Genomic DNA, 144,179 nt, shown 5'->3' with positions numbered 1-144,179 from the left:
ACACAGACCTTAAAAAATGTAAAAATGATCCCCCTGATGGCTATTTCATGCATTATTTTACCTCATTGCATCTGTTCATACAGTAGCTTTGGTAAGACAGTGCCCTTGTACACGCCTTCATCACATCCCGTCTGGACTACTGCAATGGAGTCCTGTCCGGGGTTCCCAGCAAAACCCTGGACAGGCTCCAATACGTCCAGAACTCTGCCGCCAGGCTTCTCACCCGCACCAAGCCATGGCCACATATCACCCCCACCCTCATCCACCTCCACTGGCTGCCGGTCAAGTCCCAGATTCAGTATAAAAAAAATCCTCCTCACGTACAAGTCCCTCCATACCCTCGCCCCCCAGTACTTATCGGACCTCCTCCATCCCTACACCCCTTCTCGGAGTCTGCGGTCCTCAGACACGGGCCTGCTCTCCATCCCACGCTCTCTCCTCCGAACTGTTGGTGACAGTGGCGTTGCGGCCCCCACCCTCTGGAATGCACTTCCTGCCGAGATCCGTAATGCTGCCTCCCTGGACATCTTCAAATCATCATTAAAAACACACCTGTTCACCCTGGCCTTCGGGCCCTAGCCCTTTCTTGGTCCCCCGGCTTCCTATATTTTTTGTTTGCCCTTTGATTGTCTGTTTGTTTTGTTTGTCCACCATGTACAGCGACCTTGGGTCCCTTGAAAGGCGCTATATAAATATCATTTATTATTATTATTATTATTATTATTATTATTATTATTATTATTATTATTATTATTATTATTATTATTATTATTATTATTATTATTATTATTATTATTATTATTATTATTTGTGTCCAGATGTGAACTTCACTCAGACCAGATAAATGAAAAAACAGGCAGCTCCTTGTTGGTCTGGATGATTCACCCAGGGATGGGATTCTGGAGGTGGGGGCCGGTTGGCGGGGGGTTAGGCTGTGGTGCCAGAGAGCGGATCGATCCCCAGCTGCAGGTGGCCGAGCTGGAGAACAGGCACCGAGCGCTCCGAAACCTGTCCTGACTACCAAACAAACTGCACACTCAGGCACAGACACACAAACAAAACAGCACATATGGAGGGACTCCACGCTCCAGCAATCATCGGATCAGACAGATGTACCGACTTGAGAAAGTAGTTTAGTGTAACAGAGTTGTTTCATTCAATAGTTCATTATGATCCTCATACAAAATGCATCTTCATTCAATGACTTAATTCGTGAAGACAGAGCAACAGCTGTGTGGAGCAGGAACAGTTTGAAAAAATACGTGATATCTGCATGAGTCAAGTAAATGTGACACTTAGCCTGAGATTCAAGATGTTTGATAAAGTTATTTTATTTGTAAATGTTAAAAGCCCCAAATGCCCCTCTAACAGGCCACACCACAGGACCATGTATCATATATTGTGTTTGATCATAAAAAGGTTAAAGCTATTTCTTTCCACGTATCCAAAAGTGAATGAATCATCAAGTTATACGATGTGAGCAGCCCCATCCCCTGAGACTCCTTGTTCATAAAGAAATAGGTTAAGCCTTGATGTTTAAATCACAGGCAGAGTGTAAATCTCCTAAAATCCTTTCATTCTTGTTCAGACAAAAGGGTCTTGTTTGGGAACACATCTTTAAGATCATAGTTTTTGGTGGCAGCGGCTTCGTTTGAATCAATATACGCTGCAATGGTGTGGGAGATGGATGCAAAGCTGGAGACATCGGAGGAAGAGAGAGTCAGGCGGGAAGAACGAGAGAATTTTACTTTAAGGTTTGTCTACCCTGTGAGATCGGGCACCTCTGCAGACATACAAGTTAGTTTAAAATGAGAGAATGATTTTGTGTTTTGGTCCCTGGAGATGGAAACTGTCTGGCCAGTTTGCACTCAATAGCAGATCAATATCTCTACAATATCAAGCACACCAAACCTGGCACCCTCCTCCCACTATTCCAAGCACAAACAACATGAAATGAAATTTCATTTGATGTTGCTCTGTGGGCAAATGATTGAAGGTTGCCTTAGGCTAAAGAAGATTTGGTAGGAAAAGAAAACTTAAATGTGTCCCTGGTGCTTAATGACTGTACTTACAGGTACTGCAGTGAGGAGCAGAGATGCATCGCAAGTATTGCCTTATCTTAATTCAAGTCTTGTGCTGTTAACTCAATATTTTACCTTACAGGCCTGTGCGCTCAGGGCCCGGACGCAAAGGGCAGTTTTATTGCTTTTCAAAAATCGAACAAACAGGCTTTATTTGCCTTTTCCTACCGACACACTGGGAAATGATTATCCCTGACGTGCAGCAGTAAAACAGTGATATTAAAGCTGTGATGAATCCAGTATGTTACAGCTGAGGCTACCACTCTGGCTCATGGCCGCTTATAGCAGTTAAAATAGAAGAAAAATACAATTGGATCCTTCTTGAAACCCTGACCGCTCACTATATACTTGATGAAAGCCATATCCTCAGTAATGTGTATTAATGCCCCCCAAAGACTGTATGGAGATCAGGGGAAGATATGTAGTGGTTTGAAATGATTCACAGGCTGAAACCGCCATTTGGCTGATAAGAGGTTCTTTTATTTCACTCATCCTAGGAGAGGTTCCTGCAACATATACCAAACAAAGACTTAGGAGAAGAGGGAAATCATGTAGTTGATTAGAGGAAATGAGCAAAATGTCAAGGACTTCTCTTCATTACCAGAAAGGCCTTCTCAAAACTCCTCCCGATGAATGAGCTCTTTTGAATAGACTGCAGCATTCACCCACTATCCTATGCAAACAAGTTGTCCAAGAACCACATTGTTTCAAAAGACCTTGTGACACACAAAAAAGCGGGCAATGTCTTGGACACACATGCTATCCCAGACTCTTTCACGCCCAGGCTAAACGTTTAGCCACCCTGGCTAATTAACTGCTGTGAAAGAGCGCGCATCAAAGGGGGGCAGAATTTGGAGACTCTCTGACCAACCCTCAGGTCCAGGGGTCAGCCCTCTCCAAGACAGAAGTTAGGACGTCCTGGCCCTGGACCTCTGGACGCTAACCCTTAACCCCTTCTGGAGCATATCAAAGCTCCGGCAGCAGAGGGTTGCACAGACGTCCCCCAACAATAACAGGAGGACATCAAAGAGCTGGTTGGAAAAAGACGAGAGGAGAAAAAAATAAAAGCGAGCCAATATCAAATTCCCTCTTATTCTGCAGATATTCCAAAAGATGAATATAATTAATATCTCCAAGTTGTCATGGGTCTAAAAGGCTCTTGCTGTGCTGCAGCCTCCTTGGGGCACTTGAGGAGAATTATGTGATTAAACAGACCTGTGAATTCTGGACACAGGCGGAGAGAAGAAAGCTTCAGTCCTCTTCATAATGCCCCTAATGAAGTGGCTGGTGGCTCCGTCATCCCTGGCTGGGCCTTGTGCAGCCTGTTCACAATCTGTCTAATGACAGAGCGGGGGCTGCCGAGCGCACCAGTGCTTCCCAATGAGCCACAAAGGGAGATCACAGGCTCCATTGTGGCTAGGCACAGGAGCTTAGCACTCATCAGGCCCAATAAACCTGTCTCTAGTCAGGGTAGGACACACCCCACCGCCGCCAGCCAAGAGCCCCACGCAGCACACTCCTTCAGTTGCTCACTCTGTCATTATGACATCAGGGTGACATGGCCTTATCACCCACTGAAATACAACTTACACTCTCTCTCACTACTGTTTATATTTAGGTGTTGACACTGGAATAACAAGCCTTTTTTCTCTCTTGGCCACTGCCGTTGTGTGTACTGTAGTGCATATAATGTATGGGTATGTATCTGCATACACTGGTTGTTTACTTGCCCGCCCTTTCGCCTCCATTTTAAACAGGGCCGCTCCTCTTGGCCTGTGCTGCCGCCCCGAGCTCCTGCCAAACGTATGCAAATGAGCATGTCCACAATGGTGCCCACAGCTGCACGCAGTCGGCCAAAGACAGAGGACAAGGCGGCCGTGCCTTTCATCCGTAACCCCTGATCCCCTCTCAGTGACACGTCATGTTCACCCCAACACTGGTCCCCTCCAAAAAAACATGTCGCCTCCAAGCCCAGATACCCACTCCCCACAGCTTCTCTCTATGCACACAGATGAGCCCTTGGCCCGGCTGTTAGGAGCGTTGGACAGAGCGTCCAGATTCTGCTCAGACATTCACATACCAACACCCTGTCAATGGCTCTTGAACTTATGTTAGACCAAAGTGAAAAAGGAAATGCGAGGGAAAAGTAAACAACTTGTGCCTTTTTTCCTCCACACCCTTGAACAGGCTTTCCTCGGTGGTCATTATTTGAGCTAAAATTACTGTGCCGAGTGGACGAGGACAGAAGGAAAGAGGAGGGAGGAGGAGGGTTATCCAAGAAGAGTGGGGGTAAAGAACCTGATTGCTTTAATCTCAGCGCTCGCGGCGCACCCCTTTTCATAAAGCTCTTTGGCCGTGTGATTCAGACCCAGGCCCTAGTGTTCTGCGCCCCACTATTGTTCTCACATGAAAATCAATTCCCTTGAAGACCCTCCTTAATCCCGTTTTTGGCGTCAACAATGGCCACTTGTGCACGGCCTGATAGACTAAGAGCTGGGATGATGCGGCTGTCTGCTCTGATTCCAGCCCATTCAGGTAATGGCGGCCTGCATCACTTTGTAGTGCCAAGTGCAGGACTCGACAGGAAGACGTTTGCGATCATAATTTCCTGCAGAGCAGAGGCCCAGGCACCCTACACACCCACAAGACTTTTAATTAGGACAGACAACCACAGAGATTAGAGATCAGCCTGTAACAATGACTGTCCCTTTGAACGTGCCTCAGCCTCTCTCCCCACTGAGCCCATATGGAGAGCATAGCACCATGATCACGCTAATAACGTTCACCTCAGCTATAGCACACAGCAGTAGTCCCTGCACTGGACCTCATGTTCTGCAGATCTGGACAGCTCTCTGTATACCTATGTGAATTAGATTTTTTTTTAACCTAGAAAAAGGAGTATGCAGGCTATGTCTGGGGTATCTTAAGGACAACCCAGAGAGTTTTCGGCAGGGGTGTGTTCAGTTTTTGGTTTCAGATAGTCTTTCAGATGCTCAGACTTCACAAAGACAAAAGCAGTCATGTCTTCACCTGTCAGGTGCTGGTTTTCGACAAATGTAGATGTCCGCTGATCTTTTATCGGATTCCCACATCAAAACAGTGCAGTTTCCTTGATTGCTGGACTGCAGATATCATCTTTGATGCAGCCTTGCCTCAACTCTCCAAAGACCAACAGGAAAGGCAGCAGAGAGCAGCATCACAGCAACAATCCCCCTTAATTACAGTCAGAGCTATATCTAAAAATCCTGATGAGGGATACAAAGGCCTAAGTCTACAGAAGAGATTTCATTACTCGTTCCTCTCCTTACCTTTTCTGTGTTTGGTAAAGAAAGGGAACAAAGGAGGAACCCTACTGATTGAAAACTAGCAGAACAGTGAAACAACAGGACACAACTGATCGCTCATGCATGGCTGGGATTAGGATAAAAGTAGAAAGAGCATGGAGAAGAAAGAACACAACAAAAGAAACAGGGGACTGACAAACTTTTTTCTTTTCCTTTTGTGGTGAAAAGGATGGAATGAAAGGTTTGGCCATATGAAAAGATAGAGAGAGAACGATTACCAAACAGAGGCGGTCCTTTTTTAGCCTCTGTACGCCTCCACTCTTGTTCCTTTTAACTACAGCTATACATGAAAGATGAAGCACAGGCCTCTGGTGGCCGATATGGGACAAACATACCAGATAAAAATGTGTATTACTATATCAGTAATTGTTCATTCATTATTTGTTTAAAGACAAGGCGGTTACGTGCCAGATATCTTCAATGTGAATTTCTACGACCACAAGAATGGAACATTGTGATTCCTATTGACCAACTGGCTTGTGAAAGTTGTTCATTACACACTAACTAACAAGACAGCACTCTTTTAAGTCACTGCCTCTGCTAAGTGGAGATCATCCAACAATACTCTGAGTGCCTCCCATGCCTTTGGACTTAGTTCAAATCGTATTCTATTCTTTATTTATCTTCCACAACAAAAAAGGAGGGGAAGGCAAGTGATTAGAATTTCTGTCTTTGACTTCTCCTCATTTAAGGGGGTATTTGTGAATGTGGGGAGGTGATGGCTACGCCTCTGTTTCGGCTCGTTTTAAGTGGTGCACCACTCATCCTCCCTCAGTTTGGATCAAGGGTGAGTAGGGGGGCATAGTTAACTTGTCTGGAGGTGAACGAGGTCACGGTGTGAGTGTGAAGAGGAGCACAGGTTTCCTGGTCAGAGAATGACGAATAAACAGGGAGTGCATGGACAAAAGAAAAGACTTAACTCACATCTGAACAGCTCAAAGCACTTGTGGTTCGTTCAGGGAAATGTTTGTATGCAAAATGTTTGGGTTAAAATAAAGAATAATGGACACTACTGCATCAGGCACTCATCCCTTTATGTAAGAGGGCTCTTTGTATCCTATAGCTGAGGGATTAAGAAATCCATGGACTGGTGATATCAGTAGATTATCTGCACCGTGCATCTCTTTGATACTCTGGAGAAGAAATGCATGTTCTATAATCATGTTTTTGGTATTGTCCCAGGTGACATTGCATATAAACAGTAATCTGACATGATGTACAGTAAGAGAATAATCATTATTTTAAGTAGAGTAAAGGGTAAAACGTGTTTTGCTCGGATTGGCTTTTCTTCCTAATTGTGTTATGCTCCCACAGACTCCACTGCTGTGTGTGTGTGTGTGTGTGTGTGTGTGTGTGTGTGTGTGTGTGTGTGTGTGTGTGTGTGTGTGTGTGTGTGTGTGTGTGTGCATGTGCGTGTGTGTGTGTGTGTGTGTGTGTGTGTGTGTGTGTGTGTGTGTGTGTGTGTGTGTGTGTGTGTAAAAACACACATAATAATTATAAATTATAACAATAACTAGCATTCTTTTCTCTTTTTGTTCCCTGCCAGATACTATTTTCCCTTTTTCCCTGACCTTATTAAAACCCAATATGTAAGAAAGTATTTAATTCGTAACCTTCCCTCTAACAAACAGATTCGCACAGATGGTGACTAAATACAGTGATGAACAAAAAACATTATTATTACACAACATAAGGAAAGACTTCATGTTTCAGATGTTATATGGGCTGGGCATGTACATGCACAGTACATTATGTTATCGTACAGGTTTGAGGTCAGTTAGACTGTTAGAACTGGTTTGAAAAAAACTGTTATAAAACTTGAATAGTAGATCACCAAATATAATTAATTGGGAATGGGAGGGGTAGTGCTGCTTAAAAGGTTCTGTCAGCATCAATCACGGATGTAGAGCAGAGGAAAATGCATTGTGTTTTACAATGTTTTACAGTTGAGGTCTCAAGGACCACAAACAGAAGTGATGCCAATTGTAGTATTTCAAAAACATGTAATTTGTTCAGAATAGTGTATAAGCCATTCTCATATCATTAACAAAATGTCATTAAATATTAAGCTTTTATGTTTTTTTGTGCTGTGACAGAACGCTTATGGATTCAAAACAGAACAAGAAGGTAAAATCACATAAAAGTATTAATTATCACATAAGTCCAGGTAGTGTTACAGCATTGTTAGACACAATATTCCATAATAATCAAACGGTTCCTTTATTTGTAAATGTATTTATAAAATCTTGATTGGATTGATCATAGTAATGGAAACAAATAGAATAAAACAAGGACTAGGTGAGAAATGACAAAAACGATCCTTTAATTGCGAAAGTATCTTTTAAGCATTGATGGTTGCGGGATGAGCCAACAATAGAAGTGAACTAAAACTCAGATTGATAGATATTGTGTGCAGCTTCACATGAGCAAGTCTCTAAAGCGCAGAGAAATCCCAGAAATACTGTTCGGCATAAATGAAAGGAATTTGTTTTTAAGTAGAAAATAGTCTCACTTGGCATGCAGCGAAAAATACATACATTTGTATGAAAGCTGTGTGTGGTTTGAATCTGCAATCCTTAACTAAAGGCTCACACTCTAAGACATTAACAAACATGAAAACATCCTAAACCGAGCATCTATTGTTGGCTTGACAACACTTAGTGCTGATGGTGTAGGACAAACATGCAGAATGAAACCAGCATCAACCCAGTGACCCAGCATCAACCCAGAAGTCACTTGGGTCTTATACAGGCAGATGGAAAATGTAGAACTATGTCACATTTAAATGCATTCACTAGAAAACCAAACTAAAACCGACTATAAGCTCCTATCATGAATTAACCACAAAAATACACACACTGACATATGCATGTGCAGACACAGACAAACAACAATCACTACACTTTCAGTCAACAGCACAGACATTGTCACATGGTATTCATATGTTTGCTTAAGTGCTTCTGTCTCTTTTGAGTAAGCTCTGGCTATTATCCTGAAATATAAACCACGCAAGTCGTCAAAGTGGCTTTCTGGAAAACAATAGTGTCTGTCCCCGAATGCAGGGGTCCAAGGGGGGGATTTTTCTGTGTCACCCCCGATTCTCTCGCATCTTGTAGATGGCTTCTCTAATCGCCATGACTGGCTGACCTTTAGGCCGGTCCCTTTCTGGGATTTACAGCTTTCACTGGCTTGACCTTTGCCACCCAACACTCCTACTGACACTCCCTTCACGTGAACTCAACACCAAAGCTGGACAAGAGCTACTGCGGGCCGGTGTGTAGGAGGCTACCGCTACCTCAGCATGTCAAAACCTCTGTAGGTGGTATGATTCAGTCAGTGGTTTATTAACCCCCACCTCCGACCACCCCCTCTACCCCCTACCTCCATAAAGAAAGTTTCCCCTATGGCCTGGAGCAAGGTAGACCTGCTTAAAGCTCGGCCTAATGACGTGTGCCATGGTAGAAGAGGCTAAATGCCACCACCACATGTGGGGATGATTACAGGAAGTGGTTCAGAGTAGCAGGGGACCTCAGGATTTTGGGGGCGGGTTTGGGGCACAGAGGCAGTGAATTGCCAGAGGCCATTGTTTTCGGGCAACTCAGCACAAGCCCCATCCTGGCCAGGTCACGCAAATTTAGGACCCAATGAAATTAAGGTCCCATGGGGGGTCGTGCTCTCTTAATCTTTAATTAAACATTCCTCACACTTTGCATCAGCATTTTAAAAACAAAAAACATAAAAAGGATCAGTGGTCTTCTTTTAATGGAGATTGCACAAGTGAGGTGACACTGCAGTTTTTTGGCTTTTAAATAAAACTTGCCGGGCTCGGTCTCAGGTCGAGCTTCTTAGTCTACAACCCTACTCAGCATAACGCTCCCTTGTCGGAAACACAGTAGCTAAAGTAATACAGCATTTCCTCTTTGGGGGGCAGTTAATCACCCCTGAGCAAACGTGTGTACTGGAGCGTGAAGGCACCATTTCTCGCACACTTCACAATGAACGTGTTTTAAACTGCAGCTCCTCTGTGCCACACCGGCCAACACAGCCAAACCAGAGATTACTTTTCAGTTTGGAGGGGACAAAATTGTCTAGGGTGAGATTATAATAAAAAAGTTACATTAACAGGTCTACCCTTTGCCCAGCAAACAGTTTCAATAGGAGTGTCTTTGTCAGCTTTTATTTAGACTTGCCAGAGGGAAACTTCTCACTTCTTTTTCTGTAAACCTTCAAAGGTCACAAGTTATTATTTATTGCCTCGTTTGACTGTGGCTTATGAAATCCTAAATGACTTGGTAGAGCAAGTTGGTAACCTCCTACCCAATGAAGTGGTCTTTTTCTCTCTTTTCTCACAGACAAACAAAAACAAAACAACAAAAGAGAGGCGGTACATAAAGGGGCTTTGGTCAGATGGGTCACATGCTGTCCATTGAGTCTCTGGTCCATCAAGACCATTCAGCAGGCTCTATAAAACCGGCAGGCTGCTTAAATACCTGACAGGGAGAAAAGAAACAACAACAAAGAGAAGGAGGGGGAACAAGAGATAAAATAAATAAGACAGCCCCTGTGACTGATGTGTATAGATGGTGCCGGAGAGTCACTGACAATTCAAGAAATGTGGCTGTGGCCACAAAAGGCGGCTGGAAAATACTGAAGGGGCTTGCTGGGCACATTTTTAAGGCCTTTCCCACTTGGACCCCCTTTTGAGTCTTTGTCTGTGCTCTGGCTCCACGAGAAAAGTCAATCACAGACGCTTGGCTGTAGATTCTTGGTTTTCCTTTTCTTGTTACAGTTTGTTCCCCAGCATTAAGCCAAAAGCAAGATACTCTATGTTTGTGTAACTAATTGAAGATGGGGATCTCTATTCCAGTTAAGCAACAATTAAAGAAAATAGTAGAAATACATTGCTTTTCCTGTCATATCCAGATTAAGATGTTACTCATATTTTAGCCTGAAAATATGGCAACATCAAAAGATGAGTGGAGAAGAAAGATAAATACTGGGCAGTGATTAAAATCCATATTTATGCAGCCCAATTTTCCTTGCGAGGGAATTCAATGTGTTGGTTAGCTGGCTCCATTTGATCTGTGCAGAGAAAAGAGATGTCTGAACCTCGGGGGCCTGTGATCCCAGGCTAATGCATTGGCAAAAACAGTCAATTATATTGTAAATTATGGGGAGAGGGGCGTCAAAATGTTTGAACACCACACTTTTTTTCATAGATTAAAAAAGTCTATGGAACACAGAAAATGCGAAAATAAACAGGTTGGATCAGTGAGCTTTTGGAGAGTCAGATTGATCAACACTGACGTTTAATTACAGCGAGGTAATCACACAGTTTGTGCAACAGAGCAGCTCTAGTCAAGCAGAGAAAAAAGAAAAAAATGACATGACCTCAAAATACCTTCCCAAACCTCACACAGCACACAACAATGACATAGGAATTCTTTCAGGGACTAAAGAAGGAAGTTTACATCAATGGCTCTCTATGTGTCTCTTTTCCTGGCACAAAGAATAGGCGAAACAGTATAATAATAATAATAATAATAATAATGGGTTTAATTTATAACGCACTTCATATCTGAGTTCAGATCCCGAAGTGCTAGTAAGATGTTGTATACATCTTTTATATCCAAAATCCAGTCAAGTTATCCAGCATTGCACCGTCGCACCCCCCCCCCCCCCCCCCCCCCCCCTTTCTTTAACAGAGCCCCAGAAGGATTTAAGCTTCTCCACAAAACTGAGCAAAGATTTCCAAGCCTGCAAAATAACAGAAGTAGCAAAGTTTACTCTCTATTTGAATGGGAAGTGTTTTTATGTTCAAGCAAAGGAGTAAGTTTATAATTTCCCTAATGCCCCATTTTCATGCAGTGTTTGCTGTAAATCAGAGTGTATGTGCCCGAGGGCTGAGAGGAGAGCATTTCAACTGTGTCTGGCTAAAATCCCACTCAGCCTGAATCTGTAACCCTATGTTTATTCTGAACCTGCAGACATATAAATCACACATATTAACGTAAAGCTGTAAATCAATCTGCAGGCCTTCACACTGTTTTAGTCTAATCCATATTGAGGCATCTTGTCCACGTCTACAGTGAGAAATGACCCACATCATCAATACTCTGCATGTTGATGTATTTATTTTAGCTTTCATAAGCATCGATAAACCTTTGTTTCAAGCGGAAAAAAGATTCAATCAATCTAAGCAGTTATTGATAGAGATACTATTCTTCCTCACATTTAAACACATGTTACAGAAAAGCATGTTTAAGGTTCTAATAATCTAAATGTAATATAAAATGGTGAATAATAAAATGCAGAAGAGCAAAATACAATAAAACAAAGCACAAATCGTCATGATGTTAAAATATACTGCACAAGGTCCCAATTTTCTTTCAACATTAGCCATAAGGCAAATGATATATTCACGCTTTACAATAAACTGTTTTGATTCCCTCCGTCTGGTGTGCTTCAGATGTGTGTTCCAAAATTACAATTCCACTTTTTCCCTGTGACCAGTGGGCAAAAACTAAACGCCAGTTAATTCTCTGCTTGAAATAGCATATACACAAGTAATCATCTGTCGTAATCTTGGCCATGTTTTCCAGTAATGGAATAGATATTATGTTATTTCTTGCATGATGAGATGTGGTCGGCTTCCTCTTTGATCTGGTGCACTCGCCAGGAAGAGGTAGATTAAAAGGTTCATGAAATCAAAATAAAGCTTAAATTGGTTTTTAGTGGGACGCTTGAATACGAAAATTAGCTTTATGCAAAACATTAGGCGCACGTGCACATGCTGGGAATACCAACAGCTGCCTCATGCTCATAGAAACCAATGTATTTCTCATGTCCTCATTTGAAATGCAGTACCAGCCAGGCGGGTGCAGTTTTATTATGGGATCACGTGTAACCTGAAAATCTCACTTTTAGGTTATGCTTTTACATGTGCTCAGAGATCACAGTCTATACAATAATAAGCATGTATTTGGTCATATTGCTGTGTGGTCAGAGGAAAGATGAGGGCTCCTTTTAGTGCAGGGCTGAAGTCAGGGGGGTGGCTATTTGAAGTGAGCACAGAGAGCTGGGTTTGATTGGATAACTCTAGGGCTTCACAGAGAAGCTGCCCCTGGTACAGGAGGGGGAGAGGAGATATATATTTATTTTTCCTGTGGCATTTTTCCCCATGCAAAAAAAAAAGATGGGCACTGGAGCTAGGCTGGAACGTGATCATAGGCCAGCACCAGACCAGAGAGCTCCCCATTAAGGTTTTGGGTTATAAACAGCATCTGTTTCAAATAGGGCTAAGACTAGAGGAGCACTCACTCCCTTTTTCCATTTGCCTGTACCACAGATCTGGCACAAACTATCAAGTCTCTCTTCTCTCCCCTTGCTTCTCCCATCTCATCTCATCTCATCGTGTCTCTATTCTCCCACTTCTTTAGAGTTTTATACGCCTCCTGCTCATTATGGCCTTAAAAGAAAGGGATTTATTTAGTGCATAAAAAAACGCAGCACAGCACAAGCATACATGCTAGGTTGTGTTTAGTGCCATGACTTTGACGTGCCAGGCTGCCTGCAGCCTACAGAGCCATGGTGTCAACACAAACCACAAAATGACCAGTCTTTTCTGGTTTCCTATGACCTTGTCCTTTTTATCCCTGTAAGTACAGAACAAGAAGGACAATGCGTTTTGAGCACAAATGACATGTGGCCCACAGAGGAAAACAGTTCTGACAGGTTCTTATTCAATCTTAGCTCAATTATCGGATATTATAGTATAAGCAGCCTTTCAATTGTCACAAACAGAAACCAGTCTTCCAGATGAGGCTGCTTCTCTCAGAAAGACTCTGAAAGAGGCTGTGTGCCACCCTCTGCTGGACAAGATATTACATGATGTTTGATACGGCTGTGATAATTAACCTCATGTACATCAAGTAGAGTGACTGTAATGGAGACATCACAATTTCCTTCCATAATTTATATTTTATTAATTGATTTATATTGAAATAAAATGCATTGAAGGGTGAATCAAAACATATTTGAAATGAATAAAGAGCTTAGAAGAAAAGTGCTGTTTTTTCACCTTCTGATATTATAAAACTTGAGAATGGCTTTAGTAGCTTCTCCTCTGAGTAAACAGGAAGAGTGTTATATTTACACCAAAACCCCACTAATCCTTCCATCTCTGTGGACTGGTATCATTAGGGACTAGCATGAGAGCGTTCTTGGCAAGTTGCCTCTTCAAATAACAGCTATCAGGGGGCTGCATCTTGTTTTTATCCTACACCAATGAACATTTGACACCAACTCTCTCCAGAAAATGTCTGAAACATCGCCATTATTTTCATATACAGATTTAAAAAAAAGGGTAATAGACACTTCATTTAAATCTGGTGCGTTTTTGTTGGTATGTGATAAGGTGGCTGATTTCAGGCTGAAAGGCTGAGGAGAGGGTGGAGGTAGGTCTTTGTTCCCAGCTTGCTGAATGTGTGTGCAGAGCTCTAAGCTGCACCTATTTAAACACTATGTATTAAAGTGTATAGCAGCTCTAAACCCCTGGAGTGAAAGAGAGATAAAAAAAAGAAGGAGAGAAATAAAGAGTTTCAGGAACGAGAAGTCACAGCCTTGTCTATTTAGAAGTGACATGACACAAAGTTGCTGCTTTATTCCTCGCCTCTGTGTGACAGCTGAGCTATGATAAGAAATGTGTATGGGGGAGACGCATGTACACTCAGCCACTCTCTGTCTGACATCCATGTCAAAATAAATCCTTGCAAACTCAATTTTTTACCACTTTAGTGTCCTTCAAATCAGCCAATTGAAAAAAACATGTGACCATGTTAATGGCCGACAAGGACTTTCTGACAGGTCTGCTTCACTATAATAGATTGGCCGTAGATTGGACATGCTGCTTGGCACGAAAAGGTTGGGTAAGGATAGGCTAACCCCATCAGTGGACACTGTCTGGACTGAGACTGGCCAACAGATGGTCACCTGGATTAATAGAGTCAATTAATTCATCCCATTATGTAATTAAGGATGGAGTCTGGTGAGCGGAGAGAACCAGGCTTGGCTGCCTAAGATGTTAAGCATCTGATTTATCTCCTAAAAAAAGCAAACCTGTGGGTGTTATTAATCAAACAACACCTCGGTGTGGAAAACAACTGTTCAAAACATGTGCAAAGGCAAGTCGGGGAAGATTACTCCTTTGTTTTTTGCCCGTATCTGTCATCAGGGCAAAACAAATATGATATCCTAGTGAGTTTAGTATGGTTAAAAACATAAGAAGAGTATTTAAGACAGAAATACAGTAAGGTATTTTGTTTCCCTTACCCTTATATAATCCTTTCTGAATCGTAGCAGGGTGTTGTTGTAAATAGTTTTTGTCCTAATGGAAAATGTAATGATAGAATGGAAAATGAACACTGACAAATTGCTCCGCCTTTATGTGATGCCATACTTACTTTAATAAATCACTTAATATGCTAAACAGTTATAGTCGAGGATTATTTGTCAGACGCTCCTATCTGACCCCGGTTTATCCACTAGAGGGAGCTCTGATGTTGCAGCTCCCATCTGCTGCCCCTGCATGGCTTGCTGTGAGTTTCTGAGTGGATCTGAGGTAAAAAAAGAAGCAGTTTGAGGGCACAGCTGATGAAATGTTGGATCACAGTGAGGAAAGGGATGACATGGAAATGTCTTACTGTTCACGTATTCCTTCCTTCCCTGAAATCTGTGAGCAGATCAATTACATCTGGATTCAGACAGAATTAAGTAATCCTCATTATGTGGCTTCCTGCGCTATTGCAATTGCTTTTTCAAGTGTGTGCAAGTCTGTCTGTGTGTTACCATTTGCATTACTGTATAATACATGCTGTATTTACTCACCTGGTGAAGAGTGGTGCAATAGTCAGTGTGAGTGATTTCCTGTCAGGAGGATCAATGCATTTGATCTTTATCTGTCATCAGTTATACCTCATGTTTCAATTATAAACCTTACTTCTACTCTGATGAAAGTTCTCTAACAACATGTGCTCTGAAATGGAGGATGAAAGAAAAAGAAGAAGAACATTTATAGAGAGAATAAAAGTATGTCTGATGTAGCTTTATGTCACTAATAACAGGTACATTTCAAACAGGACAAGTTTTTTTATAAGTACAAACGTTCTCTGTAACAAGCGGCGCAGTTGAATCCTACAATTCATATTGGTATATCTATAGAAACAGACGTGTGTTGGCTAAAGGGCCAACAACACAAAAAAGCGGGAAACGTCTGTAAACAGGCATGTGGCTCGAGTCGCTAGACACTTCCCAGTAGGGAGCACTGTCAGTGGGGGGTATGTCCAGCTGAAGACCTCCTGTGAGCTGGGGGTCACACACACACACTTATACACACACAGATACAAGCATTTCGTAATCTCAGCTACTCCTATTAATTACCCCTCTGTAATCTCCAAGGGTTTTCACACATATCAAGAGCAGGCCCTGTGCTCATTTAATTTAATGTAGGTTAGTATGAGAGGATAAGAGGTAGGACAATTAAGCTGATCTTTCTGGCCACCCCCCGCCTTCCTCAGCATCCCAATGAAAACCCATCCCAGCCACAAAAGAGGATGTTGTCTAAGACTAATCTTGGCGCAAACTCTTAGTAAGTCTAGCCAGCTACAAACTGGTAAACGTCTGAAAACAATGTTGCGTCTGAATCAGATTGTTTTTGTCCCAAAAGACGGTCGTATGGGACCCGGTGGATTAGACTGGCTGTTTATGGAGCCTCGAGGTCTGAGTGATGGAAGGAAATGGCTTGGCCCTCAGTGTGGCCAGTAGGGTGTGTCTCGCTGCCCTTTGCTAGATTGCATTTGCCACACCAAAGAGCCTTACTTATCCAAGAGCATAGCTATCCATATGGAGTTCAGATCTCACACGGGAGTATGAGAAAATGAGGTTAGTGACACACACTTTGGAGGTTAGAGCAGGTGTGAAAGAGAGAAGAGGACAGGAGAGGAAAGGAGAAGAAGAGAAATAGGAATAGGAATAGGAAAAGGCAGACGAAGCGGAACAGGACGAGGAGGAGAAAGAGGAAGAGGAAGAGGAGACAAGGTGCCAATGATGTCACACCACATTTACACTGTTTATTTTTAGCTTCCACTGTTCGAAGCCAGTGTGTGAGATGCTGTAATTAAACAGTTCAAACTTCACATGCCACTTAACACTCTTAAAATAGAAACTTAACTGCAGTATGAAAAATATGTTTCCCAACCTAAGTAGAAACAGTCATAAGAGAAAACTGTCTTTCCGTTTGTTGATCCTAGTGAGATGTGACATCTGTGAGCAGAGACATGTCTTTCAGATGCCAACTCCAGGTTGATCCCATGTCTGACTACGCCAATATCATCTACCCAAGGTGAGATAAGACACCTCACATTTCATCTTAAATATAACAACTGATATTATGTTTTCTTTCTACATTTCTATATCATGTTTCTTTAAATTCATAAAGATGTCACACATTCTTTAGTTTGTGTTGTTTCAATATATAAAAGTTCCTTGTTTTTTACAGCAGATGGCAGCATTGCACATAAAATGCAATCCACAGAAATAGGGACACAATCATCAACATGTCACTGGGGCCATAATTAATTCCAACTATCTCTTGATGTATTTATATCTACAGCATGTTTGTGTTCATCAAATGACAAATGACACAGGTTATCTTCTGGAAGCCAGATCACTTGTCATGCTCTTATAACAATGACAGAATACAAGTGAACATGTTTTGACATGAGTCTCATGGGATTGTTGCACCTCTGTCCCTTTATCTTCTCACTATACTAATATCATTCTGAGAAATGACGTTAAATAGACAAGCTAAAACATTTATGTAAGATAATAAAAAATAAGTATATATATTTTTAAATAAATCGTGGAATTGTGTTTGAGCAGGAGGACTTTCGCCGGTCTATAATAGTCTATTGTCCTGTTTTATATAATGTTCCCACTTGAATTGAACTGAGTAGATGAGGCTTGAGCCCTAAAGCCATATAGTCCTAAAGAGCCTTTACTTGCTCTTGTGTCTAATCGCACAGGGCTGGTTATTGACTCTTCTGTGTGGATGCATCTGCCTGATAGGCCGTAACTCTACAGGGAACATTTCCACTTGTGAGGGCTAACCTCTGGAGCCACTTTGTGAAAGCACTAAAACGTGCTGTGGCTTGCTGTCTGCGGACGCCTAATGCACCAAAAAGAAAATAGGGGGCCTAGAAAAATCAGGAAGTTGTTGCAAAAATGAGATGATGCGATGTAGCTGAGGAGGAGGAGGAGGAGGAGGAGGAGGAGGAGGAGGAGGAGGAGGAGGAGGAGGAAGAGGAAGAAGAGGAGGAGGACCGGCGCACTGAGCCAGTGGAGGAGGTGTGGAGCTGTTAAGAGAAACATGACCCCAGGGCTTTTTACCACTGCAAAGAACTGTGTAAAGTGATATTAGCTGGACCATAGGAGGCATCGACATGGGAGTCTCTGGCATCAGTAGATGATTGACTCGGAATAATCCCAGAGAATATCAGACAAGACAAGATCATGTGGACTCAATAAAACAACTAAAGAAAAATGAACATCTGAGATAACCTCTTTTTGTTTCTTTTGGGTTCAAATGAATAACATTAGATAGTATTTTGGGCTGTCTGGAGAAGTTGATGATCAAAACTTTGCTTGCTTGCTTTTACACAAATCTATTAGTAGTAAGCAAGCCCTGAAACCTGCACACACATAGCTTGTTGCTACAAATGAGAAGAGATTCAGTCTTTCTACCATATAAGGTTAATTGCAAAAAAAGTATTTATTTCCCCATGGAGGAAGATAACGAGTACTGAAGCATCAAATACACGGCCCCTTTCCAACCGTGGCCAGTCAACGGATTTTCCTACACAGTCCTTACAACTCTCTATGTTAGCTGACAAAATCATTGACACTGATTGCTAAAGGAAGACTGCACTATTTATTTTCTTTCACCGTCTCTGTCAGCGGATGTTGTCTTGACCCATTGCCCCGTCTTTGACCCATTGCCCCGTCTTTGACCCATTGCCCCGTCTTTGACCCATTTCCTCTTCTGCCTGATCTGTTATACATCCTTGGTGCTAAACTCAGATTGTTTTTCTCCTTACTGAGCTGACAAAATGAGAGTTTATTAAGCACAGGGCATGATAAATACCCCTCACCTCCTCACATCTGAACCCCAGAGGTATTCCTGACTGATCCGAATGACCAACCTAATAAAGAAGGAAGTGTATACTGCTCTTGAGAGCTCACTGAGACTTTCAGGTTTATAAAAGATTTATCTATATCGGCAACCTAACACCCAATGCTCCACAGACCTGGTGTGCTGTGATTACATAACCATAATCTGAATATGGGAGAAAAGACTGGAAGGAATAGACATACTGTATGGATGATACTTATCAAGCACTTCATCCTGGCATTGTAACAGCCTCTGATAATACTGGCTGTACAATAGATCAGAGACGCAAACTCCAAATACAGATTTATTTAGATGCTTTGAAATATGAATAGATAGTATCTCCTTTGAGGGTGACACTAATACCAAAGAGTTTCTGCCAGTGTAAAGTAGCACGACTGAAGCATTTGTAATGAGTTTTTTAATAACGGCTAATCTAAAGATCATTGTTATGTAATCTGACTGCACTATCAGTAATAATGGACGTGTGGTTAATAAAGTGATGGGTGAATGATTCGAATCCCAATATGAAGAGAAGTCTTCATCTGTCAGACCTTAGTTCACCCTGTTGTACTTTAATAAAGCCAAATGTGAGATATGACCTTGACATGCAAGTCTAATAAGTATTTTAATGAATCATACATAGATTATTAAGCCCCAGCTGTGTTTATTTCAAATCCTCAACAAAAAAACCAGGGCCAGTATTGATTTCCTGAGTTTTCTCATTTCTTTGAGGAGCAGTGGAGCATTTTTGTTTACTCTCTATTGATTGATGACAATAGCTTTCCCATCTCGCTTACCCACCTGCCATCTGGCTGAAGTGAAAATGAGCTTGTGATGATGTTGTGAAAATGCCAAATGTTTATACTGTCTGAACAAATGTGAATACAAGCTACTTAAACTGAGTTCCTTTCATGCTCCAAAGCCGGAAGAAGATAAACTTTATGCTTTAGGACTTTTACACAACTCAGGGTTTATGACACATTTGCCCCTCCAGGAGTCGTGTTTATAGGCCTTACTTTGCTGAGCATGATGTTGCGTCCTCCTGGGAGTGGCGAGCTTGGGGTTAAGTGCTATCAGAGGTTAGGTTAGGGTTAAGGGGTGACATGACTGGGCTTGTAAATCACACTAAGGAAGCAATGACAGAGAAAGAAAGTGAATGCCAATCTGCGTGGAAGGAAGTCAAGCTTTTAATGCCTCCTCTGATAAGTGTAAAACTGTGACCAAAGGCCTGTCGGTGCTTCAACAGCCTGGAGGCCCAGATGGAGGGAAATGGGAGGATGAATGTGTGTCACTGAGGAGCGGACGGCACTGACAGGGACCCCTGGTACGTCCCATGTGGAACATAAAAGGCAGACAGTGCCATTAATCTCCGTCATAAAGCTGCAACTACCACAGAACAAAGGGTTTCTTCTTGTTAAAAGTCAACAAGTTTGATGTTAAGTCAAAGTCATCTTTGAAAGTCGTACTGTATAGTAGTAATTTGCCCCAAAAATATTATCATAATTCTTGTTAAAATGCAGATGTGTAAATAACCTCACATGAATACAAGACAAAAACAGGAACAATTTGACTGTCTCCTTTTGTTTCTGGTGTTGGTTGCAATACAACCCTATTGATGTCTGCACTATCCTGCCTCTTATCCAGGGGTTTCCTTCCATGTTGGGCTGTGTGTGTCTGAGCTTGCACTTACACATATTTGTGGTGTGGCAGAAGTGGTACAGTAAGGTAAACATACTGTATAAGAAATCAATCCTATTTTGTACCACTGTAACTTGTTTATATCATTAACCATACGTTTAGTGACTGCTGTCCCTAACATGTAGACCATTTTAGCTTGAACACAAGCAATTCAACAATTCAAACTTTTTTTTTTAAATGTTCCCTTCTCACATCACTCACGTTGTTAAAGAAATGCCATTATAGGGAGAAACCTCGTTCAGAATTTGTCAAAGAACATAAGCCATGTTATTAGAGAGTCAGCATGCTGCCATGAAGAAGAACAAAAGGTTTCAAGTTATCCAAAAGATGTCATGTTATTCTGTCCTGTCTGCCGCATGGACTAAATGTAACAGTGAGTGCAAGAGCACTACGAATAATCGCTTTTAACTTTTCTTGCCACGGTTCTATAAATCGTGTCTTTGTGTCTGCCTGGCACTTTGACAGTCGGAACATTTTCTGTCTGACCACGCCCAAGCATCTATTTCCTACTCTCCCCTCCATCCCTCCACCCTCTGTGCCGCCTGATCCTCCCACAGGATCGGCCTCCTTCTCAGTGTCTCCAACAGTGGCTCCTCAGCTCCTGTACTTGTCGTCCTGGGTGACATGAATTAATGATAACAGCAGAGGCTTCACAGACCAGGCTCATCCATTACGTAACCCAGGCAGGTCTGCTGCAGATCTACTCAGGTTTTGACACTTAACGCAGAGTATTGTACCGCACCTTCCACAGCTGACCCTTTCTACCCTCCTTTCTCATCCCCTCTGTGTTTGCCACTGCACACAACATATGGTGCAGTGGCTATGCAGCCATATGGCAAGTGTCACAAGTATTTATCCATAACCTGTGCAATGAAAGGATATCTTTGTACACACAACTTGGCTAGTAGAGCAATGCAGTAAAGCTGGAGATAACCTGATTTGACTGTGGATGTTGGAGACTTTAAGGATACTTTCCCAAGCCAACTTTTCTCTGAAAGTAATACGCACAACTTTCACAATTAGGATATTCTATTCTGCACTTACAGTACAGAGAGGGAGCCTGTGATGTTTCTTCTATTGTGCCATCGACTACTCTCTGTGATAAGTTTCTTACATTTTTTATTGAAAAGGTATCTGCTCTTAGGCTAGCCCACACTAGTGCTACCCCAGATCCTGCTCCTTTTCTGTGCCCTGCTGTCCTCGACCACTTTGAGCCTGTATCCCTCTCTTCTCTCTCGGATGTAGTCAAGCACCTGCGGCCGACAAACTGCACCTCAGACAGCATTCCCTCTCGCCTTCTCAGAGATGTTTTTGAATCAGTTGGAGCAAGTATTTTATTACTTTTAAACACCTCTCTTAGCTCAGGATGTGTCCCAGCTGCCTTCAAACATGCCGTGGTTAAGCCACTACTTAAAAAGAAAAATCTCGACCCCTCCATTCTCGCAAATTTTAGGCCCATCTCCCAGCTACCTTTTTTATCAAAAGCCCTGGAGCGAGTAGTCTACGCCCAGCTGCAGTCTTTTTTAACCATCCATGGAATCCATGAAAAGTTTCAGTCTGGCTTCAAACCCATGCACAGCACTGAAACAGCCCTTTTAAGAGTTTTTAATGATCTGCTCCTAGCCGCCGACTCAGGTAGCCCAGCTGTCCTGGTGCTGTTAGACCTGACAGCTGCCTTTGACACTGTGGACCATAGCATCCTGCTGTCACGGCTTGAACAGTCCGCTGGCATCACAGGCTCTGCCCTTGCATGGTTCAGGTCCTACCTGACAGACCGTAGCTTCTCGGTACAGCTAGGTGCCAAAGCCCCTCTTACCTGTGGGGTTCCCCAAGGCTCGATTCTGGGCCCCATCCTTTTTCTACTGTACATACTGCCCCTAGGTTCAATACTCACAAAACATAACATTCCCTTCCACTGCTACGCCGACGATGTACAGATTTATCTGCCTCTCAAAGCAAATGTCACACACTCACTACAGCAGCTGATGGACTGCTTAGCAGAGATAAAATCCTGGCTGAGCAAAACCTTCCTCAACCTCAACGAGAGCAAGACTGAGGTCATCTTTTTTGGACCCCAACCTCCAGCCTCTCCGGTTGATATTCTGGGCTCTATCAAAAAACACATCCTCCCCTCGGTCATGAACCTCGGAGTGACCATCACTAGCACTTTTAAATTCGACAAGCAGGTCAGCACCGTAGTAAAATCCTGCTTTTTTAAAATAAGACTATTGGCCAAAACCAAGTCGTATTTATCTTTTAAAGACTTAGAAAGGGTTATTAATGCCTTTGTAACCTCGAGACTGGACTATTGTAACGCTCTGTATGTGGGTATGGACCAGGCCTCAATCAAACGCTTACAGCTAGTCCAAAATGCTGCTGCACATTTGCTGACTGGCCACAAAAAGCGCGACCACATCACCCCTATTCTGGCTTCCAGTTCGGTTCAGAATTGATTTTAAAATCCTTTTATTTGTTTTTAAAGCACTAAATGGGCTGGCTCCGGCCTATATAGCTGAACTCCTCCAGCGCTACACCCCAGCCAGAGCTTTAAGGTCTGCTGACCAGCTGCTGCTGGTAGTGCCCAAGACCAGGCTAAAAACCCGAGGGCACCGAGCCTTCGCAGCAGCTGGCCCCAGGCTCTGGAACACTCTGCCCCTCCATGTGAGGTCGGCCCAGACCCTAGGGGTTTTTAAATCAAAACTAAAAACACACTTCTTCTCTCTGGCTTTCTAGTTAGAGCGGAGCACGACTCCTGACTTTTCCGTGTGTTTTATTTTTATTTTGTTTTTAAGATATATCTGTTGTAATTTATTGTCGTTTATTGTGATTTGTTATAATGTGTTTTTTATTACATGTACAGCACTTTGGCTCAACCAAAAATCGCTTTTAAATGTGCTATATAAATAAAACCTGATTTGATTTGATTTGATTTGGATTGCTACCAATTAAAGGGATGGCAATCTGCAAGTCATCTCTCCAGTGCCATTAGGCACCAAAAGGCTGTTGTGCAAAATCATTCATATAAATTCATCAACCTCAACACACCAGGGAGGCCTGAATGCCCTGGGTCCCCTCTGCACCTGGGTGCACCTTGTTACATATTTTCTAAAAAGCCACACAGGAGATGGTAACTAGGCACTGAGCTCTTGTGTTAGAAAGCTCTTAAAATCAAACTGCCTGGATAATTCTTAATTGTTTCTACCCTCAGCTGTGTTTTCAGGGGTGCTCACCGCTGCAGGAGACAGAACTTTCTACATGAAGTGATTAAAGTATTTAGAACTTTGCTAACCTACAATAAAACAACTCTTATTGTGGATAACTGCCATGACAAATTAAGAATCCTGTTTAAAAGTGATGAGTTCAGCTGTTGTTGAGGTTTTATTGGTTTAACAGTTCAAATGAAGCTGTGTTTCAAGGAGGCTGTTAGTGTAAGAGTGCAAGTAAAGCACCACCAGATATTTCCCTGGTATGATTGTTTCCGTTCATCAAAACTGGACATGTGCACTAAAACCTTATGAAATATTGAGCAACTCCTTCCAGGACAACAAACCTATATGCTGCCTTTAGTATGTTGCACTCTCTTCTTGTTTTTCACATGCTGAAAAACAAGGGGACTGTTGGAAAGAATACTAATGGTTGCCTTGCAGAGAACACTTCATGAGACTGTGCATTTTGGTAAAAAAAGAACCTATCAACACACTGCATTTTCCAAGTTTCAGGTTTTTCTCAGGAAATGTTAACTAAAGTGTTTCAAATGCTTAACATTTTCCCTGCAATGTCATTTATTATTTTTTGTGTGCCGTAACACAAACAAGGCAGCAAGCATATTTGGCACCTCAGTGCTGAACCGACTTCCCATAGATGATTAATACCAACAAAAAAAATCCAATCAAAAAGTATGCATGTGTTATTGTTTAAAACATGTTCTAGGCCTCATGTCTTTCTTTCTTTGTATGCATAATTTGTTAATGGCTCCCTTCTCTCTCTCTCGCTTCTGTCTTCTTGACATAGTCCTACTGTTTCCTCCTCCTCTTCCCCCGTATCTAGCTCCCCGGGTAAAGACTGCCATTAAAGCTGTGTAAAACCTGTGATAGGCCATTAACAATGGATTAGCCGCAACAATTCCATTTCCTCTCAGGGTGCGTAGTTATCATATTGTCAAATGCTCCAAACCTCTAATTATAGGCTGTTTGAATCATTGTCTCAGGACAAAGAGCTGGGTTGAATCAACTGAATTAGATTTACACATTGCAAAAGGTGTGTGCCAATTACAATTTTATTCTCAGGTTACTGTTCTGTATATTGTGACATTACCAACAGCACCTGCATTTGATGGGAATCCAAATGGAATTCTAATAGGTATTAACATTTTTTTTTTCTTATATTAATGTTTTTCAGGACTCAGTGTACAGTTCCACACTGCAAGCTGGGCTATCTAAATCCAAAATGCATAGCCTTTAAATTACACACACACACACACACACACACACACACACACACACACACACACACACACCACACACACACACACACACACACACACACACACACACACACACACACACACACACACACACACACACACGCACACACAGATGCTAAACAACATGATGTTAATCAGTTCTGACCTCTGCCATGATGGCAAATGTGCACAGCTGTTACAAAAAGTAGGAAAAGCATGAAGGAGCACGTTGGCTGTAATGGAAGTGTCATAAATAGTTCATAGCCGTTTTCCTGCAGGCAGCAGCATATCTTGCAGCCTCTGAATTGCTGCTTGGCTTTACTAAGGGAACTCCTCCAGAATTACATAATGCGCCACAATTGTGTTTTGTTTGCCGATATGCTGGCACACATTGTGAGTGGGTTGCATGGAATTAATGCTCTCAGTCACATACACACAAATTACACAATTTATAAGCATACAGGATATTTTCTTGCAGCAATTTGACCAGCCCACTGCTGGGCAGTCCTTTGGTCCATGCTGTCAAAGTACAAATCACACGTGTCTGTGTGTGTTTGTGTTTCAGACAGTAAAAGAAGTTTATCTGGATTTATCTTTTCAATAAATCCCTAATCGTGTGCAATTCCAACTGAAGTGCCCACTTCTCTGTAAATGTCATCTGTCTGTATGCTGTGAAGACATTATAGAACCTAAGCTGATTATGGAGACTGCAATCCTTGAATGCAGCAGGGAACTCAAGAGGAGGCTGAGCAGGAACACAACTGGTGAGCATGAAACCCTAAATCCGCTGTCTAAATATTTCCATTAAACAAGCTCTTTATAGTAATCACTTTGGGAGGTGCCTTTGAATGTTTGCCTGAATGCTTATTGTAGAGCTGAATCACAGCTAAGCTTGAAAAAAGTTAATTGAAAAGGAGAGGGGTTGTTAGGAAATAGACTACCTCTGTCACAGCTCACTGCTTCCCCCTCTTGTTGTTGCTGTCAACTCTGAATGGCCGTAAACAGCCATTAAGATGCAGCTGAGACGCTAGAAAGGGGGAGTGTAATATGAAGCCGGTCCAAACAAGGCAAATCAAATTTGATTTCAAGTGACCAATCACCGTCTTTATTCCAAAGTATTTTTCAAACTGTGCCCTAGGGCTTGTGATGATTCATAACTTCAAAATATCAGATGCTTTGTGGATTGGATCCTTTGAGCCTAGGAGCAGATTGGTGAAGAATGGTATACCTGAGATTTGTTCACAATTTTCTGCAGTGATGCATCAGGCTGGATGATTAGGATGAAGACTGACAAATAAAAGCACAACATTTACCGGTTGATCCATGCTTCTACCCTGAACACAGCTAAATAGGTCTCATTTGCAAGGAGACAAGGGAAGAAGCTCAGACATCCAGAAAAAGCTTCAATTAATTTGGATGCTCCTTGACATTGGCAGGCAGCAGTTGATATGGTTAGATGGTGAAACCAGAATGTGTAGGCCATCCTACATCAAAATTCCTTGCGATCATCTTGGAATCTGTAAAGTCACTGGAAGAATTACATCAAGGCTACTTTTTCTGCTGTCACATCAACCCAGACACATAAGAGTATTACAATTGAGGTAAACAGACAGACATTTATCTATTATTAAAAACACGGTCACTATTTCTGAAGGAAAGCCACCCAATATACCAAGAGACATAATTACTCTGTAGCTATGTTAGTTTGACAATAAAGAACCTTGAACCTTGAACCTTGAACCTTGAAGAGACCAAATCTGAAGCATGTAAACACCTTCATTCTGATTTCTATAGCTTTTCTCTTGCTTGAAAACTGAGGATTTGTGTAAAGATAGTTCTGAATGAAATTGTTTGCTCTAAGTCACATCCCCACTGCTTTGATCAATATGGCTGAACTCATAGTTTAAGAAAAAAAACTTGCGCAAAATAAAGCCAACTGTACTTTAGTTACATGAAAAGATTATTCAGTAAATGTTCCCCCAAGAGCTTATTTCAAAGGGTTGCGCAGTAGATGAAAGAAAAAATGAAGGAAAAATAAATTGCTCATTTTCATGTCAGTATTTTATCTCCAGGAACACTCCGGTCATTGATTTCCACATTAAGCAGACCTTTACACTAACATTGGTCCCAGACGCTGCTCGGAAAGCGTATTGATTGTGGTGGACAGCCAGACACCGCAGATGTATCCTCAATCACCAACAGCCAAATTAAACATGTCCTTAGATAGCTGGGTCTCTAATTCTACTTTGAGTTTGCATTAGAGAGGGGAGAGAACCAGATAATAGAGGCAGATAAACCCCCTGGCCTTACATGAGTACATAACGAGGTGATTTCCTCCTGTATGCAGATAGGCTACTGCAATATTTTTTGTAAAACAATGGATGGTCTCAATGTTTTGAGGCACCATACTGTATATTAAGATTGTATAGCATTATAACACGAGCATTATGATCCTCCCATCACAGTCACATGTCTTAGTGTAAAATGCATCTAAGTTGTAATGTCGACATAGACTTCCATCAGACATCCGCATTATTCTCAAGATAAAGTCTATCAAGACTGAAAGGAGAAGTGTGAGGAGTCAACTTCAGTCTCCATGACAGCAAGATCGGAAGGTGGGTGTAGAACTATTCACGAGGGACCGGCCCCCGCAGTGTGACCCTGATCAGAGGAATCAGAGGAGCTAAGCTACTATCCTCCGTTGCCTAGGACCTGAAGGCTGGCTCTGGGATGCCTGCTCCTCTGCTCCAGGCTACAGCCTTCTCAAAGACATTAAGTCTTGCTTAGCGTTATTAAGGAATACACCATTTTAGGCTTGTGCATGGTGTTAGTGTGGAACACAGAAGCCAGTGGGCAGAGTGTGTGGGATTGGATCTGCATACTGTACTTGGCTTTCTGTGTGTGAGCATGATATGGTTGAAATTGCTCAACATATAAAATATGCATTTGTTTAGAAGTAGGTCATGAAATGTGAAGACATTTCAGAGACATTTCAGATGTATTCACTGTAAGCATGAACTAAATCTGTTTGTGTATATATGTATCTGTTTATTGTTAGTATGGTGTTTATGGAGCTTGCAGGGTAGGATGGTTAACCCTGGTTCTCCTTCTTCTGTTTGTGGGTTTACCATTTGTATGCTGTTGTCGTTTGCAAAATCATGTTCCTTCTCTTGATTGGGAAACATGACAAGAATGCTGGCGGCCGTGCTTGTCTACCGAAGTGAGGTGATGGACAGGGGTGCCTTTCAGCCCCCTGTTGAGGCACAGCAGGGGGGTATGTAAAGGTGAAGTCCTGGGTTTCAGGGCCCACAAAGCAGACCCCCCGGGGAGGGTAATCACCATGAGGCCAGCAACAGTCAGCACAGCAGTGGCCCCTCGTCACAAAGACACTCCTCTCCAGAGACATGGCTGCGCCTTTGTGCTCTCCCACACTTTGAGTGTGTCCCACTCCAGGGGGCTTGAGAGGCACCGCAGGGTGCCCATTAAACCATTAGGAGTGGAGGACAGCCCTGACAGCCTGATACACAAATACACACACACTCTCACATACAAATACACACAAGCTTTCGAGATCCTAGACGTGTACTGTACGTACACAAATGCCCTGAAATGACAAAAGCAAAGCATTTTGTTCACTTAACATCGCTGTCAGCCATTTGGAGCCTGAATGGCTGAACAATCTGTCATTTCTGTTTGCTCACTCACTCACTTCCTGCACTCATTGACTCACTTACTGACTGACTAACCGGCTCAGTCATAAGTTCAATCGTTTATTGCCATTATGAAACCCTTACCTACAAACGAGATAACTGGTTGGATCCTTCAGTCAACATATCAAAGTCTCTTTGGGTTACTTACACCTCAATTGTTCCTGTAGGCATGTCTACTGTTTGGAAGTGTATGTCGCTTCAGATAATAGCATCAGCTAAATAAAATCTATCGTAATGTAATGTAATTTACTGAAATATGTTGGACATTAAAGAGTGCGAGGAGGTTTTTTCATTTACCTGTCTATTTGACCTACTTCATGTTTGAGGTAGGCCTAGGTGCAATTGATTAAGGCTTCAGCCAACACCTTGTGTCATTGTAAGTTTCTGCTTTATCAAAAGTAGCCTGATGATTATTTATTGTATTTAATATTGCTGAAATGTCTATTTTAGTTGTTAAAGCTGATCAAAATAAATATATATTTAGCCTGGGATGTCCCTGTTGAAAGTGGAAGCTTTTAAAAAAATATATTTAACTATTTTTCATCCTAAAATAACCCATAATTAGAACATCTTTTGTGGTTTTTTATAGAACGTTTACCTCCTTGAAAACCCGGAAATTAAAACCGGAAGTAAAATGCCGCAAATCCGAATCTTTCGTTCGCCAAGCAATTTGCAAAGAAGCGCCTTGTTAAACATTTAAAGGTGGGGTAGGTAAGTTTGAGAAACCGGCTGGAGATACACTTTTTGTTATATTCCATGGAATGCTCTTAAAGGTGGGGTAGGTAAGTTTGAGAAACCGGCTCGAGATACACTTTTTGTTATATTCCATGGAATGCTCTTAAAGGTGGGGTAGGTAAGTTTGAGAAACCGGCTCGAGATACACTTTTTGTTATATTCCATGGAATGCTCTTAATATCCCGATAGCAATAAATATCTTAAGTGCTTTGACAAAAAATCCATTAAAAAATGTCATCTGTGGAAGCCGTAGTACTGTAAAAAGCACGACCAATCATTTTAGCCGGCCCGGCTAAAATAACTGGATGGCCTACCTGCCTGTCAGCCTTCCATCTGTGCACAAACTTATCTCGTGCCCTCATTGGTCATGTGCGCGTTCGTGTGTGTTGGAGGAGGGGCTCTGTAAGGAAGTGGCAGATTTTTTCCGGCTGTGTATTTTCAAATTCTAGCACACTCGAGCTGGTTTCTCCAAAATTACCTACCCCACCTTTAATTGTAATTTACACATGTGTGTAGTTTGCACAGAGATGGCCACCCATGCTTGGTGTGCCTCAGGAGGATTCACACTGCAAATCGCGGAAAATTGATGTGCCAGCGCTCCAAAGCTTTTTTCACCCTAACAGACGTTCGTCAATTACCTTAGCAACCAGGCTAAATCAAGGTTTCCTAGCAGGTTTGCTGGCTCCCAAAGGGACCTATGTCTGTTAAAACCTGCACTGAAGACTGAGGCTGCAGCCACACAAGGACGATAACGGTCGTATCTGCGGCCGACATGGAAACGCAGAAAATGATAACGATAACGGGTCCCAAGGTGGGTAGATCTGCGGACGAAACACTCTGGGGGGCCAAACGGCTCCGTGATTACGCCCTATAACGATCATTTCCTGCTAACGATGACGCAATAGCCCCAGTGTTTCGAGCCAGGTCCGGTATCTCGCAGGACAGTGCACCCAGCAGGAGCTTCCAGCTAGATTTGATCGATATGGACATAAACGCGAGTGAAGTCTAATCGGACAGGAGAGGAGACACGCAGCTCTGCATGATAACCTGCAGCTCCGCCCGCTGTGATGGAGCGATGAGCGGAACAAAACACACACTTCAAGTTAGATCATCACCCTTAGCTATTTTAATTACCTCTCAAACTACCTAAACTAGTTATAAATATGTTTATTTTTACTGTCGGGTCACTCATTACTGGATCAGCTGCTGCATGAGACCACGGATACTGACGGGCTGTCAGGAGAGGGGGAGGAAAAGAGAGGCTCCGTCCTCCGTGTATTATTCTTATATTATTATTATATAGAGTCGTTATTCATTTGTTTTAAAGCTCAATAAATAACAAAGAAGACCTTGGACCGGCACTTTTCTAATTTTGTCCGGAAGATTTAAACTTTAACGGACATGTTGACCGGCGAAACCCCACCTCTGCTGCTAAATCCAGCGCGGAAAATAAACAGAAGGCCAACCATGCATGCGCGAGAAGTCTTCTTCGCTGCTTTTGGTGTATTTTGTGGCAGAAGTACAGCGCCACTTACAGGCCCGGCATATGTACTACAGCGTCTCCAGCGGTTCGAGCTGTCTTGTGTGGACGGACACGTTTCTGGTGCCTATTGAGTGTGGACAGAAGACTTTTTTGATAACGATTTCGATGCGTTTCCGTTATCGTCCTCGTGTGGCTGCAGCCTGAGTTGTGCTGAAGGAGCCAGGATTATTAGATGTGCTGCTTTTAAAGAGTTTAGAAACATGATAGGCGCAACGAGGAAATATTCTAGCAAAGTATTTTTTATTGATCTGTTAGCTCCTCATGATTCTTCCGTCAAGAGTATTAATAGCTTAACTCCTGAAGAGCTTTCCTGTTTCTAAGCTTCTGTAGATGAAGCCGGCAGACGATTAAGTCAATAGGGGTATGTGCATGGGGAAAGCAGATATCACAGAGACCTTCTGTGGCATACATATGTGACGTTAATGGCGTTTAAGGTTTTACACTCAGTTACATTTACATTTGGTTGCTGTAGTAGCTGACATTTGACACCTCGCCACCAGATTTTTCGAAACATTCAAAGTCTGATACTTCTGGTCAAGGAACTTGAAAAATCATTGCTTTGTCCTTTATCTTCCATGCTGAACGTCCTGCATCATTGCCCTCTGACACATTGGTCGGCACCCATGTTGATTCGATGGCTGCCTGACGAGATCAAAGTTCTCCTCCAGGCTGCGTGATCTCTGCCAACAAATGCATCTGCCCCCAGATCGCTATTCCCATCACTGTTTAAGATGTGCGCAGACACAACCGCAGCGCCCTATCTGCTACCTCAACCCAGGAGTCCTGGGCTGTCGGTCATCTTCTGCCTACCAGTGCTATGTCATGCTTCACAAGAATGAGACCCTTTCAGCACAACAACCATGAGCTCTTGCACAACTTGGCGAATGCGTAATGTTCAAAGATGTATACCCGTAGAATTCTGCGATTGCATATCAGGTGGTTGCTGGTTTAGATTATATATCAACCTTAGCTCAAAGTGTTTCCCCCTCGTAGCCGCTGTGCACTTGGGAAAAGCTCATTGTTGCTGCTTCCAGACTTAGACATAGAAGTCTCAACAGGTAGTATATTCCCCTCAAACAGGACCGGCTCTAGACAATTTGGCAGCCCTAGGCGAGATTTGAGCTGGCGCCCCAGCCAAAGAATCGTACAATAGAAAATATAAAGATCAACAGAGTATCCAAGGAATACACAATAGAATGGGGGGTGGACGTCACATCCTCTAGGGGAGTCCGGGGGTATGCCCCCCCGGGAAGAATTGTTTGAACATTTGAAAGTAAAATGCTTCAATCTGGTGCACTTTGAGCAGAATTACTACTAGATCTAGGGGGTACAACTCTAAACACCCATATGAAAAGATCGGTTTACATTTTATTAATCAAATAAGTATGTACCTAACCTACCAATAACCAATATTGTATATATAATATAGTATAACCAATAACCTACCATAGCCAATAACAAATAAATGTAACTTATTTTATTTTTGTTGTTCTTTCATATCTTATTTGAGCTATTAACATTTATTTATTCGTGCATATTTTTTTATGTCTCCAGTTTTAAACGATATTTTTGGTTTACTGTCCTATAGTATGTTGAAATGATTTCAAACCTGTTCTACCTATCCTAATAATTATAAAGGAGTGCCTTGGAAATATGTGTTTACATCAATTGTGATCAAACCGTTTGAGACCCACTGAGATAACTTAGACTAAAGTGAACTATCTAAACACTCAAGAGTCCTTTACCTCACTGAGCTGTAGTTATCAGCCTCTCAGTCTGACTGGAGAGGACTCTCCCTCCACATTATTGTAGAAACATCTTCTTCTTATATCCGTTAGAGCAGCAGCTAGCACCAGATTTGAACAACAGCGCCGGTACCGGTGCGCCCTTCTCTCTCTCCCTCGCTCCCTCCCACGCTCACTCGCACTTTGGCTGTGAGCTGCGGGCTCCAGATAAGCCAACATCCCCCATTTTCATCACTTACAGCGCCCATCGTACAGGGCAAATAAAAAGCTTAACCGGGGTGAAAAGGGTGTTACATTTACTTAATTATGAATATTGTTCAAGGCCGAAAATTAGGATGAGCACCAACGGTCAAAAATGTTTTTCTACCAGCGCAGCGCCTCCCCAGATCTGTCGCCCTAGGCGAACATCTATAACTCCAGTGCTACGGGCCAGCCCTGCCCTCAAAGCCGCTGTGCTCGGAGGGGGATTGGCACTGGTCTCTCATAGGCCTACACATAGCAGTCACTAGGTAGTATATTCCCCTCAAAGCCACGGTGCTTAAGGGGGATGGCTTTTCAGGCTGTTCCCTGGCCTTCACATAGCAGTTTCACTAGGTAGCCTAGTATATTCCCCTTAGGCCACGGTGCTTACGGGGGATGACTTTTCGGACTGTTCCCTGGCCTTCACATAGCAGGTTCACTAGGTAGTCATAGTATATTCCCCGCAAAGCCACGGTGCTTAAGGGGAATGGCTTTTTTCGGGCTGTTCCCTGGCCTTCACATAGCAGTTTCACTAGGTAGTATAATCCCCTTAAAGCCACGGTGCTTAGGGGGAATGGCCACGTGGCAGTTTCGCCAGGCCCTCTACTTATCAGACTAATATCACCAGCGTCAGGCTCTCAGTCCTCGCAGTTTGGGGGATAGGTATGTAATCTCCATGCCGTGCTGGGGGAGAGTTATCTAATCTCCACGCAGTGTTGGGGGAGAGTTATATAATCATCACTCAATGTTCTATGTACATCTGTGGAGTGATGAGGCCCGAGCCTAGACGCCAAACTCAAACTATATGCTGCTTATAATAAACATATTGAGAAACACGTGAGTTGTCTGACTGAAATGGGGTGAAGTCTGCGAGCTAGTTTAGGCAGTCAACTCGAGCACCAACCAAACACATTCTCCTAAACATGCCGCTCTATTTAAGCTGCCAGGTCTTCCTGCCTCTGCCTCGCTATGCTGCTGCTGCCACTGCTGTGTTCACTTGCTATTGCTGCGTTCATGTTCCTGCTGCTGTGCTTCATGTTGCTGCTGCGTGCCTGCCCCACCACCACCCCAGCTTCCACCTGTAGGCTCGGGGGATAGTTATCTAATCATCACTCAATGTTCTATGTACATGAGGCCCGAGCCTAGACGCCAAACTCAAACTATATGCTGCTTATAATAAACATGTTAAAGGAGAGGTGTCATGGCCATTTCCACTGATCATAATTCCATTGTTGAGGTCTACTAAAATAGATTTATACTGTGCATTTTTCCAAACTCACATTGGTTTCTCATACAGCATCTCTGTAAACTACTTGTATTCACTGAATTTCACTCTCTGCCTTTAACGGCTCGTTGTAGCTCCAATAGCTCCAGCCCCCACCCTCCCTGTGAGCACAGTGTGCTCTGATTGGTCGGGACGTTGTGAATCGTGCTGAGCTCCGTGGAGGTGTTGTTTCCTTGTTTAGGATACATAGCGAAACACAGCCAAACTCACAAACACAAACTCACAGCCGAAGTAAAAACAATAAGTGTGGCTTGATATTGAGTAAGAAAAAGGTTGATAAACGCTGTGAGAATGGGTCTGCAGAGAGAATTTCACCGCGATCCCAATTGTCTGTTATCAGCCTGCAGCCAGGGAGGAGAAATCAGCTGAGCTGCCTGCTCCCTGCACACAGATGTGTGTGTGAGGAAGTCCGTGGATTGGTCAATTTGGACCAATCAGCGGGGGCTTAACGTAACGGCTCCGCGGACGTAACGTAACGGCTCCACGGATTGGTCCATTTCGTTCCGGGTACGGCTTGACATCATGCCGTACCCGGAACTCTCCAACGAGGCGTTTTGGGGAGGTATTTTCTGTGTTAGAGTTTTACTCGCTATTGGGTGTACTTTGAGGGTTTTGACTCTGCACACCGTTTACATGCATAAAAACCTTCATAACACACAAGGGGACGGGTAATAACCGGAAAAGCATGACACCTCTCCTTTAAGAAACACGTGAGTTGTCTGACTGAAATGTATTATATAATGCAAACATTGCCATATGTTGCAGATTATGTAAACCTTTGACCAAGCTATGTAGCCTATACTGGAGAACTGTATTTGATTTACATGTGAATATAATGGGTGGTAAATATTCCATTCCCCTATACCTGTTATGTTCTGAGGACCATTAAGACAAAAAGTGCACAAAAAATAAGAATAAAAGGGTTGCGCATTTAATTAAACTTTTATGATTGTACGTTTCATAAGGTTTTTAGTACATTGAACAAATTGAAAGGACATGAAGGAAATATGAGAGCTGGTTGGTTCATCTCGCAAAAAAAGTGTCAGTTGTAGAAAAAATAACAAAAAGGTTGCAAAGTGGTTCTGCTGAAGTCATGAATTATGAAAGGTGCAGCAGACTCTGGTTCAAAAGCTGAGCTGAAGTGAAATGGCCCCTTGCATCTTTAAAATGATCTAACTGTCACACACAGCAACAAGATAGCATTACTTCTCCCTTTGTTTCGAGAGCGCTGCTCAACATGCATGAAGACATTCAGTATGAGCTACTCGTATAAACATGGCAGGTGTGTCGATATGATAACATATATTATGAACCAATATACATTTTTCCACAGACAGAGATGTTGTCATTCTGTTTATACCCTGGTAGCTTTCCCTTTGAAAAGCTTTTAGTTGACAGAATTGCTCTTTAATATATTTTTTAATATGATTTTTACATGTATGTAATCAAGCATAATGACCTATAATGTACTTCATTTGCCAGATTAGCTCACATACATTTTCTGTGGGTTATACCATTTCATCCTTTGACTATATCATACATTTCACAAAGATGTAAAGAATAAATACTATATACACTTCTAGATTTTTGCCTTTGTCAAGTCTTTTAGTCTTGTGATAATAGGTAATAATTATATAGATATGTATATTGAAGTAATATATTGAAATCTAAACCTCTTTATCAAAATTAATTCAACTCAAAACTCAAAATATAAAACATGTATGTTAAACAATGTGTGTGCTGATTGACCCAATGCGTATGCAGATCAACACGTGTGTACAGATTGTAAAACACTTAATAAGAGTACCACTGTAATTCATTTTTGTCAACCAGCAGTGCATCACTAGGCTAATTGATGTTTGATGTGAGTTTGATGAATTGATGATATTCTTTTCATTCTGTGTGATAGTATCAAGACATACATATGCTGTTGTGAGAAAATTAGGAATAGATGTTCACACAGTGTTTGGAGATGAATGATTTCTTTTAAAGGATTGTGCCAAAGCAACTGTAAATGCTGGCCAATCTGGATAATTACACCCAAATCTTACTTGATTTCTTCACAGTGAGTGTTTTTCTGGTGTTTTCATTGTGAATGATTTAAGTGTTTCCATATCAGTGAATGGATAATGCGGTTTTCTGTCAGTCATCTGACACCCACCGAGAAATCAGGAACTTATCTTTCAAAACATGCTGCCATGCACGTATTATTGTTACATATATGTCCTCTTTGTTTGGCATTTAAATGGCAGCTAAACCAGAATAATTGAAGAATTGCAAATTGCATAATTGGTTTGGCTACGACCCTTTGTTTTTTAAATGGATGCTTGTTTGTAATCTAGCAAATCTGTGCAGATGCTTACCACCATGAATGATGACATCATTTTTTGGCAAATGTTGTGTTGTGCATTTTCTGCAGCAGCAACATCTGTTGGACAATAAGCGTGTGTGTTCAGATATGTTATGTGGTCAGTCATGGCTCACACCATCAGGTCAGTTAAACTGCCCACAAATACTGAAGTCATTACATCATCATTGTGAAATAGGCTTTGGATTTGTTTCTACTCTAACTGCCATGTCTTAGTGTCGATTTGTTTACTTTCTAATGGAAGATATTTCCTGATTGCTTGTCCTGAACACTTATGAAAACGAATGTCAGTGTAGATCAATACGTCAAGGCATGCATGTTCAATAAGTCCAGTAGAAGGCACACATGTGAAAAAAATAAAGCACATTATCCAGTCAGTCGTGTCATTCGAAAAATATATTACAACTACAGAGACAGTTCAAATGCTGAATTGTAGTCACAAATCTATGGAGAAAATTAAATAGAATTTCTTCTCTGTCACACAAATACGAGTATAAATCAATTCTTATAAACATATTTTGTCAGATAGTATTGTAGGTGATGAGAGAAAAATCACAAACCATGATTCATAGCAGTGTTAGAAATACATTGCACTCTTTAGAAATTATGATTATCCTGCCGTATCCTTGAGAGCGAATCAATACATCGAGTTCATACATTGGTGTCATAGTGCACTTCCACATATTCAGTACAAGTGGATACGTTTAGCATATTGCAGTTTTGATTACACCATGTACACCATGTACAATATCTTTGGGGGTTCTGTTCCCGCTCATTGGTAAAGTGCAGTTCAGCAGCAGCCTGAGGCCTGTGGTGAGTTTCTCAGTTTAATTTGACTGGCCTCCTCCATCTCTGTCATTGAAGGGCTGTTTTTGGACCTGGCTACCACATTATTAATAACACTGCTGATACATTCTCATTTGACCCACCAGGGGATATTAATTATTCTAATAGGCATAATTTCACTGTCGCTCCAATCCCCCCTTCTTAGCCTGTGGGGCAAGAGGAATGAGATTTGTGAATGTGGCGAACCGTGACATGGATGCAGGGAATGAATGTTCTTAAGCTGTGCTGTGAGCATGACTGCAGTGTCAGTGTGTGCTGCAAAGGAAAACACCAGAGATTCATTCAAGCGAGCGCAGTAGCAGAGACATTGTTGGGAGTGGGGAACTGTTCAATCATGTCATATTGTAATGACCATAACAATATGACATGATTGAACAATGATTGACAATGATTTTAAATCTTCACTGAGTGAAGACACACTTCTTTTCTCTGGCCTTCTAGTCAGAGTTGAGCATGATACCTGACATTTCCCTGTGTTTTGTTTTTATATTTCTGTTGTAAATTTCTTGTCTTTTCTTTCATATGTTATTGTAGTGTGCTTTTATTACATGTACAGCACAATCGTTTTTAATGTGCTTTATAAATAAAACTTGATTTGATTTGATTTGATAAGTTTGCTGATATTACCAGGGTTCCCTCTTGTCAAACAACTTCAACTGCTCACTTATCTGCGGGAGGTCAGCCAAGCCAGTGCTGTCCAAAGGGGAAGAAAGCTTTTTGTTCATCTTGATGACTAGCTGCTCCATTCCCACTATCACACTCTTTCTCTCTCTCTTTCTCTTCCTCCCAACTCTTCTGCTGCCAGTGCTTTGGTCCAACTCTGCTTTTCTACATGCTCTTATGACAAATACGCTCTCGGTGATATATCATAAAAATCCAGCAGCCAACTAGTTGGCATTGCCTGATTTGAAACGGAGCCATGCTCTAATTGGAAACAGTGCCATCGTGCTGGACTCTAATTATGGTTTCCATAGCAACAGCATCAAAAAAAGCTTTATTCTGTAGAGTCGTGATGTATTTGAGAGAAAAAAAAATCAAGGGCAAGGTATGGTTTGCTTTCATCTGTTCTTTTCCTGCTCTCATGGAATACACAGTGAGCTTTAATCCAATCTGCATTAATGATATGATGCCATGCTGCCAAGGTGTGTGTATGGCAAATCATTACAGCAGATAAAGGATTATAGAAGTTCTTCGTGTCTCATGATGCCTAGCTATTATAAGACTTATCTCACCCAGGGTGAGAGCACAGGTCTGTGAAATTATTAAAGTTCAGATTTGTGGGTTCAGTGCTCCTCTGGTTATTGTTTTCAGCTGCCACCTCTGTTTATCTCTCTTCCTCAACTTTAAAAGAAAACCATGCTCAAAGACACACACAAGCATACATGAACATGCATGGACATGTGCACCAGATCAAAGCACATAACAAAAAAATAAAATGTTTTAGGGGCTACAACATAAACCTAGTACTGCCAACCTTAAATCACAGAAGAAGCCTCTCTTGGTACTCTGTGTGGGTGTGCAAACAGACAATCTGCTTAGTGAAATACAGTTTAAGAATAAATTGTGGGTTTTTAAGTTCAAGTGCTTTTTGTTTGAGTTGTATTCATTCATTCATTGATACTATACAAAGGACATTTTTAAGGTGAGTGTCATCTTTTGTAATTCAAATACAGTAGATAGCCTTGTACAGTAGTTGCACTGTATAGGCAAATTGCTGTTTGACCAAAATTAGCAGCCTTTGAACTGTGAATAGTTCTGTGAGAGGGTACAAAGTAGTAGAGGCTACTGTGAGTGTACAAATACTTTGGTTACTATTGTGATATAACTTTTTATAAAAAAAAATCTTGGTGAAGCAGATCAAGGACATGCTTCTTGAGGTAGGATCGTTATTTAGAGTTGTCATTGAAATGCAAGTTGTTGGCAGTCACCCATTCAGAATATATTAATTTAGGTAATTTCTCTTTTTTTCCTTTTTCAAAAATAGCACAATACAATTGAAGTACGCAGAGAACTATAGCCATCCACTGCCTTGTCGTGTACCTTGGAGAAAAGGAAGAGGACCTTTTCAAGGAGTTTAGCGAAGTAATTACAAATCTTGAAATAAAATAAAATCCATGGGCACAGGACAAAAGCACTGCTCTCTGTCAGTTACATTTTGAAGCATATTGCACTTTTGGCCACACCCCAATCAATAATATCTTAGCAACGTTCAGCATGGATAGGTGTTGACAGCAATGGCATGGGAAAAGGATTGTGTACAATCTTCACTTAACCAGTTCAAATATTGTATGGAACCTGCAAAAAATATGAGAAGGTACACTAAAACTTACACGGTTGTGATTGACAAAATCTGTCCACATGCATTTAAACACTAGGCAAAGTACTCAAAACCACCTGTGTCTTCAGGACCACATTGCCATGATGACACACACATGCAGACTCAATAGGTGAAAACAATACCAGCGTTGCTTTAGCAGCTGGTAATAATGGCTCTGAATTCGCTAAGAGTGACAATTTAAAAAGTATGCAATTACTTAATTCATTATCTCTTATGCGCTAACCTATTATTTAATGTGCTTCAAAAGGACATGAATATCGCCATCATCAATGACCGGTCCACCCCAGGATCTGACCATACGATGGCAACCATCGTGGTCGAGGGAAACAAATGCATTCTGCGTTAAATGTGTTCATACTGTTTAAAATAATGACTGTCGGCAGTGTAAACATCTTTATTACATCTTTTGTAAAATTGATGTGTGTGATCTGCAGATTGGTGGCCATTGAAAGTTTGTTACTGTAGTTTTACAAAAACTTTACAGATTTTACATATTTGGCACTGGTTTTAAATATGCAAAGGCCTCTAACTTCGATGTGATTGCAGCATGTATTTGCTGTGTCCCCATTTCCCATGGTAATATGGCTAATGTGTTTATTTATTATTTGAGGGGCAATTTAAATTTGTGTAATTTATCTTTTTTTTCTCAAGATTTAAATGAAGCTCAGCGCAAGTTCTTTCAGGAAGACTGGGTGTATATACATTCACTCCGCAGCTGATCAGCTCATCACAGGCGTTCTCTTTCACCTATTACTGTACATTTCACCTCATTCTAAAACGGTTCTCCTCTCTCCTGCAGTCAGCTGTGATTTCAGGTTTTCATGCTGCCGCCCGCCTCCTCCCCATCCACCTCCTTTCATCATATCCAGTGCCAGGAGAGCTAATCCAAAGACGTCATCACATCCCCTCTTCATCCCATCTCCTCATCAAATCCAGATCTTCAGCATCATCACCAGTGTCTAGACCCCGGGGGGGTTCCCTATATGCTCACGGCTGCATTTCCCCCTTTAGATATACGATTTCAGGATGAGGGTCTAATCGCCAAAGACTTAACATTTATCATACATGTATGACATGTGTCAATAAATGTTCAAACAAAATGAAGTCTCTCCGGATTGAAATATCATGTGTTGAAATAAACAACTGCAGTTCAAAATAAAAAAGTGAATTGCCCAACATTTTTGTTGTGGAATTCATTAATTTCTTTCTTTAAAGGCAAACACATGAAAAAGCTAAAAAAACAAAACTATTGAATACAATATATTTGGAGCAACTTAATTTATAAATGGTTGTCAACTTAAAAACTTGTGTTCACAATGATGGTAATTAAGTATATAAAACTAAAAATCCTTTAAAATAATGTGGTAAAACTGGTTGGAACAACTTGATCTTTGGAGTAATCAACTTAAAAACTTGTGTTTATGCTACGAATTATTAATAAGTAAGTGGTAATTGAAAACACCTCTGATTGTAGAGGAAAAGCCTTCTCCCCTTACTCAAATAAGTTTGTTGGTTTAACACAATTTCATTAGAAGTTGTCATAACTCAATAAACATTGATGCAAACTGTTGCGTTGATTTGAGCCAAAGCATTTGTTTTTAGAGTGTTCTCTTTATTCCGGTGGTGGAGATGCTGCCACATAAAAGGCTAAAAGTCTGCTTAAGCCCCGTCATGACTCCAAACTGAGTGGTGTGTGTGTGTGTGTGTGTGTGTGTATGTGTGGCCTAGCATTACTATACTTGTGGGGACCTATCTGTTTACACAGCCACGTGTGGGGACTCTCCTCCCTTATGGGGACAACATGGAGGTCCCCATGAGGGGAATAATTAATTTTAGGGTGAAGACTTGGTTAGGGTTAGGGTTAGGGTTAGGGTAAGGGTAAGGGTAAGGTTAAGGGTAAGGGTTAGGATTAGGCATGTGTTGGTTATGGTTAAGGTTAGGATAAGTCTCCAGGAAATGCATGTAAGTCAATGTACAGTAATGTCCCCTGAAGTGATGCATACATGGTGTGTGTGTGTGTGTGTGTGTGTGTGTGTGTGTGTGTGTGTGTGTGTGTGTGTGTGTGTGTGTGTGTGTGTGTGTGTGTGTGTGTGTGTGTGTGAGCGCACTTTGCCTGGATAGGATAACGATGACGGGAATGGTATGACACATGTAGACGTGGGACAGTGCCCGTGTGTTCTTGGAAACCTGCGCTGCTCCATCTGCTGCTGTTAGGCAACCAGCTGCCTGCCTCCCATCGGCCCAGCAACACCAGCCCCAACTCCTCTGAAACCATGGCAACCGACTCCTTGCTGTGGGCTGCCCAGGATGACTGACCCACCTTCTCCTTTTCCTTCTCTTTCTCTCATCTTCTTTTTGTGAATAATGTCAAGGGTATTGTTATTGCTGAGATAAATCCTTTTGTTTGCTTTTCATTTGTTGGAGACACAAACGTAACCCAGTGCTTTACTATGCAGTGTACTACTCTAATGAAACATATGCAGTGTGTCAATACAGTGTGACACTGAGAAAGAACAATCGCTAACCAAGCATCCACATTACACACCCACTCATCAGTGTCCCTCGTTCTCACTGGCTCACTCACTTGCAGACAAATTAATTCCACAGACACATTCACTTTGACCCAAACTGTCAATCCCGGAGAGGATCCCCTACATTCAGCGAGGGCCTCTCTTTCTTCCATGTCTCCTGTAGCGAGATTGATTATCAGCACTCATAGCTTCAGGGACCCCCGCCCCCCACCACCACCTCAATCCTCATCACCAACACCAACAGAGCCTTCACAATTCCCACTTTAGTCAGCGGGAATCAACACCCAGCAAGCACACTCATAACATCAGAAAATGCCCAAAGATACGCAAAATTCAAAGTAATTCATATTCAGCAAATGTGTATATCAATATTGCTATTAACAGGATACATGTATATTACATATATTTTACGTATTTGATTGTCCAGCACCTTACAGCAGTAGTGGGTAGTAACGTGTTGCATTTATTTTACTTTTCTGTGAGTCGTGGAGTGCATTTTTTTTATAAATGAACAATATGTATATATTACATTGGGCTACATTCATCATAGCTTTAATGCACTGAGATCACTCATCATTGGCCGACAGCGGGAGACAAAATAGCTCATCAGCCAATCATTGTACTGCAGATGGAACGGAGGTGTGGCCCGACCCCTTCCAAGACCCCGTTCAAGATCATGGCGGAAGATTCATTGTCTCCGTCTCTTTTCAGGCATATGTATGTCCCTGGCCAAACATACTGTTTGCCCGTTTGAATGATAAGGAACAAAAGTCGTAGTATGTGCTGCCTACTTTGTCGGCCCCAAAATTATAAACCTCTCAAGCTTGAAGAATTCCTCATCAAATTGAGAATGTGGGGACCTGTTTTAACGCAGTACGACTATTGATGTAATAAGTTGCATCGGATTTGACTTCTTGGGCCAGTATAAAGTAACAATCCTTTCTTCTTAGTACCTTTTCTCTTTTACCCTAACCACCACTGTCTGTGGGTTTTTTTACAGCTTGGTTTGAATGCGTTTTATAAGCTGTAATTATGAGCTCCTGTTCTAATTACAAACAACATATCTATTTAGGCTAACGTGGTTACAGATATTGTTTAACAATATGTGTTTATTATTTAGGGGTTGAGCAAGGCCATGCTTAGCAATTTTGAAGTAATGACAGCATTGCTGACATGAACATAATTAAGGTGCATGTAATGAGATGTATGTGTCAACAAAAGCAAAGCGATTCTGGCAACCTCTTCGACAGGTTCATCTTTATAAGTGGCTACAGAGCCTCAAGGCAATATGTGTATTCGACTAAGACCCTCTTAGCATGCAATAAGCTATAATGGGTAATGACAAATGCAACTATACAGTGGCACACGCACGCACGCACGCACGCACGCACGCACGCACGCACACACACACACACACACACACACACACACACACTCTTATTTTCCCACCACAGCAATCTCTTACATAAACTATGCGCACATGCAACCACCAACCCCATTTTTTACCTGCCAATGAAAGGAAAGGTTAAGATGTGCAATTTTACTAACTGTTTGGTATCGGCTAGTTTCTCCATACTGCGCCAGAGCAGCTGTCATTGCTTTACCATTACGCACATTTGAGCCTATTGGAAGTGCCCATATACCATCATTGAAATCATAGTCATCATTATCACACATCAGTAGGATGATCAATGATTCAATTATAGTGTATGCATGTCATGGCTTGGCAAGATGAACACAGACTGAGCTCATTGAAACACAGAGGGCAGAAATATCAGATCACACTTACGTTAGTGATGTCAGAGCCGTATTTTTTCCCACAGCTGCCACTTACAAAACCTGCTGTTACTCCCCTGATTGGGGTGTAGCCAAAAAGGCAATATGCTTAAAATATTAAACCCACAGCACTCCACGCATTGCAGCAAAATCTGTCTGCCATATGTGAGTCAATATTGAAAACTTTCTTTAACACACCAAGTGAAAAAATATACTTTAACAACTTGGCAGAGCAGAATAACTAAATCAGATCTGTCCTGCCATTTCATGTTATGGCTTTATACACGACATGTACATGTTTTACTGAGTATCTTACATGCATGGTGGTCTGTGTGTACTTTCTGAGTTTATCCTATAGAATCATTTCTTGAAAGGGTTTTTCTAAATGTCACTGGCAATGCTGGGCAGTATGTATTTCTGTGTGGGCCTTAGTGCGCAGACGTACATATGTGTTGCTGATTACCAGTGGGTGGTGAAGATGCCGTATTCTTGCCAGGCTCACCCAGTGAGCTGGCAGACTGTGCTGCCTCTTGGTGAAACAAGCTAAACTATTTGCTTCCCAATGTAAACAGTTGATATCATTATGCTAATGCAATATCACCAAAGACATCTTTTCGGTCCATATCTCGCGTGAAAACTACAACTGTGATGACTTGGTCTGTCTCCTACTACACTGTCGTCATTGTACTATTCAGATTAATGTATGAGTGGCTTGTGCTGCTAAGGATGAAGCCATTTAAGGTGAAAATCATGACCTCAGGAAATCTGTTCATGTGGTGCATGGTTGTACACAAGGGCTCTTCTCTCCCTCCTGCAAAGATCAGATTCCCTGTGAAGGTCTCCCTGGGCTGCTGGCTCCAGCTCCACTTAGAGAGCTGACAGACAGCTGGCCAAGATATCGACCTCCTGGTACATCTGAGCTCCGAGGCAGAGCTGTTAATGGGGATGCAAGCCACCAATCCCAAAGCAAGTGCATTATTGGTCCTAACCACAAGTCCCACGATTGAAGTGGAATCAACAAGTTATTATTTTGAAGGGAAAGGCGGCTGGATGAAAGCAATTTCCGCAACATCGTGTGTACTGTAGCACAGAGAACACAATCACTTCTAGCTAAAGGCTAAAGATATGACACACAAGCATAACACACAAGAAAAGCTCCAGGAGGGAGAGATAAAGTGATTGTGTGCAGCAGATAAGACCGAGAGATAGCAGAACAGAGAGCCATGAGAGAAACTGAGAAAGGGTGTTGTAATAATGTGGAAAGGGAGGGGAGGCAGTGTGGAGTTGTGTGATAGAAGGGGAGAGAGAGTACGGGAGGAGAGAGGGCGAGAGATCTGTGTGTGAAGATGGACACGCATTTTATTTGTCTGGCCTGTACAAATAATCCATTAGTGATTGGACCAAGCTGGACTGAGTCCATCTAGTCTGTTTTAGTTAATCTGGCAATTGAAGAATAAAGGTGTACACTGTCCTTTTTTTCTTCCTCTTTTCACTCGCTTCATTCTAACATCACATGTGTAATGTCAAGGCTGTTTATTTGTGTGGGGTTGTTACTGGTATGCATTCGTAAAAGAGGAAATGGTGGCAATATTGATTGATTCCCGGACCTCGGCTTGCGGCAGTCACTCGAGCAGGATATTATAGCCGCTCATGTTGTTTTGACAGGGACAGACATCAGAGTACATCTTTCACACATTTTGATTTAGTCTTGCTGTTTACCAGTGATGCATATTCAATGTAATATCAAAATGTATGACACACATTTCATTATGGGATCACAGACACTGATTATATCAGATATCCTGAAGACATCCAGTCTCATCTGTTCTGCTTAATTCAACACATATTTTCTGTTTAGACAGGCAGTGATCTGAGTTTGCATTAATGTTCCCTCAGGCGCACTTGTTTCTTGTTTCCCTGTAACAAATATGGTACTCCATGTTCCAGCTCCCTTTTTCAGGGTGTTGTGGTCGCAGGATGTAATGATGCACGATGGAGGACTGCAGGCAAAATGTTTTCCCCATGCAGACGTTTACCAAGTGCTGTCTACTGTACTGTAACAGGGAAGGGGAAGAATATTTGCGCTGCAGAAGCCTCATGAATATTAGATATGGCCCCTGCCTGCCTGCTTACTGCCTGGCGTATTGCTTGACTACATGTGAGCAGAGGTTGGGGCTAGCTGTCTGGCTCATTCGCTCCCCGTTACGTAACGCCTGACCTCATCCACTGCAGTGAGGCAAAAGCCGGGATTCCCTCCTGCACATGGAAACGAGCACAAGGGGAAAGGTAGGCGGGAGATGGAGAGAAGGGGGGGGAGAACACCAGGCAGAACAAAGGGAAAAGTGGGTGGTTATTAACAAAAGGAGTGCGGACATGCATAAAGTCGAACGCTACATAAAATGCATTTGGACTTCATATAACAGGGAAATCATGCTAACAAAGACAAGAATGACAGGAAATTAGTAGAATGAGATTCTTCACTTTGCACTGGGAACATAGAATGCTGTTTATCATTTAAGTTGCTGTATGTTAATGGTGTAATTATACAATCGGTATATATGGATAAAGTCAATGATCAACGATCCAATATGTAGTGAAAACATTGGTGCATATGATTATCTACAAAATTCTCCTTTATTCTGAAATTCTTCTGGCACATCTGGGTCACCATTTCCATCTAAGTGCACCCCCTTTCTAAACATTCAAACAGTGATGAGAAATGTGGTATTTAATATAGCGAACAACCGGAGGTACATTTGTGTTGTTTTTACCAAAAACAACAGATCATAAAACTCTTAAGATTGTCAAATTTGAGTTGCTTTCGTGAGTTAATATAAGTGTAGATGTTAAATGGGTGTATACTATCACAATATCATATTCAAATCATAACTGCATTGTGGCAAATGTTGTAATATGTGCAAATATCGTGTTGTTGTTCAAACAATGATTATACAATTGTATCGTGAGCATGGTTAATTGGAGCTGGTGATTCACAGTGCTGGAGATGACATGGTGAGTGTGCTATTTAAGGCAGGGGGAAATGAGTTCTACTGCAAGTGTTTCCTCCAGTCCTGAGGGAATACTTGGCTTTGCACGACTGAGGTTTGAATAAGTTGAGGTAAAATGTTCTAAAGCAAATCCTGTTGGAACAGGTAAAGAATAAGTGAAACAAAAGATGAAAGCAGTATTGAAACGTACTGTAGTTGCATAACACACCATGCTGGTTGTTTGGAAATCTCTTGAATACCTCAGATTTCAATTTAATTGATATCCCTGTCTGTAAGAATGGATTCCATTTATTTATTTAGCAATGGGGATGAAGGTGTTGAAGACTGCAGAGAAAACACAATAATAACTGAGAATGGAGGGCAGTGATATGTTTAGTTGCAGGGTGAGTCTGTTATGGATCTGTTCATTGGATCTGATGAAAGAATATCTCAAAACCCAAAAGTTGAGTATGAGATGAATTGAGAATGCAACATCTTTCTTCCTTTAAGTGGTGTGTAAAAAGTGAGGGTATGACTGCGGACAGTAGTTGCTATTTGAACTCACAATATCAAAGTAGATGAAATGTCTCTGATCCTGTTCTCTCACATAACACACACAACCATACACCCCTCAACTCTCTGTACCACTATTTGTTTGTTTTTCCCATAGACACTAGTAAGTACTGAATTTGTAGTACACAAATCCTCATAACTTTTAACAGATTTACAGATAATTGTGATCGAAAATACTTAATGAAAGCACTACATCTATTGTTCGAAGTGTGGCATATACACATTTCATTACAACATCATACTGTGTTATTCGGTTGCACAAACAGTATTCTAACATCCCGACAGTAAGCATCAGGCTTTAGTGTCAGTTCCTTGGATTCAAAGAGGAAGTGCTTCTTGGCAGATAACATTTTCCACTGACATTTAATAATCCTCCTGTAGGAAATGCATCATAACCAGAGATACAAACTCCAGACTTAAACCCCAGCAGACTATATTACAAAATGGACACAACAAATACTGAACACTCCCCGCACCCTTCTGAAATTATAAAAGAGCTTAACCTAAAACAATAAGACTACATCTGGCTTTTTTAACCTAAAGACAACTAGGATTCATTTCGGGGGCAAAAACATAATAAATACTCTAATGAGAACAGCTGTCATACACAACAGAAAACATTTCCTCCTTACATTATAATTCAAATCCAAAACTGCTCTCTATGTTATTAACTGAGGATTATCCATTGAATAAATGGGTTGCTCTCTTTGTCTGGATTATAGTAATGTTAATCTGACTTTCCTGGCTGAGACTGAGATATGTGATCACTCACTGTCACATCATCGCTGATAAAACATTGAGAAAGCCAGATGTGCAGCAGGACTATGTCATATGACAGGTGTGCAAAATATCACGTCATTTCAGGATTTAGCAAAAGTTGCTCGAACCAGATAAAGGGCTTTTCAAAAATGACAGTTTATGTGTAATATGTTATACTCTGGTGTTCAAATCTGTTATCTAATAAACTACAGATAGTACAGTGCTAGGGGTCTGTCACAATAATGCTATTATCCTGCCCGGCATCCTTGGATTCGCAAATATTTTCAAACAAAAAATCAGTAACTGTATTTCCTCTCTTGAGAAGACATGCCTTACTGAAATGGGGAACTCTACTATAAGTGCTTGAGTGGGGTCAACCCACGCACAGCATTGTGCTGTGAATACTCAAGCATTTATTTAAAGAACTATTACCACTGATATATCTGCAACTACTTTATCAACGGTATATGAGAGCATGATTACATGTAAATGGATGTATAGACAGACCCATATACAGTGTAGCCAAGATTAATACTGTAATGTGTTTTCCATGGTTTTTATCCGCATTTGATTTACATTATATGATGATTTTGAGGTTGGAGTGCGGCCTTTTTAGCCATACCATGCTATTTAGCCAAGCTACTGGTATAAATACATTTTCTATCTGCATTCTCTGTACAGCTTGAGAGTTTATTATTGCCAAACTGGGGGAATGTTCTTGACTTGAACAGGCTGGGGTCTCCAAATCTCCAAATAGCTTTCCTCTAAAGTTAGTTTGGGATTTATGTGTAAAAAGGCTACACACTAAGCTGTTTACTGATGTGAATGCATGATATAATGCCCTCAAATCATCACGCCTAAAGTAATACACTTTATTTATTTATGATAAGTCAGCACTTAAACCTTTTAGTCAAATCAGGTGTTATTAAATCCAACAAAACAAAACACTGTCACACATTATGAGTTCCAATGTATTCTCTTTCACTTCCTTTTTTGTAAGTAAAAGCAAGTGGGAAGAGCCCACATCTGTGATAAGCAAGTACATTACAGTAGATCTAACTATAGCCTGTGGAATAAGCAGGATGCAACACCCCGGCTGTGCTGCACCTCTAACGGGGTAACCATGATGTCTTCTATTTGTGGTAGATCTTATCAATATGCATTCTCTGGGGAAAGTGTCTTACCCTTTTTCCCCGCCTGTCCCTGGTGCGATGATGGGTTGGTAGGTCTGATAAGCAGAGGTGCGAGACACTCTCTGCTCGGGGTAATCTGTTGAGATTGAAGCTTCTGCCTTTTCTGTTGCCAACCGAGGCCACAAAGGGAGGATGATGGAGGAGAGGGTGTTACAGGGACAAACAGCAGCAGACTGTATTTGGGTTTTCGGCTCTCAAAGGGCACGGGGTGGGGTGGGATTGAGAGACCTGGCACTTTCCGCATTAGAGGTGGAGTGTTTTATTCAATATCGTCAGTTCTCCACCGGACCATTTTGTTATTGCTGAAGCAATGTTAGTCGGCTTGTGTTTTTGACTGCTGTCACCTAATAGGCTTATTTTTTGGTTTGTTTGTTTGTTTTTCATCTGTGAGCTCAGGCATACAATGCAGCTCTTCACACTGTTATTAGACAATAACTAAACTCAAGTGTCACTGCTGTATTCTCCCCAGGAGGGATATACTCAGCTTTGTTTCCCAACAGTAGCTGACTGTGCGACTTTATTTATCTCACTGTTAAGCCTTTCTATCACATTTTCTTTGTCGCCCGCAGTCTCATGCCTGTTTACTCTTGTGTGTCTCTGGGGTTTAGAGCCAAATAGCGTGGCATTATTTTTAGGCTGCTAGCTTCATTTTTCCTTTCTGATTGTTTTGGTATAGTTCATTTTCTCAGGGACTTGGACTTAAAAATGACATCAAAGCTTAATGTTCAAATAAACCAATTCTTGACAACATATTATATTCACATACCCATATCATTTGCAGATAACTTACCATTGATAAGGAAAACTATTTTTAAATCGTCAACAAGAAACTGATATATAAAAGGAGCAGAGGAAGAAAATCTGAGCTGCAGCTGCCCCTCGTGGGAGGATCTGCGTCACCCAGTCAATTACATTAGGATGTCATCGTCTTCTTCGAAGGTTGTAAAAGCTTCAATATTTCTGGGAAGCTGCGTTTTAACTAAGTTAAATTGTGTGCAAAATGGACGAGTAGCAAATCACTCCAGCTTGTTTCATAATTAGAGTCATCTCATGCATTGACTTCTTGACAGACAGGTAGAAAATTGTTTTCTGTACAACATACCTTGTGATAACACTGTAAGAAAACGATAATAAATGGCAACAAGACACATCTGTTGTATCAACAGTAGGTTGAGAAGACTTTATCCCAATATAGTATTAAAGAACAGTATAACATTTAAAAGGGTTTATCTTATAGCTTTTACTGTGGGACCGTTAAATCTGATTATAATGCAGTTACTTTAATAGCACATACCGTTAAGCATAGCCACAAAGAGGTTGTACATTTTTATTTATGATATAATCAATGTCAATAAATCTATAATTAATGCTCTGCTTACTTTCACAATAAAAATATTTTATTGCTAAGCCTTAACAAATAATTTAGTACCCATTAATACAGTCAATAACAATTGTAAAGTAGCACCAATAATCAGGAAGTGAGCTATGTCATTTAATATGGCAATTTAAAGAGAATTATAGAGAAATTCATGTAATCTTTGCCCTTGGAATCTTACCGCAAAACAAAAGTGCAATTGTGAAGAAGATGAAAAAAATGGAGAGACGGAAAGGGAGACTGGGTGAGAGGGTGAGGAATGAAGCCAGTCAGCCTGAGCTGGCAGTGATAAAGGGTAATGAGTTATAGCATTCACAGGTACACATTGCTCACATATATCACAGCTCCATCAGCTTGGCCTGATTCGTGACAGATTATAGCAGTGGGATCTCACTCCAGATCTCAAATCCTCGCACACTGGAGTGGCAATAGCTTTGCTCGACGTGCGTATAAGTGTGTGTATGTGAATGAGATGCCCCTTCAGGATTAGCATATCAGCTCTTTTTTGGGGCTCCATGAAGACTCATTAGTCTAGCCAGAAGTGAAGGGCAGAATAACTGATTGGTCAGTGAGCGAGGGAAAGACAGAGGAAGAGGGAAAGGGAGAAAGAGATATACCTCAGAGTGGAAGTGGCCGTTCCTTACATAACCTCCTCGGAATAAGGCAGGCAGCCTCCGTTAATGAATTGGACTGCCCCATGCTAATGAATGGAGTCTAGAGATGGGCAAAAGGAAATTAAGGGAGTAGGGGGATGTCAAACTAAATGAACGATGAAGTAGATCATATATCGGGGCCTAAATTACAGAGGCCTATTAATTCTCCTGTCTCTGCTGGCAATGGGCGTAATGAGGCAGTCTCCATAGACGAAAGTGATGCCTACTCTATCTCACACTCCAAGGAAGGAGATCTTCCTGTAATGTTGTGCTGTAGAAACCAGCAAAACGTCTCTTTTGTCGCTTTTTCTTTTGCACAATGACAAAACGTTTTAGCGTTCTAACTCAAATTCAGATCCAGCAAAACTACCCATTCAATCTTTGTCTTTGACATTTCTCCTACGTTTTTTTTCATAATCCATTTTTCTTTTATTTAAAGGGGACCTATCATGCAAAATGCACTTTTGTACGTCTTTTATACATGAATATGTGTCCCCGGTGTTCCAGGGAACTCACCAAGTGTCAGAAAACACAACCCTCTCTATTTTCCTCCATACCCAAATCTCTAAAAAAGGGGCTGCAACGGATCTGATAAAAACTGATCCAGATTTGAACACTGTCCTGACGTCAGGACGGTGGCGCTACGGCTATTGGGCCAACTCCACCAATCAGGAGGAGACAGCCACGGCCATTGCCGTTCGAAAGCACTGGAGACGCTGTAGTACATATGCCAGGCCTGTAGATGGTGCTGTTCTCACAGAATCAGCCCTTGCAAAAACAGAGCTAAAAAAGTGCAAATTGAGCGAAATGAGGCATGGCTAAAATGCATGATCTGTTTGGTATTTTGAAAAAAAAAAAGTATAAATATGCCTTATATAGGTATGGTCCTACACTATATTATTAAAATATAGCATGATAGGTCCACTTTAAGTATTAACTAGCTGGCAAATTAATGGCACACAGACCGAAGATCTGTATCTGCAACTTCAGTCTATAATGCTTTTTGATGAAATACGATAAACAAATGTGGATTTAAAAGGAAATCAATTAAGGACAACTAGATCAACCTCATTTTTCCTGTTGTATTTTTCATCGCACAAACTAGGATTTGCAGTGAATTTCCTCTTACAGTGCTTTATTCTCTGCGTCACATGAATTAACTGAATTAATTACCATCCCTGACATGTACTGTAGGCGACAATCAACGCAGAGTGATCATGGACAAAACCCCTCATTAAGGAAAGTGCTTCTTCCTGAGATGACAGAGGCAGTGAGTGAGAGGGCTGACCTTATTAAAAAGCCCGGCAGGTTAACACAGTGTCATGCCATGATTCAGATCATTCTTTCCCAGGCTTGTGTTAGTAGCACCTGACACGGCAGCTAATTACTACCTCGTGTCACGTCCTCTCTGCACACAAAGACACCGTGTTCTGATTCAACCCATCAAATTGGATTGTTTTTCCTTTTTTTACTTGTCTAATGATGTAACATGCACAGCCTGCAGCTGCCTTTACTTGGAGTGAGCTCTGAAACAGATCAGGTCTGGATTTGTGATATTGTGCATTGGCCCACACATGATTTATTTTTGTGAAGAGAAGCTATATGATCCCTTTTACCAAAACAACAATATCAAGATCAACCCTTGGGAAATACAGTTCAAACTGATATTGCTTAACTTACAACAATATTGAGCCAAGGCAGCATTAGGGCGAAATAACCAAATATACAATATGCTTTTTGATCAATGTCTATAATATCAAGATGCGTATCAATAATAATAATGAACATTTTATGGGTTTAAGAGTGTTCTTCAAGATATAACCCTAAAGAGACTTGAATATTGACTATGTTTTATATAGAATAGAGATTAAAAAAATGCAATCCTTCTGCTCTTCTAGACTTTCCAAATGTTATTAGACTGAATTGATCAAATTCTGATGTGATTTCTCTGCTGTTCTCCAGCCTAACAGTAGCTACGGAGTAGGCTGCAGTGGAGAATACTTTGTAATGGCTGTTTTTCTAGTTTTCTGATTAATAGAAAAATAACCTTTTAGCCTTATAAGACTCTCCTCCTCAACTCAATGGCAAATGAAGGCATATATACAGTCTTATGTGATACGTCGGTGTTCAAACAGTGAGTGTGTGTTCAGTGAGAGAATGCGTCGTGGCTCCCAATGTTACACCACCAAGGCAATTGAAAGCACAAAGAAGAAAGTTTGACACATTTTAAAAGTATATCTTAATATAAACATTTTATTCAGTGCATTTTTGTGTATACAACAAATAATAAACAACTGGAAGTTATCAGGCAGCCACAATGTCTGCCTATAAATGTTGTTTTATCAGATTTAGTCTGGTAGTTTGGAACACATGATCCAACATGGGTTAATACACATAGCCTACATCATGCAGCTCTAGACCAGAATTTCCCTGCTTTCTCCCATGCAACATAGAGGTTCACCTAATACAAACCACCTCCGGAGGAAACCAAGAAAAGAAGCCTCCCAGAAGCATGTACCAGAACAAAAGTTATGTAGCTGAAAGGAAGAGTACTTAGCCCACAAAAAGGGTCATTTTTGTACATCATTTAGTTTGTACATGCCCTGTGCAAGACAGGGAAGATGTTCCTTTTTGTATGTTTTATTTTCACTTTTACAAATATGACGTGTCCTATAAAATGTTAAGCCACCTAAAAGTCCACAGTATTCTTTTTTTAAATATAGAAAATATTGTCACCACAATAATTTACTCAAACACATAACAAGCATCCTGGGAAGGGGCTTGAACCATATTCCTATGGTGTTATCAGTCAATAGGGGTCGACAAAAAAGGATGGTGGGGGAGTTGAAGTATGACACAAGCACAGAGGAAAAACGGATCACAGGGACAACAGACGAAGACATCGTGACACAGTGGTAACAAAAGGGAATGGGAACACAGAATAGTCGTTTCATAACTCGGCCATCGAGCATATCAGCAAAAAGTACAACATCAAGCACGTTGCCAACTCCAAAGTGTTTCAAACCACTTCCTTTGTCCATTATTACTTTTTTCACAAAATCTTTGCTTTCTTTAATCAAAAATGTACAATGAAAGAAAAAAATTCCAGCTTTGCCTTTTTCCTGGCTTGGTTTTCAGCGGCTTAAAGGGACACTCTTTCTTTCTGTCTTTGGTTTGCCGGAACCCCCTTCAATCATGAAACAGCAAAACAAATACAATACTTACAAATGGTAAGGGAGGAGAACAAGAGGGGACACAAACAAAACCAGTTTAAAAAAAAAAACTCTGAGCTAATTCCAAAAATTAGCAAATACCAAGATGCAGCTGTGGCATTTCTGAAAAGAAAAGAAAAACTGCAAGAGCGCCACACTGTCCCTTTATATTTCAGGTCAGCTGAACATAGGCTTCATTTCCCATGCTAGAGAGCTCAGTCTCTGAGCGTGTGCACTAGGACGCAGGAGAGCTACCGTCTGGCTGGCCACAGTCCCAGCAGCACTAGGATGTGCCACACCAGGGAGTTTATAGGCTTTGTATTCACAGAAGCATGGATTAGACAAAGATCAGGGCTTGTACTGTACCACTGCAGCGTTGTAGTCCAGCACTATTACTGGCGGCCCTGAATGCCTTTATGTCTAACTTTCTGTCCCTGTCTTAAAGATGAACGAGTGCTTGGTGTCTAAATTACCAAAGAAAAGTTATCGTGTACAGGAAATTAAGAACAATGAACTAAGATAAAGATGAGTTATTGGTAAGCGATCATCACCCAAAGAGAGTGGTCAAAGTAATGGATAAAACTCAAGACCAAAACAGAAATGTTATTTGTCTTTTGAGTCCAGAATGGTTTATGTGACATTAAATTGCTGACTATTGATGATTTTTTGACAATGATTGACCAGGATGGTGTCTAACTCTTTTTTTTATTGATGGTGTTCGTGTGTGGTTTGTTGTCGTAGCTAGTCCTGAACCGTTGATCGGTGAGAGTTGTCTGCTTGGATTCACGCTCTGCTGGAGGTAAGGTTTCGTGGTTCGGCCCCCGGCCTGGGTTCGGCTGCCGGGCTACGTCGACTCATTCTGGCTCGCGGCTTTGCCGCCGTTGAGCACAGCCGAGGCACTCCGACTCTTGGTGGGTGTGCCGCTGCCGGAGCGGGAAAACTCTGTCAAGTCATGGAGGGATGGCTCTCTGTACATTGCCACTGTGGAAACACAAAGTAATTGAGAATCAGACAAACTGATAGTTGGTATACATTGAAGAAACAACAGTAAAAGAGAACTGTGATTTATAGAAGATAGATAGCAATAAAGTGGGACTGCGTTTGTTTGCGGTTATAATAGTTCCAGTGATGTTTTAATATGAAATATTGGTCATAGTTCCTTGTAAAATGCTGACTCAAGAGATAACATCAGGTGCTGAAATAAAAAAATCCTATATTCACAGCATGGCATTATAAATTCAGAAGAAGCTAGTGCTTTAGCTTTGTTTGCAGCATTGGCCCAATGTACATCTCAGCAGCGGCTTTTCAGAAGAAATATCAGTAATCTGAGTCTTTGGTTTCAGGATGTTATCAACATCCTTCTGCCTAGAATGCTATTTGATGTTCAGTCCTAAGGGAGCGTGTGGCTGAAACAGCAAATGCAGTCCTTCAGACACTTCACTGAGCCCAGCATTTTTTGTTACAGCAGCAATCCAGGGACCATCTTTGTAAACACCAATCAATGGCAGGGTTATACTGGGAAACCACTGATGATTAGTTCCCTTTTGAAGTGACAGTACTGTACGATTATAACGGTGGCGACTGACCTGATTATCACCTCGACACCACTGCTGCTATTCATTTTTAAACATTAATCCCCAACGTTAACCATCCATTTTACATTCATTCACATATCTCCCTGTGTTTGAACTGCAGACGCCCACTTGATAGAATTTGGTACACATTTTCCAATAAAGGCAGCTCTTTGTGTCTTGCATCAAGAATTTCTAAAAGAGGATTTTCTTGTTTGGGTTTGAATGACATGAGCTGCACTTGCTTCATCCAGAGGAAGACAGAATGAGAGGCTGTGGGCTGTGACTCACAGACTGGAACCAGAAGAGAAGTGAGTAACGGCTGGAGGAGATGCCAATGCAGAGACAGCTTTTTAATTGGTGCCCTGTAACACCGCCTCCTCTAAATCTTTATGAGCTGCTGGATGAAATTCTTCTTTACTTCTCTCTCTTTCTCTTGCAAATGTCCAAATGCAAACCACTTGATACACTTGGAACTGAAATTATAAACAATACGTAGTAAATATTGTGCATTAATAGATATTTAAATTCAAAGAAGGAGTATAACTTACTGTACATCTTTGATATTTTTCTCATTATTGATTTGCTTGTTGGATCTAAAAAATTACATATTTCACTTTTTAATTTCAGCCAGCAATTTTTGGATTAAATGTCTCACACAAATATCTAGGATTTTAATCACTTTTTCTTTTTCAGTATTTCTTTTTACAATCTGCATTACGCAATGTAATTATTCTCTGGTTATTTCTCCAAAGTGTGTTTCAGACCTTTTGGATGGCCTGTTCAAATGCATGTGAAAAGATCATCATAGCGATGTCAAAGGGCAGACAGAAGCTTTATAGGATGCTGCCTGAATGAGCTCCACCAGAGACGAAATAGGGAGAGCATAACATTTGCATAATGTAGAAATAATTGTTTGAACTCAAAGCTGAAATACATAGCAGTGTTACGGCTTTTGGTGAATCCTTGACTGCATTATATTAAAAAAGAGTTTATAATATTTCAGGAAAATATAAGAAAACACATAGCCGCCCTTATACCTACATGCGGACACACAACTTTATTACTACTCTACTCTAATTTGTAAAGAAGTGCTTTTCTTTTTATCCTACTGAAGTGAAAACAGACTCTCTCTCTGTCTCCTCTCTGTTGACAGGTACATCTGTGTCTTGTTGAAGATGAAAGGAAACAGAACAAACCATTTCTCCCTCTGTTCTCCACATTGCCACATTACCACAAACAAAGCCTGGTTGGGTGGGGTTCTCTTTGACTTGACTGTACTGAAAACAATCACTACTATTCAAAGCATAAAAACATATTGTTCCTGCTGCTTCAGGCACAGCATTGTTCCTCACTTTGTCTGCAGCAGAGTGTGACCAGCTACAGGAAGCTCGGTCTACACCGGCATTTCTAAGGAGAATGCTAAATGGTACAGGGTCACAGGGTCATGAGGAAGCAGCTCATTTACGCTTTAGAAACAGAATATCCCCATCGAGAAAATGGCGGCATTTAATAGAGAAGAGCGAAAGCTTTTCATGATTCTCTTATTGTGAGAAACAACCCATTTACCAAATAGAAAAGTGACTGAATAACTCAAAACCTCAGTAGATTTAATAGTTACAGCGTTGCACTTATACTGTTTGTTGGATTGTTGAATAGCTTTGAATACCCCCTACACCATTTTCTCATTCTTGACGCAACTATTTTTGCATCTTGACCTTGATCATCTGAGTGCCTGTTCAGGAGAGACACACAATGTGCGCTTTTATTCCCATATTCAAACTACACAACACCTCAATATTTAAGACGGACAGCTTTGTGTTCAAGTGAGGCTGTTCAGAGCAAAAAATGGTCTCAATTTTCAACATGGTTGGAACTGGCATTGTATGGACTAACTCTATTAAAGCACAACCTGGCCCTTAGTCTTGTGACAGTAAAATGTGAAAGAGGCTTACCTTTGAGAGGTTTGGGAAGGAAGTGGGCTGCTGGCTTGTTCTTCTTGACATGGTTCCCCTTCATGATTTCTCCTTCCTTGTTCAGACCGAGGTACCAGCCCCTGCCCGACTGCTGCTGCCGGTATATCATGGAGGAGTATGTCACATAATAGTTCTCGAACACCGACTCCTTGAATTTGCACTCTGGCGTAAAGTGTTCCTGAGAGGAAAGGGAGAAGCAGTTTCAGTGTATAGAAGTTGTTGGACAGTAATTCAAAAGGTCTCAGGAGTCTTTGACATCCTGCTATGAACAGAAGCAACTGAAATGCAATAGTTCATTACTTGAGAGTGCAACTTAATAACGCTTCATTGCCCTGAATCTTTCATTCACACTGGAGCATGAAACGAGAAGCTATCTCAAAGCTCAAGTCCTGATTTTTTTTGTCTCCTGAGAATCTTTTAAAACTATTCATTCATTCAATTTACTGTGGTGAATAATGAATCACTTTTTATCATAGATAACAGTGATAGGACAGATACAGAGTAGCATTAATAATACATGCAGGCAGGATGAAGACCTCATTCTCATTTTGCTCCCAGCTGTTAATTATGCATGGGCAATTCATTATCTTTCAGAGTATTGTCCGTTCTATGTTAGATTCTTTAGACACAATAATTTAGTCCAACCATTTCACTTAAAATACTTATTTAATTACTAATAAACTAACACAAATATTGTATTGCTTTTGTGTGGCTTTATAGGTTTGTATACAATCTGTATGCACTAGGGTAAAGCATAGTACTTCCTTATCTCTTTTACCAATGAACTGGCTGCGGTTCACTCCCTAGAGACATGAGATTTCCCTGTTCATCTTCCAGACTCCATACTGTGAAGCCTTAACTTCCCGTTTCTGTTTAGTTTAGAATACAGTGCCTCTGTAGGATTTGGCCATTAACGCTACAACAGCGTGGCTGAGGTTTATTTCCTCTGAGGCATGGATTTTGTGCGTGTTTGTGTATGTGTGTGTGTGCTTAGTTCTATGAGAGTGTGTTTGTCCAATTTGAAACGCTGCTTGGGCAGTGAGTTCACAAAACAGAGTCTAATCAGTAAGAAGACAATTTCCCCTGAGAGAGATCGAGAGAAAGTGTGAGCTAGTCAGCAGTGAACTGTTTTCGCCATGCCTTTTAAAATTACAATCTTAGAACAATTTGTCCACAATTGAAAACACATACAATTTATGCAAACACCAGCTGAACAACAAGTTACACACAGTTGCATTAGCCATGGGTCAAAATCACAAAAGAGATGATAAAGTTAGCTCTCTTCAAAAGAGAAGGATGAATGCCTTTTTACGAGTGAGGCAAGTATACCCCGGATTTATCCTATCTTGGTTAAAAAAACATCACTTTAGTGGGTGTCAAATGGTGAGAGTGATGATGTGTCCCGAGTGCCAAAGAGCCACTGTGAGATCATGACAAACAACATGTCACTAGCAGACAGGGAGTTATCTATCTAACCGCCTCCGTTTTTCGTTCCGACAGCGTCACTCTTCATGTGAACCGCTAACGGGAGGTAAAAAGACTGAACGAGGTTCTTGGTTGGTGATGTGTTTTGCTCTGCTACTGAAGCTTTTGTATACAATGCAGGAGGGATGAAAACGTATTGATGAACTTGAATATCTTTATATTTTTGGTTTAATTTGGTTTATATCCAAGACTGCTGAACTTGTTTTCCATTACACAGCCATACAATGCAGCTGAAACATACACAAGCTTTACAGCGAAAAGCAGTGAACTGTAATGGAATTGAAGATTTCACTTGTTGAGCTTGTTAAAAGCAGGTTACAATACTTTCATATTCTATCATGGCCATACGGAACATCAAATCCAGACCAAACTTTAGTAACTGACAGCCACTCTCATTATTCCCTCTCAATGATTGAGCCCTAACAGACCACCCTGCAGCAAAATCTCTGACAGAACCAAAGTTGAAGTCACAGGAAGGTTGTGACATATCGCCTCTATGGGATACTTCCTGTTGGATCAGCCCTGCTTCTCAGTTAAGCTGCAAAATCACAGGGGTACCAAACACTCAATTTGAATAAATGCTAAGCCCACCAGGAGGGCTGCAGAACCAGCTGGGTGCTCACAGTGTCACGCTTCAGGAAGAAACAAGTCTTCAAACCCTGAGGACAAAGAAAGCTGAGGTAAAAGTCAAGTGAAATGACAACATGCAATCCCTGTTTCACCTCTGCTTATGCAGCGGATAAAGATGGTTATTTATCAAAGACATTTTAGATTTATTTCTGAGATTCAAGCTTCAACGTAGACATACTCTTAAGCATATAAACATACAAATGTTTCACCTGTACCAAACCACTGTCCCACATCTTCCCTTTACCGAACATCTCTTATTATCACTGGTAAAGTCACAATTACGTCCCAAATGGCTTCCTACAAAAGCCGAGCCAAGATTTAAAAAATGTATCTCCTTTCAAATTGAGAAATCAATCAATCAATCAATCAATCAATCAATCAATGTGTATTTATATAGCCCAATATCACAAATGTTACATTTGTCTCAGTGGACTTCACAGTTTGTACAGAATATCAGTATGACAATACGACACCCTCTGTCCTTAGACCCTCACATCGTACAAGGAAAAACTTCCAGAGAAAAACCCCACAGTTTAAAGGGGAACATGGGAGAAACCTCAGGGAGAGCAACAGAGGAGGGATCCCTCTCCCAGGACGGACAGACGTGCAATAGATGCCGTGTGTAAATCGAAGAGATAATACATTGTACAGCATAGGTAGACCAAAGGACAGCATAGGTAGACCAAAGGACAGCATAGGTAGACCAAAGGACAGCATAGGTAGACCAGAGGACAGCATAGGTAGACCAAAGGACAGCATAGGTAGACCAAAGGACATCATAGGTAGACCAGAGGACAGCATAGGTAGACCAGAGGACAGCATAGGTAGACCAGAGGACAGCATAGGTAGACCAAAGGACAGCATAGGTAGACCAGAGGACAGCATAGGTAGACCAGAGGACAGCATAGGTAGACCAGAGGACAGCATAGGTAGACCAGAGGACAGCATAGGTAGACCAAAGGACAGCATAGGTAGACCAAAGGACAGCATAGGTAGACCAGAGGACAGCATAGGTAGACCAAATGCAGAGCTCAAAATCTGAGATCCTGTTTATGTAATTATAAGACCTATTTAAGGAGTTATGCAAATGCTCAGGCCAAAACGAGTATCTGAATAATTTATAGTATAAACTTTCAAGAGTTCCAGAGTAGTCGAGAACCAACTCAGTGTTTTAATCAGTGTATGCAGTGTTAGCACTGCCAGCTCTGATGCTTTTTTCTATGCAGATGGTAGCACTGTGGCACTCACATCAGCAGAATGGTAAAAGGTTTGTAACGTCTTGCTGCACATATTAAAGGAATTCCTTGAAGAGAAAATAAAGACTTTGCTGGCTCTTCCCATATTCACATCGAGGCGGTTTGTGAGTTATAGTAATACGTGGTAAGCTTCCACATAGCAGTATTCTTATTAGAGTTACATTTTAAACACGTGCTGTAATTATTTGTGCAAACATGATTGACACAGACTACAGTGTAAGCAGGAACAAGGATCATGCAAAATGTTAATGTTGCTCATGCTTTTTGGACACTACCGCTCAGGTAGGGGCATTTGTCAACACCGTTACATGTGTTTCTTTTTCTAATTTAGATATTTTGTCTTCCATTGATATTGTAATCCATCTCGCACATTGATCATTTGACTGTGTTCCTCCTTGAATAGCTTAATGTCTCCTTTCTTTCTTGTGGTCTGACTCTGATTAGCAGCAGCAGTCTTAGAGAGGCTGGGCCGCATCCATCTCAGTTTTAAACAGGCAGCAGCGAGGGCCAAACAACGGGCTGCTCAGCTCTCGAGCCAGCAGATCTGTTCTACCTCTAATAATGAGCTTATGTGGATTTGGCTGGTTACACTCGCCCTGGAAAAGAATAAGAGTCTATTGATAAACAGACTTATACAGATACAGGCACATTTAGAGCCAAGATGGAGGACAGGCTGCTGGCTGGTACTGCTGTATTGGAGTGAGACTATGGACAACAGACTCACACAAGGAGGGGCCAAAATGGCAGGGGATCCCCATTTCTATTCGAACAGGCCTCTGATAGACAGAAATGGTCATATTCTTTTGTATGGGCTCCAATACCATCTCCTTCAGTCTATTGCATATCTATTGTTCACTAAAACCAATCTGCGAGTGAAAAAATCTCCCATCACTTGAATCATGAATCCGGTTCCAGATGGAGCAAGGGTAAATCACTTTAGAAATAAAAAGTAGGACAATATCTGCCTAGTAATAATGTCAGTTGTGTCATCTTGATCCCCCAGTATGGCTATAGTGGTTTGGCTAAATGGATTTTAAATGATCCCATTACACTACATGGGACTATGCAACTATGCAACTATGACAAGTCTTTGTCAAAACGAAGCACGGCTGTGTCAATGCAAGCGTATTCGTAAAACATATCACAGTACTGAGTGTACATAATGCTGTTAGGAGCTGTGTACATGTACTATAGAACCAATAGGGCTAAAGGAACATGGTGGGTTTGATACAATACAGATTTAGATTAGCTGCATACCGTGGTTGTAAAAGACTGTCATCTGTTACTTGCCCTCTTACCTATTTCTGAAAATGTGTTTAATAGTTGCATTGCTGGGAGCTCTGCGTTACATTTCTTCACAATTTGTACGAGTGAAATAGGAAAAGGTCCATCGCTATTCATCCTATTTTCTAAAGCATAGCGTAGCGGTGAGCAGTTTTTCAATTAACTTTATAGACCTCTCAGTATTAACCCATGATGTTGGATCTACCTGGAAAAAAGAAGCTTCAGGGCCTTTCACTTGTGCTCTATTCCTACCATGTTTTTTAAACCCATTGCAGCGCCAACAGTCACATCTAGTTTCACCTCCCCTGCCCACATGCATTTTCAGTATCTTGGTATTTCTGTGCAGTGTGCGCAATGTGTGTGTGAGGTTTTTCTCACCCTGATTCTGTCATTCCAGTCATTTTAGAACTTACATTTTGATCAAAATTGGTATTTTGAGAGCATACTTCACATATAGTTTGAATATTAACCCTAACTTCACAACGATACAATAATAGGATATTATCTAATTCTAAAGCTTTCGACGTGGTTTGACTTCAAAATCGATCCATCCTTTCTGCTCCAGCATCGCTCACTTTTTTTTACTAAATGTCTTATTATAACAATGCAAATCTCAGTTCACTGCATTAAAAAACTTAACCTACAACTACACATGTAAACAAATTAATTAACTCATTTACACTTATCTTTCTTAATGAGGGGATTTCTTTTCAATTGTAAAGTTTCATTCAAAATGTCATTGAAAAGGGCAGAGAAGAATCTAATGTTTTACAGAGAGGTGAAATCACAGCTTAAGTTATGGCAGTTTTGCCTGAGCTCATTATGATGAAATGACTGCTTATTGGAAGAAGACATTTAAAAGCTTATGCAAGTGCTAAGTGTGACATACTGAAGGAAATGGTCCTGCCAATTGTGGGTATCAATGAATGTAAAACACAACAAGCACAGTCACTCACTGCCCATCTGGCAAACCTCTTGTGCTCTATCACAATTACACAACTCAGCAGTGGAAAATGACTGTTGCATTAGCAAGGCATTTCAAGACAACACAATCAGTTATGATGCACTCTCAAACAGCAATCTGTTGAATTCAGCAGAGTTACTACACCCCACTAGTGTGTTCCTGATCCAATCAGCAGGAAGAGACATACTAGCATAATGGATCTGATCGTCTGTGGAGAGAATTTGGCTGATTTCTTCTCAAGAGAAGCCAATTCAATGCTGCACACTGCCATATCCAAACTGAGATGACACCAATAATGCCAATACAATCATGCGAGTGCTGTTCTAGTTTCTTTGCAGACACATCAATGCTTGTACTCACAAAAGCTAATGCTATGGATGGGCAGTGAGGGCCAATCTTCCTAAATCCGGCTTTTCAGTGTCCCAGTCTTTTCAGGAGAGTGGAAGTGGATTAAAATGCACCTCTTTCTTTACTCATCGTCTCATGGTGTTCATTTGTTGGGAATACATTGGAGAGCTTTAAGCTAGTGGAAAATACCCTTGCAAATACCAAAAACAAATAGACACACCCACACAAATCAGCAGCACACACACATACAGACACACATACTGTACAGACACAAAAGTAGTTAATGACACAGCTCAGTGGAGTGGAACCTTAGAGCAGTGGTTATTTACCAAAGGCTTTGTGCTTGCTAAATGGTTGAAAAGGCATGTGAGCCAACTCCATATCTAACAAGAGTGTACTAAAGTACAAATACACAATGTACAAGCAGGATATACTGCCTTGCTGTTTTTATTCTATTTTCTATTCATCATAGGGCTGCTCGATTATGGCAAAAATCATAATCACGATTATTTTGGTCAATAATTGATATCACGATTATTAAATACGATTATTCATTGACTTTGAAAACATCCATTTATTGAACTTTAAAACAAATACAAATAATAATTCTAACAGTATCTTTTTAACTGTTGATTTCCCTGAACGTATAATTCAACTGAAAAACCAATACTAAAATAAATTATACATTTATATTAACATTTAAATAAATAATATCAAAATAATAAATACCAATAAACAAGATCAACAAATATTTTGGAGCGCACTTCAACAAGCTACTAAACATATATAAATATGATAAATAAAAATAAATTAGACCAAAATAAATGAGATCAAATATGTTGCAGTGCACTGTCACAAACTAGCAAAGCAAAATAATCGTTTTTTTCGATTATGTTGTTTTCGTAATTGTGGCAGGCCAAAATTGTAATTGCGATTAAAATACGATTAATTGCACAGCCCTAATTCATCATGCTTTAAATTATTATCAGCGTATGTTATTCTCAAGAATAAAATAACCTCTGCTTTTCTTATACAAGGTTTCAGTGACTCTCCTAACGCATTACCTTATCCTTAATATAGGATGTCTTCTTTTATTCATTATTCAGAGGACCTTACTTAACATTTTAGACGTTTAGCTTGCATATAATGCTTATCCGGAAAGCTTTTATAAATTAGCAAGAGTCTGATGGATTCAATATCTTATGCTTGATGCATGATCATTGCAGAGATTCAACTGGCGCAGCAATTTAGGAAATAACAATTGCCAACGTAAATAAATACCTCCACCCCAAGAGCCCTGAACTCTCCATTTCACACACAGCAATCTAGACTCTACTGGAGCATCAGTGAATCCCGCTTATTCAAATATGACCCACCAGGAAATGAATAACACTACTTCAAAGGCACCTCATGAGATTTGTGGACACCGCTTAGCTCATGATCTAAAAATATACCCCCATATATAAAAAACATACCGAAAAAGCTCAAAGGCTTTTTATTAACGTTTCAGTAGAAAAATGAATGCATTGCTACGGATATGTTATTGCAGAATATTTTAGAAAACACTTTTTACTTGTGACTATAAGAGAGGACACTTCTGTAGAACTTGCTTCACTGCTTTTGCAAAAGTTTAGGGGCAAATGTTGCATGGAAGGATTGTAAAGTAAAATACATTAATTGGTTCTTCCTCTCCCACACATTGACTCTGACGGATGAATATATTTTCACTGGTGCATTCTGCCTCACCCACACATGTGCACTCTTTTTTACACTCCTTGTTTCTTTCACTCTCTCTCTTTTTCTTGGTGTATGCTCTTATACGCACAGAACCCTCGCACATATACCAGATGCAGAAGTGATGCAACCAATTTGACGTTCTAAAAACAACTCAAGTACATAACATCACTTTAAACCTTAATATACATACATATATATATACATGTAAATCATATGAATCCAACTTATTATATTCCAAACACTATACCCTCACATTTCAATTCATGCATGCATTTATGCAAGCATTTAGTAGATAATAGAAAAAACATTCAGATTCAGGAGCACTTTATCCCACCGACCCAGATTACGTCATCTGTTGTCCTTCCCCTGTTGATTGGGAAACAGGAATCTCTCTCCAATGCAGCTATTGGCTGGTTTCATGTGTGGCTTTAAGGCAGCACTATAGCTGCAATCCCTGAAAGACAGGCACTATTAGGCAGCCAGCTACACATTCAATTCAATTCCCTCTGTAATTTCGCAGAAGCAGAAAGCTCCACAACCCATCCCCCAACTGCTGTCTTTCAAGTTAACACACCCACAAGATTTCCTGTATTCCATATGTGAGCTGGTATTTAAAACGGCATAAAGGATATACTGTATGCAGCCAGCATATTTATTTTTAGAATGTTATGCTCTTCAGTATTTGACTAACATTTAACCATTTAAAAATCACACAACACACAAGCAACAAAACACACAATAAATGAAAACACAATACACCCTAAAATGCACAATAGATTAAAATGCAAATTCAGTGTTTGCAAAAATAATGTATTATTGTTTCGATTGTAAACTTGGTAGAAATTGATCCTGATACTAGGTCATTTTAAAGCTTATTTATGAACTTGTTTAATCTAATATAAGAAACCTAAATGTTTGATAACTGAATCAATCTTTATTTTCATTAGATACAAAAAAGATCAACACAAAAAAACTAAATAAGAGACACAATATAATAACTTATCACAGTAAATGTTGTATTTAAGACAAACATATAAAAGAAAAACCATATAGGATCCAGGTCAGAACCCTGGGGCGAACCCAAGGTGAAAGCAAAGCTAAGACCTATTTACCAATACAATGAAGTTCTAACTGCTTGGCATCCACTTTTTCCTTTAAACATTAGCAATAAAAGAAATAGGTCAATACTTCTGCTGCTGCTCCACTGCTTGTAGAGACTTTGCCAGCAGAATCCATCTTTATAAAATTAATCCTACACAGCTTGCCTCATATTCTTAATTACTGCCAATGACAGCCAAGTTCAAACAGTATCATTCAAATCACTCACTGGGGGGGCTGTGGACTGCTGGGGAGCCTTGTTAAATATAGATATGTGTGTATGTGGGAAGGGGTTGAAGTACTATGTTTTATTTCAATTATTGCTGTATATTCCCATCAGGCATGCTTAGCTGGGGCAACCCCCATGGATATGTTGTCAAACAATTGCAAGCGCTCATTAAAATGTAATTACAGGCAGCCCAGAGAACACTTGCAAAAGGCTATACAATGATTATGTTGTCACTCTTTTGATTTAAAAAAAAAAAAAACTATATTGAATACATTTTTTTTCTTTACATAATTGTTAACTAGAAAATAGATATTTACAGAGTCATGAACATATATTTTAAAGAACATTACATTCAATGTGTTGTAGTTACGATTAAATACTGAAGGAAAGGTAAAACAACACAGTCTCATCAGGTTGCATACTTTCTGTTCAAACTGCCAAGTAAGACCTGCTTGAGTTTGAACTGCAAACAGTGTCTACAAATTTAAAATCTAAAATTCATATACAAAATTAATTAATTATAATTAATAATACACCCAACATATTTTCCACAAACACGCCCATCTGCAATACTGTACCGTATAATTACAATGATTTCTTGACAAATTCATATGATACAGTGATTGTGCATGTGACACTGTATATTTGCAGACTTAAATAGCATTTTGTTTTTCAAAATGAGTCCTTTTCAGCAGTATTCTTCTTGTTCTTTGAATTCTTTGAGAGCTTCCTGAAAGAGCAGATCCTCTTACTCAAAATCTAACTGTTTATTCATCTGCATTTCCTTGGAGTTAGTGTCTTTGTCTGAACTAATGCCTGGTGAGAGCTATCACATTAACCCTGTTTATCAATGCGTTTGTGTGCATGAGAAGAGTGCAATCACGAGGGAGAGAGAGAGAGAGAGAGAGAGAGAGAGAGAGAGGAGCCAGAAGGCCTGTTTTTATCATCACATTATCGTCTTAATAGGTCATTTGTCGGGAGCAGCTGCAAAATAAAAAGCTATAAGGTCATTAGGTTTTCTTTGCTGTCTCTAAGCTTATTTGAATCAATCACCATTGTGCCTGTGTACTGAGACCTTTACCAAACAGAACAATCTTTACTAATTTGACTACAAGGATTGCCTGTTACCATTGATTGTGTGTGTCTGCACACCCTCTGGGTGAGCGTCCGACCAGCCTGTCAGTCTTCTCAGTGACGCTTACCACGCACTTGTGATGGTGGCATTTAGGAGGAACACGAACAGGAACATTGTTCGGTCTGCAACTGAATTATTCATAACCTTGCACATTTAATCAAAGATGGAGAGCCAGCTGCCACGATCGGATATATCACTGCTCCACCTGCTTAAAAAAGCATCGTTGAACTTTTTGTTGACACCGAATAATTTCACTGAATGATGCTGCTCTTTCATCAGTCCTTGGATGAAGTTGTGTCTGAGTGGGCACAGTGAGAGTGAGCTACCCATTTCCTCAAAATATATAAATAAAAGAAAGAAATCTATGTATTCTCTCTCACATGTTCTTGTTGGGTTTCTTATCATCACTCACGTCACCACAGGATGTCTTCCGTAGATAAAACATTTTCTCTGCGTACGCTAAGCTAATCCACTAGGATAGAGGTCAGGACCCCATTCCATACACACATACATACACGCACGAACACTCATACATAAATGGAGACACTTACTGATGTGTACAGGAAGCCATCACTGTTCATAGCCAGATAGAGTTTGGTCTGCACCCCCTGGATGGCCACCACTCGCAGCCCCACTGGAATAAGGTTGAACACGCCTGGAAAGAGAAGGACAACAGAAACATATGATAAACAAAGAGTACGCTTTTATTTCCATTTAAAACACTTTTTTGAAGAAAATAAGGCAGTGAATACATTCATTATGTTATACAGCTACCTTAAATCCTCATGATTCTATCTTAAGATATTTAGTACATATATATAGTGCTTTTAGTAATATGGTGAGATTTTGAAAACACAAGCCAGAAAGACAAACATTACATTGAGAATAGCCCAAAGCACAGTGAGCTCCACCTTGTTTAAATGTGCCGTTAAGGGGTTAAAATGATGGTCATTAGTGTTCCCTTTCTCTGTCTGGATGGAAGAGGTAGTTGTCAAAACCAATCCACAAATAGAGGTACAACATAAGCTCAGGGACTTAGCCACTGTCTCCCAAGGGTGGTACAAAAAAAACAAACAAAATTAAAATCAAAAGAGAGAAACAGAGAAATTGATCAAATTAGGCTGTTGAGCTAAAATATTGAAAATGATATACAGTATCAAATGATTTTCATGGAAATAAATTGAACATGCATACAAATTGTAACCAAATGTAAATCTATGATGGCGTCACCATAATGCCATTTCCCTGGGCCGATTGTGAAGACGGAGCATTACAAGAGTTTTGAAAACGAGAGAGGAAACACATGTTGGTGCATTTACACGTGACACGCATACTGTATAAACCTGCCTGTGACCAGCGGGCTGGACTCGTGTCGTGGGGCTTGGAGAGCCAGCGGCCGCCCAGCTGGTCAATTAGGTACTCCTTTATAATTAATGTCCGCCTGTTGTATACAAGTGTGTCTGCGAGTGTTTCATACGCTGGGAGGGATTCCACGGGCTGATTCTAGGAAAGCACATGTACCTGAAAGTCCCGATGCTTCCATACAGCATAGCAGCAAACACAGTTATAACCTCCCGAAGAAAATCCCTCATCTCAAGTATCCCTTTTGATTGTTAAGACTATACATTGTCACATTAAAATAGAGACTTCCCTGTTAGGACGCATGTGATAGTAGAAATTAAATGTTACTCTCACATCAGTTAAGCCGTGAGTCAGTGTGCCGTTACTCTAGGTCCTCTTGTCAACCACTTAGATTCCTATCTGCAGAAGCCTTCGGGCAAAGTGCACTATAGAGACTTTTTGATGGGCCATTTCATTTGGCCTTATCGCTTTAGCACTGCAGTCCTACTTTTCTCCGGGCTTTCATTGTAAACAACAGCCACAGGAATGCATAATGTATTTACTTGGTGGAGTAAACAGGCAGTGCCAGCATATACCTCGCTCAGTGCAAAGGTGTTTACATACCAGAACCACTCTCTTTGCGGTCTTCCATCTACCCTTTCTTCTGCTTCTACCTCTTCTGAGTTCATCGTTATTTCTTTAAATGACATGTTCTAAACATACCCAGAATAATGATGCAAACAAATGTCAGGCTTTTGGACAGATAAAGATCCCATGAGCGTATATGCTTGCACTTTACAGACACAATGATGGCTGATGAGACGCAATATTTATAATGTATACATATGATCAGAAATCCTGTCAATTTCTCCTCCAACTGACTTCTCCTTACTAACGCTGTTATCTTCATGGTCGATGGTCGGCTGCGTGCAGTTTAAATCATCAGATACATTTTAATTTACCGTTACGCTCGAGTTACTTAGTTAACTAACTTCAGCTCTCATTTCAATTGCCTCACTTTTCAAACACCAAGTTATTGACAGTCCTATAATGAAACAGTAATCAAAATATGACAAAGGAAGGACGCAGCGCTCTCCATGACAGATTGTTGTCTCTGTTTTTTTTTGGCAGCTTTCTGCAGCAAATCCTGCCAAATTGTATATTTTAAACAACTAGGACCTACTATTTACAACCGCAGTGTTTTAAACACGCTTCACAGTAATTGTGTGCATGATTGGTTATTATTATTTATTACTATATATAGCATTAGCTGCATCCTCTCTCAAGCTTAAAACATACTTATATTAGTGTACTAGTTAACAATTAATCACTTGCAACATTTTCTGAACAAATTATTAGAAAGAATAAAAGCAATATTCTTCGTGTTGAGGTAGATTTTCTTCATTTAAAAAAAGTATCCTCCCAACTTGTGCTACTATTTGGAGCATTCTGCAATACTGCAGTGCGTAGGCTCAACAAATCCTTTCCAGAATTGCATGGTCACAGGTTACAGATGGCAATATCAGCAAACTTCTTCTTCAAACCATTGTGCAGATTGATCTAGCTGGGCAATGCTGTATATGGAGCTAGAGGGGATGTTAGTGAGAAAGTATTTCTTGTAAAAACCAACCTGATTTGCAGACTTATTAACAAAACACATTTGGATTTGTGCGAACACATTTTGTATCCTTTTTTCCCTGTATATAGCTCAGTTTTTTAGATTATATGATTTGTGTCTTCCTCTGCTGAAACTTCTCGCTACCTGAGCTGTTCTTGTCTTTATAATTGCAAAGCCCACTGAGCTTTCTGCCTTCGTGCTCGCACCACGACACATATCTGCAGTCCACTTCATTTCAGAAGGATTACCAGCTGATGTACCGTTGGAGATTTTCAAGAGCGGAAACTCAATTACTTCATGGCTCCTAGAAACACCTGAGCAAACTGAAGAGGATGACAGCACCCACCCACTCACAGACCTTTCCTAGTGCCGAGAGCCAAACAGGATGAGGAAGGTGATGAGGCCTGAGAGAAAGTTTTCACGATTGCATGCAGACTGTCTCCATGCCTAACATCCATTCGCTAACAGCCTGGGAGTCATGACCAATTTGGTTTGACTATAAACTCGAAGGTTAACAGCGTTCGCTTGTCACATTTTAAACATTTATTATATCTGTAACTTATTCCGAGAGCAGCTTGTCTGCAATTAGAGCAGACTACATATGACAGCATGACGGCTAAAAAGCTGTTGTGACAACATTACACTGCACTTCTGCTGTGGTATGATTACTGTTTGACTGTAGTCGCTCTTTGTTGGAGGTACATTGGGTTACACTGCACCGGAGTAAATAATGTACGACTTATATTCCGATACAGAAATTGGATTTGATTGCATTTGTGAGTATAGCGTTGCATAAGAGATGTCACTGTTTTAGACTGTTGTATTCACAGGAAGCTCGAAAGAGACATTATTCATTCAATAGTCACAGGTTAGACAACTTCTCTTAGGACTACAGTAAAAACACAGAAAGTGTCCACTCTGAAGAGAGAGAATATTGAATATACAGGAACTAAATACAATATTAAAAAGTTGTTGGCAAATTCAATTGGCATTTCTCTGATGTGAATTACACTTCAGAAGGCTTTTAATGAATTTGCCTAATTCTGGGATCCACAGCATCCTCAATCTTAGAATAGAGAATGACACTAACAATATCTTGAAACTGTATTGTCTATTTTCAAAGATCAGGGTTGAAGAAATAACATTGCATTTTGTTACTGTGAGACAGTAGCCTTCTTCTGAAGAAGAAAATGATAAAGAGTTGAATTACAGCTCTGAGTTGTGATTCTCTAGAATCTAGATACACAGTGTGTTTGCTTAGTTGTGAGGCAGCACAAGAAAATAGTTGAAACTCTTTACAACGGGAGATTAATCACCGGGAAATATGAGACTTGGATTTGTTATCTTTGACATTGTTTGCCATCCTAATGAATATGTCAGAGAAATATAGAACTTCTTTATTACCCAAGCCAAACGGCCAGAGCTGTCATCTCAGTAACTACAGTAGCACAAATCCTTGTATTCGTAAGTGTGTGTGTGTGTGTGTGTGTGTGTGTGTGTGTGCGTGCGTGCGTGCGTGCGTGCGTGCGTGCGTGCGTGCGTGCGTGCGTGCGTGCGTGCGTGCGTGCGTGTGCATTTGCATTTGAGTAGGTCCTCTCCCACCATCACAAGACACCAGTAACTCCAAGAGGACTGTGCTCTCCGTCACCATGGAGACAAGCGCACCCAGCGCCTAACAACGCTATTTTTGGAGCAGTGCAAAGAGCCTCACTCTTTCTCCTTTTCCTATTCAGCAGCACTCTTTAATTTTCTCTTCAAAAACTATGATGGAGCCACTGCGGGCCAGTTGTTATGCAAGTCAACAGAGAAGTGAGTCCATGCAGACGTAATGGGTGGGGTGGTCAGTGTGTCAAGTATAGTATAATATATGAGCGTAAATAGAGATGTTGTCATTATTTCATTCATTTAAGGTCTACTCAAAAAGTCAACGTTGTGTAGTTTTATTTTTTGCTATCATTTTATTCAAATCTACACCAATTACGAGGTTGTGTTCAGATAGGAGAACATCCCACTTGCACAGAGCTGCTATTTATATCTGAGATTCACACGCCATCTCCACCAGGGGAGTAATTGAATACTGAGGTACTAATTCAGAGACTCCAGAAGTGTTTACATCTGCTTAGTGTCGGGATTATAGTGAGTGTTACATCAAAGCTGTATCAGTGTGTCATGTAGATCTTTACTCAACAATATACTGGCAAAGTGGATTTCACATAGGTCACTAACCACTGTCCTATTCTAATCTTCAAAAGCATGTATTCACGGCACTGTCTAATTATGAGGTGGTGTATTTCATCTGTATTGTTAGAAGACATGTGGCAGTGGTGTTACTCTTCCATTGATCTCCTCTTCAATCTGCCTATTGGGAAACAGAGAGCTGGTGGGTGTAATGGCAATAATAGGGATGCATCAAGTATAAGACATTACTTGCTCTCACAACAGAGGAAGATTGTAGGAGAGTAAAAAGCCAATCGTTGTGAGTGTTGAGGTTGCCATAGGATGACTTTGATTAGATGAAATAAACCACTTATCCAAACTGCAGCCCTTAAATGCACCGGCAATATGAAGGAAGTGTTTTTCTCAGCACTAGTATGAACCGATACAAGCACACTTTTGAAAAGTTTGAAATTATGATAAAGAATTAAATTCACCAAATTAGATGAAGAATTATAAATAAAATACGAGATTATCACAATACTGAAGTCTTGATATGATGATGATATGATAGCAATATTTAACGGCTTGTGATTTGCCTATACTTTTGCAATAACATATATTTGATATATAACAGTTTATTACCTTTTTTTTTACTGCAAATTATGCATCTGTTTTATCTAGTAAGACGTTGACACATTTTTGATTTTGTTTTATGAGGTTCCCCATGACCATCAGTACATCATGGCAATGGATGTACGTCGATTAAACAAGGGGGTGCAAAATATAAGAGTGAAACTTACTGTAACCATTGTCCTCCTCCTTCGTTCCATCAATGGTTCCATCTGCCTGCAGCTGCAAGTGGAAACCTTGTCGACTGTAGAGCTTCGTCACAATCCCCTTCAACTGGGGCTCTGTAGAGGGACAGGAAGACAGGAAGACAGGAATGAAACCACACACTTTAGAAAAACATGAATGTTACAATGAGATGTCACCCGTAGCCTTCTAAAAGGGACACTTTCAAATGCTTCAGTTTCGGTTTACTCGTCGCCATCTTGGAAGTAACTGGATCCACAAAATGCAGTTTAGTCAAGGGGTATCAAGACAGAGTGAAGCCACAGTGGCACAAAAAGGAGCAGCACGACGGCTGACTTTGATAGGCTGCCACACGTGTCAAGCAAACACAATCACCACCAAAACATGTCGGAAGAAGCAATTCAATTATGACGAATTGAACTTCTCTTGACATTATTAGGTGAATCCTGTTCACTGTCACTTTTATTATAAAGAAGTTGCCTAAATAAAACAGCAGGATGTGTAAATTGAAATAATTGAAACATTTCTGTTTCTTCTTCTGTTATTATTCAATTGGTTTGTGCAATGTTGCTGTATCCACAATCCGCACACTTTCTTTCTTTTCTCTTCAGGGCAACAGATGCAAAAAAGGCGGCCCCATGGCTCCCCGGTTGAGAAGTCAGACCACAGATGGAGAAGAGCAAATCAAATCAAATTTAAAAATGGCTTTGGGGCGTGAGGTGGCTCAGTGGTCTAAGATGGCTGATGACATTTCTTCTATGGCCCCCCTTCTCTCTCTCTTCATGCTTCCCATCACTCTCTGCATATGAACTGTCCAATACAGGTAGAATTTGTGTGAGAAATATTGGTTTTAAATGCCTTGAATACTTGTTTTTTGCCATCAAAAAACCTCTAAATCCTAATCTCGATAACATCTGTGATATAAGGTACGACAACAATTTGAATGAACTACATTTCGACTAAAACATTGAACTTTTAGTGAAAATGAAAGCACTTGCGAAGAGAGTGCCAAACATGTCTTTCAAATTGAGAATTAGGATCTGTATATATCTGTAAATACTAGTTTAGGACATTTTAAACAAGGATAGTAGAACAAGACAATAGAGATGTCTGTACCATCACATTTGCAAAGCCACACTATCAAATGTCGCAACATATAAAACAAGCTCCAGTGAGTCTAAAAGACAATAGTTTGAAGTGGCAGATGATTTACTTTTGAAGTGGCTGTGCAGCCTGTCTGTGTTGCATCAGTGTAATGTCTGATAAGAGCTAAGTGCTCTCTCCATTCCCTGGTTACTGTCCCTGGTGGAGTGTCCTTTACTGTGGTTTACCACACCTTTCATCTATCCTTTCATCTCACTTACCTCCCTCTTCTGCCCTTACTTAGGTTACTTTTGCTGCAGAGAAGTTCTGTGTACTGGAAATATTGTAATGCTTTTGTTGTGAAACTTTGTACTTTGCATTATTATGTTATGACAGTAGCCTGAACATAATTTCATAAACACCTATGTACTTTAAACACAGAAGAGCGTCACAATATCCATACTGCATTACCAGACAGCGCACAAAAGTAAATACACGGCCCAAACTGAAAGATGCCAGCTCTTTGTGTTTTCGCAGATAACGTCTTATTTGCACTCATTGCTTTCTCTACAGGATATGGAATTTAAAAGGGAGAAGGGTGCAAAAACTGAAGGACAGTTATTGCATACAGTAAGATTGCACCTAACCTCAGATCATCTCCTGTCATCGTATCCACGCACACAGAAACTGACACAACTAAGAAAAGGGGAGCTTTGGGCCTGAGTAGGATGTGATCAGTTTTGATTTGCAGCTGCGGTCACTTTTTGCACTAGATTGGTAAGGGAGTGGGTGCTTCAGGCGACAGAGACACATTTATGTCATTGCAAGGATACAAGGGTTTTAAGAGCTGCCCTGGATGATGTCCTCATAATACTTTTTCCTTATAATATACTAGGCAATATACTTATAGTTATCATTTAATTATTGTACTATCTGCCGAGTATTATAACAGTTGTAAACATCCTCAACAAAGAACTTGGCCAACAGTAAATGTGGAAATATAACTTTTGAGCTGTTAAAATGTAAAACCTGCTTTATTTTTAAATCCGTGGATGTGTATCTTTTTTGAAGTTATAGTCTACCTAAAGGAAGCATGTTGAAATCGTATTAATCCTTGTAGAGACTGAAATAGAATCACCTATGATTAATTGATTATTCAGTATTCAGATCTAACAGTGAGCAATGACCTGCAAGTGACAGTGAAATCTTTAGTGATTTCCTAAATCGACTTAATAGTAACTTTTGTATATATCTTGTCCAGTGTGGCCTGGATAAGTGGACAGTGAAGAATAAAGTATACTTTTAATATATCCCTCAGCAGTCTGAGATGCCAAAGGTGACTTCTCTGTGGAGAAACTAAATAAAGAGCCCCGTCCTCCCAACAACTCTGACAGACTCATTAATCTTTAGACATCTGCATAGAAATGGAGCAGTACTCAGTATAATCTCTGGAGTTAAGATGATTTTTGAAAGATAATGGCTTTCTACAATGGATGAAGCTACAGTGATCCTGAGGATGATAGCCTGGTAATATTTCAAAACAGACCTGGTCGTCTCCTTCGCCTCTTCTTGGAGCCAAAGAGTTTGACCCGGGAGAAAACGTTCAGTCGGTTGGGTTTCTCACATGTGGTTCCCTTGACTTTAGTGGGGCTGCTAACGCAGCGGCAGGCATTATTCTTCTCCCGCTCCCTCGCCTGCCTCTTCTGCCTTATGAGGGAGCTCGCTATCGCTGCAGCCATGGCCAGTTTGACAGCGGAAAAACTTCCGAAGAAGCGTGAAAATAATCACCAAGAAGGATCCCGAAGGTAAGCGTCCAGGCGCAGATGGAACAACAAAGGTTAGCCAAATAACAAATAATTTGCCAAATGGACTATTAAGAGTTGACCAAACAAATAGTCCTAGTAATGTGGTAAAGCCTGTTAGATAATGTCCAAATGTATCATGTTTCCCGAATTTGGGCGTTATTCAGATATTGTCCGTTGCATCTCCGAGAGAAAAAAGTGAAACTTAACAAAAAAGAAAATACTTTCACCAAAGCACGTTGCATGTTCTCGCAACTGAATCATTGTCCTTGCATTACAACAAATGTGCACTAACCCAGTCTCCGTAAGCGGTTTTGCTTTAAACCACTAAACTACATGGCCGTGCACATGGTGCTCGGGTAGCAGTCAATGGTGAATGAGGCTCAGCGCGCAGCCAGAGGATGGGAACACCTGTTTGCAGGCAGCGGGAGTGTTTGCAGGGCTCCTTATCTGCTTTCTCTAATCCCTCACTGAAGCTGCTGCTGTCACAGATTTAACACCGCGTTTTAGAAAAGGCAAAGCAGAGCATGTGAACGAATCTCTGAAGAAATGCCATTTGTGTTTCTGTTTTTAGTTAAAGCGAGGCAAGGCAAAAGCAGCAGGCGCATCATTGTGGGTGCAGTATCCGAGCTCAGCGCAAAGCACAGACTCAGCTGCTCAGAGCATCCCACCGACAAACTGGAGAGGAGCAGTGGGCGAGGAGGGGGAGGGCAGGGAGTCTAACTAGTGGGACACACACCAGGCAATGTGCACAATTAGAAACATTTTCTCCATACAGGCCGTCATATGGGGGAATTCATGTCACATATCCAGATAATGGGGTGTAGGCAGTGGGGGCGGAGAGTGGCATAGAGGAGAAAGACAAGAGAGAATAGAGAGAATACCACACTTTTCCATATTTTATTAAACTACGGTGGACGAAAAAAGTGGAATGCCTACTGATACAGCTCGGTTTTAACGAATTTATATTAAAAAAAAACACGTTTCTAACTTGTGTCAGGGCGAGCGTCCACTCGTAGAGAGACTGCAAACAAAAGATAAAATAAATAAAATGTGATTTATTAACTAATGTAATTTCCCACTATAGAGTGCAGAGGGATTTGACAGCAGCTATAGCCATCATCAAACGTCAGCAGTGATGTTAATGCAAGATGAATAAAGTGGGGCATAAGCAGCGATTTATTTGATTACATTACAGAAAATGCTTCTAACCCTAGGATTACACGGCAGCATACATTCAAAAATTATTAATACGAATTTCCTATCTGAAATTATTCCCCCTTTTATCCTATTTTTTTCTCTATCAATTACTGTAATAATTATGAGTTTAAATCATGAGAACGCCAACGGAAAATCGTGTGTTCAACATAGTTGTATGTTAGTTTTATGTTGAACACCAAAGGTTATATCCTGACACTGAGGGTTCTGTCATTTCCACCCTGACTGCAGGCCTCATCTTTGCTTGTATTTTTTCCTCAGCTCTGGAGTTAGACCCTAACCAATGGTGCCATCTACAGTCCTAACCCAAAACTGCCACTAAAGTTTTATCCATTTCCTCTGTTTAATAATAGACAGTAACACACCTTAATTTTATGCATCTTAACTTAGTTGATTGAATAAAAGTCGTCCTATAATGAAATGTGAACTCTTGCTAAAATAAAATAAATGCAAAATAGATCTCTCTAAATCTAAACATCACGTATTATATATAAACAGCATGCAGTTATGTGTTCTTAATAAATCAAAAATCTCTAAACAAACAGCGACAAAAATCCAGAGAAAAACAATTGAGATACTTAAAGGCCGAAGACTCCCTTTCAGCACCACGGACAGCTCCGAGGCGGTCAACCAAGAAAGGAACTACTTTTCAACAAAAATAATGTCTTTAACACTACTACAACATACTGTAACTCAAAGTAAAAAACTCAATTATAGTCTAAAACTTGGAACGCTGGAATCAAAGACACTCGAAAATAAAAATAATCTAATAAAAAAAGTAAATAAAAAAATAATGCAGCATTAATTTAAAAACAGCAGCATACCTGAAACGGATTTTCTCAATGGAAAAGTCATGATTCTCTACAGCGGAGCAACGCGGTGATCGGATAGTAGCAGTCGTTGTGAAGTGGAAGCAAGTAGTCTACATTCAGCAAAGTTCAAACCATTGTCAAACAGCTGTCAGAGGCGTAGTGGAAGAGAAAGTATCGAGGCGTGGCCATCAACAGGAAGATCATTACAGGACATTAGCGACATGCCATTATGACTTCTAAAATGCTCATTAAACATTCATTTGGAGGTCTTGTTGATCCGGCAAACACGGGCGTGTGTTCACTGTATTCCTGCGGACGAAGGGGCCGGATTGAAGGAAAGTGATGGAAAATGCAGGCTGAGATTGTACTTCCTTCTTGAGGGAGGGAAGACTTTGCTCTCATATTACAAAAAAATGATGTAAAATGATCCGATAATGCGTTGACTAAACCGGTTATACTGGCCCGTCCACTTTGGACTGAAATATATATTGATGTACATTCAACCGAGACAACATGCATTAGGCAAAGTGTTTTTTACAAAGACAGACCATTCTCTGTAGATCACACAGTTCAAGCTGAGACTGACCAAATATGGCATGTTGTTTGATAGTATCAAGGCATACATTACTGACAATACAAGGCATGAAGTTTGGCCTCTTGTTTTGCTACAAGTACAGCTCCATTTCTTATTAGTCCCATAAGGTATGCAATGAAGTGCAAAGTCTATCTTTCATAAACGTGATTACAGAGGTAAAAGCGGATCTATTGATGTAATGATGGACTAAATAAGCTCCGAGATAATAAAGCATACAGTACTCGTGCCTTTTAGTGGACTCTGGCGCTCACTGACCATGCACAACTTTGACCACTAGATGGAGCTAGTGGACAGGCTATGAGGAGCAGCGGATTAACCCTAAAGGTTAAATCCACATTAAATCAAGTCATGTGCCTCTTTACAAAGAGCATCAGGACTTGAATAAATAATCTAAACACCGTTTTTGAATTGTATCTATGTATGTGATCTTGACAAACATCGATTTAACATGTCATTAAATGTAGCGCTAATAGACCTGTATGTGAATTAAAAAATGTCCTCAAATCCCAGAAATAATGAACTCTACCAACTAACAACAATACTTTCCCTTTCTCAAAGCAACACTGAGCAGCACTCCCATAACAAGTAATATTTGAAGCAATGTGCAATAATAGCAGGTATTTAAGAATACTATATATTTCCAATGACAAATACTGCTACATCATATAGTGAAACAACACATTTATGAAGTCACCACAGCAAATACATAAATATCTGATTCAGAGAATGACTGATAATGCAAGATGCTGACTATCAACAATAATGTGGAAGAAAGTAGTGAAACTAAGATTATAAATAGCTCATGGGTCAATACCAATATATTGATTTACAGGACATGTGGCTTAAATGACACGTGACATACTGAAGAGATAAAAGCATTTGTTTTCCTGTTTACTGCTATTGATTTTGTCTATAATGGAATAGAGAAAATGTAGCCTTTACTCCCATACTGTTTAAGAAAAGTTATTTCAGGGGTAAACTGCGCATAATAGTCATTCTTTATCTTAAAAACAGAATGTACGGTATGTTAATACAAGGAGCAATTATATCCATCAATAATAGTAAAACACATTATTTGTATAGCGTTTTTCCCCACTGTTCAAAATACATTTAATCTCTACAGTGATGATAATAGGACGCTTACAAACATCTTTTCTCATAACAAGAAAAACCAAATATCTTGCCACAGCAACGAGCAAAAAAACATCCTCATTAATAAGAATAGAAGTCTGAGCAAATCACTAATGTTTCTCTTTGTAAAAGCATTATTAAATGTTTTCCTTTCCTTGATAACCTAAACTCACAAAATGTTCCACGGGTAGTTGGTTCAGCCAAGAAACCAGTTATGTTTTAGTGCTTTTCTAATCAATACTGCATGATTTCCTATTTCCTGCCATCTCCTTCTTAAACCCACAGGAAATGTAGTTCTTACAGCAACACTTAAAACAAGTCTAGGACTGAGTTTCAGTAGAGCTGCAGGTCTTTAACATACATCACATAGATGGGAAATGTGTCTACTTAAATGTGGTGTTTTACATTATTACCAGCACTCAAATCATACCAAACAAAATGTTACTGTAGCTATTGAAAGGCCAACGTGTACTGTAGTTGTGATTGTGTGTAACTAATGTAAATATAAGATGTATTACAATATGATACATTTGAAAAATACATAGATCCAAAAAAACTAAAAAATTAGATGCCTGAAGAAACTATTTTAGGCAAGAATGGAAAGCTTGTATTGAAAAGGTTAGTACAAAATGACTTCAATCAAATTGTATAAGAGAAGGAGCCCAATATTACTGTGTATCACATGTGTTGTAAACTGTGAGTCCTTGTAAAATGTGACCTCTCCTACAGCAGCATAGAAAATAGCTGCGGATGATGCTATAAAGTAGGGATCCTACCCTATAATACATGTTACTACCTCACTCAGGAAAAGGTGTACAAAGACCCTCTGTCTATACAACCTAGTGCAGTATACACTATCTCTGTGTGGTACTATCTGATCAATCTAATTCTGCCACGAGCAAACACAGACAGACTGAACACCAGAAGCAGATCCCAGGTTTTGCTTCTGTCATCCCACTCCTGATAAACCTGGGCCATCACTCAAGCAGACAGCGTGGCCCTTTAGCAGGATGGCTGGGTTTATCACTGACAGTTAGGAGGACAGGAAACCGTAATGAGAGTCGAGCCGCATTGTACAACAGCGACAGTAATCAAATACCTTAGATAATACCAAAGAAGGTGCACATGTGTATAAGCCTGATAATGTCTGTTACACTGTCACTGCTTTTCATAGCAGCAGCAAAGCATGATGGAGGAGGTAAAAATAAATAATAGCATACAATAGCTGAAAGTGGAACTGGTGAGATAAATACAAGAGAGACTTATAAATAGACATGGTGTTGAAACAAAAATAGTATGAATCATACGCTTTTGTTTCATCCGAAGTGCTTCAGTATCATTTGTTGTCAAACGTCTCTGAAGAAAATATAGATTTAGTCCTCTTTTGTCCTAAACACAAGACAAGAGAGGACTATATTTGACTCATTTGAAGTCTAACACTTTAAGTGTGATCAATTGCAAGTGAAAGTTGGCCGCCGATGAGTCTGTTGTCAGAAAACGTAACCTATCAGATGGGCGAAAAGCCTCTGGTTTTATCAAAATGTAATAAAAGTTTCTGTCCCAACAAATACACTGACCTCTGTAACCTACACCTGCACACACAATGTAAACAAGTCAAGCAAGGTCATTCATTTATACACACACCCACACAAAAGCTGCCTCTGTGTCTTTGTGTTGTTCTGCTGTGTGCCACGGGCAAATTGATTACTGTAGTGCCCCGAAGTGAAGGTAGCCTCTTCGGGGACACCTTCACTGGACTGCACTCACACACATACTGTACAGGACGACAAAATAATTAAGAATAGCTAAAAGTATACACTTTGCAATCAAGCGTCCATCATAATGCAATCATAGTGTCTAACTACAATGCACTCTGATTGTATATTGAAAGTAGTGTCTAAACCTAGCCAGATAATAAACTCACTTTACTGCTAAAAGATGCTTTTAAGAGCCTGAACAGTGAAGAGGTGTTTGCCTAGCACAGAATGCTGAAATAGAAAAGTCTCGAGGGTGGTGTTTAATCAATAAACTGTCGAACTTAGTCTTATGAAAAGTGCCATTCAGGCTGCACACGCACCTAACTGTGCGAGCAGCGCAGGACTTCACAGACCCAGTAGGTCCCAGCTCCGCTCTGCTCTCACCCTCTCTGTCCACCAGAGAGCAGAGCTCCAAAGTAAAAGCGGAGATATGCCTGAGAGCTGCCAAGGTTGAGCACTGTGTTGACCTCCGCATTATTAAATATAACCAAACGATTAAACCTATCTCCTCTTATTAATAACCTGAGGCTGTCATGATAACAACAAGGGTTTAATGCATTTTTATATTCACAGAGAAAAGTGGCTTCAAGGGCAAACACTGCATAAATTGGGAGGTTAACCTTGCTCGTGGAGTCTAATAGAGGGCAAAGTTGCATACTTAGATTGTGCCACTGATTACATCAAGATATTAACTGTCCAAGTATGAATATCTTAACATATAATTGGAAAATGCAATGGCAGGATTTTTTGTTGAACCTCTTGGTACAGAGTGAGGGGATAAAGTGAAATATTACCAGGGGGGAAAAGAAAAGGATCTCTGATAAGCTGATAGGGTTAATGCTTCATTCAGCCCCCTGGCAGCATTCTGCTGGCTGTCTGCTCTTTGTGCGTGCGCTGCTACACTACATCCACTACAACAGCAGCTCCCAGCATGCTAGGCCACCAGTGCCATAGTGACACCACTCGTTACCATGGAGACTGCACACACGCAAGAGGGTGTGTGTGAGAGATAGAGGGAGAGAGAGAGAGAGAGAGAGAGAGAGAGAGTGTGTGTGCGTGTGCGCTGAGAATGGGGGTTGGCTAATGCAGAACAAGAAACCATAACTCAAGGTTCCAGAAGAGGAGGGGGCTCGGGTACCGTCATGGCCGACTGCCTGCCAGACTAGGGCCAATGATGGTGTGATCCCTCCCCCACACAGGGCTGCGTTCAGGGCATGGAGGCAGGGAGTCAGTAGCCACTAGTCCTATTGTTTTCCTAGCACACATCTTCACCTTTGTGGACAAACATTGCAAAAAAGTGCCAAAAACGGCTCCTTTGTTGCCAATCATTAGTGAGGGACAGTTAGAGGTCTTTTGTCAATGCTGGAACAGATAGAAACTATCTGTCGTTAACTGTGCTTTATTATTGTGCCAGAATGATTTTGTAATAACAGTGTGAATCTTATTTTTAGCTTCATTAAAAATAACATAAAACACATAGGCTATATTTTTCAAACATTAACACTGCATTGATGATACCTGAGCTGTGTGCCAGCCTGCTCCTCGTGAAAACACTAGCATCTCAATCTCGCTTTAAAACAGGGAAACTAATTAGGAGCAGAAAAACACAATGTCTGGAAATGTTCATTCAACCTCTCACCTTTTGTCTAACAACTGGCTTCAAAGTAGGACTGATCAGCATTGCCATATATTTCCTCTCGCACAGCGACAATAACTGTAGATATTTTTACCCAAGAGAAAGAAACACAATTCTATTTTCTACATCAATAAAAGGTAAATATGGCTCTGGGAAAAGGTGTTGAGTCTCTGCCAGACAGTTTGTATCTGTCTTCTTGATACTGATACTAACAGATGAGGATGTGCGCTGCTAAAAATGATCATCAATAAGATGTTTATTTCCAATTCAGATGTTCACTGCATGACACGAGAGTCAAGAGTTCTTCATGTGGAAGAAGAAGAGGAAAAGTGACATTTCAATTGATCTTCATTCATGCGCGCCTCAACCAGTTACACAATATATTATGCAAATAGTGATGCAGTTCTTTTATTATGTAAATATGACATTTTGCCACTATAAGAATAACTTTATAAATATATAATATTGTGATTATAATTGTTCAGTGAAATTGACGACATTACAAACCCGAGGACTTTGCTATCAGCTGACTGTTTAGTGCTCTTTCTCTAATAAGAACCTATATTACAGCCTGTATTGTAAATTAAAAAATAACAATTGACATGTAGCTGTTATGGAGTACACCTTATAAGCTTTTCCTTTTAGATACTTGGTATACCTTTGAACAGAAATCAGTGAATAAAATACTGCAAATACGCAACTGAATACATTTACACAGGTTCTATATATTCTGTCCCTTCTTGATTGAACTGCATTTGAAGTACATAATTTAGCTGGGATCCATGCTGTGGGGCTTTCACATGCTGTTGCTGTTGCTCTCTTTGTGTCTGTATATGCGTGTGTGTGTGTGTGTGTCTGTTTGAGAGTGTGTGTGTGTGTAAGGCTGTAATGACGTGGAGAAATCTCAATCAGAGGCACCAAACGATGTGTGAAATGGCCAGAGTTCAGACAGCAGCGTGCAGGGAATGACTAATGCTGTACCAGCGATCTGCTCTCATTACCCCCGACACAAGAGTGTGAAACTACAGGCCACAGAGGCTCCCTATCTCTCTTGTGCTCAAACTAGATGTAGATGGTTGGCAATACTTTTACTAAAAAGCTTTATGTCAAAGACCCCGAGACTAATTATTGCTGATGATAACAGAGTCTGGCATGTCCTCTTTGTTTCTTGCGTGCCCTGAGCAGAAATATGATAAGGAGTCGGGTTTATTATACACTCAGGACCGGTTATGGAACATCAAGGGGAATATGTCAGCAGGCCATGTTTATATTTGGGCTACTAATTGAAATATAATATCTGTGCGTGTACGTGTGTGGCTTTTACCACCGACTGCATGACCCAGCAGTTCTCAGGCCCCCCAGGGGATTGTGGGTAAATCATAGCTTGTTGTTGTAAGCCAGATGAAGAAGTCCCCGTGACTGATTGCTGTGTATGGAGACATAGACAGGTTGAATGCTTTACAGCAGCAGAGAACTAAAGCAACAGCGTGAGGTTGATTCAATGAACAAGACTCAGCTCAGATTACAGGGAACATATAATGTCATTTTGTACATCCACTGTGGACGATCGGATTGGTGCATATAAGGCCGGTTTCTGGGTTAGCGACCCTGAGGACACATTACTTTTCCATCAGTTAGCTGAAGTATGGGAAGATAAGATCATATACCATGATGTATACACCCTTTGCACTTTTGTATGTAGATAATTCAACAAGCACACATCTATACATGCATACAATACACACATCCACACACAGGCAGCCAGCCATTAAAATCGAATAGAAGTCTCTAAATGCCTGTTATCAGAACAACATCCAGTATCTATCAGTGCCAGCATCACAACAGGAGGTAGCCGGAGGAGGGCATCAAGTGTGGGAGAGGCTCCCTTGCCAAAATGGATGACTGAGCAGCTAACATGTATGAATCATAGATGGTAAGTCAATGGAGGCCCTTTGGCAATATCCATCACAGTGGGAAAGCTACAGAGAGACGGCATAGGAGCTCAGAGACCGTAATCGACAAAATCACTTTTATTTTCTTTCAAGTTATCCTTCCTCCATTAAGCAGAACACACTCAGGAAATAGGCTCCTGTCACACTGAAGAGGGACATCTGGTATCAAAGAGAAATCCAGCCAGTGTGCAGGCGCCAAACAAAAAAAAAGCACAGACTTTCTGAAAGTTTGTATTAATAACTCCATGCTAATTTTACCCTGTCTAGCAAAGAGCTGTCTTAGTCCCAGAATACAGTACGTGAAGTGATGATGTCCTACATATCCTTTCCAGACTGACACATCAAGGAAGGGAATGGAGTGAGATTAAAAGGCATCATCTCAGACACCAGCTGGCTTAAACTGTCTACTTACTGATGGAGACACAAAGGAAAGCTCCGAGACTGGCTCGAGAGCGCAAGGTCATGCTTCATCATTTTTTAAGAGTTGCTAACTTAGGACATATTGTTCTCTTCGGTGATGGACACTACTTCACAAGGATTATGAAAGCGGAAACGGTGCTATTCTTGAAACTAAAACTGTTGGTTTTACTGTATGGTGTTTTGCTTTAGAAGTGGCAATTAAAGGTTTCTTAAAGAAGGTGAAAACATGTTTCTTTCTTGTGCTCACTTGGTGACAAGGAAAGCTGAGTCCTATATATATGTTTGTCATCTCTTTCATCCAAGTCTTTGTTACATACCTTCATCTTGTCTATTAACCAGGTCCATGTCCTCAGAATAACCCTGCTTCGTCCCATGTCTGGCCTCAAGAATAACTGAATATTATGCAACGAGGTCAAATGTGCAGTGCAGCGAACTGGGTGTGAACATTAATGAAGCTCATTTAGTCTGGCAACAGAGTCTTTATTTCCCCTGCCACTGTTGCATTTCCTCGAGGAAGTTATTGGGAGTTTTATTCCCCTGATCTAAAACACAGGCAAGTTGCGTGTTTAGCATTTTTTATAGTGTATGTGCGGTGAATAATTGTATATCGTTTCTATCCCTGGTACTACACTTAAGTTTAAAATGATTATGTTTACAAAAAGATCATCATTTGTGGAAGCATGTCGTTGTGAATGCATGGTTTCGATTGGCATGGATTATGTCAGTGCACTTAAAAGCCCAAAGTGTTAGGCGGAACCGATTGGCTAAACTGGAAATGACACTACAGGAGACATGACTCAACTTATGGTAGTAGGCGGGTAAACGGGTCATGTTCCCTGCCCAACACGGAGTATCCCACTTTTCACTTTCAGTCCCTGTGCATGTGAGTAAAGTCAGAACACAGAGAAATCAATGGAAACCTAATGACAATGGATGGTAGTGGACCCGTGTTTGAAATTGAACAGGTGGGAGGAGCTGAGCAGTGGAGAACCCTGCGAGGTATGAAGTAGGCCAAAACACAGCAGTGACGCTGTAATGGCTCTCTGTGCTCTGTAATAGGCACATCATGTGAAATGCAACACTATTACAGAGTAGCATTGAACTTGTAAATCATAATGAAGCCTGCAATTATAACACAATGTTATCTAATCCCTTAGCGGACATTACGTCATGCTAAGAAATGAACACCCGCCAGCAGCCAAGGGCTTGTTAACTATACTGCTAACTACAGTACTGTGTCCTGGACAACACTGTTTTAATGACTTCTTATACTAGAATATAACTACTAAATACCAAAACAAAACTCTTTGTTTCTCTGGCCTAGTCCACTTCTTTCATTTTCAAAGGCTTCACAGATATTAAAAATTCAAAAGAAGCTTGAAAATGTGTACAAAAGAATTGTGTCAGTATGTACTACGAGTTCAGTTTTTTTTAATATTATCAATTTTTCTGCATATTATTTTGTTGGTCTGTAGAATGTCCGGTGCCTTGCTCAAGGGCACCACGGCAGGGCCCAGGAGGTGAACTGTAGCAGTAGCAGTCCACACTCTATATTTGAGGTCTGGTCGGGACTTGAACCGGCGTCACTACGGCTCACAGACCAAGCCCCTAGTGACTGAGCCATACAGTTAAATATGATTCAACTATTTGCAATATTCAAGCATTCTCCAATCCTCCTGTCTTTTTGAACTCATCAAAAAAGATCAAGAAGGATCCAAAAAGTCCAAAGGCAGCACAACAGAGTCTTTGCTGCAGAGCATACTGTGAATGCAATCCTGGTGTCGTATTGCTATCTTTGTGAGGACCAAATTCAGTTTTACACTGTCGTTGTGACAAGATTTCTGCATGTGTTGCGTAAGAACATTTTGGCTGGTTGTCAGTACTTCAAAGGGTGGGTTGATGTCAATGAAGGCCCTCATGAGTATATATATTTGTTAATCTGTAGCTGTGTAGGCGTATGTGGCCAACTGTACAACTTGATGGTTGTGGACCCATTATCCTGCTAACAGACACATTTTACAGTTTGTTAATTGAGATGGATGAATTGACTAGAACATAATACAGATAGTCTAACTGAGGTCCAGTTAGTTCTTCGAATGACCATTAAGGGAGTAATTACACAATGTCCCTCATTCTCTCCGGGCGCTTTGCTCTATCAGGCCCTATGGTTAGCTCGACCCGTGTGGCGTGCATTGAGTCAGAGGTCATGCTTTGATGTGATTGAATGACAGCAATAAACCTTCTGCTACCGATTGAAGGATCAGTGAAAAAGACTGGAGCCCATATCATATTACTCAGACCAAGTTCGCCAAGTTGCACAGCTGCTGCGGTATTTTGTCTGTGAAGTTGTCCGTTTACAAAAGTAGCTGCAAAAAATGCAACCATATAAAACAAGTCTGTCTCAATACTGGAGGGATCTGATTCTCTCACAGATTGTAGAAAAATAACTCTCCGTGAATGTCTGGTCATGACCTGTGACACAGACCATTCAGGGTCAATGTGTGTGTATTTGCAATTGAGGAGATAACATGTGGAGATTAGGACATATTAACTCATGCTTTGGCAGGCGGAGGGCACGGATTAGTGAAGCTGCATGACACTGGCCTGTAGTGGTGAGGTTTACGTGTGATCAGCTGAAGGACTGCATCCCTGACTGCCTGATTGCTTCACATTACATCATACTGAACACGCATCTGAGGCCTGTGACAACCTAATCACACACACCAACAGAACAGAGCCATCCTCAGTGTTTTCGTCAGTATATTGATAAGGCACTCATCATTTGATCATACATGTAGTTGCCTTTTTTAAATGTACATTGTGGCACTCTGACCTTTTGTAAACTTTTGAAGAAATATGTTTTCAACTTTCTTAGAAAAAACGGATAAGAGAAAATGTGAGAGAGAATGGGAGAGAAGAAGAAATATGAAAAGAGAAAACAGAGGTAGAGACGGAGAGAGAGAGAGGAGCTGCGCGACAGCTGTAAGTGTATGCTGACCGGGGCGGATGAGATGTGCAGTGTCTAATTATCTCTGCAGCCAGTGGATTAGCGGGCTAACACTAATGGCTGTCATAAGGCAGGTCCCAATGAACGCACGCACACAAAGATCGGAAATGTGGTCTGGAAATGCGAGTGCTACCAGATCATTCTCCTCAAATAGAGAGCATAAGTAGATATGCGGTTTTTTACAGTAAACTACTTTAAATTAAGAGACTTGTTTTGATATGATGCTCAATTAGATAACAGCAGAAGGCACTGAGGACAGGAGAGAGCTTCTGGGAGGACAGGGTCCAAGGGGATGGCTCAGTATAACTTTGTATCATCTGTTCTTATTGCTGCAATTTTATGCAGGAATGCATGTGTGTTTTTATGTGAGTATGCATCCTGCCGTGTCTCACCGGCTCCTGACAGCTGAGGTTCACCTCACGTGCATCACCTCCGTGTTTATTCAGTCTTTTGCCCCCAGCCTCTCCTGCTTGGTCGCTCGTACGCTTGCTGTACAATTAGATTTGGGTCCGTGATAATGACTCACGGGCATCATGTTCACAGAATACTGATGTTAGACAACCGATCGAGGGTCTAGTGAGAACGAGGAGAAGGAACACGCTGTACAACGCAGGAGCACAACACTCTGTTTGATGGAGGTGAAAGGAACGTGGTACATGCCAATGAACTAACTCACATCAAGGCTCTTTGACAAACACCTGCAGAGGATACGGAGGGGCACTGTACATTTTAGTGGACAGAAACACATGCTGGAGGGAGCTGATGAAAGGGGGAGGACTGCCAAGTGCGGAGGCAAGAGAGCACTCTGACAGTTGAAAAATTCTCCTTTCATTAACATTATGCATTATTAATACATTACCCATCTATTGTTCTGGCACATACATTTACAATGACCTTGAGGAATTGCACTGCGCTCCTAATTATGGTGAGAATATGATATGAACGATTGCTCTACATGAAAGTTTTATCACACGCAAGTGTTTTCATTAAATATTAGCTTTTCCTGTTTGATATATATATTTTCAGACATTTATTTCATACTATTTCACAAAAGATTCATGTGCAAACTCGTCATTTGAGTGAGTATTTCTGAAAATGACATATCCACACACCTGCCTATATTACTATATAAGACAACTGTGCTGGTACTTAGATGTACAAAGCTATGGAGAGGTTTAAGCAAGACTTAACAAATATAGAAAGTGGATGCCTTGTCTTCCGTTGTTTACAGTAGCTGCTCTTGCAAAGTTGGGAAAAACATTGCAAGTGACTAAGTATCATTTCATTGATTGAGGCAACTGTGGAATGCACTGGACACTTTCCAGATACTGTATTTAACCACTTTTGAGAAAGAAGAAAAACAATCTGAGTCTCTAGTACAGCTCATAGAAAAACAAACAAGAAAGAGTATGGGGGAAGAAGACACAAACACTGCCTGACTTGCAAAGAAAGGTCAGGAATAGTGTTACAAGTCTGATTCGAATCTCATTCTTGAATAAAGGTTCACCTTACCAACCTTTCTCCAACATATGCTAATATGTGGAGGACAAAAATACTTTTCTGACCTTTAATTTGGGATTTATCATGCTGTCTGGAAGTGCCAATATTTCCCGAGGCTGTCAGGAGACATGATGGGAGAAATTGGGTGTCTGTATGAATCCTAGCCATCGTCAGCCATGGCACTCTGTCCCCTCTGAGATAACACATCCAAGGTCTTTACGTAACCATGCCAGCACCAAAGACCCAAAAACTGTGTGTGTGTGTGTGTGTGTGTGTGTGTGTGTGTGTGTGTGTGTGTGTGTGTGTGTGTGTGTGTGTGTGTGTGTGTGTGTGTGTGTGTGTGTGTGTAAGCCAAACTAGCCTGTTCTCCCAATCTCTGAATCTATGTGGGCGCTCCTGCACAGAAATTAGGATGTTTATATAATTTGTAAGGTCTTCAATAAGGTCAGGCAATCAGAAAAGTGTTTGTAATTTAAAATTCAGTCATTGAGTTATATTAAGAGTTCCATTTTGTTTTACAAATACTATAAGTTTCCATTTGATCAGATTGACTTCTGAAATTCAGTTGATTATGCGTTATTTTTGTTGGCATTTCTCAACAGGATATTCACATTCATCTACAAAACAAAGAATAACAAATAGTTTTAACATGCCATATCTACACAAAGGAGCCTTATGGGATGGGTATCAGATAAGACTACTCCCTTTTCAATTATAAAATAAAGTGTTGGTTATTCACTTTTTTGGGTAAAGTTGACAATACACTCAGAAACAACTTTTGGATCACGACCCTTTGAAAAATGATTAATAGTGTGACATTAAAATGGACAAAGAGGTCTGGTCCACTCATTAATCAAAGTATGAGCTGCTGAGTGCGGGGGGGGTTGTAGCTGATGGCTGAAAATAACAGAAGGTCAAAGGAACCAAAAAAGAAACTGTACACTTTCTCTCAGAAGGAGCCGTTGCAATGGAAAGTATAAAAGGCAAATATATAACAGTTTATGCTGTTTAAAACATGATTTAGTATGTCTACATGTTAAACATATTTCATATGAAATGTATTCATTCTCCCAATAAGAGACTCTTTTTTGTGTGTGTCTGTAATTGCTATCCTGGCAGCTGTCTGACACTTAGCTAGGCTCCCATTAATGTGATGCTGACTCGGCAGTATGCCTCATTGCCTCAGTTAAATAGCTTAACGCTTTTTCACTCTGGGGAAAACGTACACGCTTGCTTGTGTCACAGTTACTATACCTTGACTACTCTACTAATTGTTTCTATTTAGCTGAAATTTACAGCCGGCCTGTATATAACAGGAAATCTACTGAATAAAACAAGAAAAAGTAAGAATAAAGAGTCACGCAGGCGTGATGGGAAGTAAATCTAATGCTTGATTTGGCATATGGTGATGTTGGCATTTTGATAATGAACCTGTATCTTCAAGTTTCAAGATTCAAGTTTAATATCCTTCAATCTCTTTTGCCATTTTCAAAAATAGAATGCAAGCGGTTTACTAAGCGGTCAAGCTGTATGTTAGGGATGCAAAAGTTTCAAATAAGTTGTGATAAAGATGATAATAGCCACATGTATTACTTATTACAGGAGCACTGTGCAATGCAGGCCTGTCATTAATGACTTTGGTGGGTTTAAGTGTTTTCAAAACGAGCTTAAATGACATGCATTGGCTGGCACAATGCCAATGTAATATTAACTTTCATAATGTGTTTTCATAACAAACTGAATCACTGTATTCTATGAACAGAGAAGTCTCGGGTCAGTTTGGTTGTTGCTGAGCCTCCATGAGGAGAGGACCAGGGAGGCGAAGGCGAATACAAGAGAAATGTAAATTAAATAGACAATGATGAATGTAATAGGCCTGGCCACTTCACTCTGCTTCACTTCTCTCCTGGTCTCCAGAGTCGTTTCTCATTAACACCCACTCCTGCTGTTTGTTTATGTATTTAGTTTAAGCCCTAGAGAAGCTAAAAATTAACACTTGTCAGCAGTTCTGCCTTAATCTGAGAAAATTATTATTTAAAAATTGTGTTATTGTGTTTGTACTGTATGTACAGAACAGAGCAACCTTTTATATTTAACATGTGTTAACGATCACATTCTGCTTCAGAGAGGCTTACATGTATTTTGCAAAATACATGAGGCTTATGAAACAATACTCCTACATACATGTGGGATATTTTGATAAAAAGAAATGGTCTCACTGTGACTTTCATTCTTACTCTTTGATCATCAGCTGTTCAAATATAAAAGTTTTCAATCAATCTGCTTAAAGTAGACGCTCATGCTAAAACTTTGATGTTAGCACACTTTTATGCCACCACAGAGGTCAGGTAAGTCAAGCAGAACCCACAGTGCTGATGTGACATTGACTCGCCCCTCCCAGCCTTCTCTCTCCAGGCACCAAATCACATTATCATGCATATTATTTATTCATGCATAGTCTATTTATGTATTGACTTAGGCAAACAGAGTTGTTGCTTTCATGCAGAAAGACTGCAGAGGAAAGAACGAAAATTAAACAAGCTGTTATTGGAGCGTGAGTGTATCCTGAGGTGGCGCGTTTGTCTCTTGTCAACATAGCAGGAGTGCGCAGGACTCGGTGAGACTCTGCGATGGGATGCGACGTTGGTCCCACGAAATGTAATTGTGCTGTGTCGACTTTGTACTAAATCACCTGCATGCTATTTGCATTGGTGGTGGGAAATCGATGGAGCTACTTTCATTCCTCAGGCTCTTCTGCTTACATTGCCTTGACTGAGTGGGCAGCAAATGAGTGAATGTGTCGATAAGACTGAAACAGATAGTGGACTAAATGCAGAGGAACACATGCTGGACTTCAATCTTTTTACAAACTGACATAATACAGTGCTGATTTCATTACTTGCTTTAGATTTAGGAGTTGTATCCTATTCACAGTTGGTTATGACCAAACAAAACCAAAAAAAACATTTGACAGATTTTGCTTTTCAAACAAAGCTTTATGTTTGCCTGGTTAAACGTTTCTAGTTTCCACTCCTCAAAATGTACAAGCCTTTCCCTGGCTACCAAAAGGTCAGCAGTGATGGGAAATATATGTGATTTGTAGCTAAAGGATAAAACAAGCAACATCCCTGGTGTGGGACTTTAACGGTTAGGTTCACAATTGCTAAAACAATATTTAAGTGTCCATATGGCCTTTGAAACAACGAGCTTCCACTGTAAGTTATGGGGGGGAAATCCATTGGCCTTGTTCTGTGCAACTATGTACTGTAATAACTTAATCACATACAGTAGTTAAGTTTAGTCTTTTTAGTTCGCTGTGTGGAAATACAAAGAGAACATTTTGTACGGGAAAGACTGTAACTTTGGAAGCTACCTCATGAACTGCAGTTGTACGTATTATACAGTATGGGGGGAGGATATTTTATCGACAAATGCTCATATTACAAAATAATCAGAGTTTACTTGCCAACTTCCGCCTTTTCTTCTCTGTGACATGTTGTCTGGAATGCTACATGTTTAAAGTCATCGTGCGTTTTAAATCTAAACCGGCCAACATGAGGCAAAAGTTGCAGCCAGTATAGCCTCTAGGTCAGTTCAATGCATATTTCTCATTACCTTACATAAGTATTTCAATTGTTGGACTACCAATGGCGCAAACTGAGTATTTCAACTAGAAAAACCCATTCGTTGCGTTAATCTAATTCAAATGAAACATACCGATACTGCTCACACCCTATATTGTTAACATTTCTATATGAATAACTATAGTCTGTGTTTATAGTTTCAGGCTATGCCATAGATACACAAAGTCTTGCAGTCTTCTAAATTATGGATGGAATATTTACACAGATCGGTCCCCTCAGGCACCAGCTTTTATTGTTGCTGCGAGAGAGAAAAGAGAAAGAAACAGAAGCAGAGGAAACAGGAGAGAATTTGAGAATGAAGAGGAATCGAGAGGTGGTGTCACAGATCGAGCCAAAGAGCGTGTCAGAGGATGTCGACATATAACACACTTTGTGATTGACAACCGGCAGCACACGCAGACCTGAGGGTGGAGGAGACAAATCCAGTCTATCTGTGTTCTTACGCTCCCTGTAGCTCTGCAGAGATGAACTGATCTGATTTGAACTCACCCTCTGAGGTGCCACAGTCTAAGCCTGTGTGCTGCTGATGTGTTGTTCTGTCAAGTACGTCTCACCTGACTGGTGAAACCAATATCTCTGTCTTTGTCTGAGCCGTCCTAATGTAGTGCTGGGATGTGCATCAGGTGAGTTAGACTCAGAGGAAATGATACTGCAGATCACTTCTTCTTAATGTTTGTCTCTGTCAGCCACTCAAAATCCAGCAACTGATCAACAGATGTTTCAAAACACGTCCTTTCATATTTTACATTTGGTCTAATAGTTGTCATTAAATGGAATACTTCACCAAATCTATTACCATTTGTATATCAATTACTCCTCCCCTGTTACCTTGAATTCTTAAAAGAAAAAAAGTGTTTTTCTTACATGCCTCTAAGGTGAAAAGAAAAATCTACTCCCCAAAACAAATGAAAGTGTACACATATGTGCTGATTTAATTTTGCTGTTGTTTAATGCGGCCCTATTTACAATTCATAAACCCTTCTCTCCATTTTTGTATCATTCATAAATTGAAAATAAAGCACGGTGACTAATTGTTCTACAAACTGTTCTTTAGACGGTGAGGTGTGCTATTCCTTTAATATAATCTAACCATGTAAAAAAAGTGTTCATGACTTTGTAACTCCAACTGTCTGTCGTCCAATCCACTGTGACTTCTCAACTCAATGTACCCTAAAGCTAAGTGAATATAAAATCCATGCATATGATTAGTAGGTGCAAGACTAAGCAGTTTGAATGATGTTGCTATGGTAACAATGAGACAAGGCTGACTTTTCTGCTCAGATCTCTCAAAACATAAACCTTGTTTTTAATTATGAAACAAATATGTCAACATTGGATTTTCTTACAAAGTGTGTTTGTGTTCTACACCTAGCAGCTCTGGAGTGTTTCTGCGTGCCAGGCTGCTCCACACATGGTTAAACACTTTCCATCCGCATCATGCATCTACATAAATGACGTCCTCCTGAACAGCTTACGCAACAGCTGTAGTCTCCTCTCCTTCCTTTGTAAATTCAGTCAAGTCCAACTAGAGCTGCAGCCAAACTGAATAATACATCTGTACTTTTTTAGCCAGACTACTGCTTGTACTCCACTTCTTTATCTCCCTCTCTCCCTTCCTCACAGGGATAAGTGCATGTGCTCTAGCCCTCCAGCGTGCACACAGACATCTATCAACAGGTTAACTGATGTCCACTTGTAGCGCTACCAATCACAGCCCTCTTTACGATTCAACAGAAGACAGAGCAATACATTGCAGAAAACATATCAAGAGCAAGATCATTCATATCTTACCTATCAGGAAGTCTGCAAAGGAAAGTCATTTCTACAATCTTAGCACTCTATTGAGGGGTGGATGATAAATGAGGCAGCCAAAGAGCCTCAGCGCCAGACAGTGCATGGTATGGAAGCATGCCTCGAGCACATAGGATTTTCTTTTGTTTCACTTTATTACATATTCTCATGCTGCTTTAGGCACTATAAATGTAAATACAATAGAGGCAGGGTTAAAGGGGAACAAGGATGCAGTAGGTGGGACTTTTTAGGGAGGGAGGGAAGGAAATAAGAAAGGAAGAAAGAAGGAAGGAAGGAAGGAAGGAAGGAAGGAAGGAAGAAAAGAAGGAAGGGAGGGAGGAAAGAAGGAAGGAAGGTAGGTAGGTAGGAGGCAGCCACCAAGACCATACAGGCAGAAGCAGCACAGGGAACAAGAGGGGAAGGAGGGGAATTGCTGACTTGCAGTTTGTAGATCACAACTTTAGTATTGGATATGAAACATTTCAATCTCACATAGTCTTCGGGACAGGAAGATAAAAGAGCTTTGCCTTTTTCTCGTTCTATGAGGACAGTTGAAGTGAAAGCACATACTGAAATTGCCCAGTCATTGAACTCATTAAGGCAACAGCTGCCTCCATCTATTAGCCGTTTCTTTTGCACTCTGTTTTGGTCTGTGCATGCGCCTCGGGGCGGCAATGACCGAGTTAATGGTTTGGGGTAGGGAGGGGCTACAGATGCTGTGCTCCTCATTCGGTCCAACATAAGAGGTATGCAGGCAGACACATGCACGCTCATACAGTACACACACACACAGTGCTCTCCAACAGGTACTATGTGAGCTAACACACCCTAAGCATTCAATCTTATACTAAATGTTCAAACACACACACTCACACACGCATTCATGCACATACACACACATGCTAGAAAGGGGCAGAAGCATACCAGATGCTCTCAGAAAATAGGACAGGAATGAAAGAAGAGGGTGGAGAACTATCAGTTCACACAGAATATGAGAGAGAGGGGAAAACAAGACGAGAGTGGGCAGGGGATACGAGGAGCATCAGCAAATCAAAACAAGGAGGGGGTGCGAACAAACCTTCGGGCTCTGAGTTGTCTTTGTGGATGGCTTGCTTCAGCGGGCAGCAGAAGATTTCGTGACACTTAGCACGAAAGGGGGACCCTTTACTCCTTATATCCGCAGAGTGGATGGAGTCCTGCCGTAACATAATGTACTCCAGGGTACCTGGGGCAGCGTCATCCTGGACTGCGGTGGTGCCATAACAGAATGAACTGGGGTTAGAGAGCTCACCACAACACAGAAACCAAAGAAACAACAGCAAAAAACACAGGGCAGAAACACAGGCAAATAAAAGTACATCACTATTAGCAACAGCTATAGCTTTTAATCACTGTAATTAGCAATTATTGACAGAGAAGGAAAGGAGACGAGAGGAGAGAGGGACATAGGAGGATAAGAGAGAAAGAGACATGCTCAACAACACCAAGTTCACAAAATAACTGAAATGATAGACAACCATCAACAGTGGGGGCTGCATTCAATACATCCTTGGTCGCTGAAAAGGAAAAGTGATCAAATAACACAAAGAAAGAGAGAAAGGAAACAGTTTGATGTTCAGAGTCTTTGTTATGGCAGGCACAGAACATGAGCTGCTGCACTTTAATGTGGCGACTGTATGGCCAGCAGAGGACTAAAAGGTTGTGGTATCACAGGGCAAGCATGCATGCTACTGTGTGTATTTCAGCGTCACTGAAACTGCGGTCATGTGAGTGATTATGGACCCCCCGTTCACCACATATCAATCCCATTTACTGTAAGAGTTGGCAAGCAGACGCAGAAGCAAGCACAGGCTTCCAGGTAGACTGGAGCGGCCAGATCTTCTTTTATGAAGTCATGCTTACGGTAAGCGACGTGACTGTAAGGAGAGCGTCTATGACGTCACTGTTCATGTGTGTGTCCATAGGCACTCTGTACTGGGATGCTCTGAAAGCCGTCTGTTTCTGTCCGTGTGTGTTGGATCTATTGCATCTGTCCTCTTCTGGCCACATTCCATGCTTGGCTTCGATCATTGACCTATTTTCTCTGTGTTGATGGATTAGCTAAGAGCGAATCAACCCATATAAATTCTGTTTTCTTTTCCTCGTGGAGCTGAGTGCCATGCCTCTCTTTGACACATGTAGTGAAAATAACTATAGAGTAGAGACGGCTCATAATCAGTAGCCACTACCCCCCCCCCCCCCCCCCCCCCCCTCCCTTTATGACAAGTGCGAGCAGCATAATTATTTTCAGTTTAAGTCAAACATACCAGACAGTGGCATCATGAATGGTGTTAAAGTTTAACACAGGGAACTGATGTCCCATTTTCACACAGAGTTTGTTCTTGATGACTTGTTATCCACTCTTCTCATGCTGTGATAATATCACAATCTTGTAGCGCATGTCCGTAACCTCAGCCAACTCTATTCAGAAAGCTAAAACATGAATGGACTACAGTAGTGACTGAGTTTCTACTCCCAGTAAGAATACACTTTAGTACTAAATATAAACTCAAACATTATGCAGACAGACGCCCACACACTGACTTCCATGTAGTCGATTCACAAGAAAGACCAAGAAGTACAAGTCTCTGCCTTTGTGTCTCAAAAAAAACAACAATACATAACCAAGAAAGAGAAACGCATTTATCGCAGGTGCTTGGCTCCAATTAATATTGGTTTGAAAGTCCTTTAAAGCCCAGGCCTAATTGGAAGATGGTGTACTCACTAAATATAGAAAATGCTGTGTAGTTAGAATTTAAGGGCACTATTGACAGCAACATAACTTTAGTCTATGTCAGCGCCTAATGAAATGTAAAGTAAATGTTTACGTTTAAACAGATTATTATTAATGAATCAATAATGTATTTGACTATAATGCGCTATTGACTATTGAGTAATAATCAGACCTGCATGGGTGCAATGTTAACAGCAGCAAACAGGGACGGTACATTTCTGCTCTGCATTCATAAACCTGACACACTCACCGTTACTGGAGCCATAAAGCTTTTACTGACGGAAATTGGCTGTACTGTAGGTTTACTTTGAATCATAAAACACTTTTACACACATAAACATTAAGTTGGTTTAATTTTCCAGTAAATAGTATTTGAGTACATTATGCCAAATTGGTTTTAATGGGAGTAGTGGGGCGCAAGTAACAGGAGAGTGCAGAATACAAATGATATACACAATAGATTAAATAAAGCTGAATGATTCCTAACTACAACCTAATGCAAAATGTATTAAGGATTTCAAGCATTTTATTCTAGGCATATAATATGCATACCCAAAATAAACATTGTAATAAAACAGGGGTGTGCTTGCCTTGAAAAACAAATGAAGAATTGGACACTTGAACTTACAATATAAATAGCCTATTCAAGCTGCCCAAGAGTCATTTAAACCTGGGTTGGCAGAGCTATGGATAAATCAACGTAAGATGGTCCTTAATAAAGATGTTAAGAAGGCCATACAGAAGATAATACAATATTTGAATAGATTAATGTGGATTTTAAGAGGCAGCATATGGCCTTATCATTTAAATGACCACAAACCAGTCAATGTATTTTTGATGATTCTGAGTTAAATATAATTTTGAAAGCTGAACTTACTATAGAGGATACATGAGGTCAGGAGGAAATAAAATACGCCTTTACAAGCAGGGGCCATAAACTACGCCTCAGGTCCTGTTGACAGGTCTAAGATGAATTCTCAAATGCCATCAAGAGCGGGGCCTCTATCCAGTAAGCCAGCCTTTGCCTGACACACACCTCCCTAGTGTGTTTACCCCACAAAACACACACACACAGGCAGCAGATAATCACAGTTCCACACCCAGTGCAATTAATCACCACATGCCTTTTGTCCTGCGGGACTTATCAGTAACTCTGTGCCTCCTTCAGGCTCCTGGATGACCTGCAACACCTCCGCACCAGCAGAAGGTCCTGAATACCCATCAGATACTATCCATTACAGCCCCTTTCCCAAGAAAACCACAGCACTTCTGAAACTTGAATGTTGCTTTGGTATGACAAGAGAGAAGGTCTTAGTTTCCTTTCAGGAATATGACCCCATTCTCTGCCCCTGAGGCGCAGAGGTGCTGCTACTGTACTTGATCCATTAGAAACTGAGCTAAACTAATCTCCACTTTTATAAGTAAACTGAAAACATTCTTTGTACAGGTTTGTTAGCTTGTGTACTGCTGGCTGTGGCATTACATTGTTGCTTGAAAACAACAATGAGTGATATCCTTGTTCAGTTCCGTTTCGCCCCAAACAAATAACGTATTTGTTTAATTTGCAGAAGACAGGGTTACAAATGAGAGACATGTCTGCAGGATAGTGGGCTGACTGTCACCAACATTAACACACTAGTTATTTTCTCTCTTTCATTCTAGCTAGTCTGCTTATGTTTAAGTATGCCTAACTGAGCTCATAGCTGAGATCGAAAATATGTATGTAAAAGGCCGAGAATATAGACTCAACAAATGTATTAGTCCATCCGACGTTTATTAATGAGGCCGCTAAATGCCGGCTCATCCAAGGTAATAAAACTGAGTGACGGTGGGGCTAAGAGGATGAACAGAGGAGGGGGTGGGCACCACCTTTTACAGCCTGTCTCCTTCATCCTTGCCCCAGCCTTGATGAAGAGCGCATATTGGGATTGAAGAAGGCTTGATGAATGACACAGCCGAACCTGGGACCTCACTCTCTATCAGAACAGCCACTCAGAATGAGCTGTCACTTGGCTTCATAATAGTCGGTGATCTACAGGCTCTAGTGTTGCCACACTGGACCTTCGGCACACTGCAATGGATGTCCTTGCCACTCTGACAGGAATAAATCTCATAGTAAGTTGAAATGGGTACAAATAGGGGGAGGGGGGTGAGATGTATCTTGCTTCGGTTAGTTGCTCATCTATTTAAGGCCCCTTATGAGAGACGGGTCACATTCAGGTGTTATGGCAACAGTATGGTAGATGTGCTATCTGTGTGGGCAGTATTTACCTTCTGGAGTATATAGCACGTGATACGCAATGACTGTGCTGTGAGTTTATGTTCAAGTGTCAGAACAGAGGAGCAGGCTTAATGGGACAAAGCATCATCAGTGACAGCCAGGCTCATAAATGCCACCTGCCTCATGTTCAAAATGGGGTTCAAGGACATGTGTAATCAACTGAAGCACTGTCAGGCCCAGAGGAATGAACTACACTTCCATGTATGTGGTGCAATCTGAACGATTAACTCAACAAGGCTTATATCCGTCAACCGGTGGGACACATTCATCATGACTTGACAAATAGCACACTCACTAAATTAGAATCAGAATTAAGCACAGAACCAGGTCTGGAGCCGGAGCTTTGTGTTTCCAAAATAGCCTGGCCTCAATGTGGTTGTACTGTACAAGGAGCAGAATCTAGAACATTCTCTGCTGGGATGCCTTCATTGCAGTGTTGCCCCAACGCAAGGAAGTATCGTTTTAGTTTGTCACCTTGCAGGAAGCAGAGAAAGTGAGCTCACTTGAGGTTTTCTTTGAAAAGAAGATTGAGCTTAAGTTTGTATTCATGCTTTTTCAAACTCACTGTTTCTCTCTCTTCCTTTCTTTCTTTCTTTGTCTCTTTCGTCCTCTTTTTCTTTGTTCCTTTGCTTTTTTATTAGAGGTGCAAGGACGCATATTGGAGCCTTTTTAAATCAACATCAATCACTGGATAACTAGCGTAATGAAAATTAAATGTAAATAATGATATAATACAAAATTATGTGAAACTGAAAATGCTCCATTGGTTGTACATTGAAAGCTCCTTGATAATATCAAGGAGTGATGCAAATGAAAGCACAGGAAAACAATTTCCACTAACGCTGGCAATTTCTCAAACGCAATAATAAAATCAATCAATCAATTTATGCCAGTGCGCAAAATGTAAATAAGCGATGAATCCCACACAGAGGGAAAACTGCCGTCTTATTGAATTTAGTAATCTAGTAAAAAAGACATGTGGAGTGGTCCCATCTTTCTCCCACCTCCCATCCAATGTACATCATGACAGTGTGAACCACACACACAAGGGGAGGTCTACTGAAATAAGATTCCAGATCCTGAAATGTATTGCCAGCTGCCCTTTGAGGCACCTGCAGGCTGTATGATCAGGGGAAATTCTGGGAATGAAGCACAGGACCATATTGAGTGGATTCACTCCTACTCTGACAGACTGTCACATACAGTACTGTAAAAGAGTCATCATCACAGGCCTGTGTGGTTGCTTGCAGAAAAAGGAGAGAGCCAGTGAAATACTACAGATCCCCAACAGAGATGAATATGATGAAACTGCAGTGAAGGTCCAATGATTGACACATACACAGCGCTCATATGAAAAAGTATTGATCCAGCATCAAAGAGTGGCCTTGCAGAGAGCCTCATTCTGACAGCTTCCTTCGCCTCAGGGTTAGTAGTCCGTGCACACACTCATGCGACTCCCACTTCATGAGTCAGAGAAAGGCTATACGCTGAATGCCATGTGTTTATGAGCATGTGTTTTTGGTAGTGGGTTGGTGGGGGTTTGTATTAGAAATATGGAATCTCACACATATTGAAAATAGATGTAACATGATTGTATTTTTAGGGAAAACATCTGCGTAAAAATTCAAATGTTCCGATGGAATAACTTCCTCTGGATTCATCAAATAGGATAGAGGGCCTATGGGCACACACATTCTGTTAAGCACATGAAATAGTGTCATAATATCTCGTTCCACATCTGAAAACAATGATCAGTTAACATGAAGTCCTCACACGCTGTTCAGGAGCTCATATCCTCTGAATATCTAGATCCTTTAAAGGTTAAACTAACAATCACAAATGGAAGAAATCCAGGAAAACCAAACTTATTGTAGTAGAATATTATGTTTTCCTTTTATTATTTCATACAATAATCTTACAAACCTTTCAATTCACTTTGTGACCCCATTTAGGGATCCTCACTCCATAGAGACCTTGCCTTTTAGAACATTCAATTGTCCATTTAAAAAATCATACACCTTTACAGTATGTTGTAATTTTGCACTTTTGACCCGGGTCTTTCTTGTCAACTATATAAAGGGATTTTAGATTGCATATTTCAACCATTTTCCTTACCTTTTAATTATAATTGTCTACCTATCATATGTATGCTGATGACACTATTGTATACTCATGTGCTCCTTCTCTGGATATGGCCGTTTCCAATTTAAAATCAGATTGTATCACGCTACCACTTCTTGATTCGAAACTGCTATTGAACAGTAAGAAAACCAAAGCAATGCCTTTTGCTCCCAAGTCAGCGTCCTCTTGCCTCTCCATTGACACCCTTGATGGCGTCTCCGTTGAGTTTGTTGATAAATACAAATATTTGGGCTTTTGGTTGGACAGAAATCTAAACTTTAAACACCACATTGAAGTTCTAACTAAGACATTTAAATTCACTCTTGGCTTCCTTTACAGACTTACATGTTGTTTTTCTTCCCGTAAAAGGTTGGTCTCTGGCTTATTCCTGTCCCAGCTGGACTACGGTGATACCATTTATAGATTTGCCTGTCCCACTGTTTTGGCCAAACTTGACCCACTCTACCATGCTGCACTGCGATATATATCAAATGCACCCTATAGGACTCATCATTGCAAACTGTATAGCCTAACTGGATGGTCCTCACTTAGTATGCGTAGGATGCAGCATTGGTTTTTATTAATGTATACAGCCATTTACAGTAGGGTAAGCTTCCACTGTATATATGTGCCAGATTTGCTCCAGTTTGTGACTCTTACAACCTCAGATCCAGTGCCTGGATACAGTTCCAGGTACCTGCCGTGCGGACTGAGGCTGAAAAAAGGAGTCTTTTTTATTATGGTCCTTGGTCTTGGAATGACCTTCAATCAAGCCTCAGACTGAGGGCACTTGTCCCTATAGCCTGTTTTAAATTGAAGTGGTCCTTACCACCAGCTGCTCTTTCTTACTGTCCCAAATGTGCACAATGTAGTGACTGCTTTTCGTCTTTTTATTTACTTAGTTGTGTTCTCTGTATTTTATATGTCTGTGTTATGTGTAATAATGTGTAACGTTGCTGCCTTCTTGGCCAGGTCAGCATTGTAAATTAGATTTTATCTCAATGCTGGTTAAATAAAGGTTAAATTAAATTAAATTAAAATAACTTCCATGTAGTGCCTCGGATGGCCAACTGACATCTAAACAGTTAAAATCAAAGCAATATCTGAAATTATAGTCAACTAAATGTGAGGTTGCTGGGACACACACTCAATGGACAGCTACTGCAGGAGAACTAAGTGTTGTCTCACTCTTCCTTAAAAAGTATACAGAAAGTCTGACAGCTATCTTACTAACCTATCAAATATTGTCACACGCACCACTGTACATCCCTATTATAAATTAAAATGTTTTATGGAGATTGTGTCAACAGACAGAGATCCAACACGCACCCCTGCTAAATCGGATTAATGCTAAGGATCCCTTTCACGGCAATTAACAGCTGACGAGAGCAAATAGGATTGTAAAGCAAATACTGTAAAACTGCCTGCTGATCGTTAGGCCTTTGAGATCGAGAGGACTGAAACATTGTGGGAGGAGGTTCAAGTATAATAGGATCAACAAAGCCTGATCAGTAACCAAGTAGCTTATGATATATATCATATTTCAAATCCCCTCAAAGTCACATATAATTCACATGTGTTCTGATAACGTTGTCTCTGTCAAATGTCAAATCATAAGGTTGTAATGATGGAAGGACGTGTTGCCTGTCCATCTCGCTGTGGTTTGCTGGCAGCTTACAGTGTGTTTTATGACGTGTGGTTCATCTCCAGTCATAGATTTTAATAGGACACATCTGTCTTCTTTTTATGCATAAGAATATTATGACTACCTCCTCCACAGAATTATCAGATCTAGTGAACTAAGCGCACCAGTGATCAGGTAATTGCTCTGTTTCACAGTGTGTGATCTTCTAAGTAGTAACACCTACATGTGTTTACATAATGTGTAATACACCATAAACATGTACGCTAATTACCTTAAATATTCTAAACTAATGTGTTTTTTTATTTATGACGACGTGTATAAAATGCTTACCAAAACACTGACATAGTGACATTGGATGATAAATCAATAATAAAGTTATCATAATTAATGAAGCAGGTAGGGGTCATGTAAAATATACATATATAAATATATATTGATGTTGAATTCCCTAAGAATTGCTGTTATTAATAGTGTTAATAAATCCAAATGTTATGCTATTAAAAAAACGGAATACAATTCATAACGTGAGGTTACATTTTCCAAAAAGGACTTATTCCTCTCCCTCTCAGTGTTCTCTGTACAAAAAATAAACAAGTCGGAATAAGCAATACATAAAGCCAAACATTTACTTTAATAATCCATATGCTGTTTTAAAAGAGGAAATGACATACGGTAGCAGCTGAGTGAATGTGTGCTTGGCTCCAAACACACAGCTGTATATACCTCTTCTAAAGTCTCAGCCGGGCTATAAAGAGTGACACATACACTATGAATCACTTTGCAATAGGTGCTAGACTAGAAAACGTGATCTATGTATTGAATCAAACTACCTCCTGCCTTTATGACAGCATACAAATAAATAGGCTCACAGTACACGACCTTAGTCAACAAATTGAGCGCAATATAATTTACCTTTTACAGTTCCCATAAAGAGTGCACTGCAGCTATGTACAAACTGCTTTGAAGTTTGCAAATCTCACAAATATGTCCTTTATTGGCCCACTATAGTCATAAATTCTTAACACAAGAAAAATAAACTATGCCAATAGAAGGCTGACGTCTGGCAACTTCAAACAGGAGGCAATTCCAGTGTGAGACCTGCATCTTAAAGCAAGAGAGACAGAGAGTGTGAGCTGCTGGATCATGGAACAAAATGCAGAGATCTGATCAGAAAACAAACTGTTGACTATTTGAAAGGGGTGCAAGAGCTAAGACTGATAAAACCACATTGTTAGCCAACTGAACGCTGTGGCACTTAAGTACTTTGTTCTGGTCAGATTAAATGGCATTATATAATGGGAACAGTACACTTGGTGTTTAACAGGAACAGCAGTGACCATCTGTAACCTTCTGTTCTGTCGCAACCCTCTGTGTACTTACTGACGTCTCAATGCATGGCGGACTAAGTGCACAGACCTTTTCATTTCTGTGATCCCTTAACGTAAATGAGGGGTCGATCAAGGGGTCGATGAAAACCTCAGCTCTGACAGACACTGAAAACTTGAATTATCCACCACCCCTTTCTCTCTACATCCTCTCCATCTGAATGACGTTTGACCAAACACTGATGAGATCAAATCAAGTTGACACAAAAGATATAGCCATTTGAAATCTTAAATCACTATTTAATCCAACAGTTGTGTTATTGATTGCAAGCACCATATAATCACATCGCCAGTAAACCTTCACACATTTTTAGAAGCCGCTTTATTCATTACTTCACCAAAAAAAAACTCTTAATGTATCTGCCAAGAACACAGCCTGGGCATCGTCTTCCTCTGCATCCTGCCAGCCAGATCAGATCCTAGATCAGCATTGAAACCACACACACTTTACGCAGTTTGTTAACGCTCAATTACAGCCTTGTTGGAAGAAGAAAAAGTACTAGAGGGGCGAAGAAGGAAAGAGGAGTGATGCATGTGTACAGTTTTAAAGAATAGGAGTAAGAGGTGGAGCAGAGGAAAGGAGGGCGACCTGAAAACGGCATTTGAGTGAGTCCTAGTGCATGTAATTTATTAAAAATCAATATTTTACAGAGAAACATAAAGAATGGAGTGACAGATACTTTTACTTTGGAGATTAAAAACGATCCCTGGTTATTCAAAACCAATATTTGGTGGGTACTGGAGCGTTACATGAGTTTGACATGATGCTTTGTGATTATTTTAGATATATTTTCATCATATGAATGACTATATGAAAGTAGGTGTCTGTTTCTTACTGATATATTGGAGAGGTGAAACCATATTTAGGTGAAACTTGCCAGAAGAAAAGATGGGAACAAAGAGTACTGGCCCATATCAAAATGAGAACAAAAGCAAACAGTAGGGCCTTACATTAATGCATAAGTGAATGAAATAGAAAATGCACTATCACAGAAAAGGATTATGCTGGTATTATGGCTAACCCTACTGCTATATTAACAAGTGAAGAGCACACTGTCAATTCCAATTGACCCAAGAGTCCCAACTAGCTTTGCTTTGATGCAGGATTACATAAAGGATTCAATCCAGACATTCAGAGAGAGGAGATTTAGGAACAGCTAACGCCAACACTATCTGAATCATCAAAAATATGGGATTAGTGTTTGATGGCTCGGTTTCCTGATGATGCATTTTAAGAGGGACAGACTGCAAACACACACACATGCCTTAGTTGTTGTGCTTGTGTCTAGGTGGGAAGACATCCAGGCATTTGTTACTCTTTGTGATGGGAACATGGAAAGAGACAAGATGAACCTGATGAAATGGGGTTGCTCCAGAACAAAAGTCCTTATTCAAGTTGTCCTTCAAAAGTTAAGTGACAGGAGAGTTCACCAATCGAACAAAACATGTTCCTGTCCCATTCTAATGTGCACCTTACTCATGTGGGTATTTAAATTGTATTACCCGTGCTGCACCTTTGCACAATTCCTTACAAATCTTCATACATTTTACAAATTACATTTACTGTTACATGGGAAATTCCAAGCAAGGACTTGAAAACGACCCAGAGCTGCAGTTAATCTGACCCAGAAAGCTGTATAAATAGATGTACTTTGGAAAGTTTGGCAAAACTAGAAATAGAGATTATGTGGTGATTTTTGTTTTTACAGATTTGTAACCCAGTCTGCAGCAGTGGCCAAGTAACAGGGCTAACGCAGGTCAAATGCGTCGTAGAATTCCCCTTCCTGTATCATAGAACAAACCAAAGTGCATCGCATCACTGTAATGTATCCCACTATTTAGAATATGAATTGAAAAATATTTTCCAAGTCTTGTGGGCTGACACCGGACAGATCCTGTTCACTCGCAGCTGTTCCACAGCCTGAACATTTTCTACTACATCAGCCAAGTCATCCCACCTGTTAACCATGTGATCAACACACTCCAAATCACATGCACCCACATTCTGAAATGGGAAGCCAGAATTAAGCCGGTTTACAGGGACTATAAACGGAGGTGTATGTGGTAAGTCATTGTAATGCAAGAATAGTTGTGCAATGATAAATGTGTACATCTGTTGAAATGCTAATGCAGTCTACTAAACAACATTCTAAATATGGTTTGTTTGGTTTTGACTCTCTTAGTAGATTTATAGAGTTAGATCCAGACCCACTATTTCCCTGTTCTGTAATGGTTTCTATTTAACTCTCATGTCTGTTTTATGCATGAGTCCGTGCCCAAACGAAGACCACAAAAAAGGTTATTTTCACCCTGTCCATATTATTACAACTTCTGAAGACGGTGTGAGAACAGCAGCCTGCTCTGTTGGCCGTGTCACTTTGAAGAAATCAAACCAGAGCTCTAGCACGTAACTCCCACGTCACAGCACGATAGCAATGTCTACAATCGTCGCCCCGCTGCTTACAGTGAGGTCATGCTCTCTAAACATTTTGCTTGCGTGTGTGTTATGCACATACAGCGTACACAAAGCAGCGATCCAGATTTTATAATGTCGTGACCTGAAGCTGGAATGTCTTCGCAGTCAACCAATACACTTCAAAGCGCATGTTAGAGGAACTGATATAATTTGTAAGTAAGAGAGATTCACTCAAACCCATCAACACATTAAAGCAGGACACAACCATCCATTAAACTAATGTTTAATACCTCTTTACTGTATGCACTAAATTAGTAATGCTGCAGTAACACCTTCACTTTCTGCTGCTGACTTCTCATTTTTTTTATACTCAAAGGTTTGATATTTGAAACATTTAAACTATACTTTGTTTCTTGTCAAGAAAATAATAATTGCTCAGGGTTTCCAAGGTTACCAACTTCTGCTTTCAGTAGGGCCACTGAACCAAACATGTGTCTGCTTTGCTCAAACCCTCAAACTCATCACTTTGTTTGCACCTTTTTATCTGGACTATCCGTCAAAAGTTACACTTCCTGCCTGATAACGACGTTTTGCCAAACACTCAGCTGTCCTGCTGTCCTAGCGGTTAAGATGCAGATCCTAATGTGAGACATGTAGAGCTTTCTGGTCTTATCCCAGGTGGCACTCTTGTTGTCTTAACACTAACACACCTTAGCAAACGCTGTCCAAACAAAGGCCGATGCAAGCCTGTACACCACCAAGTGCAGGGCACCAATCTCTCTTTTCAAGTTATTTCTGGCTCCAGCTAATAGCTCTGCAGTATATGTTAATTTATTATGTGTCCCCCCCAGAAGTAATGTTTAACAACAGGCAAATAAATTACACATTTCCTTGAAGGAAGCAGAGAACATTTATTCAATAACCTTGTGTATACATTTCTGCGGTTATAGCTACAAATGATGTCACCAGCTGTGTCCGCGCAGGCGTGACATTTCAAACAAATACAAATATAGCCATGAAACAAGAAAAACAGAAGAAATTGTGAAGATAAAACCAATTTGGATAAAGAATGCTCAGAATATAAAATGTAATATCCCTCAAGTCTATCATATACTAGTGTAGAGTGTGTCAGAAGCACACTGTTAATCTTAAAACCTTAAAAGCAAACACATTTTTAAACTGAAGGACGGTGTGATAAATAAAATATGGCTACAGAGGGCTCTGGTCTGATCTGAGTGCAGTTGTGGTTCTGACTCCGTACCAGTCAGTGTGGAAGAGGTAGCGTGGGCATTAGCTGATGCTACCAGAGTTTTATGACAACCGAGAACCCATTACACATTTGAGAAGGACAGCAGAAGGGAATTAATAGAGGATTTGGCTCTACACCAAGACATGAATTATGCAGCCAGGCCATCCAGACATGGGGCGGTGTATCTTTTGTAAATGCCTTACACAGGGAAAGCAATATTAGCCAACAATTCCTCCTGCCACTGAGTTACACTCGTCGAAAGAGAGAGAGAGAGAGAGAGGAAAAAGGGAGGGAGAGCAGCAGAAGTAGAAGCTTGTGGCCCTACCAGTGACAAAAGCTCCAAAAGCAAGAGGTCAAGGGGTACCATTTGTGTGAATTAGAGAGGGATGAAGGGTCATTATGTTAAACCCTGCAGATGGGGACCAATCGAAAAGACAAGTGCTTTAAGTGGCCACTCACTTTTTCAAGCATCATTTTAAGTACAATTCACATAAAAGGGTTCTACAAATGCTCAATATACTTCTTTTTGTGAGCACACATCTATTAGTCCAGGTGTCTTTGTGCAGGAATGCGAGTTAGTGTACGTGAAATAAAGAAGAAGACAGAAAAAAGAGAATATGTGTATGTCCAACACTGAGTCGAGCTCCAGGCTAGGTGTACTATCTGGTGTTGACAGAGCTCCTGATCAGAGGGATTTCAATTACACAGGAACCGCTTAAGACAGCTGCTTTACTCAGCGTTATCAAACCACCCACACACGGCATGCGCTGACACCCGACAACACTCACACAACAAGTGGTAAACAGAAATCTACACTCTTCGCGGTATTTACAACCCCTTGCAGAGGCAACAGGTGACTAACCAGGGTGATGGTAGTTTTTATTGACAACATTTCACCAGGGATTACTGGCCTCAAGACTGTTCTCACAAGAGGCAGGTCAAACCTTGGAAATTACATTTATATTCAGTCAGCATGATCTATAAAAAGAAAAATGTAGACAGTGCCATAATAAAGTTTCCTGTAACTGTGTAACCTTACAGCGCTTAATGTAATATGCATGACGGAGTTTGACGTATGAAGCTGGATTAACCAAGATGAAAGCGATTCACAGGACTCTGGCCCGAGCCATCGTAGATTTTAGTTTTGATTTATAGTTTAACAGCATCTGATTTCACCCGTTGATAGCACCACTGATCTGATTTCACCCGTTGAGAGCACCGCTGCAACAGTAGATGGATGGATCGTAAATGCGTTTACATTCCTTAGATTATTTTGTTACACACATGTTCTGAACTGGATGTACATCCAACTCAAATCCAAGAGTAGACAACACCCTGCAATCACTGTTGAGTTATTTTCACTGTGATACACAACATCAATCAAGAACATCAGAAGTCTTGCATTGGGAATGACTCATGGCTGGATGTGTATACGTGAAAAGCAGAACTTCATCAAAGTTGATTTATCAACATTATCAACAATCCCTTCATGCACAAGAAAGGAAATAAAAGGCTCAAGCTGATCAATCACAATTTTCCACAGAATCTGCTGTAACCCCTACTTATAGCTTTATGTTATTTAAGAGGCTCACATCACCTACAGCTTACAGTAGCTATGCCAGCTATGTGCATACTGTTGGCATGGCTGCTCTGTCGCGACCCCTTCACTCACTACTATAAATCCAACTTAAGTAGGCTAAAACTAAAACAAACCAAAAATATGATTCAACGAAAGAGTCATGGTGCATTTTCCACATTAACTGTAGCCATTCTTTAGCAGAATTGTGTCATTAATTGATCGACGTACCCTCTTTCAAAATTGAGTAACTCTAATTAACAAAATGCACCAATGCACTCACGATCACTGAAGCTCTTATTTGTCTTTAAAGGACATGACAACTTTTAATTCTGACAGACTTTGCTCAACTATCAGTTCAATTAAGAGAAGCTTTTGGTCTGATCTGGCTCAGGATATTAAACATTGTATTTAAACCCTCGGTCAAACCACTGCAGAAGAGTTGGTGGTATAATAAGGCACATCAGAATAAAACAACGGTATTGCAATTTCAGGTTACCCCAGCAACTATCTTTAACACAACACAACTTAATCCTTAAGACCTGGAAAGAGCTGCCCAACTATTCATTGATGTCGTGCGAGTGAACGACAGCTACAGGGAGGGACGGTGTGAGATGAAGGAAAGGGCCAGTTGTTGAAGATCCCCGTGTGAAAATGGTTCGGTAACTGAAAACCGCTTGTTACCCTTTCATGCTTTTCCAGAACAGTCCGCACTGCAAGGCCAGGGGAGCAGTTGGGGAAACATACCAAAACGCTCTGTCTCGGGTTTAGCTCCACTTGATTTCATTCATGTATTCACTAAACGATCGGTTGCCGATGGATGAATGAATAGCTGAGCCAGTACTTGCATTTTCCGCCACCTGCACACGGGGATTATTGTGTTTTTCCCTCATTAATGGTGCCACAGCTGTTTGGGTGTTTGTATGAACAGCCAACACTGACAAGGCCACAAAACACTAAACTGCTTGACACTGTTGCAGATAATAACCATGACAACATCCACGGCTTGAAAGGAGAAATGAGACAGGGTGGCTGGAGTGCAACACAGCAATGTTACAGACATCTCTCAATTGAGGCAGTATTTCTCAGGGGATATGGGCTATTAGTGTTGTCGATAACTGTTTAATGAGAGACAATTGTAACAATTAGGCATTAATGGCTTCATCATACTTATCTGCCCTGATTCCTACATTGTTGAGTACAATGTGAGTGGGCTTTACCTGCTGTTTCGTGTCAGAGATGATTCACTTCAAAACCCAACCACCCTTCTTTCAAAACAAGCAGCGGTGAATCAGTATGCATGCCAGGATCTGTGCTGTCAACGTGAGCAAAGTGTGTATGTTCCTGTCTATACTGCTAACGTGGATTTTGCCTTGTTGTTCTGAGCAAAACAAATTGTAGGCCATTAAGCAAATACTGCTGAAATGAAAGACGGTTTGTCAACTGCTCCTCTGCAGTAAGATTCCTTGTCAACTAAGGTTTGTTAAATATTTAATGACCATACATGCAGTAAATGGATATTTACGGCAATCACTGCAGGGCGCATTTGTGCTCTGTCATTCGATGACAGCAGCAATTGTATGAATGCTTTTTCCTAAGAAGGCCTATAGTTCATGTTGAATAACAAAACTGGATTAAAAACTACAGCTTCCTTGCTTTAAAAACACAAGTCACTGCCCAGGCTTAGACAGCAATGATCTTTTAATGGCAAACTGAAAGCACTGGTATATGTATTTAGAAAGCCATTTCTTTTGGAGATAATAAGCTTTATAGCCTCAGTTTCATAGGTCAGCTCTGACTTTTCGCCACACAAAAACAAAAACAAGCAGCACATTGGAAACAAATGCCAAATTGCTACACTAGACCAATGGAAATAGAATGAAGAGAGAGATACTTGATACAGCCTCCATTTCCTCATGTTATTATGGTTGTATTGCTACAGGGCCAGATGTCCTATTCAGCTGAGATGGAGAGATACTGAGAATAAACCTGATATCCTTGGTGCTTCATAATATGGCAGAATGCAACGCATAAAGGAAGGCAGCATTTGAAATCATGCAGCATGGTTTACATCACATGTGAAGATCGATATCAGCGTCTCAGAATAATGACCTCATCCCTGCACATTATGCAGATCAGTTGAAGTCAATATCATCTCCAGGTCCATCATGATCAAGGCAATGCCTTCTTTGCAAAGGCTTCAAAATCAACCTCCATTGTCTCACAGATCTACAGTATGGTACACTGAAGTAAATGCTTTATATGTGAAATAAGTAGAACCATATTTTCATGAATGAATTACATGAAGACATTTGGAACCACAAGAATCACATTTGTGTGGAGAGAAACAAGCCCGAATCCCTTGTGGACACTGATGTCCCACGTTCACATCAGAGCTGTTTGCTGTCTGTTTTCTAGGGTCATGGATTCATTTAAACTGTTCCGGCTGAATGTTTCGTTTTTTGCCATTCCTTATGTAGATGCTTGACATCACAGCCCTCATTATTTTCAGAGCAGTAGACCTTAGGCAGCAGACATGAACACCCACTGGAGGCATACGGTAGATGGAGGAGCTTACAAGTGTATACATCACGCTCACAGTCTTCCAACTGGTGCGCCCTTTACGGTTCATCAAGTTCAAATCTAATGCAGACTTGACTTGCTTTTGTCCTTCATATGACCTAGCCACAAACATTACATTATGGCTTGAGGCCATAAAACCCAGAGGGACCGTAGTTCAGTACATAAAGCACCTCTGATCCAGTGCAATTCCCTTAACTGAACTTTTCCACCGTAACTCTGATTACCAGGGTACGTCAAAAAGCCATTAGGGTCAAGTAGTCCTTCCAGAAGAGGGCTTTGTGAGTGCTTCTCATTCTGTGTATTTTGCAACGTCAGCCACTATGCTTTCACTAAAAACCCTCAAATTAAAAAAGTGAAATAAAGTGAAGTGGATTGTTACTATTATTATATGACATGTTCCACACAGCATGGTAAGCTAAACAGCTAGGATTAATAATGTAGGTAAGAAAAACTAATCAACAAAGCGAGCAGCAGTGGCTTTCCATGACCTTTGCTGCTGCTGGCCTGCAGTTTCACTATCCACAGGGGATTGTGGGTAAAGCAGCTAGAGATGATGGAAGGTGTCTATCAGGATGCGACCACTCTGAGCAGAAGGAAGACACTGATACATAAAGACAAAGACAGGGATGAGGAGACTTGAAAAAGACCAAGATGATGGTCTTATCGGACAAACAGTCTTTAGTTTAGTGCACAAATTGCACATTAAATATAAAGAATATTAATTTAAAAGTATAATCCCTATAATTTACCAATACCTAAGAGATTGAAAGAGCCTCTTTAGATTAAAAAAAGGTCATAATTCTCAGAAACAAATGACCTGTAAAAGAGGGCTAAATATAGCACAGTCAGTCTCTGTAACCCCAATGAACTAATTCAACCTCTGACAAGATGTAGAAGCTATTTCTTTATCCCTCCATCCGTCACACCTCACCACCTCAGGGGTCACCCTGAAAAAAAAAGCATTATAACCACAAGATAAGGCAAATAGCACAGGAGCAATCGACACCGTATCACTCCATCCACCATCATTCTCCTCATCCTCAGCATGCCTTCCCGCTGACTCCGTGCCCTGCCCCCTGACCTGGGCCATAAACAGGGTAATGATACCCTGTAGGAGCAAAACTGTGAACATGGAACTCCAAGGCTGAGAGCATGATGACAGCTTAGCAAGCAATCATTTCTTTAAACAAATGGTTCAAACTGGATACAACCTTGGTTTGACAACTCAAATGGATTGTGTATTTTGACTGGTGGCACCCGGAGAGCGGAGTTTAACAACAGGCCAGAGGGGAAATGTACGCTGCAATTAGGGTTCTGACCTTGGGAAGGTGTTAATGTATTGTGACAAGAACAGACTAATGTGTATGCTGAGTTTTAAAATTGCAGCTTTATGCATTTAGTATTACTGGGTAAAGATGTGGATGGGCTACACTGCTATGTGTTGTAATGTTGGTTGATAGGGTCCCTGGCCAACTACTGTTTTGTTCATCTAACCTCTGGCATAGTGCTGCTGTGCCATCTGGGCCCCTCAAAATAATTTAAACATGTTTTAATAAAGTATTTGTTGTGACTATTTTTAAAATGGAAGGGATAATGTTTTAGGTGATGTAACATTACCCTTGTCATTTGAAAGACAGCATCACAACAGATGCACAACAACCACTCATCCTGTCAAATACAGATGGAATTTTGAATCAGTTGTTTGTCTTATCTTCTTCCTCCACTGTTATATGTCATTCTCCAATAGAGACACAGAAATAGAAAAAAGATTGATATGAACGGGCCTCCCGACCTTATCTAAATATATGATCACACACTCTGTATTTATTTGTCAGTGTACAGCAGAGACAAAGTAGATATGTGTGCAGGTTATTATGGCCACCAGAAAGTCCTGCAGTAACAGAGGTAAGAAGGACAATAATGAAAACCATGGAATATATTGGCATCCTGCTTAAAACACGCAAAATATGGCAATATAATCCAGAGGGTTTTCTTTTTTATATAATATTCAAATGTAACTTTCCAGAAATAGCTTATTGTCAGCTTCATCCAGTTTAGCTCTCACTCATGAATAATTCAGAGAACATTTTACAGGTGAGAATGAGCTCATCCCCATACTCCTACAGTGCTGCATCAGGGGCGACAAATATGCTTCAAATAGCGCACCATGTATAGTCATATCCGTCCACTGCGTAACATGACATCAAACACTATGTGTGCTACATCACACATGCTGGAGACATAGAGAATGGGCCGCTTCATGGTGATTCCCCCATATATGCTTGGTGTTACTATGCTCAGAATATACGGTACATAGGTTGCATGTCCTATAGCCTACATTCTGACCTAGATGTGAGAAAGGGGGCAGCAAGGAGACTTAAACACTTCTCTGTTTCTCTGCTGTCTCGTGGAAGTGTAAAGTCCTTCTCCGACACACTTAGCTACTTAATGGGGCCTATTCAAAGGGTTTTTGTGTGTGAGAGAGTGAGACACGGTAATCCTGCCTCCCCTGCCACCAGCCCCACGACCACCTCACCAGCCACACTAGGCTCAGGCAGAGAGCATGCACATTAAAGATGATTGCTCATCACGTGAGCCCGCTACGGCAGTGCTTTATAACGGCCTGCTGCATTCAGGCTTTTATCAAATAGACTGAGCATTGCAGGTTTCTGGGTACAGAAGATGAGAATTGTCACACCATGTAAAGGCCCAGACTGCTGGAATATATTCTGCCTTTCAAGGTTATATTGAGCAGGTTGAATTAAAGTGGACTGAGGAACTGGGCTAGATCTGGTCTAATCTGGGCCGGGCTGTTCTGGGTCTGTCTGTTGACTGTCCCCTGCTTAGCGCTGCCACTCTGTACCCAGAGGGCCTGTTATTTTGGGAGCTCAGCTGAGAAGAGATGACAACATCATGAACTGCTTAAGCTGCTTACATTTCCTCAAGCACTCCCAGTGCACCCTGGGATCGACACCCTTGTGTTGCTACTCTCACTGTTGCTCAACCATGCACCGATTGCATGTTAACAGGCATTGTGTTGAAAGTGCAGATGCAAAAATCTACACAGGCACACTCATGATTAGAGAAACGCCTCCTGTTTCATCATGTTGAGTGATATCACAGAGAAGCAGGTGACTACCTGAAGGATGTGTGCGGATCAAGAGGAGTGCTAAGCATGAGGACAAGTCAGTGGAGCTTGAAGAGGAGAGAATCCCAGAAGGCAATAGAGGGGTAAGATGGGGTAATACAGAGGTGAGGTGATGAGGTGCATGTGAAGAGGAAGGTATAACTCAGAGTTGTTATAGTATTGAAATTATGCTTTCTTAGTTTTTCTATTCCTGCATTGTTTGATGTTCAAATGTTATTGCACTTCAATTTGAACTTCAATCTTTTGTTTTTATTACTGCTCACTCTGCTCTCACACATCCAGACCGCAGAGAGCCCAGACGGCCACTGTTAAACTCCTGGCCTTGGATATTACAAGCTTGTTGGCCAGCAGGGCAACATAACATTTGACAACATAACATCTAAGAGTCACTGAGGGAGGAAAAGTGACATTTTGTTCTCAGTGGAGGTGATGGAAGAGAAGTAGACTATATTCAAACCCTTTCAAAAAAGAGATAACTAATGTGTTGCTTAAAGTAATTTGAGGCGATGTAAAAGAAGCAAGTGGTGTGAGCACAAACAAAGAGGTGATGGCAAAAAGTCTAGAGACATTTTTCTGTAAGGTTACTGCAGCAGTGGGCTTGTTACTAAAGCACTTACAGCATTTATCTACAGAAAGGGTAACACAAGTTATAATTATTTCTCTGTCAATGGACGATCATTTGAATACACTTGAGAAAATACATCAGCACATAAATGCTGATTTCATTTGCCATAACTGCTCTTGCTGTAGTTCAGCACAGCTCAACAGTGCTTTGTCGATGTGTGTGACCCATATGGATGTATTTATTTTTCTTTCTTTTACTTGGCTGGATACACCAGGGTTGAATTAGAGGGAAGTCAGACAGTGAGATCAGTCGCAGGTTATCTGTGCAGACATTCATCAGCATTCAGACTGCTGCTGGCTCAGACAGCATCCTACAGTTCAGCACGATTCAAAGTGTGAGAGACGGAGAGAAGCTGAGAGAGAGCAGGAGTGAGGCAGAATGAAACCCTCAGGCCAGAGGAGTCACTTGAAGTAACCTTGCAAGACCGCATGCATGGGCCTCTGCCATGCCAACCCTAATGGACACATACTGTACATTAATAGCAGTCATGACAGGCACAAAGGAGGATGATCAGCAGCTGTGTTCAATGAGTGTGTGCTCGGAAGTTCATATTTCTGCATTTTACCTTGAAAATGCTTTGGCTTTATCTTTATTATCTTTACATATATTCCAGTCTTAAAAAGTCACTTTGAGTGTCCAAGAACTCCTCCCTTCCACATTCAAATGTGAAATATATTATGCACTGATGTTGCAATAGGGAATCTCAGAAATGACTTAAATAATGATTGTTTTAAATGCTGGTGTGCTGTTTGGATGGGAGTAACTATTCATTTGTAGTCATTTTAAAGCTGATGCTGTGCCTTGAATGAGAGTGAGCGTGTGTAGATTTGTTATGCATGTTACCACACGCTGTGACTTCATCCATGCTATATTCATGCTACAACACATAAATGCATCTGCATGCAAATGTTCATTTATATACTTGCCAACACATATGCATACAGTGCATACTCAGACACGCACAGTCTTTACATATTACTATTTGATCATGCATTGAATGAGACATGCACACACTCACACCTTGTTTCAAATAATGTCCTCGGGCTAATCTATTATTACATGACTGCTCTTCCTCTCCCTCCATGTTGTGTATTAAATGACATGAAGTAGCATGGGGCCGTCAATAGCCCAAACCTACCCAGACACAGCAGATGGGAAAGCCATTAGGGTTTATACCAGTTCACCCTGCCTCTGAGGGTTTGCTTTTACACACTGTGAGGTAGGAGGTCAAATACTGATCCTTCAAAATAAAAGCCAGGATTTCACTTCTCACTGCTGTAATATTCAAACTGGACACATGCTCAGCAGAGATAATCTATCTATTAACAGAATATTTTATTTATTTCCACAAATGTCCTTTTTACCATCTCTATCTATTTAGAACAAGCAAGAACTCAAGAAATGCAAAGAAATAAAAGAAAGTGCCAAACAATTAGTATTGCTACTGTAGTCTCCCAGAGGCAGGTAAAAACGGGGTAACACTTTATTTTGATAGTCCATAGTTAACACTCTATAAGTCATCAGTTGACATTTAGTAGCATGTCAACAGTGCATAAGTTGGCATGTATCAGTTGACATTCAACAGCACCGTTCAAACCGACAAGTAACTAAGCATTAGTTGACGATCAACAGATAAGCAACTTTAGAGTTTAGTTGACTATTACATTAAGCATTAGTTGACGATCAACAGATAAGCAACTTTAGAGTTCAGTTGACTATTACATTAAGCATTAGTTGATGATCAACAGATAAGCAACTTTAGAGTTCAGTTGACTATTACATTAAGCATTAGTTGATGATCAACAGATAAGCAACTTTAGAGTTTAGTTGACTATTACATTAAGCATTAGTTGACGATCAACAGATAAGCAACTTTAGAGTTCAGTTGACTATCTGTTGATCGTCAACTAATCTAGAGTTGACTATCAGTATACTTTTAGTAGGTTCTCCACTAAGCGTTTGTAGGCATGTGTTAGGACTATCAAATTAAAGTGAAAAACAGTTGAGAACAGTAGAAAGTCTATAACCTATCAACAGAACACATACATTCATCCACTAATTATATGCAACAGACATGGGAATAAAGCGAAATCTTTTGCACAACTGATCACGAACACTGGATAACTGAAGTCAATGCTAGACTATAAAGCACAGTAGAACAAACACTATATGCAGCATATCAGAGAAAGAAAGCTTTTTTATTTTAATAATATACTACAAGTAAAAACACTGAACAGTTGTGAACCACATTCAATCCTACTAAAGGACTACGAAGTGACTACTACTACTTCTACTGTTCTCAACTGTTTTTCACTTTAATTGGATAGTCCTAACACATGCCTACAAACACTTAGTGGAGAACCTACTAAAAGTATACTGATAGTCAACTCTAGATTAGTTGACAATCAACAGATAGTCAACTAAACTCTAAAATTGCTTATCTGTTGATCATCAACTAATGGTTAATGACTTAGTAATGTATAATCTTTAGTTGACATCTTGACTCTCAACAGATTATCAACAGATAGTCGACATGACCCTGTTGACTTTCAACTGACAGATTGATTTTGAGTAGTTGATTGTCAATTTTGAAGATGTTGACACAATCTACAGATAGTAGGGTTGAAAATCGGTTAATAACCTGTTGCAAAAAACATGTTGACAGTCAACAGACACTTTTTGTACAATCTATAAATCAACACTTGAGATGTACCTTATATTCTACTGGCAGTTAGTTAAATGCATGTTACTTGTCTGTTGAAACAAAGTTGTTGAATGTCAACTGATGACTTATAGAGTGTTAACTATGGACTATCAAAATAAAGTGTTACCAAAAACGGCTGTGGTCGGCTTGAATTAAGATCATAAAATATAAAGAAATGGGACAATGGCAAGTTTTAAGGCAAAATAAATTCATGGAAACTACTCAAGCTACTTTTGCAACGTTGACCCTTTTTCCATTGTCCATCTGTGTGCTCAGTATGTTTGAGCCATTGTTGTTGCCAAAATATGAGTAAATACACCGCTTTGGTGCCGTTTTATTGGCCTCCTCAAGCCCTGCCAGTGTGTAGCCATATTTTGGCAAAACTACTGTATGAGTCTTTGTAACATACTCATAATACAGATGGACCGTGAGGAAAAGGGAGTGTAATAAGGGGTTTCATTAATACTTTATAATGTTTTCATCATTTTTACACTGGGAAATTGCAGCCATGGGAATGCATAATCATAACTAAACAGGACATAGTTGATGTCAAAGCTCTTCTCAGGATTATGGGGCATGTGTGTTTGAATCCTTACTTCTAATTGTATAAATCTAATGAACAGTACTCCCATGTGTAACAGAACAACTCAATGTCTCCTTAATCTCCAGTGTGTCTCAAATGAAGGAAACATGTGTTGTGAAATACCTCCACAGGTGCCATCAGAGTACCCACACAACTGCCTGTTAATAATCCCAAACAGATTCAGCACAGCCTGTTAGAAGATATTCCAACATCGGGTCATTTTCCTTCCATTTCTCTGCTTTCATCATTCCTTCAATCAGCAGGCCGAGTGCCGTGACACAACTACTCATTAGTAAGCAGCAGTGGGCAAGCGGAGATCACTTTGCAAAGACAAACAACTTAATTAGTTCAGCTCAAAATAGTTTGAAAAACCGGGCTAGAAGCATAATATCAGCAGCACTGTAATTATGTCTGGGCGACATTTGGATTTCACACTTAAAGGGGAGGTTTACTGAAGCCCTTACTTATGGGTTTCACCTGGACATGGTGTCAACAAACCAACAAGTGATGCAACTGTTTGTATTTGAATGATGAGCTTCTATAATATGTTGTTCTACTTGGCATGTAATCAGATTACACAGCCATCACGTGTGTAACTTACTTCTGCGAGCAAAGATTTGCTTAACATTGTAAATCTGAGGGACTGAAAACATGTATGCGCCTGCAGTTAAAACCTATATCCTCTCCTGATTTGAGTGTGTGTGTGTGTGTGTGTGTGTATTTGTTGGTGTGTTACAGCCTGTTCTTTTGCGTATGTGTTCATGCTCAGACTGTTAGGAGCAAAGAGAGAGAAGTGCCGTACTTCCTGTACACTCGCAGCTTCTTATCCGTCGCAAAATCTTCTACAAAGGAGAGCAAACACAGAGATGATTGAATAAAAACACTTCCTCAGCTTGACACACCTGCACAAACATGCATATATATAAATAGATGCCAGAGTTTTCAATTGTATTCAGAGCCGGATGAGCAGAGATGGAGCAGCTGTCATCAAATCTACCATGAGCTGGGGATATATTAACCATTTCACCTCACTCCACTCTCTCTTTGTCAATTGTAGCTCACTAAGGCCAAAAGTACGCCGACCAAATCCACACTGCATCGTTCATTCAATTTGCACACGTGATCTTTTGGTAATTAGTGCCTCATTATTGAGGTAGTGGCTAATTACACAATCAGGGACTGGAACTGCATTCTAACGCTTTCTTCTCTGGGTTACGTTTGTCTATGTACAGCAAACTCAGAGCAGAAGATATGCAGTAAGTAATGATGCTGCATTAGAATACCAATTACAATTCCAACAAATGTATAAAGGTCACAGTTCAGCTGCACATAGAAACAACTGTTTGGGAATCTCCCGCTTTAAAACTGTGTTGAAATATAGAGTGGATGCAATAGGAGCCAGATTTAACTAAGATTTTTGAGGCAAATATGAGGTGCAAGGTGTGTTTCGTGTGTGTGTTTTCTTTTGAAGCTAGTGCCATAAAGATATTTCCATGTTATTCAAATCTAATGGCCGATACAGTAATCTGAATCTAAAAACAACTGGAAGTTATTGCATTTTATCCCGCTAGCTTTGCCCACGTATCACCTTATTCATCAGGTGAAGGCAGCAGTGGAGCTGTAATAAGACACAGCTTATGAGGGCACTGAAGGTACTTTAAAACCCTCAGCGTCTGCTACACTTATGTCTCATTTTCATTGTAAACTAATAATCTTTAATTGGTGGTGGTAGTTTGTACATACATGGGTTGCAAACATGAACTACAAAAAGCAATTCTACTTTTTATGGGGCACATTTACTTGAATTGATCATCTGAAATGAAATGGCATAGTAATTGGCAGAAAGCTCTATATAGAAATGAAGAACAACTCATAATGTGGACGCTTAAGTTGAACTAATCGTTAAGTAAAGTCCATAGGCTTGCATATGCTTGTAAAGTAAAGTGGTGGCGCCATTAAGTTTAATGAAAAAGATGCTAAGCCTGTAGCCTGTCTCAGCAATGAGCGTGTTGCTTTAGATTCCAGCATGGGTCAGGTCATTTTCAGCTGCAGGGTTAGTGGTTATCGCAGAGTGGGCAGCTTGGTAAGCCTGCTGGGTAAAAGGAACTAAGACACTCCCAAGTGTGTGTGTGTGTGTGTGTGTGTGTGTGTGTGTGTGTGTGTGTGTGTGTGTGTGTGTGTGTGTGTGTGTGTGTGTGTGTGTGTGTGTGTGTGTGTGTGTGTGTGTGTGTGTGTGTGTGTGTGTGTGTGTGTGTGTGTGTGTGTGTGTGTGTGTGTGTGTGTGTGTGTGTGTGTGTGTGTGTGTGTGTGTGTGTGTGTGTGTGTGTGTGTGTGTGTGTGTGTGTGTGTGTGTGTGTGTGTACTGTGATGTTACGGCCAAGACAGGATAGAGACCAAGGGCCAAAGACAAGAGACCGGTAGAGCAGCTCCCAATGAGACTGAGCAGCCATCTGTCCCTCAGAGCTTTACAGCATAAAGTGCTGAACAGCCACCCACACACAAACTATGCAAATCTCACAACACATTTAGCTGATGAAGCCTGTGCATTGACAGTACAGAGTAGCATGTTGTAAGCATTAAGCTTTTACACTTCCTGACACTCCAGAATTGCTTGCTGCTCCAAATCCTCCTATGAACATAAGCACCAGACTCCATCAATCAGAAAGAGTGGATTTCTCTCTTTTCATATGACCATATTTTTATTTGGATGATAAGAACCTTTTGGAATCTTATACCAAAGTAAAGGGTCTGCTTTGTTGATGGATTACAGTCGTTATCATCTGCACCAAAAGATGATTGTCGGGGGATGGGTGAAGGATGCATTTTGGCACCAGAAGCTTTTAATGGAAAAGTCGAAACTGCCAGGGGTTCAAAGAAAATACCAAGTGAAGGAAGTGAATTGATCAGTCAGAGAATAATATGATGTGTTATTGTTTTTCACTTGCCTATGTCTCACAGCTAAGGAGCCATACAAGGGCTTTTTTAAACGGTGTGATGACTGATTTTAGAGCAAGTGTGAGGACTGCCTCCACACAGTGTTAACAACACATTCTGGTAATCCTACCAAATATTGCCACTGGGTCCAAATACAGTTTTCTAAGTGACAAAATAGTCCACACAATACCTAAAATGAAGCCATGAAACGTGTCAAAGCATGTGAAGAAGTAACGATGTTCAATAGATTGATAATGTTTTTAGAGGGCTTCTAAACTCAATGCTTGGTCTCAGAAATATCAAACATCGAGCTTTTTTTACAAGGATGCATGTGTTTTTAATGGTGACGTGAGCATGAAGGCATGTACTGTGATTACATGAAAAATAATGTGAGTGCATGTGAGGGTCTACAGATGTTCACATTTCATATATTATTCATGCTCCAGTGTGAATGTGTTGAGGTTTCAAGTGCATGAGATGTGGGTAAGATTACACCATATTATTTTTAGACCAAAATGACAGATTTAAATCATTGATTTATTTTGTCAATCAACTAATTGAGCATTAAACAGACGTACCGTAAATAGATCCAGACAAGCACAGTGCAACACACAATGCAAACACGAGAGATAATCTGGGCGATAAGCAAACACCAGATGCCTTCCATGTTCATCTACAGGGTACAGCCAAATACAAAGATAGCCATGCAAGATCCTTAGAATACTCATGCAGACCAAAGTCAAAACACATGAACACCGGATAGGCCAAAAGACATTATACAACAAGCAAGAAAAAAGCCAGCTCTCCTGGTTGGAAACACGTCTTACAGCGAAGGTACTGCAGCATTCCCTCCGCTGTGGGACCTGTTTTAAAGGTTGCTCTGACACAAAGGTATTCATGGCATAAATAGTTGAATAACGATTAGAGGAAAAAAAAGTTTAAGGAATGTTCCGTTGCCAAAAGACCACTTGAGAAATGAAACACAGGGACATGGCATAATTGTCAGAAATCAAACATTTGGCTATATGAAGCAGTTCTGCTCTTTTTCTAAGGACAAACACTACTTGCTGCAGAGAACAACATAATCAACCTGAAATTAGAATGAACTGCTACGGTTAATGAAGGGGGTATTAGACAAGGAACAACAGCCAGTCAGGCTATTTAAATGCTCCGCTGTAACCTTTAAGCAAAGCTGCAGCGTTTTGTCGTTATTGCATATAACCTTTTAATCAGCACTGTTCATCTTCTTTATGGTAAGGATTACTGTTAGATCTCTTTCTCTCACTCTTTCTCACACTCTGTCTCTCTGTCTCTCTGTCTCTCTGTCTCTCGTCCCTCTCTCTCTCTCTCCCTCCTCTCTCTCTCTCTTCCTCTCTCTCTCTCTCTCTCTCTCTCTCTCTCTCTCTCTCTCTCTCTCTCTCTCTCTCTCTCTCTCCTCTCTCTCTCTCATCTCTCTCTCTCTCTCTCTCTCTCTCTCTCTCTCCTCTCTCTCTCTCTCTCTCTCTGTGTACTGCAGTGTAGGCAGAGGCTTGTCTCCTCTAATTACTCTGAAAATTATGTGATCATTCACCACATAGTATATCTTATGACATCTGACAAAAAAAAAATGTGTCGGGTTGGAAAGTGAAATCACACTGCTGTCCAGCTAAAGGTCGACTGAATGCGAGGTCAAGTTACGTTTGTGTTGGACTACATTACTGTAAACATTTATATTTCTACAATACTTGTACAATGTTAACATGTTTCATCTTGTCCTTCTCCTGACAGGATTTAGAGCAACCATATCAGAGTGCGACACACAGGTGTTAGGATTTGATTTCTTTGCCGAGGCATAATTCAAGTCTTAGTATAGACAAATCAGAGACATAGTCAATGCTTCTGCCAGCGTGTTGACCCTGCTAGAGAGGATCCTTTGGAGGTTAGGAAAACATGTTTTGTGGCAGACAAGGATAAATTGATATCTTTAAGACTAACAGAATGAAATACAGAAATGCAACTCAAACACTCGGGGCTGAATGTTATCAAACACCTCATACTTATAAGGTACCTTAGACTGACCAAAATGCTTGTAACACTAAACCACAGGTAACTCTGTTATATGCATATCACATGATCACAAACACACCTCCAACCCTTCCAGCATCATCACCCCAGAGGGACCATCCATTTACAGGTGCCTTCCCACCCTTTATTTTCTAATCAAATACGACACTCCGTACGGACTCTCTCTCTCTGGGTCGATGAATATTTCTTTGTGTGTCCACACATGTGACGGCATTCACAGCGCTGCAGCCTCCAGCACATCGAGAGCGCATGTTCTGAAGGCACCTTGGTATCCACCCCCATGACTGACGACTCCCATGCTTACTGGGGCTTTGTTGCCGTGGCAGCGTCTCATTATGTAAATGATGTCTCCCTGATGGGAAGGAGGCAGGCGCAGCCGTGATGTTCACTGCTCCAGACTGTGTAAAATTGGCTTCAGGGACCAGTAGAGGATCGCTGCTATATTTAGCACTCATCTTAACAATGTCTTGATTCCCCATTCTTTCTCACATCCTCCAAACAGAAGGCTCCTCACATTTAACCCTCCCATCATCAGTTTCATACACTCACATTTGACAAAAATGAACCACACGTTTAAAGGCCCACACCCACATTTCTTTTGACATTTACTACTTCACATAGTGTCATTTCAGCCATGTGCCTTATTAAATGAATTTATTTGATCTTCTTCACGTTGAATATATCTCTCTGAATGTATTAACCTTACATCCATCCTCTGTCCTCATCAATGCTGAATGAATGAGCTTTCTCTGAGGAATGGGACTAATAGCTTTCTGCTATATATCATCTTTCATAGTCCAACTCAAGAGAAGCCGATACTAAGTGCCTCGGTCATTCCAGACATTAAACCTGGTCCAAAGATCTGAATCTATACACTACGTATATATGACTTTAAAGTAGCTGCAGCTATTTATTAATCTATGCAATATTCATAACAGTCTTTAAGCTGTTGTATGTCCATCTTCTTTATAGATCTATTCTGCACCTATGCTTAGATTATGTTGACCCGTCCTACCCTTTAGTCAAGACACCTGGAAGCTCTTATTTCCTGTATCCTCAGCCTTCACTCTAGAGACTGTGACCCTACCTTCATTCTAATGAAAAAGCTATTTTGAGTGAGTGACCCATAGATCAATATGGTCAATAGTATTAACCTCCAGAGTGCACGCAGCTTGGAGAAGGTAGAGGTGAGTCAAGACCTTAATTAATGAGGCACGACTTAAATTGCTTACTCTATCTCTGGCTTACGACTCCTGCCATACGACAACTACAAATTCTCATCCACTCAACTCACCAGCAGGTAGCACAGCAATATGTATGCAATATATGCAACTGTTTGGGCTTTAGCTGATTTTGAAAGTGTTTTATTTTTGGAGATTCAGGCAAATTTGGTATGTTAGTCAAAATGAGTTTTGGCCACAACAACCATATGGTAGAGGTTGAAAAAAGATTGTGGTATTTATTTAAATACTACATCACTAGAAAAACACACATGTTTAGTCAACATTTCCATTCACACACAACTTGATTTCTTATACAACGGTGTATGCCTACAAACGCCTAAATGAATGTGTCCAGTAGTGCAGATAATGAGTCCAAGCCATTCCAAAGAATGATTAGCTTTGGTTTATAGAAACATGGCTTGCATCACAGCTTTCCTTAAAGTATTATCTGCAACACAAAGAATATACAGAAATGTAAATGCCGTTTTAAGCCAACAGCAGTAGCCTAGCGACATGGTGCACTGGCATTATGTCGTTCAAATAAATGCAGAACAATTATATCTTCAAACCCGAGGTTGCTCCGCTCACTCCTCACTGTCAGTGTGGGCATCATTAGCTGTAACTGCTGGCTGCTTTTTTGTTCCCGGTGCCTCACACCTTACTGACATATAGTCTGAGCGTTTAGGAAGAGTTTCCAGGGTTTCTAGGAAGCACAGTTAGGAGTTTTTGACATGGCATCCATAAGTTACAACAAATAGCAAATCCGTTTTCACGAAGCTATTGTTAGCCCTTTGAAAACTATTTTTAATAGGTCAGGTCAGGCCTTCCTCTTTGCTTTCCAAATTGACGTTTCTTTGCAGTGGGACCTGCCGAGGTGAGACTGATGCAAGCTGATGTTAGGCCCTGTTAGGAACCTGTTTGTGAAATGAGCTGCAGGATTTAGGAAGAGCAAGAAATGGGCAATCCTGTTAACTATTCTCTGTGTGTGTGCAGGGGAGATGGTGGTTTGCTGTACTGATGACTTCCTGGTTGCTACTGAGACACCCGCCTTGCTCAAAGTTAAGAACCTGCCAATCACTGATCTGTATTCTGCTCAAACCAGAGGCAATCATTTGCCCTCGTACTACAGAGGCCTTCTGGCCATTTGGATGCTGTCTCTCAGCCCGGCTCTGTTCCAGCCTGTGGCTCCTGTTGATTACCATTGGCCCAGCCTTATCGCCTCCCTTTCTTACATCGCTTTAATCCCCTTTATAATGTTCACCCACTTTAATTAGTCCATGTCCAGAGCAACTACTAATCCTGAGGTTGATTTAAAGTATAGAATCCAGCAGGCCCTAAAACCTTTGTACACTACATGATTCAGAGACCTTGACTTGTTTCATCAGTGCCGGTCTGAACAAAAAACCCTTTTCTTAATCTTTTCCTCCACACTTTGGTGCTTCAGTCTCACCAGGCTATGTGCAGTTCGTTTTTGATGACGACAACAAGTGATGGCAAGTACAGTGACCTCAGGACATTATATGTGCTGCTCTGACCTCTTTGTGTCCTTTACAATCTACAACAGCTCTTACGTTTGGTTTTACTTCAATGTTTGTATATGTTAAGCAAACTATAGTATTCTAGCCTGAAGCGAACGTGTTGACATTCTCTTGAAGGACTTTTAGTGGTGCCTTATTCTCTTTGGAGATAAACAAAGAAGACTCATGTGGTATTCAGCTCCATTAGAAATGCATGTGGCAAATACTGTGCACAATATGAAAGTGAGCTCAGGGTGGTGTGAATTCTTACAGACAAATGAGTCAGTGCTGTCACATGCTCAGTTGAACAGATGAGATCTTCTCTTTATCTCTGATGGGCTAAACGCGTTTGACATGTGGTGAGCCCATTAGCACTCAGAGTTGGATTGTCTCACGCCTGGCAAAGGTAACGGGTACGAATTGATTCACTTTGCAATTTGTCATCTCTTTCATGTGATGAGTGTGAGAAAGGAAACTTGAAAACGTTCCAGTGTACTCAGAGCAACTCGGAAAGCTGACCAGATAAAGATACACTTAAGGGCTGTTTTCTGTAGATGCCATCTTTGGAAAAAACGGTCATGGCGACTGCTTCCTCGTCCAGATTGCTGTCCTAAATGTGGCTTCTATGTATTAACATATATAGGAAATGGTTAGTATGTCCCATATACTGTGGCTGATGCCAGTGTAAAGCCTTCCTGACATAGTTTTGAATATGCCATGAAAAAAACATTCATCCCACTCTGAAATATTTCCGTGCCCTGGCCCTGTGGTACAGGGGCAGGGTGAACCACACAACCACGATGACAAGGGAAGGGATTATCTTTGGATGGGATTAACTACTGTTGCAGAGAGTGCATTTCTGAAACTAAAATTGTAGTAATCTTAAATCCACAGGTAGGACGCTAATGCCACACCTTTTGCTGAGCTGCACCATTATTTTGATGACAGAATTTAAGTGTAGAAATGTAATTATTATCATGAGCCAAATGGGCCAAAAGTACTCACAATCTAAACCGAGGCTATTGAGAAAAGATATTTGTATGTGCCAACTCAGTGTTTGGCTGCGAAAACATTCCCTTCATCGCACATAATAAATTATCTCTAAAATGTATTATTAATGAAAGAAATTAAAAAGAAAACATGTTGCATGCAATTATTTAAAAAATTGTGTTTTGTGCTTCAATGTTTGAATGGCTTTAATGTTGCTCACAGCTACAGTGTCACAACGACACATTTTTCGGCCAGTTTGTGAGATTACACTAACACATGACCACGTCTGCTGCTGTGTTTGTGTATTCTCGTGTTTGCAAAAGAGCAGTGAGATTGAGCGGAGAGACAGATGTTTTAACATTCATGGCCATTTTGTAAACGAGGATTAAAACCCTTCAGTTCCTCTGAGTGAAAATATTTAGAGAGGAAGCCAGATGACATGAGCAACTTAATGTCTACCAAAAGGAGTATTAGCACCGCAAGAAATGATGAGAATAAAAAAGACTAATGTGACTACACTGAGGAGGGGAAAACGCTGTTCAGGGAATCCGTGACATGTTTCTACTGGTTCTGTGGCAGGGCAAATTAAAACAGAGGCTGACATGTGATTTCCCAGTAGGCATCGAGGGGACGGATCATAAAGCCATTCACCTCAGAAGACATGCGGCTCTGTGGATTACAAGCAGAAAGCTGACTAATGCAGCAGAACAGTCAGGTATTTAGAGATTTTAAGGGCAGACCACTGGCAGTGATGACGTAAAACAGAGCTTGATTCCATGTCAAAGTCATAGAAATTAATAGGATCAAAAATGTGCTTTGCCTTTGTATGTGAGTAGATATCTTTCACTGCTTATTGATCTAAAACTGGACACTATTAACTCCTATGATGTGGTTGACCCACTCAAAAAACGTTGAACCAAATCCAAGAGAATAAAACTGAACCAGAGGCCAATGCACCAGTCACAGGGCGCCCGTGTCACTCAGAAAACGAAACTGTCAGAGGAGTTTTAGAGAAGGACTCGAAACATTCCCAAACAGCGATCAGTGTGAAAGTCAGCGATTGAGAGTGGCAGATCTCTGATGTGATGCGAATCAGGTTCCTCCAGGCAGTGTGGCCGGATCTGCGTCACTACCAGGAAAGCTTCTGACAGGCAACAACTCCACTATCCTGACACCACATATACTTAAAGTTTAGAACAACATGTCCTCACAGACCCTGCTGTGTACATGCAACAACATGTTTTGTTTTAGTAGAATATGTTGTGGGATTATAGAAGTTGCTTTCAAATAAATACTTACTAAAAAATCTGAATTGCATTATTTTGCTTAATGAATTGGTGTTTTTTTTACTTAGTCAAGTCTACAAGTAAACTTTTAAATGTTTGCATCGTTATATACTTTGGTATGATGGTCTTTGTTACAAGTGGCAGTCCAAAAGGTTCACTGTTTGGATTGAACGTTGTCATAGTATCTTAGAGCGAAAACTTTTTTTGCTGACCTTGTCAAAAAGCAGGAAATCCTGTGAGCTTGCTGGGTTTTTTAAATCATTTTCCAAACCCTGGGATTAAAATTTGAGGACCCCCCACATGAAAATCTCCTGCACTTCGTTGGGCACACACACACCCATGTGAGTGCACCAGACACTATAGTGTGTATCACTGTGACTTGTCAATCGATGCACACTGTACTGTATGACTGCTTGTCACAGCTAAAACAGAGGCTAACTATGCAATAACAAGCAAACTAATTGTACATTTCAACTACTGCAGAATAATTCAAACATTATATTGGAGGTGACGATTAAAGCGAACAGTACATATACAATTATGTCACAATAAAACGGCCAAATCCTCCCTTGACCACATGTTATGGAAAGGAGCTTCTCTGAGATCCAAGATTTTGATCACAGAATGTTATCGCCGCTGTAGAAGGCGCGTGGTTCTCCTGATGATGTTGTAGGAGGTGTCAGTGTTATGGAGGGCTCGGCTGCCTGCATTGTGATTAACGAAGCAGCTCTGAACTCCTCTCTGGGCCTCTATTGATTAAGTTCTGTGGCGGGCCCTGCGCTGAATTAATCTGCCTGCAAATATGCAAGACTTATGCCTTCTGCTCGGCTGGGATCTGCAATTTGAAGCGGACATGAATCCAGTGGCTGACACTCATACCCAGGAGTGGAGTAGTCCATCAATGCACTGCACTGTAATGAAGTGTGAGCAGAGTGAGCAGTCAAAGTTCTTTGCCCACATGAACATGGCATTTATGAACTATCTGCAAGAAATGCATTCATGAAACGAAACGTGATCATAAAACTGTACAAGTTGGCGTTCTGAAAACAGATCATGAACATTTCATGGTGTCTATAAGGCTGTGAGGTTGAATTGTATTAATGTCATATGGCCAGACAGTTAGAGTGGAAATGTCTGCATAATCGATGCAATGTTGCATCAACGCATCTCCTCCAAAGAGTTGGTATTTCATGCTCTGGAGAGTTGTAAAGCTGTGAGAATGTGTACGTCATGATTCGACACATCACTTTGTCTGCACAGCTTAGCTTCACATGGACGGGGGGAAACTAACACAACGTGATTCAGCGGTGGTGATACTGAAGCTCTGCTACACACTACCTCCCTCTACCTAACATGTCTCTCTCTGTGTCTCTGCATACTTTCTGTTTTCACATGTGCTGCTTCACCATGAACTATGGCCTTTATGACTGAGCTAGAGGGGATTGAAGAAAAGATTACACAGTGACAAAACTGAACTGAACTGAACTGAAGTCCTGAGTTACGCAATTTTAATGGCACGTCAGTTTGTGGTGATAACTGGGACCCCCATAACTATAATAATTTAATACAATTCATACTGGAAGATATTTCTTAACCATCCATCCTAACTCCTAATCCTAACAAGCAATACATGTTTTACTCAAAGAACCATCATTCAATTTCCTAGATCTGCTGTTATGGATTATGTTGGATCAGTTATCAGTTTTATTTGGCTGTTCAGAAAGGTTGAAATGGGGTAACTGAAAGCCTCATAAAATTGCAGACAGTGTTACTACTGATCCCCCCCCCCCCCCCCCCCCCCCTCCTCTGTACAATTCCCCGCTTTCGTGCCATTGGAGTCTCTGATGGAGGACAGCTGGCACCAAGTGACCCTCTCACTGATGCAGATAATGAACTACAGTTTAGGGTTTTTTGGAAGGCATCAGAGCCACCCCAGCTTTTGGCTTTCTGCTGTGCATCTATAAAACTAGAGCCTGCTTTGCTGAGCATTCTTGGTAAAGGTGAGAAATTTATTTATTTATTTTTAACTCGTCTCTCGTAGAGAGTTATAGAAATGTTGCTGCCCTAGGGCTTGAATGAGTCAGCCTTTCACTTATGCCATTGATTTCCAGTGGGAGATGAGAGGCAAAGTTGATGTGGAGGTTAATCTTGAAATCAATTCTTTTGAGCATATTTGGCCTACTGTATTGTCAGCATGACATGCTTCTATAGCTTTACAAGTTAGTTTTATATACATTTGTTTGAACACGGCCCTAAAAACATGAATCCTTTATACAGTACTGTAAATAAAAGTGAGGCTCCGTACCAGATTTAGTTTGCTCTGCACCCAAGTCATTCTAATAACGTTTTTTTAAAGTGATCGGGATAGATGAGCCTAAAAAGCGTTCACATTTAACATTAAAAGGTCTAAGGGAGGGAATCTTGTAAAAGTAGCAGTAAATGCATCATTAACACAAATGATAAACATCATACTACGGTTGTTATTTTTTGTGTTACATGTAAATTGATATCGTTTTTTGTCTAGGCCATTGGTGGATCATAAATATTCCTACTGACTATGAAGTACGTGCAATATCATAGCCTATACAAAGTATAACAAATTGTATCTTAATAGTTAATCATCCATAACAAATTAACTTCAAAGCTTGGGCTGTAAGTAAATAAATCAACAACTAAAGAATAGTTTCTGCATACATGCTATATTTAGAGTAGGTTACTATAGTGCAACCATTGTATATGTAATATTTATAGTAACAACAGGCCTACGTCATCATTTGTAGCAGTGTCGCCAAAAAAAGCCAATTAGGTTTATTGATTTGTTGTGAGCACCTTAAACTGAGCCAGGACCTGACAAGGGGATCCAATTAAACTGCTATACTGAAAATAAATAGGAAGGCTGCAATGGGCAAGCTGCCAAAGTGTAGTGTAAGTTGTGATAACACACCCAGGAACACTGTGTTTATAATTGACCACAGACATATATTTATAGAAAATGATAACAATACAGGCTAAAAAGACAGTCTGTGATTGTTGCAAATAGATTTACTGACGCAATAAAACTACGTCATTGTTAACAACCATTCATTTGTCTATTTCTCTAATGTATTAATAGAGAACCGTTCAGCAAGACAAAGGAGCAGTGATGTGTGTGTCGGTGCGTAAAGTGTCGTGCACACCCGGGTGTAGATGGAGTGGTTACAGTGATTAGTCCCCGCCAGGTTTCTCTGGCAACCCGGTCTCCGCTCCGTGTCCATGGCAATGGCGAAGCAGTTTACATCTTTTTTTTTCTGAGAGGGGAAGGGGCTGATATTTAACGCCATGGGTCATAAACTCAAGGCTACGAGACCAAAAAAGGCTCCGCGCGTCATGATCGTGCAGATGTGACGAGATTGTGCGAGTCAGTATGCGGATAAAGGTGCGAGCGAGCCACACAAAGGGACATCTCAACAGGATGCCAGTGACACAATGAGACATCACTGTCATCATATCAGCGTAATAATGTTTACTCGTAATGTAAACATCATTATAATCTCAATATGTGACCCTGTGTAGACTGCCGGTCTGCAACATATTGGATCTTCGCTCTGCCTAATTGTCTCTGTTTACGAAGATCACCAAGTCAATGCAAAGAAAGCATGTGATCTCAGAGACACACCGTGCAGCGTGTAGGCCTACGGTAGCGACTGCTCAAACAGCAACATCCACAGGCAGGGAGCTGGGGATGGCAGACTCCCCATCCAGTGGCTGCTTTTTTTTTTCAGTCTAACCTCAAAAGGTGGTTGGAGCACCGTGTTGGGCACCATTGGGTGCACGGTCGCGTTAAAACCTGTGATTAAGGGGGCAAAGCAGTCAGTGCAAGGCAAGGCTCACGTCTTACCCTTGGAGGCATCCTTGTCTTCTTTAGGCTTCGCCACTTTTCCGCTCATAGATCCCAGTTTGGATGTGTAATTCCCGATTTAGACAGGAATCGAAATCCCTTTAATTGCTGACTGTCCTCAATGAAATCCTTACCACAGGTTCCAGGTGCTGAGATAAGGTTTCTGTGGAGAGATAAACATTCATCATAAATGTTCCAGTCATAACAGAAGTGCAGCAGCATGTTGGTGTTAAAGCAGGGCCATATCAAGAGACAATGGACCGTGGGAGCTTCTCGAGAAGCAAGGTGTTATTGAATATGCATAGTAATTGGATATCAGTCGAAACTAGATGATATATAAACACACAAACTACAAAGAGCCCATATGGTTTCAATAAACACCAAGGACCAGCTTGCCGTGTGTATCTTTCAGCAGCAGTGTCTTACAACCACGCGTAAACCTACCTTATCTCCTCCACGTTTTCTGCTACATCAATGCACATTGATGAAAGGAAATGCTCCCACCGCGAATCCCGTTATGTTGCATACAAAAATCACGACCTGCTCTACTGGGACAAAGGAGAGGCGCAAAAAGCTGATAAATTAATCGCAGGTTGTCGTTCCTCCACAGGTCTTTCAATCAATGTTGAAAAAGGGAAAAAAATAGAGGTCAAAACACTGACGAACAACCCCTGGGGGAGAATTATTATCCAGTGTAGTTGGAGCGACCAGGTTCTCCTGTCTGAGGCTTTTCCTACTGACGAGCTGTGCACCTCTGAACGCTCGACAGCCAGGATCAACAGGATACACAACGTGAGAGCCCCCCACGTTATAGCGCCAGTTCACACCGTGGACATTTGTTTTTATTTGACTTCAGTAGCACCGCTGAGATGAAAACGACCCCCCTTCGTAATTGCTGTCAGTGTGTTCGCGGAGCTGTCGATGCGGTGAAGAATTAAAGCAGGAGTCTGCGCTGCATGTTGCTCACCATCTCTCTGTTGCTCAATCAGTTGCGTTTGCGGAGCTATGCGTCATCCCATTCACATACAGCTTGCACATTTACCTCTCAGATGATCGCTGGGGTTTTCTTTGACATCATGACATGCATTAACTGTGTTGAAACAAACGACAGGATGATAGAAGTATAAAATAGAAAACAGAAGCTAATTCATTTTCATTTTTCTTTAGGTAAGATAAGCCTACAAATGGATGTATTAGACGGTAAAAACAGGGAAACTTGCAATTATGTTTCATTTTTGTTCAAAATCATCCAGGACTTCATATTTCATAATATTAAGAGAGGTTCACATAGTGAAATAGAAAGCAGCAAAGACTCTCCTGCTGCAAACAGTTTTGTTGATTTGTTGGGCTGGTTGGTTCACCCCACTTACAAAACAGATTTTCATATTCATCCCTTGTGGTATTTTGCCATGTAAAATGTGTGTAATTTATTTGTACAGGTTTTACAATATCTGTCCTCAAAGCTAGTGACAATTAATTTAAGAAATGTGAAAGTAAACAAAATGTTTTTTTCTTTTCCAAAAACAATGCGCTGTTTGCCATTAATTATCCATAAACTTCACGGTGAACTGTTTACATAATAAATGGTCTTTCCTTACCTTTAAAACTGGTCAAAACGATGGCTAAAAGTTGCTCCTCATCCTTCACGTTTACTCGCATCAAGCCGTCCTGATAAAATTGTCAGAAATCAGTAAACCAAATGGTTTTCAGGACTCCTCATTCCTTTTTATGGTCACTATAATACAACAAATTTGAATTATTATTTATATCAGCTGTCATTCAGAAGTGTTTTGTCTCATGTCTGGGAGCAGGTCTGTTAGCACTCAGTGGCATCAGAGAAAAACGACCTGCAGGTTGAGGGTTACAAGATCTATATAGTTGCTATTTTTAGAAGAAACAGGACTCCTTTTAAACTTTCTTGGCATGCTCAAATCTCCCAGAGACATCTAAGGCACACTGGGGCCTGTTTCAATGATCTGCTATGCCTCAAATGGTCAAATTACACATTTAAATTGAACAACCTTGAAGTACATTTATAAGTTCACACCAGTATGGTGTGTATGTTATAAAAGTATGTACATACGCACTTTATTGATTTGTGTTATCTTGATAGTCTTCAATCTCTTGTACACCTAAACCTGTTCTTTGTTTTTATGGCTTTTGACTTTTACAGTTTTAGAACTATTCATTTTTTTCCCCGGTGGTTGTTGCCATAATTAATTTAGGGAGACAGCTGAATCGATGTCCATGTGCCTCTTAATTTTTTATTAAATCTTAATTTAAAGCCCATTAAAACGCTCAGGAGCTGTTTTAGTCCCCCCTGTTTAGAGTGCTTGGCTCAGTTAGCTCTTTATTAAATGTATTGATTTATTACTTTTTCTTAAATCAAGAGATTTTACTCATCATTTACAGTCACTGGCAGTGAGCAGGTGCTCGGTTATTATGTATGTATCAGGGACTTCAGGTGAAAAATAGCCTCTTGGCTAACTCTGGCACATTTACAGAAATGTTCATTAATGTGCACTGTCCCTGTAAAATAAATGAATAAATAAATAAGAGGTAACACTGGAAGAAAGGTGAGGGGGGGACAATGAGAGGAAAAACTAGCATCATCACACAGAAACATAATAGCTGTGCCTGTTGATGTGCTCCTGCCTCACACACACCTCACTACTTCTTTGATGGTAGCCGGAGGATTGTTGACATCCACCTGGATCCATTTTCATCTTCTTCTTATATATAGATTTATATATTTCTAGCATTTGGACTGTATACGATGTTAATGCATAACTTTTTAAATGTATACACACAACACCTATTGCAGGTCTGACCGTCCTTGGAGAGGGATCCCTCCTCTGTTGATCTCCAAGAGGTTTCTTCTGTTTCTTTCCCATTAATTGTGGGAGTTTTTCCTTATCCGATGTGAGGGTCAAAGAACAGAGGCTGTCGTATTCTGTACAAATTCTAAAGCCCCCACTCTAAAGAGACACATGTAAAATGTATGATATTGGGCTATATAAATAAACGTATAATCATAAACACATTAAATAAATAATCTGCCTTATTTCAAGAAAAATGTGTAGTAATTAATGAAAAATATCTTATTTTCATTATGATATGTATAACACGTTGTTGAGTAGTCTCAACCAGGACATTTTGAGTGCATTTTGAATATCTTATCCTTAATTTGGCAATTATCAAAACTAACATAACCCAAATAAATTGTGGTGTTTTTGCTAAAACTAAATGGATACATTCAATATGAAGTGAAAATATGTATAATATGTAAATAAGTGTAAAAACTGTTGAGCTGGCAAAATACCAACGGAACAAAGTTGCTGGAGTTTATGACAAAGCAGTAAGGAAGGGTAGGCTATGCAGTCAAGATACATATTGAACTATATGCAAATACAAATTGAGACTGACATAGGACACATGAATCTTACCACACTTAAACAGTCATAGTGTTTACATGACGTAGAGCTCTGACTCACATGCATGTATGTTAGGAATGAGTGGGTTAGAAAGAGTGTGAATGTCATTGGGTTGTGTTCCCTCTGTGTCCATGGCCTGTGGACCCCCATGACCTTTGCAGCATGGCTTCTCTGTTCAGAACCACGTTCAGCCCGGCCTGTTCAGAGCAAAGCCCTGCGGCACACACAAACTCCTGACTCACACTCTGTCACCTCTGATGTCACATCACAGGCTGTGACCACCAAGGACACACAAAAACCCTGATTCACTTTTCTTGTTTGCTGATTGCAGGATTTCTGCTAGAATGCATCATCACCTTATAAAACATGTATTCAACTGTTCCTATGAGAGGCATGTTACTGTAAGTCATGTTGTGTACTGTATGGTGCCTACCCACTCTGGGTTACATAATCATGTCAAATCAACAAATATTCGACAAGGTTCTTAAGGATCTACTGCACACGCCTTTTAAAACATGATGATTTATATTGACTTGCATGAAATTGTATTCTGAAAGGTACACTTCAGTTGTTTTTGTCGAATCCAAGCGCATGAATCTGCAGATGTCCTCCAAATGCACTGTTGATGTATTGAACATCTTTGAATTGTGTTTTGTGTCTATTGATTGGTAGTGTTTATGAGGAAGAGTTGTCTTGGCAGCAAACATATATAACTTGTGTACATTAGCCAGGAATAATTTCCATGTAGACTAAGATCATAGTGAGTGTTATTTGTCATTTCTGTTAGCAGTATTTATGCAAGATATTAGGATTTTTCCAGTTCAAAACAATCACTCAGGGCAGTATGATGTCATGGAGTAAAGAGATTGCATCTTCTGAGTGTGCAGGGGTTCACTCCAGGTGATGTGCTTTCTTTTACTATTTATAAAACATGTGATTCAAACAGCAATGTTATTTTTATTTATCAGCCATCAGATTAACCCTAACTTGTATCATATCAAAGAGCAGCATTTTTCAGAGGAAATTAAACTTGTTGAGCTTTTTGCGAAGAGCTCTTGATTTGATTTGCATCAGATTTTGTAGACGTCGAACATAAACATCTATAAAATCTTTACACACCCTCATACGACCATATATGTTATAGACCATGTCATGGTTTTAATGACTAGACATTCAGTTAGTTCAAAATCAATTTCCAATCGCAAGGATAATGGCCACTCCTCCCTATCTGCACACTGAGCTGACTTGTAAATCAGCTGCAGGAGGACTGACTGAGTGAACCGATAGAGAATGAGATGCTTTATTTGTAACTTGGCTATAGAATCACCCAAATCAAGAAGAAGCCATGATGGGTGAAAGAAGAGATCTGTCCTAAAAAATCATTCTTTGGGACAGACTGTGATTAGCACCGGTTGCTCATCTGCCTCTGTTTGTCGGTGTTAGCTGATACAAGCTCTGAGTGTGGCTGATAAGGTGATCCGGCTGGTTCTGTTTCAGGCTGCTGATGACAGCGGACACAAGCTGAGGCCGAGGAGTGTTTGTAGATTGTGTGTCTGTGGTTTGTGTAATATGGATGGGATTTATCATAATCAAACAACAAATAGTGTGTCACTCAATCAAAATGTGCCTAAAGTTACATAAATCACTACATGTGTTCGGGACAGGATAGATTCATTAAGTGCATTGTGCATTTTGGATGCTATACGAACATCTATTTACTCAGTAACTTTGGGAGTTGTTATGAGGTTGTTACCGTAAATGAGTATATTGGATAATAGCAGCAAATGCTTAATTTAAGCCAAGGACTGAAAATGAAGGCCATAAAAAATTGTGCGCATTTGTGAACACTTGTTTATGTGTGTGTGTCAAAGCCTCGCACATAAAAGTGATTGATTTCATCAAACACTATTTGCAGGACTGTCGCACCTGCTCATTAATCTCAGAGCCTCACACAACCCAGGAACACTGACCTCACTTCCAGAGGTCACCATGGGGTTAGCAAGTTATTTCAAAGCTAAAGAGGTCAGGGTTGAAAGGTGCGACAGTATGTCATATTTCTCTCATGTCTCCCTTTACTACACCACATAATGAACTTGGCAGCTCTCCAGATTGCATTTTTATATCTTTGATGTCACAGACTCAAATCAGCTGGAAATCTCATATGACTCATGTAAAAGCAAAACTGGCTAAGACTATCGCAATATTGGGAAAAGCCAGACACATTCTGGACTACAACTCATTGTATACTCTATAACACACTGATATTGCCATATCTGATTTACTGTGTGGAGATTTGGGGAAACACGTACAAAACCAACCTACAGCCGTTATGCACATTACAAAAAAGGGCTATAAGAGTTATCAATAATGTTGGATATCTTGAACACACTAATTCATTATTCTTGAAGTCACACACATTGAAGTTCACTGATCTGGTTCAATTTAAAACAGCACAAATCATGTACAGAGCAAGAAATAATCTACTTCCTAGGAAATTAAAAACATTGTTCATAGACAGAGAAGGTGGGTATAATTTGAGAGGAAATCTACATTTTAAACAACTCGAGGTCAGAACAACTCTGAGAAGTATGAGTATGACAATCTGTGGGGTGATTTTATGGAATGGTTTGGAGCAGGAGTTAAAACAAAGCACAAGCATAATTCAGTTTAAAAGGATGTACAGAAACACTTTTTGGGAAAACTATGAGAATGAAGAGAGGTGATTGAAGATGAGAAATTATTGTATATGTATGTATAAATGTAAATGTAAGTAGGAATAACTTGCATAATGATTTAAAGGACAATCATTGATCAAGTAAGGGGTGGGAATTAATAAGCATTTGCTTCCTCCTACTCCCTTTCGGACACATATGATTTATTATTATTATTAATATGAAGACTTTTTTTGTTGAATATATCAATATTATCATGAATGTGGATAAAAACTGTATTTTAACAATACGGTATTCTGTTTTTCACATTTTTCACATTTTTTATTTGTTATTTTTTTAATCTGTTCGAAATAAAGATTGAAATGAAAATGAAATGAATGACTCGGGGTGTATTTCCTCTTTGGGCACGATGGTCTACATGTCTTTGGTGCAGCTGAGACTCTGCCCCTGGTGATTAAACCTTCATCAGTCCACTGGCAGGCGAGTTACGTGCACCTGAAGCATTTCTTACTATGTAAAGTTGGGCTTGGTTTATTATAATGAAACATTTATTTGAGCCATTTCCACCTCATTGGCTCTGTCCAATGCTGATTTTTGCCAAACCATTTTTGACATTTAGCAAGAAAACAGTAAGCGCTTTCTCACCAGGAGGGATGAGAGCTCCACTTTTCATTAACGGTGGCTGAACATCTCGAGCTGGCAGCGTCTGTCAGCTCGGCTGCATCACGGCTCACAGGACCAGGGGTGGACTGGAGCTCTCATTTCTTAGGAACTCATAATAGTACTTTGTTTCTGGGTCACTATCGGTGAGAGTTAGTACATATACTTTTGCAAAACCAGGCACTGGATAAGCATCTTAATTCATCTCATTTAGCCCACACATGGACATGTAGTTACCATTTTGGACTCATAAACATGTTTTTGCAAATTTAGCTAAACCTTTAAACTAATTAGACCAAGCATAACTGGGTCAGTGACCTAGATACAGTACCCTCACCTTATTTAATAACTTTCTTATGCAATCATTATTGGAAGGGAAAAGTTATTATATCAGATATAACATGTTAAATGCCCCAAACAACATTTTATTTCCAGCATATCTAAAATTGCATCATGAAAGTAGCCAATACAGTTTAAAACAGTATATCCTATATGTTTCCTGGCATGTTTTCGTCCGATAGACTTCTAGTGTTTAAGATGATTGGACTGTGATGGGAGTTATGAGCCTGTATATCCAAACGCTACCTCTCTTGTCTTCTGCAAAATATCAAGCCAATTGTTGAGCTGCAGAGTGTTTGGCTTGGTGGGAAATGCATGTGGGCAAGCGGGGGATTGCTAGTGAAACATCAGGCTTTCAAATTACAGAAATGACTGTACTAATTAACGAAGCGAGGCTCTCTCAAATATCACATTAATGTCAATGACTTTATCCAGAGGGGGTGATAGAGGGGAGTAGTGCTTTGAGGCCTGTGGTGCTTCTTTTTACAGTTCACATCATAGAAGCTCCCCACGGATATGTAAACTCACAAGACTGAAGTGGAGTGAGAAATGCCCCGAAACACAAGATTGGATTCAGTCTCTGACTATCAAAAAGATATTACATTTTTTTTACTAGCACAGTAAGCTCCTGCCCAAGGTTGTAATGTTGGCCAGTGTTTAAAAGCTGTACATCACCAAGAAGAAAGACCAACTGCCTTTAGAGCATGGCTGTAGCATATGTGTTCAGACGGATTAGTCACTTCTGCTTCCTTTGAAGGAATATTCTAACATTTAGAGAGGTTCCTTCAAGTTCTTGCAAAAAGATTGAAATCACTCTTATGTAATAAAACATTGTAAATAACATTATACTATACAATGGTACAGCTAGGGGATGGTAGGCTTAGTTTACAACCAAGACTAGAAACCGGAAAAAGCTGGACTAGTCCTGTCATCACTAAGCATTTGTCAGATATTTAACCCTTCCCAAAATCATAAACTGTAATTTTTCACTTTTGCGTTGGAAACAAATACGATGTAATGTGTTATTCTGTGAGCTTTACAGGTAGTCTGGATAATTGTCCCTATGAGAGAGACAAGCCAGCTGTTTCCTCTGGTTTCTGGGTTCATATTAAGCTAAGCTTAGTTTAACGGACATGAGAGTGTTATCAATCTTCCTATTCAGCTCTTGGCAAGGAAGCAAATTGCTCAGAATAATAAAACATGTTTTAAACATTTTCTTCTGTCTAAATTACCTTCCTACTGTTTTTTTCAGCCTGATTAATGTTTTGATTCTGAGTGAATAGTATAATTTAATTATACCATCTCTCTGTTTAATAATGTGTTTCCAGTGGGTGACATTGCAGGGTGTCTCTTGAGGATTTCCCATAAAACCAACATTTCATTTGCCTGCTCCTGATGGTATGCTTTTCTCACTTCAGAAGCAAA

The 144,179-nt window shown here is 40.6% G+C and overlaps 1 protein-coding gene across 4 annotated transcripts; it reads right to left on the bottom strand.

The window, feature by feature from the left end:
• Positions 1-53,691: 53,691 nt before the first annotated feature.
• fgf13a (fibroblast growth factor 13a) lies at positions 53,692-136,582 on the bottom strand. 4 transcript variants are annotated; one of them, XM_034135891.1, is made up of 7 exons: positions 136,094-136,582; positions 135,650-135,812; positions 97,748-97,915; positions 74,309-74,419; positions 68,944-69,047; positions 58,206-58,404; positions 53,692-55,660 (listed from the first exon to the last, which is right to left on the bottom strand). In XM_034135891.1, exons 2-7 carry the CDS (start codon positions 135,696-135,698, stop codon positions 55,524-55,526), a joined length of 768 nt encoding a protein of 255 aa, XP_033991782.1. In that variant the 5' UTR covers positions 135,699-135,812; positions 136,094-136,582; the 3' UTR covers positions 53,692-55,523. The 4 variants fall into 4 exon arrangements, with proteins under 4 accessions (XP_033991782.1, XP_033991798.1, XP_033991807.1 ...); XM_034135907.1 differs by lacking the exon at positions 97,748-97,915; XM_034135916.1 differs by lacking the exons at positions 97,748-97,915; positions 135,650-135,812; positions 136,094-136,582 and adding an exon at positions 79,249-79,443.
• Positions 136,583-144,179: the final 7,597 nt, after the last annotated feature.

Source organism: Trematomus bernacchii, unplaced genomic scaffold (genome assembly GCF_902827165.1).
Source record: "Trematomus bernacchii unplaced genomic scaffold, fTreBer1.1, whole genome shotgun sequence".
In the NCBI taxonomy this organism is placed as follows: Eukaryota; Metazoa; Chordata; class Actinopteri; order Perciformes; family Nototheniidae; genus Trematomus; species Trematomus bernacchii.
Note: the sequence above shows the minus strand (reverse complement) of the source record. Positions and strands in the feature narration are given on the sequence as shown.

Bases quoted from the DNA above. Each gene is read 5' to 3' on its own strand.
- fgf13a (XM_034135891.1), bottom strand. From the start codon at position 135,698: ATGAGCGGAAAAGTGGCGAAGCCTAAAGAAGACAAGGATGCCTCCAAG. The intron at 74,420-97,747 runs GTTTGTTCGCAC...GTCCCTCTACAG, and splicing joins AGACAACTCAGAGCCCGAAG to AGCCCCAGTTGAAGGGGATT. The intron at 55,661-58,205 runs GTAAGCCTCTTT...GTGTTTCCACAG, and splicing joins CCTTCCCAAACCTCTCAAAG to TGGCAATGTACAGAGAGCCA.